Source organism: Notamacropus eugenii, chromosome 1, assembly GCF_028372415.1.
Source record: "Notamacropus eugenii isolate mMacEug1 chromosome 1, mMacEug1.pri_v2, whole genome shotgun sequence".
NCBI classification, from domain to species: domain Eukaryota; kingdom Metazoa; phylum Chordata; class Mammalia; order Diprotodontia; family Macropodidae; genus Notamacropus; species Notamacropus eugenii.
In genome coordinates, this window is record NC_092872.1 from 522,890,970 (window position 1) to 523,018,562 (window position 127,593).

General features: G+C 40.0%; 1 protein-coding gene across 9 annotated transcripts; it reads left to right on the top strand.

Moving 5' to 3' along the window:
* Positions 1-2,715: 2,715 nt before the first annotated feature.
* Positions 2,716-98,275, top strand: OGDH (oxoglutarate dehydrogenase). 9 transcript variants are annotated; one of them, XM_072633757.1, is made up of 26 exons: positions 2,818-2,873; positions 5,273-5,687; positions 18,523-18,586; positions 21,258-21,506; positions 45,471-45,659; positions 48,279-48,369; positions 56,464-56,508; positions 61,859-61,974; positions 65,396-65,550; positions 66,174-66,320; positions 67,443-67,533; positions 68,670-68,849; positions 73,324-73,452; positions 77,947-78,126; positions 79,886-80,038; positions 83,138-83,240; positions 85,175-85,303; positions 86,043-86,193; positions 86,649-86,776; positions 86,929-87,107; positions 88,053-88,124; positions 89,871-89,993; positions 91,231-91,303; positions 94,105-94,268; positions 95,947-96,101; positions 96,595-98,275. In XM_072633757.1, exons 4-26 carry the CDS (start codon positions 21,285-21,287, stop codon positions 96,713-96,715), a joined length of 3,096 nt encoding a protein of 1,031 aa, XP_072489858.1. In that variant the 5' UTR covers positions 2,818-2,873; positions 5,273-5,687; positions 18,523-18,586; positions 21,258-21,284; the 3' UTR covers positions 96,716-98,275. The 9 variants fall into 9 exon arrangements, with proteins under 9 accessions (XP_072489857.1, XP_072489866.1, XP_072489864.1 ...); XM_072633758.1 differs by lacking the exon at positions 5,273-5,687 and having other exon boundaries at positions 2,858-2,873; XM_072633756.1 differs by lacking the exons at positions 5,273-5,687; positions 18,523-18,586 and having other exon boundaries at positions 2,716-2,873.
* The last annotated feature ends 29,318 nt before the right edge of the window (positions 98,276-127,593 follow it).

The following is a 127,593-nucleotide window of genomic DNA, read 5'->3' on the forward strand; positions in this document are numbered from 1 at the left end:
TTTTGTTTTTATTTTTCTGTGTTGATGTTATTTACGCCCAGTTGAATGTAAGCTCCTAGAGAACAATCTTTCTTTCCCTTTTTTCTTTCTATCTCCCGAACCTAGCACACAGTAGCTGAGTAATATATCCTTGCTGAATGAATTAATCTAGCAATTTTTCATATGAAACTGAGGCCAAGAGAGATTAATTAGTTGTCACACAGGTGGTAAGTAAATAGTACAGGTGTAATTTGAAACCATGTCCTTTGATTTCAGATCTTAGCATGAATATAGATCTTTACACTGATTAGTATAAGGCACCATAGTTGCCAAAATATATGGAGCCAATAGAGTGCCACGGAAAGAAAGGGCTGATCTCGAAGGGATCTGAAATCAAATGCTGTCTCACTTGCTTGCGTTTATTTGCATTACAATTAAGTTTTTTAAAAGCAAACTTACTGATTTTCTGAGTCAAAAAAAAATTATTCAACTAACCTATATGCTTCTCTAGTCCCTCTTTTATGTCCCCTCCTCTTTGATTTCCTTTTACCTGCTTCCTGTCAGCTGTCTCTGCTTCTACTACTTCAAGCCTCAGAGATTCAGTTCCTCGTTTACAAAATAAGAAGGTTAAACAAAAGACCTGTAAGGTCTTTTCCACCTCTGATACTCTATGGGCCTTTTGAACTTTTTTGACTGCACTCATTTCCAGCTTCTTTGGCTTCTCCAGCTGCACTCATTTAGGACTTTGTTCGCTTTTCCCTCCCAACTTGCGTTCAGCTTTTTTGTATTGTCTTCTTCATAAGACTGTAAGCTCTTTGAGGGCAGGGACTGTCTTTTTTGGTATTTGTATCTCCAGAGCTTAGCACAGTGTCTTGCATACAGTAGGAACTTAATGAATGTTTATTGACTATAGTTTGTAATACTGACTAGAGTTACTGAGGCTTTATGTGGAGGGTGTAGATTATGATTCAAAATACTCATGCTTCCCTGTGTTGACCTGAAAACTTGGTTAAGAAAAGGCAACAGGCTAATTGCATACATTTTATGATTTAATTAATTAATTAATCAATTCCCTATTAAAGATAATGGTAACATAATGCATTATGGAGCCAGAAATGTTCTGGCTACCCAGTGCAGAAATCTTCTGGCTTATATACATTTTGCCGGGAGAAAGGAACTCTCCTAGTTGAACAAATCATAAATTTAGTAAGACAAGACAATTAACAAAGTAATGTTGGTCAGGCCTTGGGATTCCAGCTGGGTAAACATATGTCTCGGTGATAAAGAAGGAAATCCCACCACTAGTAAGTGGCAGGCTTCCTGCCCTAAACAGGTAACTGACACAGGAAAGGGTAAACAATGTTCAATAGAAACCCAGAATGCCTATTTTTTCTTTACCATTAATATCCCATAACGTAGTATGTGTCCATTATTCAAGATATGTCATAGGTTAAAGGTCTCCCAAGGAGTGCAGAGTCAGCTTTGGCTGGCTTTTGCTGACATAGGAAGAGGCATTCTCTGAGTTTGCTTTAGAGAGAACAAAGAGATTATTCCAAAATTTTATATTAAACATTATCACCTGTCAGACAATATTCTTCCTTGGCTATTTTTTCCCCCAGGGCTAAAGTGCAGGGTCCAGAGTCAGGAAGACCTGAGTTCAAATCTGGCCTCAGATACTTACTAACTTCATCAAGTCACTTAACTCTGTTTGCCTCAGTTTCCTCATCTGTAAAACGAGGTAGGGAAGGAATAGCAAACCACTTCAGTAACTTTGCCAAGAAAATTCCATTTGGGGTCAGGAAGAGTTAGATACGACTAAACAACAAAAAGTTTTTGTTGTTATTGTTTAGCCTAGCACAAACAAGTTAAATGATCTAGGTTTCACAAAACTAGTGAGTACACCAAGAATAATTTGAAGCCAGGACTTCCTGAGGTAAAGTCATACCAGAACACCTCTACAACAGCTGTTCTTAACTGTTCATCTGTCATGGATCCCTTTTTGGCATAATGGCAAAGCCTATGGACCCCTTCTCAGAATAATGTTTGTAAATGTATAAAATAAATTACAAAGAATTACAAAGGAAAAAAGTCACATTGAAACAGCATATTCCATATTAAAAAAATAAACTTCAGAATCCCCATGTGAAAGAGGCTGCTGCTCTCTAACCTACACGTACTTATTCCTATTATCTCATGAAAACATTAATATTTCACTAATCCAATCAAGCGACTGGTGGATAAATGCTTGCTGAACTGAATTTAACTAAGTAATTATTCCATCTCAGATGAGGTTCCAGCCCCAGCTGTCAACATCTAAGGAAAGGCAGGGCCCTAGAAACGATGACTAAGCGCTGTGTGACCCGTGCGGAAAGAGTCGAGAACCCACGTGCGGGCGGGGGCCCCAGGTGCCTCCCTGCTTGGCCCCATCTTTTCTACCGCCTTCTCCGCGCTGCGCTCCAGGGTCTGCGCGCGAGTCCAGCACGCGCGCCCTTCCACTGTCACAACATTCCATTGGCCCTGGACGCCGCAGAGACGCGGAACACTGTGACGTCACAACTCGGGCACAGTGGTCCCTATCTCTAGAGGGGGCGTCCCGGGTTAGGCCTCACAAGCGACAGCGGGCCCAAGGGAGGAAGGTCCTCCCGAGAGGCAGCTGTCCGGTTTCACGCGCCGGGAGTCCAGAACTCGGGGGTGGCACAAATGCATAAACTAGACGAGTTAGGAAACTGAGAGCCCAAGGGCGGTGTTTCACCTTCTCCAGGCTCAGAGGGGGCGGGACAGGCTGCGTGGTGACGTAACACGCCGGGCGGGAGGGGGCGGGGCGAAGGCACTGGTGTTGCCGAGTGTGGGGGAGTCGGTACCTCATTCCCGGGTGGAGCCGGAGTCGGAAACAGGTAACTCCTTTGCTCCTTCTGTTTGTTTGTCTGGGACCGGGGCTAGGTCCAGGACTGGGGCTTTTGCTCCGTGGGCTATAGGGGCGGGATAGCTACGAACAAGAAGCACGGACATCGTGTCCTTGCAGCCGCCGCCCGGGTGACTTGGCCGGCCCTCTGGAGGGGGAGGGGGTTTGGGACTAGGGGGTGGGGGGGAGAGAGAACGGGGTAGGGAGGAGAGTCAGAACCAGGATGAGGCTGAGGGGAGACGGGTGGGGATGAGAGAATTCTGAAAGACTTTCTCTGGAGCCAATGGGCAAGGCTGGAGCGGTTTGCGGGCGAAGATTGGCGGCTGCCGGCGCGCGCTGCGGGTGCCGCGCGGGCGCGGCGAGGATTCTTATTGGTGGCCTGGGATGAGGGGGAGGGGTTACTTCGGCGGGCGGATGTGAGGGAACCAGTTGCTGCCTCCTCTCCCGTGACCCACAAGGTCGAGGGGAGAACATCACGTGGGCATTGGAAAGGAGGTGATCTTGTCCGGACACCTCGTCCCGTTTGTCCCTTCCTATTCTAAGTCGGGTCTGAGCCACTCCCACCCCCATCCCTCCAATCCTGGGCACGCCCTACTGCTCCTTCGAGTGTGTGGCTGCCTTGGGAGTAGAACTCGCCCTCCCTTTTGCCGGGGGACCCGCCCCGCCCCGCCCCGTCCCGCCCGGGAGTCCCGCCCACCTGGCTGTCCAGCCCGGCTGGAGAGCGGCCGGCGGAGCCCTGGGTGGGACGTTGTAGCCGCCTTCTTGTCTTGTTTGTGCCTGGGTCTGGCAGAGCCGGAGTCCCCTAGTGGAACCTGCGTCTTGGATGTGCATTTCCGCTCGGACTCTCGGTTCCTTAGATTTCGGGGCTAAGGGAGGTCCTGGAGGAGACTGGAGGCGTTTTTACAACCACACAGTTACTTTTTTAAAGCCTATTAGTTTTCTCTAAAAACTAGGGAAGGAGCAGGGCCCTTGAAGGGGCAGACTCATCAAGGACTTTATTTTTTGACCTCTCATTTCCGACCTTGCTATATTCCCCCTCAGTTATCTTTCCTTAAGAGACTTACGATATTATCTGCTTCTCTTTCCAAACCTCTGGGAATGAGAAAAATAGTAGTTACAAAGTACTTTTAAACTAGTGTATGAAGTTTAACAGACCTAAGCTGAGTGGCACCTTTCCATAGAGCCTGCTTGTTCTAGCAAGAATATCTTTGTGACAAAGTAACACTTAAAATGTTAGAAGGTTGGCCAGTTGATGACCTTTCAGACAAGGCTGTGAGGCAATAGAAAGACTTAAGATTTTGAAAGAAGAGGATGTAGGTTTGAATCCAGGCTCTTCCACATGCTAACTATGTGTGACCTTGGAAAAAATAATTTCACTTTTTCTCATTTTCTTTTTTTTATGTAGAGGATAACGTGCTTTCCCCCCAATTTTTTAACATTTTTGTTTAAATTTTTGAGTTCCAAAATCTTTCCCCCTCACTTCCTCCCCTCCCCCCTTCCTGAGACAGTAAGCAGTCAAATATAGGCTATCCACGTGCAATTATGCAAAACATTTTCATATTAGTCACTTTGTACAAGAAGATTCAAATAAAAGAAAAACATGAAAGTGAAAAATAGCATGCTTCATTTAGTATGTATTCAGTCAATATCAGTTCTTTCTCTGGAGGCATATTATGTGCCATCATTAGTCCTTTGGGATTGTCTTGGATGGTTGTATTGCTGAGAATAGCTAAGTCACAGTTCTTTGTGGAAAGTGTTAGTGTGTATAATGTTCTCCTGGTTCTGTTCACTTCATTATGCATCCAGTTCACAGTTTACAGGTTTTTCTGAAATCATCCTGCTTGTCATTTCTTAAAGCACAGTAATACTCCTATAATGGAGTCATATACCACAGTTTGTTTAGCCATTCCCCAATTGATGGGCATCCCTTTGATTTCCAGTTCTTAGCCATCACCAAAAGAACTGCTATAAATAGGTCCTTTTCCTTTTTTTTGAATGTCTTTTCCCCATCCTCATTTTCTTGAAAGGTTAGGTAGCAGATGACCACCTCTAAGGTCCCTTCCAACCCTCCATCTCTGATCCTAAAGGAAGAAGGGGATTTGTAGCTTCTCTAATCCACGATCTTTGACAATTCCCTTAACTCCCTGTTCTTCACTTAGGAGTCTCATTTATTCACACTTTCCAGAAGTTCAGTAAAGTGTTTTTAAATTAGTAATAGGGAAATAAAGTGAATTATCAAAGGTCTGCAACATGACTAACCAAGCCCTCAGAATCTTATTAATGAAACTTTTTTTTTATCTTTTAAAGGAAAACAGTTTTGCCAAACTCACCTTGTCTGCTACTCCAGTCCATCTTTTCTGACCCCACTTTCTTTTCATTGCCTTTTGCCAGCTTCCTATCTAGAACTGAGAAAGGGAGAGATGGCAAACTTCATCTACTTCACTAGGCCACAAGAGGTACTATCTCAGGAAGGAACTTCCTTGGTGCTGGCCTCATCTGTACCTTCAGTAATTGTGGCCACTTTTCCAGTTCTCTGAGTAGGCTTTCTTTGACCTCAGCAGCCAGAGTAACCTTAAGTAACAGTGAGTATCTTGGTCTCAGGCCACATGCTTCTATTTAAAGTTGCTTGATCTCTGAAAATCAACTGAGAACTGCAGAGAACTGCTTTAGCTTCTCCAGGATGGAAGACTGTCTTCCCAGTGTTGGAGTTATCCTGCATACCCCAGGATGCCCTTTGCCTTTTGTCAACCCAGTTGATTGTCCAGTTGCTTGGATCCTATTTTAGGTACCTGTTTTGATTTATCAGGTAACTGTCACATTACTTATATTTGTTTTCCCAATTTTTTTTTTTATTCTGAACTTAAGAAACACCCCACAAAATGAACATTACTATATACAAAGTGGAACAGAAAAAGGGAATTATATGTGAAACCACAAATCTCTACTGCATAAATTTCAAAGTTTCTATTCAGCTCTAGTATTTTCATCAGGAATACTTGGGAGTATTCTCTTTCAAAAGTCCATCTTTTCCCCTGTAGCTTAATTTTTTATTTTTAAATTAATTTTTAAATCAGTGAAAATCCACCTCCTCTTCCTCCCATATCCCAGTCTCCATTGGGGGGGAAAAAACCCGGAAATCTCAGTTACAAATGTTATTTATTTTTGTTTACTGCTTTCCTAGCCTGAGGCAGCTGGATGGCTAAGCCTGGAGGCAAAATAAAAAAAATCAGTCAATAAGCATTTATTAAATACCTACCATGCACCAAGTTTTTTGCTAAGTCTTAGAGATACAAAGAGGCAAATGACAGACCTAATCCTTGAGGAGCTCACAATCTTATGAGGAATACATCAAACAAACACATATATACAGGATAAATAGGAAATAATTAGCAAAACGACTGCACTAGAATTAAGGAGAAGTTGGGAGAAGCTTCCTGTGGAAGGTAGGATTTTAGTTGGACCTTAAAGGAAGCCAGGGGAAGCAATAGGCTGAGAATGTTTCAAGAACTGAGTTCAAATGCAGCCTGGCACTAGCTGTGTGACTGACAAATCACTTAACCTCTCTTGCTTAGTTTCCCCAATTGTAAAAGAGGATAATAATAGGACCTACTTTCAAGGGTTGTGAGGATCACATAAAATAATATTTGTAAAGTTCCTGAAACATAGTAGCTGCTTTAAAAACATGCTCATTTCTTTTTTTCCTTCATTTTCACTTACATTCATTCTTGTGAAAGTAATTTGGTGTATTACTCTTAACTTGGTCATTACTCTTGAATGTTAATCCTTCCCATTTAAGAATTCAAATTTTATTAAAAGGCGCTATTGGTGAATCTAAATTTGGTATTTTTGTATTGGCTCAATTGCCTAGTATTTTCTTATTTTGTCTCTGATGATATAGTGTTGTCTGGATTCTATGTTCCCGTCCTCACTAATTCTCCTGGTTTTCTCTAGCTATACCCCATTCCTAGAATGTTCTTCTTCATTTCCACCTCCTAGCTTCCCTGACTTCTTTGAAGTTGCTAAAATCCCACCTTCTCTAGGAAGCCATTCCTGATCCCTCTTAATTCTAGTGCCTTTCCTTTGTTGATTATTTCATTTTTATCTTGTATATGGCTTGTTTATACATAATTATTTGGTATTTCCTCCATTAGACTGTGAGCTCCTCAAGGACATGGACTGTATTTTTCCTCTTTTTGTATCTCCAGTGCTTCACACAGTACCTGTCGTGTAGTAGACACTTACTAAATGTTTATTGACTGACTGATTGACTTTTTTGCTAATTCCTTTACCCCTTCCCCCACTCTTAAAGGTTCAGTATCTTACCTTGTATTTACTGGCTCCTTGCTAGGGATCAGTAACCTTTCAAAAAAGTATGTCCCAACATCAACCTCTTTTCTGGTGGCCTGCCCAGTGAGGGAGGGGAGGGTACAGAGGATAAGGCATATAATATGATGGTACAGGGCAGGAAGAGGTTGTTGATTATCTTTTCTTTGAATGTGGAGGAAGTAGAGGAGAAAAAAAGGCAGACATTAATGGTCAGGTTTTCATGGGGAAATGGGGGTGATATAAGAGATAGCAGTTACTGGCCTGTAGGCTGTCCTTGGCATATGTGCATAGGTTACTGACCTTCGCTCCACATACTTCCATTTTCTTCTCCTGGAGGGCCTCCCCCAGCCCCTATACTTGCCTGTTGAAATCTTAGCCATCCTTGATGGCCCATGTTGAATGTGCCCTCTTTCAAGAAGACTTTTCTGATTTTCCACCCTGATGTAGTGGAAAATAGCACTGGATTTAAACTCAAGGGATCTGGGTTCAAATCCTGGTTCTGTTACTTAGGACCTGTGTGACTTTGGGTCAGTTACTTCTGAGGGGGCTAGATTTAGATACTCCTTAATATTCTTCCAACTCTAAAAATAGAAGTTAGAACTGGAAGAGATTTTAGAGGCTATCTAGTCCAATTGCCCCTTTCTACATACAGAAAAACTTAAAGTTTCTTTTTAAGGAAGCTGATGCACAGAGGACTAGTCCAATGACATCTAGCTAGTGAGCAACAGAAGCAGAATTTAAACTTAGAATCCTTTGACTCCCAATTCTGTAATATACTGTCTCCCAGTGAACCCAGTTTGCATCTTTGCATCTTAAGACAGTTTTCACATATTGCATTGTATTGTAGGCTGTACCTATGTCTTATTTCTATTCTATTAGCCTATAAACATTTGAAGGGTAGAGAACAAGTCTAACTGTCCTGTATATCTGCCACATCTCCAGCATTTCCATACATAGCAGTTGCTCATTAAATAAACGAACAGATACAAATGACTCCTAGATTTCTATTTCTAGTCACCAATAATGTTCTTACTGAACATTTCCATGCGGATGTTCAGTCTCCACCAGTGTTCAATGTGTCTGAAATGCCATCCCCTATTTTTCTCCCAGTACTAGCTCTACTTCTTTATATTCCCATAAATGATGGTATCATTCTTAGAGTCACCCAGGAGCAAAACCTGAGTCATGTTGAGTTTTCCCTCTCAGGAAGCAGCCCTGTGGTGTTTTATATAGAGTTATGAACCTAGAGTTAGGTAGCCTTGAGTTCAAATCCAACTTTGGACATTTAGTAGGTGTATGATCCTGGGCAAGACATTTCACTTCTGCTCCTTTAGTTTTCTCATCCATATAATGGGAATAATAATAATAGCAATTATCTCCCAGAGTGGTGTATGTAAAATTAAGATAATACTTGTCAAATGCTTTGCAAACCTTTTAAGCACTATTTAAATGTGAGCTGTTTGTATTATCATTCCCTTGTCCCTGACAGCCATTAAGTTATTGAATCCTGTTGAATTTTTCCTGATTATTCTTTTTATATCTCTCCTTTATTTTTCCATTGTCACGAGTTTGGCCTTCCTTTCCTTTACATGTGGACTGTTGTCATAACTTCTTGGCTGTTCTGCCTGGATCATACATAGATCATAGGATTTGGAGCTGGAAGGAACCTTGAGAGATCATTTAATTCTACCCGTTAATTTTATAAAAAAGGAACTTGAGGCCCAGAGGTTTTAAAGCTCCTTTTTACCAAGACCACACAGATTTCTGAATCCAAATTCTAAACTCTTTGTTGTGTGTCAGTCTTGGTAGTAAGAGAGGCCTGCATGTCTGCAGTTCCAGAATATACTAAAACTTCAGATTTATCGTTTCTGCCCTCTGCTCTGGAACCTTCAACACATTCCCCTGAGACTTTATCTTAGTTTGTCATTCGAGCCCCTAAAAGGTGACTCCCACCTGGTAGATTAACTGTCTTTTGTCCCCACCCTTCTCCAGTATGAGCTTTCTGTTATAGTCAAGCTATGCTTCTCACTGGCTCCAGCACATATCTTGGCATTTCTTTATACTTTTGGTCACAGTTTTTTCTGCCATGGAATATCGTCTCACTTCCTTTTCACCCAGCCTCTTCCTACTCTTTCTTCAGGGACAGCTCAAGACCTTCATCTGCCTTGAAGCCTTCCCTGTTCCCATCAGCTTAGACCCTTTGTTATTTCCCTGCCCCACAGAAAGACAAATTCTCTTAATCTTGATTTTCATTTTGATTACAGACTGAAAATTGTCAAAGACTCAAATCGTACTAATCTTTGAGGATCTAAACAGGAGATATCCTAAAGGTGCCGAACAGAACATTTATTATATACACTCCACATTATCACATCAGTGGAGAGTCCGAACCAGGTAGCCTAGTGGATAGAGAGCTGGTTTTGAAGTCAGAAAGTTCTGGGTTCAAGTCCTGCCTCTGATACATACTGATATATAATCAGTACCATTTTGTGGCCTTGAACAAGTCTATCTGTGTCCCCCAACATAGTGTAAGACTCTAAGTTGTACATATGCATTCGAAGAAGGAGATTTGGGGGAGCTTCCTATATTAATAAAATGACTGGTTTTGTCAAAAGATTTATTTACCAGAACTGTGATTTCATTGGTATCAGCAACTCCTAGGGGAGGTAACTCCCTGCAGCAATGCAAGTCAGAACCTTCTCTATAACTTATAGTCTGATTAAGTCACTTGCCCAGCATCACAGCCAGAATGTGTTAGAGGTGACACTTAAACCCTGGGCTTCTTGTTTCTGAGGCCAACTTTCTTAGCTCACAATCCACTACATTACACTGCTAGCTAGCTATATACCAACACCCACACCACACCATACCACACACCCTCTGCCTTTTGTTCATTTTCAAATGTTAGTATGGTCTTATTTTAATTCGACAAACATTTGATTGTTGACCTCTATAAGCCAATGTGCCAGGTGCATCTAGGAAAAAGCAAGGGGGAATGCATCAATAAAATATAAAGTAGAATTTGATTTGTAAGCCCTAGTGCTTCAGGGGAGGGAGAGATTCCTTCTGCCTAGATTAGTTGGCATTTGGACTGGGCCATGAAGGGAAGAGTAAGATGGTAACAGGTGGCAGTGGAAGAGGAGGGTATAAGTAGTTAAATATAAACAAAGTTGAGGAAATAGGAAATTGAGAAGCCTGTACAGGGAAGGGCAAACTGTCTTGTTTAGCTGAGTTTGGGTGACAATGAAACTACTGTGTGGTAAGGCTGGAAAGATAGGTTACAGTTGGAGTAGACCAACTAGCTTGCCAGGTATGTCCTCTCAGGAGAGAGCAGAGACTGTGTCACACACTTCTGTGCTTCTACCACAGATATCAGCATGGACCTTTGTGTATGTTGTTGAAATCTTTCATTTATGTAGTCCTCTTAATTATGTGTTACTTGGTGTAGCTTTTATTTAAAGCTACAGTTTACAATCTTCTGTAGCATCAGTATTTTATAATGTGGCAAATGTTTGGTATTTGTTGAAGCCCCAAGCTCAGGCTTAATCAAGAAGATTTTTTGATTTTATGTCTTCTATACCATGGTAGTGTATAGAGTACTGAAGAATAAAGTGCCTTACTCAAGGTGAATTTCAGTAAGTGCTTTTTTTTTTCTTTTAATAACTCTGGATTCTGCTTTTTTGGTCTTCTCTCTATGCCTGCCTACAAAACTGCCCCAAACCAGATTAAAATATCTTTGGAAAATGTTTAATAAAATAAGTAAAAATACAGTAAGGCAGAGATAATGATAATTTGTGGTTTTCTAAGTCAATATGCAGGGATCCTTTTTTATTTGCTTTTGACACCACTACTTTAACACATTGGCTCAGTGTAATGCCAGATTCAAATTGGTACACCGGAAAAAGCATACTATTTCTTAGGATCTTATAGCCAGTGAAGTATAGGCTTTTCATCCTTATGTATCCTAAGGAGAGTTTCCTACCCCTGTCATCCCCACCCCCTTTTTCCATTTAGTGTTGGCCTCTGTCCTGTCTCTTCTCTGTTGATTTTAGATCTGAGAGGAAGTTTTGGAACTGCTTGAATGGCAGAAGATGTAGCTGGTTTGGGCTGACTCAGCCTGTGTTTTCTCTAGGGACATGAGGATTCCTACAAAAATAAGGGCAAAGTACACAACATAAACTTTTACTGCTTTTTATATTTGGCCTCAGATTCTCCTTTTCTACTTCCTCCTCTTTTATAGTCATTGTTGTTTTGTAATGTTGATCAAGTTCTGGAAGTACTAACTACTCTTGGAAATGTAGAATAGTATTTCAGGATATTCTGTAGACCTTAATTTTACCATACCACATGTTATCATTGTTGACTAATTGTTACTTGTCTTACTTGCAATAGTTAATTAAAGGAATATGGTTGATATAGTAGAGACTCCTCTAAGAAAGCAGGAAGAATATTTGTGTTTTCTCCTAATATTTTTTGCCCATGTTTTAGATGGAGTATAAATAATTACAAGTCAATTTGCCCCTTAAAATTAAAATTTTATTTGACAGTTTATCTTCCCCTTTTCCTTTCTCTGTCTTTTTGAAATATCATCTTTTATCTCATGATAAAAATCATGGTTTCTCAGCTCCCAATTAGCTTTCCCCTAAATTTTACCGTTAAACAGAACCTTCAACTCTAGAAGATGCCATGCATTTCATATATAACTGTAGTAAGAGGATGAGACATGATTTGAAAACAAATTTGGTTAATTATTATGTAAAAAGTAATTTGAGATTTGATGGGCTAAAAGTCATTTGATCCAGTCTGCTATTACAGTGCTAGGGTAAACATAGTTTCTAAAACTAATATCATGAGCCACACAGTATCCTTGTTAATTAGATACCTTAGAAAATCTTTGTATAATAACAACTTCATATTTTGATTACCATAAAAAACAGAAGTATGGTGTTTTAAGATAAGATGCAGACATCCCAAAGATGAATTGCATAAGGAGCTATCTCTTCAGGCTTAGTGGTTAGGAAGACAAATACTAATTTCTTTGAATAAATGAAATATATAGGCTCATGCTCTGAAAAATTATTTGCTGACCTTAGAATCATCTGTCAATTTAGGTTTGTAAACTGCAGAATTCCTATGAAGGAATGAACACAGAGAACTGTAATAAAATACCACTTGGCTCAGAGTCAGTTAATTGGCTCTGCCATGAATTTTGGCATTAGGAAAATCATTTCACCTTCTGGGGCCTTAGTGTTTACATCTGTAAAATGGTGGGGCAGGGGAAACAATTAGATCATCTCTGAAGTCCCGGATCTTAAAATCTTGGAATGTGGGCTTGTTGGACACAGCAATTTTTAGAGCTCTAGGTTACCTCTCATGATCATCTAGTCCAGGAAACTCAGAGAGGTTTGGGCCACATAGCAACTATTAGAGAAAGAATTTGAATCCAGATCCTCAGACTACAGTTAGGAATTGGAACTTCAATTGGGAGGATGAAACCAGGTAGTAAAAACTAGGAAAACTCTTGAGCTAGTACAGAATACCTCCAAGACTACCCAAGTAAAATCCTTACCTGTTCAAACCTAAGAAATATAACCATAGAAAAGTTAAAATTTGATAAATTAATATTAAAATCTCCCTTGGAGGGGTAATTGGCATAATTCTGGGTTCCTGTGCACCAAATTCCAGGTATTGCTTTTTTGATAATCCATAGTCTCTTCCTGCAATAGGTATTATAAATGTGTGGGTTGGGCTTCTCCTACAAAGAACTTAGCTTTTTAAGTTAAACTAGCTAGCTAGCACCTTGTGGGATGACGAGAAATTGCTTATCTGGTTTAATGAGAGGTATTTGGTTGTGACCTTTGTATATATACTTTGGAATCTATTATTGCAAAAATTCTTGTAATCTGACTTATAATTGGGGCAAAAATCCAAATGTCTTGTTCTTTTTTTCATAGTTCCACACCCGAGTGGGATTTGATAAATTATAAGAACAAATACAAAATCTACAATAGAGGCATTTCTCTCCCCATCCCCCATTTCTATTGACTTGGAGGGTCAAATCTGAATGTATATTAATCTATGTATGACCAAAGAAGGGAATAGAAATATTAAGTGCCTACTACACGATAGTCACTATGCTCAGCACTTTACAGATATTGTCTCATTTGATCCTCACAACAGCCCTATCAGGTAGGTGCTATTCCTATTATATATTTGAGGAATCTGAGGCAGACTAAAGGTTAAGTGATTTGCTCAAGGTCACACAGTAAGTTTTGGAGGCCAGATTTCCAGTGCCTCCCACAGCGTCTGGCACATAATAGGTGGCACCTAATAAACATTGACTAATTGATTTTAATTTAGGGCTTCCAGACTATAGATCCAGCCTCTCTATCCATTGCATCATAGAGTTGCAGTGAGATACAAATAATGTAATCAGTTCAACAAACATTTATTAAACATCTTTGTATAAGGATCTGGGATTACAAAGCCAACAATGAAATTGTTCCTGTTCTTTGAGTTGGGAGTAGGGATGGTGGGATTGGGGGAATATAATATTTACATAGGTAAGAAAATACAAGGTAATTTGAGGGCAGAAAATAGCACCTAGGGAGGAAAGGGGATTAGGGAAGGCTTCACAGAGTTGGTGGCACCTAAGCTGAACTTTGAAAGAATATTAGGATTTGGAAAGCAGATATTAAGGGGGAGGGAGGTGGTCCCAAGTGGTGACATTATTTGATTTTTCAACTGCATATTTCCATTGGGCTGGAGCTGATAACCCTAATTTATATAAATTATAACTTCCAATGTTACAAATTCAAATATATGCCTAGCCATACGTTGAAGGCATGGAGGTTGACCTGTGTGAAAATATAAAAGCAGGAGATATCTTTAGTCAAGAGAGACCTGAAATTAATTTAGGGAATATTTTGATCATTCCCCTGTACTCTAATAGCAGTATGTTATTGTAGAACTAGGGAGTCAGTCTTCAGAAACTCCTGTCTTGATTCTGGGTCTGCTGTATTCCTTGGTGCTTACTTGAGTTTCCCACTACCTCAGAGCCAGGTGCAGAGGGAAGGCAAGACTACTCAGCTCCTGTTTTATTTCTGTTTCTCTTCCACCAAAGAAAATACTTTGAAACTGTTACTGTAAAAATATTAGAATAATAATATCCCAGGATTCTGAAAAAAAAATGAAAATATTCCTGGAATAAAGTAGATATAAGAAAGATACAAGAATGCTGAAGGCAGATAAGAGTTATCCAGATTTTCAAATGGGGGGAAAAGGTAAATTTCACAAATTCCAGAGAGGTAAGTTAGAATAAGTGACTGGATAGTCTGTAAAATACTTATAGAAGCAATGTAGCATTACTAGTTAGTGGATAGAATATTGGGCCTGGAATCTGGAAAATAGGAGTTCAGATGCTGCTGTGAACACTTGCTACCAATGTGGCTCCTAACTTGTATGCACTTTTTAGGCAACTCCTTAAACCCTTAACTGTTAGTGGAGAAGTTTCCATAAACTGGAATGCTGGAGGGAGTTACTAGTAGGACAGTTATATCATGGGCTTATGAAATTAAAAGCAAGGCAAAATAACTTCCCTTTTTTGAGACTATCAGATAGAAGATTCCAGCAAGGCATTTGATGAAGTTTCATGATATTCTGGTGAACGAAGTAGAGCTATATCAGAACATCAGTGGTATAATTTAGATAGATTCACAGCTAGGTGCATCACTGTATCCTTAGATTGTTGATAAATGCATTACTGCCAATCTTTCCTGCCTTATTGTGACCAACATTTTTATTAAGGTATTAGTTGAAAACATTCTAGTCATTGTAGATGCCTCATAGTTAAGCATGTCTAAAATGTTGAATACCGGGGAGGAAAAAACACCCAAAGTAACCATAAAAGTTAGAATGGTGGGCCAGAGGCAACAAAATGAAATTCACCCAATATAAATGTAAATCCCACCTTAAGTTTTAATAAATTCTTTTCGAACAGGATGAAGTAAACCTTGTTCTTTTGAAAGACATTTAAGGATTTTAATTGACCATGAGTTCATTATGACCTATTAATATACTCTTAGGCTACCCCTTCCTTTTTTTTTCTTTTGGAGACCAGTAATTTAAGAGTTAGTAAAGCAACTCCTTGAATCAATTCATATTAGCAGCTCTTCTTCATTTTGTAGTCTTAGAGAGTTGCTTCTGAGTCTTGACAGATTTCAGTGACTTGCTCAGGGTCATACAGCTGGGATGCATCATATAGGTGGGACTTGAACTTCTGACTCTGAAGCCATCCCACTCTTTAGTAAGTCATATCTCTTTTCCAGGCTAAACAGACCAAGCATATAATAGCATAGACCAAGAAATGGGAGACTATTTTATATTAATTACTAAGGCACATTTACTTAACACATCAAGATTGGCCAAGCTCCTTTACAACCACCCACAGAATAGGGCAGTGCAGAGAGTTGGCTTTGGAGTTAGAGGACCTTGTGATCTAAACCCCCATTCTACCATTTGTTCCCTCCCTTTGTGATCTTAGACACATACTTAATGTACCTCAGTTCTCTTATTTGAGGGCATTGGACTTGATGGCCTCTGAGATTCCTTTTAGTTCTTAATCCATGATTTCGAAAGAGAGATGTTAAAACCTTTACCCCATTACAGATGAGGAAACCAAGGTTCTGAGCTTGTCTGTAGTCACACAATTAGTAAATAACTGAAGTAGGAGTCTATGAGATTTCCCAAAAGGTATTTTTTCCCACTCTGTCACACTCTGTCACATGGCCTCCCTAGGGAGTGTAGTATCCAAATTACTGAAATAAGACTTGACTCTAGTTCTAGAGTCTTCACTAGTCAGACTGTGGCTGGAGAATTGTCTAATTCTGGAGCTGTTTAAAGTGAGACTTTTACATACTGTGTCCAAGAAGACAACTAGGTGAGGAGAGTTCTGATAACCTTGCCATTTGAGAAATTTGGACTGTTTAATTTAGAGAAGATTTGGTGAAGGGGAGTGGATTGCTCTCTTAAAATATTTGCAAGTGGAAGTATACTTACCCCTTATATCTCCAAGGGACAGAACTGGGACCAAGAACTATAGGGAGACATCACAGCTATTTATAAGGAATGTTACAAGAAATCAAGAACTAAGGCCAATATAGGTGGAATTTGCAGGGAGACCAAAGAACAGCTCAGAATAAGAAAGAACTTTTTAGTAGCTAGAACAGGAAGAGAAAGGGTTAGGCTGCCTTTCTAAGTAGTGAGTTCCTATTGTTAGAGGTATTAATGGAGAGAACCTGGCTTATACCTGTTAAGAATATGGGATGGAGGTGCACTAGGTTTGGGGTTTCATCATAAAATCATGCATTTAGAACAGAAAAGGCTCCTTTGAAGTCTAGTCCAGTCCCTTCATTTTACATTTGGAACAGCCCAGGGCCAGTAAAGTTAAGTGACTAGCTTGCATTTATGCTTAGGTAGTAAAGCTGGACTTTAAGCCAAGGTCATGTGATTCAGGGTCCCATATGCTTCACTACATCATGCTGCATCATGCTTAATTAGATTGGACAAAGGTCTTTTCCAGCTCATAGTGGATGTGATTCTTTAATGTCTTTGTAAAACACAAAGTAACTTAGGCTAAGAAATTTCCACCAACCCCAACTTTCAGCTTTTATTTCTTGTATCCTTAAAGGTGTCAAGTGTATGTTAACTGCTTTGAAATCTTTAGGGAAGAAGTGAAGAGATATTTTCATTTTTAACATCGTAGCAAGTTCTGTGCAGTTTTGCAAGCACCATGATAACTTGTGGTTCCCAAGAATTTTCTTAATGAAAATGTTGAACCTTACAAGAAGAGCCTCATTGATGACTCCTAAATGAAAAATGGAGGTCTCCACTTTAGTAAAGTGATGTGTCAGGGGGCAATGTAGTGATATGCCCAACTGGCATTATAGAGGATGTAAACTGGATTAGTATTTTGCTCAACAGCACATCTGCTCAGAATTCATATTCTGGATAACTTTTGTGGACATTCCCTGATACATCATCTATGTGTACGTCATTACCATAATGATGTTTAGGAGGAGCCTTTACACTTTGGGCATTCCAGGCTGCAGGTAATCAGTTATGGCATTTTGTATGAAAGGAACATATTTTTAAAATTCTCTGAATCTTCTGTTAGACAAATCTATATCTAAAGACCTACAGATAGTAATACAAAATTTGTCTTTAAAGTCAACCTTTCCTTATTAGAGAGCATTTTAAGGAATCAGTTGAAAAAATATTTAAAAATACTCAGTTCTTGTTTGATCAAGTGTTTCACTCTGTAACTTTTTTAAAAATTATTTTATTGACATCTTTTGTTTTCATTTCACCTTTATTTCCTATATTCTCTCTCCCTCCTCTTGTACTCAGTGAACAGTCCTTTCTAACAAGAAATAAAAACCAAAAAAAGGCAGTTTAGTAAAACTAACTAATACTAGTCAAACCTGAGAGTATCTGATACATACCACATTCATAATCCTCCACCTTTCTTCAAAGAGGGAAGAAATTTTCTCTAGTGCCAAGCTTGGTCATTATAATTACACATTAGCTTTGTAATTTACTTCTGAAATGAAAGATTCATTAATAGTACCATTTTATAAATTAAATTGTCACCTATAAGAACTGTATCCTCCACTTTGGAATTTATCTCATGCTTGCACACTTGTAAATAAAATTATGACATTTGTGTCTTTATGAATAACTAAGTTTTCACATAGTTTCATATAGTACAAACAATTCAAAATTATTCTGTATTGTTAGCTCTCACAGATACTACCTTTCCTTCATGACTAGAATTCTTAAGCCTTCATTCCTTTTAATGTGCTATCTAGCAAATTGGAGAACATAAAGAAAGAACAGTCCTATAAATGATATAGGATTTTAAAGTAAGAGCTTTGTACTAGTGGATAGAAAACTTAGCTGTAGCCTTAATCTGCCTTGAAGAGGGGTTTTATATCTTTCGAGTGAGATGATGAAGTAGTCATGTTGCCCTTCTGCTCTGATTTGTATGTAAAATGGTGTCTGGCTTTTTATGACCCTCCTTGGGTCTCAGTTTCCTCCTTCATAGAATGAGGATAATAATGGCATCTACCTCCCAAGATTGTTGTAAGTTTAAAGTAAGATATTTGTAAAGCACTTTGCAAACCTTGAATGCTAGCTACTATTATAATTATAATAGTAATAATTATTACTACTATGTGTATTCATAAGCTTATATTTACATAGCATATTTATTAATGTTTATATTTACATAGTACAAAATCCTTTCTGTACAACAGGGTGGTGAAGTGATTATAAATACTATCCCCATTTTATAGATGAGGACACTGAGACCAGAAGACAGTAAGTACTTTATTATCATCTTACAATTAGTAAGAGTTATTCCCTGGAGTAACGCAGTTCTCTAGAATATCAGTTGCAGTGTCCTCCTTTACTGCAGTGATGATTCAAAACCTTTGCAATACTATTCTTACATGAAATGCCCTTCCCCTACAAAGCCTAGCCATTCTAGCCAGCTGAATTTCTGTCTCTTACATTAAAGGTTTTTAAGATTGTTTCCAGTCCACAATGATACATCTTCTAAAGGGTAACACTTGATGTTTGTACCTTTCATTGGCACGTAATTGTTTTCTTGTGTCTGTGTCTTGTCAGAGTATTTTCTCTGTTCTTATTTGCATCTCCTGGCTTCCTTCAAATCCCGGCTCAAACTCCCCTTCCCTAAAGAAAGCCTTTTCCAATCCTTCTTAATTCTGGTGTCTTCCCTCTGTTGATTATTTCTAATTTATCTTGTTTGTACACAATTGTTTGTCTGTTGTTTCCTCCTTTACATTATGAGTTCCTTAATGGCAGGGACTCTGACTTTCTTTGTGTCCCCAGTGCTTGGCACAGTACTTGGTATATAGTAAGTACTTAAGAAATGTTTGTTGACCAACTTACTGTCTGGGTTAACATTCTAGGATTGAGCAACCAAGTTGTTTTCCCATTTCTCCAGAATAACTCTTCTTACTCCTAGAGTCAAATGAGAGGACTTTCTCCTTTTTTTCTACTGGTACCTTAATTCCTTCCCAATGAAGAATTGCTTGCCCACCAATCACTTCTGGCGGACGTTTTAGATGGGTCAAGAACCAAATCCCCTCGTTGGGGAAGGCAATGATATAAACAAGAGTTATTCTTTATTAAAAGGCTCGGTACTATCCTAATTCCATTTTCCTGAGAAAAGCCTTCTGATCCAATGGGCTTTTCCTAGGATTTTTAAAAGGATTTTAGAGGAAAATACTCTAAAAAAATTTAAAAGGTTTTTAATATTCTCCCATACTAACCAGTCAAGTAATTCCTGCTGTAATCCCATCTACGAGGTCCTTTGTGAACTCTCTTGAAAACCATTGGTGCTACCAAAGCCCAGCGTTCCTCCTCTGGAGCTTCTCTACCTTTTAAACTCTCTTCTGTTCTATATATCTCATCCTGGGACCCCAGCCCCTAGTTTCCCCCTTTCCTTTGTAATTATATGTGAGACTGATACTTTTTGTATAAGTGAGGAGCTTGCTTCTTAAAATGCAATGGCTGTTATCCGTTTGAAATCTGCGTATACAAACAATTTTTTTTTTACTTTTACTAAAACAGATTTTAAAAATAAATTCAGTAAAGCATTGATAAAGAGCACACAGACAAATATACATTTCAACTTTTCCTTTCTATGAGTTTCAGTAGTACTTATCCTGTTTATGTTATATTCATTTATTAGTTATATACTGCCCCATGGCATCTTGAACTTTTAAATTGCTTATTGTTAATTTCCCTTAAATTGACCTCTTATTTTCCCAATCATTTTGTAAGCCTCTGAGGGTAGAGACTGTTATTTTATTATCTCCCAAAAGATTAGTATAGTACCTTGTACACAGTAGACTCTCAAAATGTGTTACTTTGATTTCGCTTAATCACGTGTTTTGCTCCTCATCTTGTCCAGTGTGCCAAATGCTGATTACACATACTACTGAAGGTAATTCTGGGTTTAATGTTTTATTTCTGTCGTTTTTAAATTTTCAACTATAGGTATCTATAAAACATTCAACAAAACAGAATTTTTAAAATGATTGTATATAAAGCATTAAATTTCAAATTATTCTCTATCTCTTGTCTAGTCTTCATATTTGTATTTTTTCATGTACAAGAGTATTCCATTATATTGATATACCACAATATGTTCAGCCATTTCCCAATATCACTATAAATTTGGATTGTTTTCCCTTTTGTTGGTACTACATCTATGCAGGCAGTTTTGGTGACCATGATTTTTCTCCTGAATAACCAAAGTAGTAATTAAAGGAACTGTAATTTCCTGATGAGACGCTCTTTCTGTGGTTTAATGGATGGTTTTTGAGATCTGGTGACGGACCCTTCTGAGCTTGGCTATGCTGGTCCTTGACTAGCAGACAAATGGTACGTGTGTCACCAGGCCCCTACATAGTAGTCATTAATCAGTAAGCATTTATTAGGCTACTGCTATGTGCCAAACCCTGGGGATACAAAGACAAAAATGAAATGGTCTCTACCCTTAAGAAATTCATTCTATGAGGGTAAATGTTATCAGTGTCTGACAGGTATTATAGTAGATAGAGCACTGGATTTGACGTCAGCAAGATCTGTGTTCAAATTTGCCTTCAGACATTTACCAGCTGTGTGACCCAGGGCAATTTATGCAATGTCTATCAGCCTCAATTTCTTCATCTGTAAAATGGGGATCCTCACAAGTTTATGAGGATCAAGTAAGAAAGTACATGTATGTGAAGCTTTTTGCAAACCATAAAGTACTGGATAAATGTTAGCAATTAATATTGTACACCTTCGGCATAGCCTTCAAGGACCCAGGCTTACATCTACAACCTAGGGGGTGGAGGTTAGAGTCGGACCTTGATGGAACCAAGTTAATAGAACTTAAAGTCTAGTAAGATGTATTTTCCCTTTATCCCAATTCTTAAATTCTTAAATATTATTTTGTTTATTCCTATTTCAACAGGAGCTCGTGTGAGGCTTCAGAACAAAAATGTTTAATTTACGGACTTGTGCTGCTAAATTGAGGCCGTTGACGGCCTCACAGACTGTTAAGACACTTTCACAGAACAGGCCAGCAGCAGCTAGGACGTTTCAACAAATTAGGTGCTATGGCGCACCTGTGGCTGCTGAGCCCTTTTTGAGTGGGACTAGTTCAAATTATGTGGAGGAAATGTACTATGCTTGGTTGGAAAACCCCAAAAGTGTACATAAGGTAAGAAAGAGCTCCCCAGCATCAACTTTTCTTCATCATATCAGGTGTATTGATTTGAGCAACTCATTGATCAGTTTCAGGTAAGTGCATTTATCTGAAGGAGTCACCAAATAGAAAGCAACATGGAAGGCTTAAGCCATTCAGTTCTTGTACATCAGACAACAAATTTGGGTCCTTCAGCATCTGAATGAACGAAAACAGCATTCTCTGGAGGCCTGGCTGAAGTCTGATGAGCTTTGGAAGCACTAAGCCTGTGGAGTAATCAACTTTCAAAATTCAGATTTGTCTACGAAGAAAACAAAAAAGTGCTTCTACCTCCACCAAGGATCTCTCACTCAGGATTTGCTGTTGGGATGAAGTGTGTCATAAAAAGAAGGCACATGGGGTGGAACATTCAGGGAGCCTTTTTTTGTTAGTGTTATGAACATGTATATTTTCATGTTTTTAAGAATGTCCTTATAATCAGTCAATAAGTATTAAGTAATTATTATGTACTAACTATTAGGTACACAAGGGCAAAAATGAATGAAACAATTCTGCCCTTAATTTACATTCTGATGGGAGACAGTATTATATATGTAACTATGTGCAGTGCAAATACAGGATAATTTCAAGAGGAAGAACTAAAAGGTGGGAGGATCTAATATTTGTATGTATTCATTCTTCTAATAGAAATCTGAAACTTGCCTTTTAAGTTCCCTTCCAGAAGGTGGGGATTTAAATTCAGATTTAGTAACCATTTCTTAGCTTTTAAGTGAATGTAAATTTGTGGAAAGGATAAAAGGGGAAAATTATGAAAGTAAACAGTACTGATTTTAGAATGGAATTATATGACTACAATTTCATATATTTATAATGTTTGTAATTTACAATATATATTTATACATGTGTTTTTTATAATGCAAATTAAAGAGGCAGCATTGTGTAGTAGAGAGCCTTCCTTGCAGTAAGAAAAACCTGGATTCAAATTCTGCCTCTGACATAACACTCTTTGTATGACCTTTGGCAAGTCACTTAATTTCTCGTAGCCTTAGGCAATTCTCTACCTAGAAGTTACAAAGATATTTTTCCTTCCTCAGTCTCACCTTCACAATGGGCCAGTAGGCATATTCTACAGATTGAAGTTTTCCTGCTCTTTAAAAATGGATCTGCCAGAATACCTAGGAAATAGTTTTAATATCTGCTATGAGATGATCTATTAGGATTTCCATTTTTTTCATGGGACAATGGTGGGATGAAAGCCTTATATAAGTTTCATGGCAACTGTCATAGAAACTTTTTTTTTTCTTTTTTTTTTTTACACCTGGAGGTTTGAGGCCAAAGTTCCAGGGTTCAGAGTGTCTTAAAATCTGTTCTACTTGGGAATATGATAAGTGTTTCAAATGACCAGAAATGACATGTCACATAAATAGCACATCTGTACTCATAATGTGCTATCTAGCAATTTGGAGAACATAAAGAACAGTCTTATAAATGATAACTTGGTTTGGATTTTAAAGTAAGAGCTTTGTACTAGTGGGTAAAAAATTTAGCTGTAGCATCAGTCTCCCTTGAAGAGGGGAGGGGGTTTTATATCATTCAGGTGAGATGAGGAAGTGGTCATATTGCCCTTGTGCTCTGATTTGTCTATAAGATGAATTAACCAGCCCAGAAACACCTTGTACAAATAGTCTTTATCTCAGGCTTCATCATCTTAGAAATTAATTGTCAAAAATATACGTAGAGATTTTTATTTTTGAAAACAGATGATTTAGAGAGTCTCTCTGTTATGAAATTTGGTATAGGTATTGTAGGTTGAAAGAATATCCATTTTAGGGTCTGCATAGGTTCCCGTGGTCTGTTCTCATAAACACTTTAATTGGAGGAGAAGGAATGAAATTAGAACACGTAAGACCTTTTAAGAGCCATGCGTTGTTTTTGGTGTAATTTTCAGCATAATAATATTCTTCAAGTAAAAAAATTTAAAACCATAACTCATATTTTTAAAAATTTAAAATTTTTTGATAGCTTTTTTCTGTATCATTTATATTTTTTAGTACTCTTTCCTCCCTCTTCTAAGAGAGTGATCCCTTATAACAGAATAAAAATAAAGGGGAAAAGAATTCAGCAAAAGTCTTACTTATGTGTATCATAGATCTTTAGTTTATGTAAATAAATGGAACAGGTGTTCTTTAAATCTATGTAAAGCAAAACTGGGCTCTGGAAGGGGATGTATCTGGATTATTAGACAAGGGAAGAGCTGCAGCACAGCATTGCTCATGGAGTCAGGTGTTCAGCAAATATTTCTTTGATATTTGGCAGCATCTAATATTGATAAAATTTCAAGATGCTTAAGGTACAATAAGTAAAGCACATCTAGAGATAAGCCATTCCTGGCCTCCCCTTTGAAAGAATCAATATTTGTGTTTAGATGAGCATATACACAGATAACCCTATGTAAAACAGATTATCTGAATTTAAAGTTAATGGGATTTTTTTTCTCCACCATGATCCACAATGAGCACTTGATTGAGAGCCAGATGACGTGAATGGTTTATTAAATGAATTTGATTTTTGTTTTTTCGAAAGAAGAAAATTACTTTATTTTGAGACTATATGACTAATGTTATGTCCCAGGTTTCAATATGTCATGTTTATTTTGAAAGCACATCTCTTTGTGAGCATTATAAGTTCAGAGTTCTGCTTGTAAGCTTGATAGACATTTAAATGTATAGATATTCTTCATGTCCATCTGCCTTTCACTAACCTGGAAATGGAAGCTGCTTAGTGAAGTTTCTTGGCTTAAAATTTAACTGCCTTGTTTGGTTTTGTTTGTCTTTTAAGAATTCTTATTTTGGGCTTGCCCTGCAGTTTTGGGAGGAATTATAAGGAAAGACAGAAGTGCTATGGGATTAAATAGCTTTCTGGTTTCTCTTCAAAGCAAAAAATATATTTTTGCTTTCCCGTGCTTCCACTCTGCAGCAAAGTTATGCTCGAATGAGACTGAAAACTGGTGAAGTAGTACCTTAAAGCCTCAGAGATCAAAGGTGTTTAAGAGTGAGGGAATGGGGGGGGATAAAATCACACCTGAATTGTTGTACTGGATGAAGTGGGGGGAAGGCAGCTCAGTACAGTGTGAATAGTCCTGGCTCTGGAACATGAAGCCCTAGTCTAGATCTCCCTAGGTGACCTGAGCAGATTACTGTACTTCCATGTTCCTCAAGAGGGGTTGATCTGGATCCTGTGTGGTCCCTTACAGTTCTAGAGGGTTGATTCCATGACTTTATATAAAAAAAAGACCACAAAACAACAGTCAATGTGATCACTGATGTTGTATTTTCAAATTGCTCTCCAGAATCGTTAATCAGTTCACAACTCCACCAACAATGCATTAATGTTCCAATTTTCCCACATCTTCTCCAACATTTATCATTTTCCTGTTTTTGCATTTTAGCCAGTCTGATAGGTGTGAGATGGTACCTCAGAGTTATTTTAATTTGCATTTCTCTAATCAATAGTGATGTAGAGCATTTTTTCATATGACTATACATAGCTTTGAGAAGTTTGTATTTAAAGGAAATAGGGTGCCATTAAACGTATTTGAGCTGGGAGTGAAGTCAGAGCCATGAGAAGGTTGTTTTGACAACTGTGTGAAAAATGAACAGAAGAAACATAAAATATGTGATGGAGATAGAATGATGGGACTGGGCAACTACTTGTCATCTCCCATAAAATAAGGGACTGTAATTTCCTTTAAGGCTCAACTCTGATGCCACCTCCTCCTATGTTAGGCCTTTCATGATTTCCGCTCCTCACAGTTAATGCTTAAAACCAAATTAGATTCCCTTGTATTCTCTTTGGATACCCTTGAGGGCAGGGGCCTCTTTTGGTTTTACTTTTGAATCCATAGCACTTAATAATGCCCTACATTTGTATATCATTGGAACTGAATTCAAGTATGAGGGAGAGGGAAAAGTCAAGGGGAGAATGGGAAGATCAGGTGCCTTAGCAGGAATGTAGAAGAGGCCAGTTTTTTTGCCAGGGAAGATGAACCAGCAGATGAGTGAAAGGATAGGTCAGCCAGTTAAGAAAGCAGTCTTATCACCAAGACTGAGGTAAAAACAAATATTGAGGAAGGTGTAGGGTGGGTGTGATGTGTTAAATGCTGCTATTAGAATGAGGAGATACCATCAATTTTACCTATGAACCAGTCATTGCTGATCTTTGAAAGAGCCATTTCTTGTGTTGGATTGGAAGCTAAATTGTATGAGCTTAAGGTCTGAGGGGGCTGATTGAGGGCTTGGGAATAAGTGCCAACACGACAAGTAGGAGAGGTATAGGACAGTAATGTGAGAGAATGACAAGATTAAAGGAAGGTTTTTAAAAATAGGGGAGAATTGGAGCACTTGTTGGCAATTGGGAAGGAGCTAGCAGATATGAAGAAAATAAAAATGATCAGGTCAGTCAATGAGGCAAGCTCCAGAGTTGGTCAGTGATGACGGTGAGATAGAATCAAGAGGAAGAAGTGGAGGAATTAGACCAAAAAAGAGGAAAAGGCCATTTGGCAGTTTTTTGTAACTTATTTACCAGGATCTGACCCTGGAGAAGTGTAGGGATTCCTCTTAAGGTCTGATGTTTGATTCTTTGTAAGTCATTAATTTGGCATATATATGTATCACATATGTATGGGATGGGGACTGTGACAGTGTTTGAAGGTTTTGACGCTGAGTAGGAGATGATTTGGGGAAAACTGCAATCTTTTTTTTGCCCGTTTCACTATTTCCAGTGTCACACCTTTTTTTTCCCTCTTGGCTTCCATCTCTTTGCTTTCCTAATTGTTTTCTTATCTTTTCCTCCTCAGTCTTGCTTTGTATTCCTAAATTCTAGCTCTTTATTTTGTGACTTTTCCCTTCAGTCTTCTTGTCCACTTTCCACCCTCTGCTTTGCTTTTTTTCCCGCTCTTATTCAGCAACTTACTGCTTTTCTTTTTCTTGCTTCTGGCTTGTAACATTTCTTGCTTATCTTCTGAAAGTGTGATGAACACTTTAATGAGCATCGTTTTACTGTACAATACGTGGATGTAGAAAAGATGCTTTAAAACCATTTTAGAAGCAGCAAGTATATAAATAGGTCTCCATGGCCAAAGAATTCATTACCTGTTGGTCAACCTGCTAATGATGAAACCTCCTGATCTTTAGCTAGACTGGTTCTTAGACAAGCAAGCATGTAATCAGGAAGCACTCTAGAAGCTTTTCTTGCTTGGTGTGGCTATTCCTGGAGCTTTTTCTCCACTGCCATACCCTTTGAGAACCCATAGTCAACTCTGCCACATGATAAGACATCTAAGTAGGTGGCATAAAAAAAATTGTCTTGAAAAACTAATGGAGTGAGTTTGGCAGAATTGAACAAGTCTAGTATAAGCTATTCGAAACCTACCTAGGCAGTTTGCCTTTCTTTTTCACAATCATAAAACAATTCTGTTAGCTTCTGCCACTCCAGGTATAAAAGTGAGGATATAGCCTAGTGAGATACCAATTAGTCAGTAAACATTTATTAAGCACCTACTATGAGCCAGGCACTGTACTTAATCACTGGGGATACCGTGGGGATAAGAGGAAGATGGTCCCTGCCCTCAAGGAGCTTACCATCAGGGTAGGAAAGATAATACTGGGAAAAGGAGCAGAAAGGGGAGGAAGGCCCCAGACTGGGAGTCAAACCAAGCAGGGCAGCTGATGGCAGGTGAACAATTGACTGGAAATTCTAAGCCCACTCTAAAGGGAGGCTTTGGGAGGAATTTTTTTGTTTGTTTGTTTGTTTTTTTGCTCTGCTTTCCAATTAGAGGGGAGAGATGCCTGAGGGTACTAAAGAAGTGTTAAGCAAATCACTTAATCCCTGTTTGCCTCAGTTTTCTTATTTGTAAAATGGGGATAATAATAGCACATACTTCTCAAGGTTACTGTGAGAATCAAATGAGGTGATATTTGTAAAAGGCTTAACACAGCTGAAAACAGTCTCCATGAAGATGAGATCTCTGGTGATGAGCTTATCCTGGGGGAAGCCTGATATTTGTGGAGTCCAAACCAAGCAAAGCAGCTGATAGGAAATTGAAGGCACCAGTTTCCCAATACAGGGAGAAGATGCTGATTTGCACTCATGTGTTTATTGAAAGGAAGGCTGACCTATCTCTAAGTATGATTTAAAAGCAGCTAGGTGGTACAGTGGGTAGAGAGTCAGGCTTGGAGTCAGGAAATTCCAATCTGGCCTCAGATAATTTACTAGCTGTGTGACCCTGGGCAAATCACTTAATCCCTGTTTGCCTCAATTTTCTTACTTGTAAAATGGGGATAATAATAGCATACACTTCTTAAGGTTACTGTGAGAATTAAATGAGGTGATATTTGTAAAAGGCTTAACACAGCACTGGCAAAATAATAAATGCTATATAAATGCTAGTTACTATTATTATTCTTGAAATATCCTCCAAGTATGCCCTGTAGGCTTGTATTATAATTCCAATCTTGTGTCAAAGTGCAGAGATTTATTCTCAGCAGGAAAAATAAATAGATATTTGCAAAGTAGCAGAGTTTTTTTAGAGGAGATGCAGTTCCTTTATGTGGGATTTCCCTTAATTACAACTCGTACTGCATTTTTTTGAAGCTATGCCTTGGCAGTCTTCATCTTTGGGAAGGGAAAAAATCTAAAGAATTTCTGTTTTTAATCAATGAAATGTATATGCGGGTACTTACCTCATCCTCAGCACTGTGGGAAGAATTCTTTGGGGGAATGAATACCTTTGAAGAGCTTACACTGTGGTTAAAAAGGTAAATCTTAACACACATGAAGAAAAGTAGCAAACTTCAGGACAACAAAAAGTTAAGTACTAGATTGTATGTTACAGTATAGCTATAAGGCAGCTTCACAGAGGAGGTGGCATTTAAGCTAGAGCAAAGATGAGCAGAATTTGAATGGGTTGAGAAGAAGGAGGAAGGAGAGCATTGAGGGCAGGGCATTGGGAATGAATGGGTCATGTTTGTGGGTCAGTTAGGAAATTTGACTAGAGAAGAATACGGATGGGGAAAATTATGGGAAATCAGTTGAAAAGATGGAACCATATTGTGGAGAGCCTTGTAAGACAAGTAGAGGCATTTAAATTTTATTTGGCAGGAAATAAGGGAACTACAGAAAGTTTCTAATGAAGGGAATTAAATGAGGGAAATGATGCTTAAAAAATGAGTCTTTAGTATGGATTGGAAGAAAAAGAGACTGGAGTCAGAGTGCAGTAATATAAGTGTAGGAAGTAAATTGGCTACATAATGACTTGAAGTTTTCCAGTCCAGGTGACTAGGGTGTCATAGGCAGAAGGAAACATGACATATATCTTACACGATACTGATTTAATACTTAAAAAAAAAAAATAGAACATTTCGATTTCCTGAAATTCTCTAAAATTTCAATCTTTGTAATTAAAACCAACTTCTGATGATCCGTGATAGGGAATAAAAGCATATTGATCTAAATGTGTAAAATATTAGTTGCATAGATGTGTGTGTGTGTGTGTGTGTGTGTGTGTGTGTGAGTGCGTGACAGAGATGAAGAGAAAGACAAATAGAGCACAGGTCAGGCTTAATGAGTAGCTTTATCTTTGAGGAAAGAGACCACAATAATGTAATTCCACGAACCTCATGTTAACCATTCATTTCAGCCTACTCACCTTGTAAGACCTGCTGACGGCTAAATTCTTTGATGATAAAGTATTTATCAGACACCAATACTGGAAAGAAAGTATGGCCTTTGTCCTTGAACTTAGAGTCTAATGGAGGAGATAAAAATGTACAGATGTGAAATAATTAGATGTGGTGTTTTTAAGCTTGTCAATGTTATAGCAGGTGGGAAATGCTAACTGAGGTACACTGTGTTCTAGGCCTTGAATGATATGTGAATTTTGGCTAGAGAGCACTGAAAAGAAAGTATTTATGGCTAATAGAATAGAATGAGCAAAAATGAAGAGGAGAAACATGATGAAATGTTTGGGGGGACAGTGAGGAGCCCTGAATGGAATGAAATGCCCTTTTTGGGAATTGCTGGGAAATAAAATTGGCTAGAGGAAGTAGGGTTGGGACTGATTATAAAGGGCTTAAAAGCCTAGTGTAAGAGATTGAGTTGGGGCTCTTGAGCAGGACAAAAATGGAGCATAGGGAGATTAGTAAGGCAAAAATATGAAGGATGAAATAAAGTTACAAAGAGTCCACTGTTAAGGAAGTCCAGGTATGGAACTGTTTGAGTTATCTAAGTGTGAGGCAACATGAAACTAGTATTGAAAGTATAGAGTCAGCAGGGAATCCCAGAGACACTTTCAAGGAAAAAAAGACTTTCTGCCCTAAGGGCTATTGGGGTTGATTATGGGGTTTCATAGTGGACGTAAGTTTGAGGTTAAAAGACATTTTAGGAGAGATGTCTTCCAAGCAGTTGGAGATAGGGGCCAGGTCACACCGGGGACAGAGAGGACATCAGAGATGACTGTTGAAGTCTTAAGAGTGGACTGGCTCAGAGAGTGAGCTCCTAAAGCGCAGAAGGCCATAAACAGAAGAGACAACTTAGTGAACACCACCAGTTTGGTAAGAGCTAGTAAAAGAAAAACAAGCAGAAGAGGGTAATTAGAGATGTTGGAGAACCACCAAGAAATTGCAGCATCAGGGGAGAAAGGAATAAGAGTTTCAAGGAATCCTCAGTGGTTTACAGAGGATGCAGAGGATGACTGAGTAAAGAGCATTATATTTGTCCTGGAAGTGATTACTGGTTACTAGTCAGAAACTTTCTGGGGAGGAGGGAAGAGGGAGACCAGATTGCAGGCTATTGAGAGGTGAATAGAGTAGAGCAGTAAATATAGAATACTTGTTCAAGGATTTTGTTGGGTAAAGGAGTAGAGAATGTAGTACAGTACAGAGAGATTGGTGGGTAGTTAAGACACCTGCATTCGAATCCCACCTCTGACGGTTACTGGTTGTGTAATCATGGACATATATCAACCTTTCTGAGCCTGTTTCCTTATCTATAGGAGATGGAATAATAATAGCATCTATTTCTCAGGTTGTTAGGAATATCAAGTGAGATATTAATAATGTAAAGCACTCTACAAATTTTAAAATACTATGTAAATGTTGCCTGTTGTTACTCTAGGGTCAAATAAAATTATCTTTTTATTTTTTTTATTTTGTTTCAAAGATAATGGGAGAATTGAGCATATTTGAAAGTAGGAGAAAGGAAGTCCATGGAGGAGAGATTAAGGATGCCCATAGAGGGGGAAGAAATAATTGTGAGAGCAAGTTTCTTCAGCAAGTGGGAAAGAATGATCCCAAGAACAGGTGGAAGGTTCACTTTAACATCCTCTTGTGAAGGGGTTCATAAACATCTAAAATGGTGAGAAACAAGACAAGTGGAAGGAAGAGAACCAGAGGGCCTGTCCCTCTTAAACTGACTCATTGGATCCTGAGTAAAGATTGCTTTTTCTCCTGGTATTGGTTTGGTTTAGGAGGCTTTGATCCGAAACTATGAATTCATCCATGTAGGGAATTCCCAGTGAGGAAACTCCCTTTACCAGTGTAGAGCTACAGCTGATTTTCACCCTAGGGAGTTGCCTGGGCACTGAAAGGTGGTGACTTGCCAAAGGTCACCCAACCAAGGGTGTGTCAAACAGCCACAGATCTTCCTGACTGAGTCCAGCTCTCTACTACCATGCAAACCCTCTGGATCTTTCTGGATAATGACAATGGTTTTTAAGTGTATTTTAGGTAGTAAAAATTTAATTGTTTTATTTAACATATGTGGGAATATGAAAATAGAATGTATAGAAAGGAATTGATATAATTCAGCGTAGGACAGGGCCTGTGGACAGGTATGGACAGGAAGGGAAGGGAACAAGCGTTTATTAAGAGCCCACTCTGTTCCCTGAACTTCATATATATTAGCTCATCTGATCCTCACAATAACCCCATTTTACAGTTGAGGAAACTAAAGCAGAGAGCCCCAAAACACTGAGCCTCATTGCTGATTTGGAGTTAAATTCTAGGTAATGAAACTGACACCTAAGAGAAGTCCTGAAAGAATAATTCTGAATTATACATATTATGTATGAATTTTTTGATGTGTTTATTTTCATCTTTCTCTTTGGAAGGTGAAGGAGATAGAAGCTATATTTTATGCTTCTCTAATCCTAGAATAGTAGCTCTTGACTTTTAACATTAAATTGGGTATCAATAATAACCATTCACATGTCTACGATTGCAGCACCTCAGGTTTACAAAGCAGTGTAACAATCTTAGAAAGCAGGTAACCTAGTTTAATTAACCTTCTCATTTTATTGTTGAGGAACTGGTTCAGAGGGGTTGACTTGTCCATAGTAACACAGCTTATAAGTCTTGTGGTTCCAAGTTCAATTTTTCAACCTTAAAATAACAATAGGCAATACCAATTTTAAAAAACAGAACAAATGAAATTAACTTATGTCAGTGATTTTCACAGTAGCTTTTTAACCTTTAGACCAAATGTTCATGTCTTTTAAAAAACAAGTTCATGGAACCCAGGTAAAGAACTTGGGCTTTAAAGCCTTAGACTTTTTACCAGATACCAACCATTTACCACAAACCTTATTCCCCAAGAAGCAAGAATAGCATTACTTACCCAGGCAAATCTAATACATCTTTAGTTCTGCTGCTGATTGGCAGCATTGCTCTTCTGTGATTGGGAGGATTTCATCTTAAAGGTGACTGACCTTCTTACCTGACCCTTCCCCACCAAAATATAGCTCACCATTAGGTCTGTGTTTGGTCAGGCAGTTGAAGCTTTTGAGCCATATTTTATAGACCCTCAGGTCCAGAGGTTAGGAATGAATTCAGTTCAACAAACATTAAGTACCTACTGTGTGCAGAGAAAGAATCAGTCTGACTGTAGCTAATAGAGGACAGGCCTTGGAGTCTGGAAGACTGTGTGTCCATGGGCAAGTTAATCAAATTCTCATTTCTCCAAGCAGCTCAAAGACTATAAATTTCAGGGAGTTGCAAAACTATGAGTTCTCCATAAATCACTCAACAGGCATTTATTAATCACCTCCTAGGTACCAGATGCTGTGCTAATGTGCTAACTAGTGAATCATAGTTCCAGATCTTTGATTAATGTTCCCCCCACTACCCCAAAAATGTGCAAGGCACACTACGAGGCATTGGAGATACAAAGAAAAAAAATAATTCTTGCCTGTGAGAAATTCAGCATTTTTTCAGTAACTAATGTTTCAGAGGGTGCTTTAAAAAAAAAAACCAGTAATTGTCATAGGATCATAGATTTAGAGCTGAAACTTAGAACTTAGAAGCCATGGAATCTACTCTTCTCATTTTATAGATGGAAAAACCAAAGCATAGAGATTGTGACTTGTCCAGGGTCACACAGCTAGTATCTAAGATCTAAGGTTAGCTTTGAACTCAAGTCTTCCTGACTCTGAGCTTATCTTCATGTCCACTGAAGTGTAGAATTTTATAATTCCCAATGAAGTGACTCAGCTGTGATGTAGAACAGATTATTTTGGTCTCAGGACTCCTTTATACTCTTAGGAATGAAGGAACTCCCCCCCCCCCCAAAAAAAAGGTCATATTTACCTTAGTAGAAATTAAAATATGTTAATTTTACTGTGAAATTATGAAAGGGGAAGCTAGGTGGTGCAGTGAATAGAGTGCAGGGCCTGAACTCAGGAAGACCTGAATTCAATTTGACCTCAGACCTTTACTAGCCTAGGGACCCTGGGCAAATCACTTAACCCTGTTTGCCTCGGTTTTATTATCAGGAAAAGGAAAGGGCAAACCACTCCAATATGTTTGCCAAGAAAACCCCAAATGGTCTCATGAAGAGTTGAACATGACTGAAACGACTGAAAAACAAAATTATGAAAATAATTTTGACTTCCTGAAAGGGTCTCAGGGATCTATCCCCAGGAGTTATTAGACCACTCTTTGAGAGTCACTAGAGTAGAACCAGAGACTACCTTACCCACCTGAAAGGGGTGGAGACATGGAGAGGAAAGCTAAATTAAATAATCTCTTGATTTCTTTTTCAACTAAATCCATAATTCCAAGATTGGGTAAAATGAATGGGGGATAGAATGGAACTTAATGGATGGAATACACAGAACTCTATACTTTTCATTGCTTGTGTTAAAAGGACAGTTTGAAGTATTTATTCTGGGTGTTGGCCACTAATTTTTATACAGTTGTAATAGTCCTAATTAAAACTGGATAGTGTATTAGAGCTACCTTTGGTCTAAAGCAAAGTCCCTGAGGTTTGCTATCTCTGTTTCTAAAGTCAGCACCTTTCAGAAGGTGGAGCTGGAGCAGCTTATTTTTATCTAGTATGTGCTGCTGTGTGCTAACTGACGTTTCACTTTTATCAGTATGAGAAGGTGAGTAATTCTTCAGTTTATTTTTCAAGTACTTTTCCTAATGGACTTTTGAAATATGGACTAGACCCTGCCATTGTAACTAAGGATGACTTGATTTTTTTCCTTCTTAAGACCATAAACTTTGTTTTACTTAAAAATGTGTTGAATTTCTTCCTAGTGACCTAAGGCAGATTTCTCATGTCATTAGTTTTTTATACCACCACAAAATTATCATTGTGACAAATATTTAGCACCAAAACACACATCCTTCCTTTAGGGACTTGAAGAAAATGTACTTTTTGCCTATTGGAATGTTGTAATGAGTCAGTAGGCATTTATTAAGGGCCTACTGCGTTCCAGGGGCTGGAAAATTTGAAGAGGATTAATGCTGTAACTTGAAAGGAGATGGCTAAATAGTATGCCCTAGGAGATCCGTCAGAAAATGAAGGGCTATCTCTTATTTTGGAATTGTGGATATGAAACCTACCTGGAGCTAGGGTATAATCTCTGTTGCTTCTTTCCAGCCCAGTGGATCTAATAAATTTTATCATCCTGGTGTTTTTCCTAGTCTTGGAGGAAAACTGGCCATAGGAAGTGGCAGAATCAGAGCTCTTTCAGAACTACATTGTCTCTCCTCTATTGGGTAGAAATAGCCTCCCTGGGGAACCAGAGATTCTCAGGGAACCATATTCTCTTAGCAACTTGAATCAATCCTGCCTTCCCCAGGCTTGAGATCACTTTCCAGCTCAGCAGAATTAACATGAATCAGCCATTCCTGTAGTTTTGAGAAACTGCTGTTCAAGTTTCTGTTACTAATTTGTTGGCCCTGGTTTCCTAAGGAATGGCTTAAAAACAATCACCATCAATATCTGAGTTTGTCAGACATACAAGAATATATCAGAATATTGTGTGTGTGTGTGTGTGTGTGTGTAATTATGTCAGAAGAATATACCTTGCACTGTTCTAGGACCTAGTTCCTAGACCTAGACCTAGTTCCTATTACCAGGAGCTTACAGTGTTAGTCAAGCACTGTGGCACATAGGGTTGATGATTACATTAAAACTTTTCTATGTAGCAGCTTAGTAAGTGACTTATATTCTTTGCTGGTCTAGGTTAAGATCTCATATCCTCCCTCCTGTTCTTTTGACTTACTGATTTGACTCTTATTTTTCTTTGTATCCCCAGCACCTAATACTTAGTTTGGTACATAATAGGTACTTGATATTTGTTGATTAATTGGACAATATAGGTGGTGTGGGGGAAAACAATCTTATTGTATAATCCAGTTGAGAAATCAGGCAAATATCTGAACTAGTCATTCTTGCTAAGGAAGAAAAGTTGACATCCTTAGCACCACTCTTGTCTCTTACCAACATCTTTAAGGGTAAGAAGAGGCATAAATACATATTTGGAGTAGAGACAGGACAGCAGTGGGAGAATTTTAATTTCTAGGCTGGATGGGGACAGAGAGAAATAGAAATTAGCATTTCTCCAAATCCTAGAGGATTTGTTGAAGGAGGTTTTTGCTCAAATTTTAAGAAGTATTTTAAGTCCTGAGAGAATTATGACTTTGTAGGCAGAGGCTAGTGTGGTAGCATTGGGGTGGAAGTTACTATCAGCCAGTGCTGCTTTGCACCAGGGAGCTTCTGTAGGGCAGGAGTGAGGTGAGTGGACTCAGCATTGAAGTTTTGAGCTAAGCAGAGGGGGACAGGCTGCAGTGAAGGTGAGGGGGATATCATCCTGTCTGCTCCACAAATGTTTTGGGCTGCTGTGGGGTTATTTTCTACTATCTTCACCAAAAGACCAATCTGTTGTTTATTGTTTGTTGTGAATTTTATGACCTGGTTATCTAGAAGGAAGATGTCATCCCCTTTGGACTCTTTTCAGTTCTGTTGATGTAAGAGGTAGGAGCAAAATATGTGAGTGTCCTTGAACGTCATGACTGATGTGATAAAACCATGCTGTGTCATCCAGTGAGTAACTGGGTAAATAAGTGAATCAGTCACTCTTCTATGGAAGAAGACTAGGACCCCTTAGCTCTATTCCCTGTTCTTGGTGATCATTGTCAGCTCTATGGGCCCCAGAGCCTGCAGTATACTCTGAGTCCCTCTTAAGTTGTACAGGGATCTAATTAATAAACTGTTATATAGTCTACTTTGTGTACTTCTTAACTGAAAGCCAGTTTGGAAAACTGAAAAAATCAAATTACATAAAGTTTTGGAAAATATCCCATGAAACTGTTTATACTTAAAACCCTCAGTTTTACTGAAGTTTTGAAGTAGCTTGTGAAAACAAGCTCTGGCCTTGGCACCACATTCATGAGACTGAAATGAGAATTCAACTAATTTGAACTGTTGAGTAACCTAACTGTTACATTTGACCATACCCAAAAGGGACATCTCCTTGTTTGTAAGTAACTGTTGACTATGGTGCCATTTCAGAAAGTGTCTGGAGCTGCAGTCACCTTGATAGAGGAATAAATGAGGAGTGATGAGCTAGATTAGCCAGATGTAAAATTTTATTAGGCAGAGCCTAAGGACTCATGGGTTTTGTAGCGTTTTATAGTTTGTATGATGCTTTTCTCATAGCAGCCTTGTTAAGTAAATAAAGGTAGGTATTACAGTTTTTGGAGATGAGAATATTGAATGTGAGAGAAAAGTTGTGCCTTACTCATGATAATACAGCTAGTAAGTACCAGAGCAGAGATGTTTACCCAAGACTTTTGACTAAAACATGTTGCTTTGGGAGTCTTGGGTTTAATCCCAACTTCTTGCTACTTACGTCACCTTGGTCAAATTTCACCTCAAGTTACCTCATTTGTAAAATGAGGTGGTTGGATTGTAGCTCTCCAAGGTTCCTTCTAGCCCCAATTCTATGATCCTTTTCTTGGCCTAGGATCATGCAGCAAGTAAATATGCTTTAGAGATAATATTGTTTGTATCTTACCTCACCCCTATGATCCTCAGTTTCCTCAAATTTAAAATAATGGGTTGAGACTAGACAATCTCTAAGGTAGGGGTTTTTAACCTGGGTTCAGGAATGGTTTTTAAGATATTTTGATAATTGCATTTCCATATAACTGATTTCCTTTCCATTTTATTTTATACATTTAAAAATTTTCTGAGAAAGGGTCCCTGGTCTTTAGTAGATTGACAAAAGAGATTAGTGACACAAAAAGAGTTAAGAAGCCTTGCCCCAGAGTCTCCAGCTCTATGATCAGTTTCTAACCTTCAGATTGTAATTTCAGGTCAGGGTGAAAATAGACCTTTCCTGTGCCATTGGTATTTACCTGCAGTGCTACAGAGATAAAGTCAAATGAGTGAGGGCCAAAGGAATCCAAAATGAAGTGAGCCAGAGTGCTCAGAGAATAAAACATGGAAGCCAGATTATTTTGATTTGTGTGTTTTTTCATTTTGATTTTATTTAGGTTCTTGTGAGCTGCATAAACTGAGTAAGGAAAAGGGAGTTGGGTTGGGGTGGGGGGAGAGCAGATTTAGAGTAAAAGGCAGCATCTGTCCTTGATGCAGCTACAGTGCACTGTGGTAAGCTGTATTTCCAGGATATGTGCCTTTCCCTTCTAGGAGGTTCCCAGCCGCCTGAAGATACTGGTATAAACCAGTTTTTTCTGACAGCCTCCTGCAGGAGCAAAACTTTCGTCATTACATTTGTGCTCAGCCAATTGAAAAGCACCTGGGGTTCCATCCAGAGTACAAAGGAAGGTCAGAGAGAAGAAGCCTGATCACAGGGATTGGGCCTGTCTCCCTTTAAGGAGGAGGTAGGACTCTTCTGCAAGAGGCTGCTTGCTCCAGCATTGGATATAAATCTGTTGTTCTCTAAACCCACAGCACCTCCTTAGGAGTTTAAAGAAATGAGGTGCTTGTCCCAGCCTCTGAGACAGAAGTTTCCTTGTCCAGCTAACTAGACAGAGGCTCAGAGAATGAGTGTCTCATGCCAACCCCTTGGAGAGAGCTTGAGTCACAGTCAGCCTTCTTTCTGGATTATAGATAAAGAGCTGGAAAGCCTTAGAGGCCATGAAATGCAAACCACCACCACCACCCCCATTTTACAGAAAAGGAAACTGAGGCCTGACAAGTTTACCTTCTGGCTTAGGGTTTACAAGCTCAAAGGCATAACCTTTAAACTTGGGAACAATATTGATGAGGAGTTCCTTTCCTTGTGTAAAGGAACGTGATAGCTATCAAAGCCTAAAATGCACATCTGGGTAGGTTCTCACCCTCTGGTAAGGGTAAGACAGGGTAAGGATAAGTGTACCAAATTTTTTGTTAATAGTTCTCTATTTGATTTACAGATACTAAGGGAGTAGCTCCTCTTTTTGATGCACTTAATCAGATATTAAGCATCTGTTATACTCAAGGTGCTGGGATATGGGAGACTGATAGTCCTTCCTTTCAAGGAAACTTACTGAGAAGGATAAAACCTAAAGTAAATTTAAGTTAGAAAGCACTAATAATTGGGTGATGAGAGTGGGGTAGAACAGGAAATCAAGGAAGGCTTCGTGGAAGAGATAGCTTCTGAAATGAGCTTTGACAGAAAATCTTCAGAACTACTTGCGACAGTTGGACTGTGTCAGCACAAGACCCTTGTGCTGGTGACTGTACTTTTTAAATTCTGGGGAAGTCCCAAAGCCAGCCCAGTAGATGTCACTTCAGACATGATAAATTCTTTCAGTGTGAGTTAAAACTTATGCTTAAAATTGGACTCTTTCCACAAATGTTTGCTTTCAAATGGCTGCCTTGGATCAAGGCAAAGCAGTTTAATTCAGTAGTGTTTGTTAAGCACCTGCTTTGTGAGTAATACTGGGAGTGCAAAAGCAGAGTAGTCTGCTTCTAGAAAGTTTTTGTTTTACTGTGGAGTAACAGCCCATATACAGAAAAGCAAATTCATAGTAATTGGGAATGGGGATGGGGTGAGGAGAACACCAAAAATTTGGTGAGGGGTAGGAAAAACCCCTAATTTGGTATGAAACAGAGGCCTTTTTCTTGACTAATGGTGATGCCAGCTAGTGGATGTGCCAACATGATTCTGGATATTTGTTCTTCAGGGACAAAGAAAAGGAAGAAAGATTATGTTATTTGGATAAAAAATTCTTGGTTAATCAGGTAGTCATATGCCAAATATTTTTTGAGAGACTGAGAAAAAATGGGAATATAGATTTATGGCTGGAAAGGGACCTTAGAAGTTAGGTAGTCTACCGGCAGTGTTTTAAACATGAAGAAATGAGGTTCCTAATAGTTTAAATGACTTTCCCAAGATCACCTAGGGGCTAACTTGCAAAGGTGACATTTTAAACCAGTCCTCTGCCTCCAGGTCATCCTTGCCACTAGAGTTGTGCTGCCTGAAGTTAGAAGAAGAGAATGTAGTGAGTTGCTTGTGGTTGTAGGAATGGTTTGCCATTTCTTCATGCAACATGGAGCATCTCTCCTCTTACCTTTATTATTCCCCTTCATTCATCTGTGGTCCAGCTAAACTGATCTTGTTTCTCCTCATACATGATGTTCTATCTGTTGCCTCTCGCTGCCCCTGGCTACCTGAAATTCACTCCATTCTCCTTACTCTTCTGCTCATCACAAGCTGCTAGGTTATGTTAGCATCCAAGTGGCCAGCACATCTAGGGCATGGGCTTTTATGTCCCCACTGGCAGACTTGACAGCAACCTGGAAATGTAGTCCTGAGATTTAAGGGGGATGGAGGGAGATACAAGTTGCATCTCAGCAGGTGAAATGGCACCTTGAAGAATACTCATTTTTTCTTCAACCTTCTCAGTACTCAGATTTGTTTAGGGGTTTTCTGCTCTCCCTGACAAGTCATCCAAGGCAGAGTCCTCAAAAGACTGAAAACATCTAAGGTGTGAGGGTAGACTTGATTAACAAATGGGACAAACCAACGTAGACACCTAGCATCTTGGGGAAGACTTAACTCCTCCATCTCTCAGATTTAGTTTGGGGCACCCTATGTTTGTCGAAATATTTCTCATAAATGTTTTTAGATATAATGCCTTTGCATACATCATCCCAATCAAACCTTTGTGCCTTAGTTAGGTACTGTGAGTATTACTGTCTATTATGTAGATGATGAAATTGAGGCTCAAAGAGGGTGACTTTCCATGATCACAAAGTCAGCAGTATCAGAGGTGAAATTTGAACCCAGTTCTTCCTGTCTCCAGATTAAGTACTCTCACTGTTGTAGAATACTGCCTTGTTTGTACATAGCTTCTTAAGTATTACTTGTGAGTCGTGGTTTTGCCATCCTGTCCTAGATACATTATACATTAACATGCATAAGCCTGACCCCATTCTGACAACCTTAATTGCATATACATTCCCTCTCTCCCTACCAAAAAAAACTTCCTCTGAAAGGGTATTCAGGCAATGAATGACATGTTTCTGTTCATGTTGAAGGTTGGATTTGGAAATTAGCAAAGATTGGGGAGCAGAAGGCTAATGGTGAGAGCTCCTGTTTCCTGTTTTTCTCACATAGCAATCATTCCTCCGCCTTGGTAAGGATTGAATGAGCAGCCAAAGTGTCATGGAGGCTTTCATCTCACTGTGTAGAGCACATTGGCTTTCTTAAAAACTCCTGATGTCTATCTGCAGAATGAAAGTGTGTTGAAGACCATTGTGATGGCATAATGTATGTAAAGCACTTTGTAGACTTTAAAGGGTTATGTAAATTTCAGCTATTGTTGTCATTACTCCACTGTTCCCATAGTAGCTAAGAATTTTGTATCTGTAGAGAATTTGGCCGTATTCTGTATGTTTTCTATCCATCCTAGAAATCGTAACTCATTTTTACCACAGAATGCTGGATAAGTGACTGACCAGTAAGGAGTGAACTTGAAGATTGCTGAGAATGCATAGAATTATAGATTTAGAGATGGATGGGTTAGAGACTATCTAATTCAGCCTCTCATTTTATAGAAGAGAAAACTAGAGGATGATAGGAAATAGGTGATTTGCTGGAGGTCACATAGAGAGTAAATGACAGAGGCAAGATTTTTAAAGCTAGACCCTCTCACTCTGATTTAGTGCTCTTTCCACTGTACCATTTTAGAATAAAAATGGACCGAGTGGAGGAGAGAATTATGCAAATAAACACAATGGTTCTGATTTTAGAATATATTTATAGTCATGTCATTAATACGTCAGAATATCTGATTTTATAATGGAGTGGCTAGAGAGAGCTGGCCTCAGAGACAGGAAGACTTGAGTCACACCTCTGACCCGCCTATTGCCTGTGTTAGGCAAGCCATTTAAATTCTCTGTGACCTGGGCAGCTCAGTCACTGAGAAGAGTCTGATCTTCATTGACAGGGGAAGTTTTGCTAGCCTTTCACTAGCACCAATGAAATCTCAGGGCCAGACAAAAATTGTAGCAGTTGTGGGAAAGTTGGTTTTGCTTCACTGACATTAACTTTATAAACTGAATTTCAGATAAAAGAAGTACGCTAAGTAAGCCCCCTTTGCTTAAAAAGTCTGTAAAGCCAAGAAAATAAAATGTTCATTCAGGTCCAACACTTTGGACTAATAGAATAAATTTAGAGTATTAATTAATACTTAAAAATCAAGATTTCTCCAGCAGTTACAGTCATAACTTTTTACAGAAAATCTGATAACTTGTTTTTGTAATGCCATAAACATGAAAGAATGCTATTGCTATTCCCCTCTAATACTGGTTTCATTCCTTCACTAAGCTAATGAATCTGATGCCTCCTGTAACTTTTAGATGTTCTGGGTTCTGAGGAGTTGTTCCAGCTGGGCAGAAGCTGAAACAGTCTACCAAGCTCCCAAAGCTTCTGGTATGACTATGGTGGTAGACACTGTCATCTGCAGAACATCTTAGCCACTTCAGGCTGAATGTAGCATTAGGAAGTTTTCAGCTCCTGTGATCATGAATATTGTTTGCAAAAACATAGAAACGTTGGGAACTTTATCAGGGGAGGGGGCTCCCTACACCAATGAGACCATAGATCCTTGAAGGGTTTAGGTCGATAGTCTCATTACACTAATAGGAGTACTTACAAGAAACCCTTGGATGAGCAGAAAGTTTGATGAAGCCTTTACCTGTTTCACAGTTTTCCTGGCAGGTGATCCGCCAACTCATCTTAACACTTTGGAAGTCTGGTTTTACTGGACTAAAGTTGGAGGTGCTGAGGTGACTTCCTTATGAAATACTGTTTTGCATGAAGAGCTAAACATCTAGACCTTTTCACTTTTTGAGTGGGGAGGCAAGGGCGGGTCGGGGTCATATCTCTTGGCAACCATATGGATAAACATTTTTATTATTGTTTGGATTTTGTGTAGTGCTTTAAGGCTTGCCAAGCACTTTATATATATGATCTCATTTTTGAACCCTTATAATAGCCTTATGAAATAGGTGCTACAGCTACTTACAGATAAGAAAACTGAGGCTTAGAGAGGTTATGACTTGCCCTGTCACATAGCTAATAAGTGTTTGATATGGTGTTTGAACTCATGTCTTCCTGACTCCCAAGTCTGGCACTCCTTCCGTTAAACTGAGTGACAGTGCTTAAATTTAATATAGCCACTGCCTCTAGAGTAAACATTAACTTTTTCAAAAGTTGTTGATTTCTAAAGCTCTGTGCGCTGCATTTTCATCATTCTCAGTTTACTTATCTGTGAAATGGCTATAATAGCACCTCCCTCTCAGAATTATTATTAGGATCCAATGAAATAGTATACATATAGGGGCTTTGTAGACTTTGAAGCACTATGTAAATGTTAGCTATTATTATCTCCCCATATAGCTCATAGTATCTGCTTCCCCCTGTGTCTTCCCTTTAGCAGCACATGCTGTTTAGCCATTTCCCATTCAAGTACAGTTTATAATAGACAAATGCATCTCACAGTTGTACACATGTGAAGAGGGGTCACAGAATGGAAAGTCTGAAAAACTTCCTAGCCTGTCCTTTGCAAGGTTTCCTCACTGCGGGGAAACACTTATAAGCCAAGAGCTCCTGTGAAGGCTAGCTGTGGGCAAATTATGTCTTCACTGGCCTGGACAGGTATGTTTCCTTATCTGTAAAATAGAGGAGGTGCAGATCCATTTATCTCTAGGCCTCCCCCCAGCTGAAAAATTCTCTGATTTTAATTCAAAGTAGAGATGGCCAGAAAACTGAATAGAGACTCAATTATTGAGCCAATGTCAAGAGATTACTGAAGTCAATATATTATGTTGGTTAGTTTCTTTGAACTTTTTTTCCCTGTTTTTATTTTCTTTACAAGGGATGGCTTCTTGGATAGGGGAAGATAGAGAGATATATCTGGAAATCAAAATGTTGAAAAAAAAAAGATTAATTTTTGTAAAGTACATTCAAAAGTTCTTTCCTTGGGGCCAGAACCACCTTTTCATTTCTTAGGTATGTCTCCTAGTTTCAGATACCAAATTCCTCCTCTGAAACTATAATTAATGTAATTAGAAATTAGCTTGAAGTCTGAGCCTACATCTGACCTCTTTGCTCTCTGTGACTCACCTTTCACATAGTTTTGAAATGTTGGTCCTCTTCTGCATATTCACATACAAACTGGACTCCTACAAGCTTCTCTTTTCTCTTTTGTCTCATTCTTGGTGATTTCCTCTCTTCCACAAGAATATCATTTTACTGATATATCAGCTGGAGCCAGAGAACCTTGAATTTAAATCCCAGCTCTGTGTAACCCTCTGTAGTCATTTAGCCACTCTGGGCTTCAGTTTCCTCATCTATTAAATGACAGAGTTGGACCGTATGACCTTCAAGTTATAACTATGATTTTACAATTGTTCAGTTATTGTAATGTACCACTCAATTGTAAAATCATGACATAATGAGGAATTGTTTATTGGTAGCCTTCTTCACCACTCTTCTAAAGACGTGGATCTGCATTTGTGAGTCATGGGTTAGCAGACCACAGAGAATATCCAGGAATTGGCCAATTACTGCTAGGCAAGAAAAACTTAGAACGCAGTAGTCTTCAAAAATTTTGAATAGACCTGCTTAAATTTGGAAATTCCTGGGAATATGATTGTAGTCCTTCTAATGATACTTGTTAAAGTAGTTCATCATAGATGGGTTTTCAGGCCTTGGATTGGAATAGATTCTAAGGCCCCTTAAACTCTAGAATTTTGTGATTAAAAAAAAAAGCACTTCACCTTTTTTTAGGTTTGGAAGTCTCTGTTGCTTTTAAAGAACATTTGTTAAGCTCTACTCTGCTCAGCATTTAGGGAAAAGAAAGGACATAAGCAGAGAGCCAAGGATTGAATCTTGGGAACAGTCACCCATGGCATCATAAATTTAGATCTGGAAGGGAAATTATAGCTCTTTGAGACCAACCCCCCTTATTTTACAGATAAGAAAACTGAGGGCTAGAAAAGTGCCCAAGGTCACACAGCTATTGAGAGGAGAGAGGGAAGGGAACAAACTTCTCAGTGTGTTCTGTGTGCCAGACTTGTTCACACATACACACACATGCACATACGTATACGTGTGTGCGTGTGTGTGTGTGTAAAATTTTATCCTCACAACAACTCTGGCACGTAGGTGGTACTATTATCTCTGTTTTACAGATGAGGAAACTGAGGCAGAGAGCAGGGAAGTGACTTGCTCAGGGTCACACAGCTAGTACGTATTAGGTCGATTTTAATTTAGGCTTCCTGATTCCAGGCCTAGTTTTCTGTCTAGGCTGCTGATTCAGTTTGAGATTAAAACACTAGATAATGAAACATAACTCCCAAAGATGTACTGAAGAGTAGTCCTGGGTCATACACACCGTATTATAATAATGAGTGATAGCTAACATTTATAACGTGCTTACCGGCTCGAGGCACTGTGCTAAACACCTTACAATTACCTAATCCTCACAACAACCTTTGAAGATAGGTGGTCTTATTATCCTCATTTTACCAATGAGGAAGCTGAGGCAGGGGCCTTTGGTCAAGATCACACCACTAGTAAGTGTTTGAGACTTTGAGGCTGGATTTGTATTCAGGTCTTCTTGACTCCAGGCCCAGCACTATCCCCACTGCACTGTTTAGGTGCCTCAACTAAGTATAATAATAATTATCATAGGAGCTATCGTTTTCATAGAGCTATTTAAGGTTTGCTACATGTATATCATCTCCTTTGAGGAAGGACTCAAACCTTCCCAAGTTTTACTAATTCCAAGTCCATTGCTCTATTAGACCACACTGCTACTTACCATAGACCAAAGGGAGAGAGGGACCAGAAGAAGAAGTGTTAATAGTAACAAAACAGTTAAGAGTACACATTATAACCATAGAAAGTGCTGAATTTGGAGTCGGGGCAGTAGCCACTTGACTTTCCAGGGTCTTGTTTTTCTCATCTGTACAATAGAGAGGTTGGGGGAGATTGAACTAGGCAGCCTTGAAGGTGTCTTCTAGCTCCAGATTTGTGACCAACTCAAACACTCCCACATCTTAGAAGAAAGGCTTCATCCATGACGACCGTCTCTTTCTAAAGAAATGTAAATGTGGACTTCTCTTAGCATGTACAGATTTTGAGCTAACCTTTTTTTGTCTTCTTATCTTTAGTCATGGGACATATTTTTTCGAAACGCCAATGCTGGAGCCCCACCTGGCACTGCCTACCAAAGCCCCCCTCCCTTGAGTGGCACCCTGTCCGCACTGACCCAAGCCCAGTCCCTGGTTCATGCCCAGCCGAATGTAGATAAGCTTGTGGAAGACCATCTTGCAGTTCAGTCTCTCATCAGGGCATATCAGGTAAGTGGCTTTGGAACTCTCCAACAAATAGTAGGCAGAAAAGGAGAGTTAAGCCAACCCTTCTCTGCTTTTGAAATAGTGCATGTGGTTATGAATATTCCTTTTTCTTTCTTTTTTTGGTGGTGGTGGTTGTGGTGGTCCTGGTGGTAGTTATGATGGTGGTTGTAGTGGGGGTGAGGGGGTGCATGGGGGTAGGGGGTGGATCCACTGGTTCGTGTATATCCTCCCCTAATATTATCTCGATAGTCTAGTTTAACATTGATTTTTAACATTGCTTGTCATAGGACCTTAGGGAATAGCTACAGGCCCAGGGAGCAGACTGTCCTTTGTTGGCTCTGACATCTGATATACAAATAGCCCCCTTTTCAGTTCTCTATCTTTCACAAGTTGGCAATGTTGAGATGGGGTGGAAGAATGAGCCCAACATTAACTTAAAACATGGTTTTACATGAAAGAGAAGAGGAGAAAGGATAGAGTGACCTGATTGTGACAGATTGGCACAAAGACTGTCGCCACCTGTCAGCCATCTTCTCTTGCCAAAGCCAAGTTGCTAAGACCCTGGGGAATGTGGACCAGTCCTTGCCCTTTTAGTTACATTTGGGTGGCTTCCATGTTAAACTAGGATGGAATAAAAGGGTTAGAGAAAGCTTAAATGGGGCACAAAGAGAATCACATAGGAAAGGCAGAGAGAGGGTGGTGGGACTAGGTTGAGTGGCAGAGGTGCAAGGGGACAACACTTGATTACATCTGTATATATGTCCAAGTTTGTGGATTTTATTTTGGGCGTGTACCTTTCTTTCCTTCAGGTTATAGCATACCTAGCAGGTTTGGCTTAGGATATCCTTTTGGCCTACTTGAAGTAAAATTCCCCAGCTAACGTCTAAAGCCATCACATTTAAATAAAAAATTGTTAAAAATGGAAAAAGCATTGAATTTGGACTCACAGAGCGTCCCAGAGCTATTACCTGTGTGATCTTGGGTGAATGACTTCACTGCTCTTGGATTCAGTGACTGCTAAGGTCCCTCCCAGCTCTAAATCTATAACACTATTGACTCTTTCTCCTCAGGGTTCTTCTAGATTAGAGCTTATTAATCTGAAGTCCATGAATTTGGTTTATAAAATATTTTGATAAATATTTCAGTGTAATTGGTTTCCTTTGTAACCTCGTCTTTTATTCCTTGAAAAATGATTCTGAGAATGGGTCTATCTATAAAGTTCACTAAACTGCCTAAGGGGTCCATGACACAGGAAAGGTTAAGGGACCCCTTCCTGATCTAACTTATTAATAGGGGAGTTTGGCTGTGCAGGTTTAGGAAACTACATCTTTAATTTGCTGCCATGTTGAAAATGACATTTTTCTGCTTGACCCCACAGGGCACAGTCAGGAGTAATGGGTAGAAGTTAAAGAGTGAGATTCAGGTTTAGTATAAAGAGAAACTTCGCATTAGTTAGATCTGTCCAAAATTGCAATTAAAGAACTGCCTCAGGACATAGTGGGTTCCACCTCACAGCAGCTCTTTAAGCAATATAGGATGACCATTCTGGTATGTTTTAGAGTGTCTTCTTGCCCCCAAGTATGGGATGAGGTCCCTTCTGATGCCAAGATTCTTTAGATGCTAGTAAAATGTAGAACACCCTAGGGATTGGGATCTCCAGTTGTCCTTCTCAGAAAAGACAAAAAATATGAACAGTCCTTTGCCACACCCTCATTGTATGTAAGTAATATGGTTCAGCCAGTGATAAAAAAAACGTTCTAAAATTCTGTTCATTGTGCAAATGTTAAAGAAGATGATGGGTATGCCTTTACATATTGCCTATTGCCCACATTATCAGGTGCCCTTGGAGATAGTTTAAATTTGATCTTTTCTGAGAAGAATCAACACTCCCCCTTTACAAATCACCAGTAAGAAATTATACATGAAATGCCCAAGGCTCAAAGGAACTTTTAAAATTTTGAAAGAGTGTTCTTTTTTTTTTTTTAGACATTCAAATTCTGCAATCTAGGTCAGAAGTTCTGTACCTGCTTTGATTTTTACTTGGTTCTGAGTGTACTTGGCTGTATTTACTGTAGGCTACTCTTTACAGCCATGGAAAAAGAACTCAGGGCACATTGTCACAGTAACCTTAGAATCAAAGGATTTCCTTGTCCCATCAAGGAGCTTGGTGTCCTCTGTGGAGACCTTCAGTCCTTTAGAAGAATCAGTGATTGACTTTTTATGAGCCTCCCTTAATTCTGCCTAGCTAGCCAAAGTAGGATGTTCCTGTTCCAAACCAAGTAAGTTACTGAACAGCTGAGTTATGTCACATGGTTGCTTTCTGGTTGATCTCGACCAACAAGATAAGAAGGCCAAGTTTGGGATAAGAATCCCAAGTTAAGGGATAGAACCTTTGGGAATGTTGATTATGAGTGTGAAGTTCATGTCCTGTATCTCCATAAATACATAAATGTGCTTGGTAGCTGGTTTTTACTGATTGACAAATTCTAGGAGCCTATTGTGTGAGATTGTTGATGCTATAGGTCCCAACTAGGGCTTTAGTCCTCTTCCAGAAAGGTTTGTCTGAAATGCATGCCTTTTTAAAAATTCGGTTTATTGACTGACTTGTGTTGTTGCTTCCAGGTCAGGGGTCACCACATTGCAAAACTTGATCCCCTCGGCATTAGTTGTGTAAATTTTGATGATGCACCAGTAACTGTTTCTTCAAACGTTGGTGAGAATTACTCTGCAAACTAATTTTAATGTAATTTTACTTTTTTTACCCCCTTCCCTCTTTTTTTTTCTCTTGTCCTTTTGTATTGTGTCCTTTCCTTTCCATTCTTGGCCCATTTCATAGATTCGAGGGCACCATGTAGCACAGCTGGATCCCCTGGGAATTTTGGATGCTGATCTGGACTCCTCCGTTCCAGCTGATATTATCTCATCCACAGACAAACTTGGTGAGGGTTCCTAGAGCAGTTAGTGCCGCACTGCTTGAGCTCCTCTCTCTCTTTCACAGCTGATGGGAGCCAGAATGCTTAACAGATAAGTAGGGAAGAGTCTTAAGTTTCCTTTGTACTGATCACTCTAAATTTATATAGGTGAGACTTCTAGAGAGCTTCCTCAGTCCAATTTTGGTGCTTTTGGCATGTGATCCTTGGTCACATTGTTTCTTCTCAATTTTAAAGAAATAACAATCAAAATCTGTGCATCAAAGGTCTTTTTATTTAGTTTAGATAAAAATATAATTGATTTTACTCTTTAACATTAAGCTCCTTATAAATTAGTGGCTTAATTTTTTATTATAGGGGAAAGGGATAAGTAATAGTCTCTAAAATTAAAATGAATTTTTTGTTCTAAAAAAAGCCTAGTTGTACTAGAGGAGGAAATTTTCAACATGTAATAGCTGATGATTTCAAAGACTAGTTCCTTTACCTTCAGTTTTCCCTTTTCTAGGCCATAAAATGCAGTTCCATATTTGGCCTGCAGCAAAAGCTTGATGAATAGCAGAAGTAGGGACTTTGGTTGAGTTTGGGCTTTGCCCAAGGACCTTCTCTTCCTATTCCTTTTGAGCCTGAAGCATGTCACAGTTGTTATTGGGCTGGAGGCCTTTCACATCCCTTACTTACGTAGATAGCGATTTCATTGCAAGTTGAATGTGCAGCTTGAGTCTTTGAATTCCTGAATGTCAGTGATCACAATGAGGAAACTTTGGAATGCATTCCCACAGAGAGGCTGGAATCAACAAGCCATTTGGGAGACATGCATGTGCACCACACAAATGGAAGGCTGCTAAGGCATCTGAGTGAACCCTCACTGCATCCCTTACCCCTTCCTCTTAATTTCAATCAAATCAGAAGGCTGGTATTTGACTAGTAGAGTGCAGGATAATAACTGCTGGGCTCTCTTAACCACAGGTGCTTTTCAAGGGTTAATCCATAAATGTCCCAAGTGGCATGCTAACCTGAGTTAGAGCAATCATAATTATCACTAACAAAAATGGCTGAGGTGCCCCACAAGAAAAGCATTGTGCATGCTAACAGTTTGACGATTCTCTAGCTACAGCTACAACAGAGGCATTAGCTTACTCACAATTCTACTGTGGAAATTGGCATTTTGGGGAGGGGAGGGAATACAGAAAACAAAATCTTCTACCTCATCTTGTTGGAATTTGTGGGCCCTTACAAACCACAAGTGTATTGTAGATGTGGAATGCCAGAAATGTCTGATGCATCTAAGCTTTCAAGGCCTTTGTTTCTAGGACTGACATTATCTATTTGTCATTATGTTCCTTTTTATTGACTCTCTCAGTGTGATATAAGTTTTCCTTTTCACTTTACCTTGGTCATAGTCATACCTTAGTCATAACAAAATAAAAGTTTAGAGGAAATCTTCTGAATGTCATTTTATCTAATGTCCTCATAGACATCCTCAGCACAAGGCAATAAGTGTGTTTATCACCTCTGTGCCAGTCGGCTTTGGAGTGGGTCATGAGCTGGTTCCTGTCATCTGTGGTAGAGCCAGGCATGTCATTGATGATAAAGGGCTTTGAGAAGTCCTATGGCTATTTCTGTAGCATGATGGTGTCCTCATGACCCAAGAAGTGATGGTTGGTTTTCTAGTAACCAGCAGTAAGCTGCTAAGCACTCCCAGGCTGCTCCCTCCAAACCTTTGGTGACTTCACAGGCCCATGAGGCCATGGTAGAGTATACTTTTTAAAATTTGGAAAGTCCTCAAGAGTCAGTAGGTCTTGGGTAGACCAGGGAGTACTCAGTCATGCAGAATCCATGGGGGTGGCCTTGATGTGACTAATATCACATTTCCCACCTCTGTTAGGTGGCATATTTGGCCACATTCAGAGCCTATTTTCTCAGTATATGGACTGAGTGACTGTTTTTCAGACTAGTGATCCAAGTTCAAATCTTTGGGTAAATCAAAGACTCTAGAGCCATTCTAGACTGTGGAATAAGAACTCTGAAGCTGGCAATAGTAGTTAGTGAGCTTCAGGGAATGCTTAAGCCATTCATTTGCCTGGAGAGTTATACACTTAGAGAATTATGTATTAGTGGGTCATTTCTTTCTTGTCGCACTGAAGACACTGCTGTCACTGAAAAGCGTCATTATACAGAGTGATTACAGTACTAAGAATCATAAAACATAGGATTTTAGAGCTAGCCCTCTCACTTTACAGATGAAGAAACATGGGCCCTGAGAGTTTAAGGTACTTGATTAAGGATACGTAGCCAGTTCGAGTCCAGACTGGAACTGAATTCTCCTTATGACACATTCAAGATAGATTTAATTTGCTTTTGCTTCTGAAATATGAGTAAATTTTACTTGGGATCCTAATTTAGAACTTACAAGGGTCACCTAGTACAGTCTTCTAGTTTTCTAGATAAGGAAACAGAAACTCCAGTTCATTCATGTGTTTATTAAGCCACCTACTATGTGGCAGACGCTGTGCTAGGTAAAAAGTTATAAAAACAAAAATGAAAATGATCCTTGCCCTCGGGAAACCTTACATTCTGTCTATTAGGGAGGAAGAATGTGTAGTTAAATAAATATGAAATATATACAAAGTAATGGAGAGGACAAGCCCTACTACTTGGGGATCAGTAAAGGTGATGCTTGACCTGAATCTTGGGAATAAACTAGGGATTTCATGAGGCTAAGGTGAGGAAGAAAAGAGTGCATTGTGGACATGTGCAAAAGCATAGAGGTGGGAAATGGAAAGAAAAGTAGGCCTTGGCTGAATGTAGGTATATGAAAGAGAACAATGTGCAATAAACCTAGAAAGACAAGGCTATATTTAGTTTGTATGTGATTTTAAATGCCTAACTATAGAGTCTGCATTTTATCGTAGAGGCAAAGGGAATATCACTGGAGCTTGTTAAGGTGAGAAGTGACATGGCCAGAGCTGGGCTTTAGCAATGTCAGTATAACAGCTGTAATTTAGAGAGGAGAAATTAAAGGTAGGGATGTAATTAGAGTGCCATAGACCAATTTGGGAGGTGGTAAGGACCGTGAACTGGGGTGGTGACCTTGTGATTGGACAGAAGGAGATGGGTGCAAGAGATGTTGAAGTGGCTTGGCAACTGATTAAAAATGAGGAATGAAGAAAGGGAAAAGCTGGAGATAACTTCTTGGTTGCTAGAAGAATGATGGTACCTTCAGTAGAAATAGGGAAGTCAGAAGAGTTCCACCTTTGAGGGAAAGACAGGTTCTGTTTTGGACATGTTGAATTTTTTCGGCTTATAGGACATGGTAGTTGGAAGTATTTGGCAAACGATTGACAATGTGAGGCTGGAGCTCAGGAGAGTTGAGGCCTAGATAGATAACCTAGAACTGCCTATCAGTTGCATAGAGATGATAGTTGAACTTGCAGGAGCTAATGAGTTCACTAAGAGAGAGGAGAGAAAGAGAAGAAGGCTTAGGACAGAACCTTGGGATCCACTCAAACAAAGAAGATGTGAAAAAGCAGCTGGATAGGTAGGCCAGAAAACCAGGAGAAAGCAGTTATACAAACCATGGCAGGGAGATGGTCAGGCGAGGGGTGATTAGCAGTGTCATATGCTGCAGAGAGGTAAACAAGAAAAAAGCCATTAGATTGAGAAGTTATAAGAGATCCTTTGGAGAGAGTAGTTTCATCTAAGAGGTAATCTCTGAAGCCAGATTGCAAGGGAATGACAAACCAGTAAGCAGAGAGGAAATGGAGGCAGAGTGTCCAGCTTTATATAGGATTTTGACAGTAAAAAGGAGGAGAGAGGTAAATGGAATGACAGTTTGTAGGGGAAGGAGATAAACATTAGCACCTACCATGTGCTAGACACTGTGCTAATAAGTGCTTTACAAAGGTATCTCATTTGATTCTCACAACAACCCTGGGAAGGAGGTGCTATTATTATCCCCATTTTGCAGCTGAACAAACCCAGGCAAAAAAGGTTAAGTAATTTGTCCAGAATCACACAGCTAGTAAGTGTCTGAGATCTAATCTGAACTCAGGTCTTCTGACTCCAGGCCCAGCACTCTATCCAGATGATTGAGAAAATTATAGGGTCAATTGATTTTTTTTTTTAAATTGTGGGGCAAATTTGGAAATGTTTGTAGGGAGTAGCAGTGAAGAAGCCTGTAGACATGGAAAGGTTGACTATCAGGAGAGGATGATTGGGGGCCAAGGAGGGCAAGCTGTCAGAGCAGGCAGGAGTGGAATTGGCATTTTGAGAACACAGCCAGTTAGTGACAGACACAAAACTAAGAATAAGTAAGAGTAGCTACAAGATTGCATTTTCTTCCACATTTGGCCTTGAAAGGGAGTAAATAGGGGTTCACAAAGGCAGAAGGTACTTGCTGCCCAAACAGCATCTTATCTCATGCCCTAATTCTTACCAATATTGGCTTAAGTATTCATTTCCACTGCTTATCAAGGCTGGAAGTGTGAGGAGAAAGATGTACGTGTTCCTGTCATTCTAAATTGAAACCAGGCTTTTTACTAAAGTAAGCCAGAAAAATGAACCACTGTGTATACCCTTGTTTCTATGGGCCTTATAAACTAGAATTTTTTTTCTGCTTAATTCCTGCTAATGACATTTTTGCACATTACATGCAGTCAACCTCTAAAAGCCAAGCAAATCTCAATCTTGATTTAGTTATGATGTGAAAAACAACCTGCTTAACAGGTCCTTGCTACAATTTCAGTGCATAAGTTCTCAAGAAAAAGAAAGTACAAACCAAAACGATCATAGATGTGTTGGGGGTTTTTCAAGTCAATAGATTCTCCCCCATTAGGATAAGTCTGACAACTGTATGTGTGAAATTAGGTACCAGGAGAGCCAAGTTTTCACCAATTTGACTAATTGCCCTTCTTTGAAGATTTATATTTTCTATAGTTCTTTTTAAAGGATAAACTTTGAAAAATCATTACCGATATTTCTTTGATTATAAACAGAAGCTATATAATAGCTCTAGCCATTTTGAAACTTCCTTCCCCTCTCTCTATTTACAATTCATAAAATCCATTTTTCAATTTTGGAAAATTGGGAGGGTCGTGGGTTATTTTTTATCAAGGAAAGACCTCTTTTGTAGAGCAGCCTTATCTCTTGACTTGTGGAAAAATTTCTGCTAAGGCACTTATAAGTTTGGGTGTCTTTTGAAACCAGTAGGGTAATATGTTTTAACAGGAACAAGATTAACCTGAGACAGACCTCATTCTTAATTAAATGAAATAGTGTTGTGGGCATGGTTGTGTAACCCTTAACCTCTTAGTGCACCAGAGAACTCTCTAAAATTTAAAGCCTATAATTTGGCTGTGGAGCATGTGCTCATCTGAAAAGTAGAAGAAAATTCTTCAAAGGGATCTCCTCATACCAGTGAAATCACAGGTCCCATCACAAAGTTTTGTTGTTTAAAGTGCCCGATATACTACTTGAACTTTTTTGTAGAAAGGTATTTGGAGTAAAGTTGTTACTTCTTGAGATACACTGATCTATGAAAACAGACAGTCTCTTAAAAAGTTGAAATTTGGAAAGAGTAAGTGTTGTAATCAACTTCTAAGTGTTGAATCTAGCTAATATCCATGTCAACTCAGGTGAGTTGGCTCCCATACCTTCTCTGGATTATAACTTCAACCCCTTTACTTCACTAAACAACATCAAAGAGCCAGAAACTCTCATCTGCCTTCACTAGAAATCCCATTACATCATAACTAGTTAACTTCTGTATGTTCCCTAGGTGATTAACAGAGTTTAGTTACCCTAATGCTGGGGTGAGAGGTTGAAGTAGAAAAAATGGGGAATATGTAGAACAATAAATCCCTGTATTAAAACTAGAGGAAATCAATCTTGACTGGTTAGTAATTAATGGTAGTACAGAAAGATACTTAAAACATAAGAACTGGGGGGAAGGCAAGCTTATTTTTCTTCAGACTGCTGTAGATTAGGTGTTTGCAAAATCTCCTGCACTCTCATCCTTTCCCTCTTGTCACTGTACAAAGACAAGGGACAGTGTTATCATTTGGCCACTGCTTAGACGTGTACAGCATTGTTTAGTCTCCCATGAATTTGCTTCTCTGGGCACAGACAAAACCAAATCATTTCTTCATCCCTTGTTGCTTTAGCACAGACTTCACTATAACAGACTGCCAACTCTGCCATCATTCTTGCATCCTTGGAAGCTTTTTTTCCACGATTTCTTGGCTTCCTGGTTTTGTCCTCCTTCCTCATGAAGCATCTGAGCAGGAACCAACTTGATCAATGGAGACTTCTGCTTTTTCTAACAAAAAAAACTTGAGTGGAATTCACCTTGAGTCATCGAGGACTGCATTGCAGTCCATAACATTACATGACTACCCTTTTAGAAAAGATGTATTCTTTTGGCATTTTTTTTAAAGGGAAGAAATGTTTCTGAATTCAGGTCCAGGAAAATATGAGTACTTTCTGTAAATGAGACTTAGAGTTGTATGTTCCAGTGTTCCCTGGGCTCATTTTCTTCATTGGCCTTTGCAGTGTTAGTTATGTAATGTAAGCTCAGGGGAATTTTGTAATGGATGTAATGGCATAGTCATGAGATCTGATACCTTGGATTGGATAGAAAGAAATCTCAAGATTATCCATCCATAGCAAAGAGAGAAGGAAAGTTAAGTAAGACACTGATACTTTAAGAAGCCTTTGAATATCAGTGGAATAGAGGCAAGATTAGACCTCCTTCCCAAATCATATTGTGCTTTTGAGTGCCCAAGCATAAGTACTGTCCCTGTAGACTACATCTAAGATGTTAGTGAAAAATCTGGCCATATTCTATTATTTGATTCTTTCCCTAAAATTGTAGGGAATTCACTTTTGACATCCAAGAGAGCATTCAACTGCCCCCTACCAGTCTATTTTAGCCAAAAATGCCCAGTTTTTAGCATTCCTTGGAGATGGAGCTTTGATGACTTCTGAAGAATGGCTCTTGGGCTGCTCGCAGCTTCTTGCACCACTGTAATTCAAAATATATACACATTCTCTCTCTCATCATCATCATCATCATCATCATCATCATCATCATCATCAACATGTCTCATCAGGCTTTCTGATATCCAGGCAGCTTGAACTGAAGTATGGAATACTTCATACAGCTAAAGATAATATTCTGATTTTCTCCCTTGATAAACTTTATTGAGGAAAATACAGGTGTTATAGAATGCTCAGCCAAAAGCCCACTGGGGAGGAAGACGTTCAGCTAGCTACCCATCTGTTGCCACAAGACTCTTTAATTTTGTTTTTGAAGAATCCTTGCCAGTAAATTTCTATCTATGCTGGTCATGGTGCCATTTTAGTAATCTTTCTTTGGAAGCCAAGGATCCTCTTCTCTTCCAGAGCCTTGGGATTTAAAGAATGATTTACATCATCGTTAAGTTGACTCTGGAGGGGGAAAGGTACACCAAAAAGCCCAAATTTTTGTATTTTAATTTTCTCTAATGTTTATTCAAATCTAGCTAGATGGATATTTTCAACTAATTAAGAAAATTGCTTTAACCTACTTGGAAGTGTAAGGAGATGAGGGTTTCTCAAACCAGGCAGCCTAATCACTTCCATGTGTCACTGAAAACTGACTCCCCCCAGCCCCTCTCGTTTTATTGATCGAATTTCCAGCTGTTCTACAACGGATTTTCCATCTCTGTTTCCCAAAGTAGTCATCTTCCATTTAATCCCTTTTCCTTTGGTGTGATTATGTTTAAAGTTATTTTAATTGTGCTTTCCCTGACTGCTTTCATGGTGTAGTGTTTTTAACTAACTCTTACTGTCTTTTTCCCTCTGCACTCACCTTCCCCCTTTCTCCCCTCACCTCCCAGATCTCGCAGTTTTCCAGGAGCGACTCCGAATGCTAACTGTAGGAGGTATGCAAAGAACAAGTCTCTCACCCTTCTGGAGCTGAGGACTTTATTCAAATTGAATGTTCAACTTTTCTGGGCATGCACAGTTTGGGGAAAGTTGGCACAGCTTCCTAGTCATTCATCAAATATTTTGTTTGCAAATTGTTTCAAAACTTGTTTTTCTCATCTCTTCATCTGTCATGTGGCCTCATTTTTATTTTCCTATCCTTTGTGTTTTTGCATAAGCATTTTCCATCTTCTTGTAAACACCCTCATTGCTTCATCTTGAGCTTCTGATGTTTGATATAATGTCTAGGCCTCTTGGTGTCGCTAGCCAAGAGCCAAGGAGTGGTCATGTTAAGTTCTGCATGTGAGTAGATTCTTTTCTCTATATTTTGTTCTGTGGCTCCTCCTCAGCCCAGGACTCTTCCAGCTTCTGTTGTTCTGGTACCTCCGTATTTGGGAAAAAGATTCTTTTCTTGATGTTGCCCTTAATTTGAGGGGCAACTAAACTAGTAATAAGACTTCATTGGAATGGATAGTATCCATCTCTTCCTGACTGAACAACTTTGGTTCCTGAGGTTCTCTTCATTTATTTACAGAGAATAAAAAGGAGCAATGGATATAGAATTTAGCTTGGCTTTTAAGATAGTCTTGGCCTGCCTTCACCTGCCATCCTGCTTAAACCTGTAGTCTCCTCCTGAACCTTGGCCTTCTCCAAATTCCTATATAGGTAATCTCTAGTGAATTTCCCATCTATTCTTTTCTCATGGTCATCACATCAGTAAGAATCTGATCTGTGTAAGTACCAGAGTTTAAAATTTGACTGAAGGACTAGAAAGCAGAGGCCAGTCCTTCTGTGATTAACCCACACAGTCCTAGGTAAAAGCAGACTTAAGTCCAAGGAAACCAAGGGAGTTACACATCTAAAAACTTTCCCAGAGATCTCTGTAAACCTTGGATCTTCAGCATCTATGTTCAGGTTGTCCTCATCTTGAAAGAGATTTTCAAGGAATATACACTTGGTTTTTTAATTCTATAACCACGTTATCCTTGTACCAGTCTACTTTGGATCATGAAGAACGCTCCTCAGGAATGAGCTTTGTCAATAACAAGTAAAAATTCTCCCAATAATACTGTTTCTTACCCCCGTTCATTAACCACAGAGCAGACAGAAAGGGCTTCAGGAAGATACAATTTACTTTAGAGTTTAAAATTTTTTCCTATAGTACAACCTGCCTTCCAACAAGGCAGAGAGAGAGAAACAGCTCTTTCTGAGTGAAAATTAAAGATAGGATACAGTTTTTTCTAATTTAAAACCTTTTATTCCCTCCAAATAGCTGCTGCAAAATTGTGACTCTTTTTGGTTAAAGTTCCATCACTTTGTTACAGTGGAAAGAGCATTTGATTTAGAGTTTGATGACCCAGGTTCAAATCCTGCCTCTGTCATTACCTGTGTGACTTCAGGGAAGTCATTTAACCTTTCTGGGCTTCAGTTTCTCCTTCTGTAAAATGTTGGACTAAGTAGTCTCTAAGGTCCCTTGCAGCCCTAAATTAGTGAACCTATAATCTTTTTTATTTCATAGTAAGAAAGAGAGGGTACTTACTTAATGGTTAGATAAGCAAGATCACATGATCATGGGGTAGTTTTCTTCATTTTCAGGTAGCTAGCACATGATAAAAAAGGGAAGGAGATGAGAGTAGCATGGGATATTGTCATGTTGTTTATTCATTTTTTCAGTTGTATTTGACACTTCATGATCCTATTGGGGATTTCTTAGCAAAGATACTGCAATGGTTTGCTATTTTCTTCTCTAACTCATTTTACAGATGAGGAAACTAAGGCAAACAGGGTTTAGTGACTTGCCCAGAGTCACATAGCTGGTAAGCATCTGAGGCTGGATTTGTACTGAGGAGGACAAGTCTCTAAGCCTAGTGAACTATCCACTGTGCCACCTAGCTGTGCCCCTGCTCCCTCCCAAAACTTTAGGTTGCCATCTGGGATTTTGGGATGTTTTTCTTTTTCTTGTTTTTGTTGAAGACCTGTGATTTCATGAGTCTAGGAAATTCCCCCTAAAAAAAAGCAGATCTGCAATGAGAGTTGCCTGGGGCCAGGGGAGTCTCAGTGACTTGCTTAGCTTCTAGTGTCAGAGGTGGAATTTGTTTGATTCAGAGAGCAGCTTTCTCTGTCCACCTGTATCACACACAGTGCTTCTCGACCTCATCCATATCATTAACACATGCAGTTGTTGTGGACATGTTTATACAGGTTCTGAGGTTAAGGATAATTAAGTTGACCCCTTGTGTTTTGCAAAACAGGAAGTTTTTGACATTGCTAGGATCCTCACAATGACTGTAGAACCAAAGCCTTCTGGTGAAATCACTTTGGATTTTAGAGTCCAGCAAGGTCAGAACAGAGAGGCTGCTTTAGGAGAAGCAGACTACCGTATTAAATACCAAGTTGACAAGAACTTCAAGTCCTTGTCCTTATCAGAGGACTCTGAATCTCCAGGTTTTAAGCTATAAGTAGTTTTAGGCTTCCTGTAGATGCGGTGCACACCAAGCTATGGAGAAAGATCTTTTCTTTCCTTGCTCCCTGGCCCGGGAAAAAGAAAGTGAGTGAGTGGGAGTGTGTGTGTGTCTGTCTACACACACACACACACACACACACACACACACACACACACTTTTTTTTTTTTGGAGAAAGGTGTCCAATTATTTCAACAAGGCCTGATAGGTATGATTCCTTTTGAGCCTGAGCAGTATTATTAAGGTCCAGAGTCAGGGCCAAAATTCTTGTATTTTAAGGCAGAATTCTTAATCAGATCATCTTTACTTGACAAGTGCAGTGAAAGTCTCAGTGTCCATAGCCATGACTCTTCATACTGATGCAGTGATGGCCGTGTATATGCGTGGAGGAATCAGTACCCCTAACATTCTCTCTTAATGTTAGCAGCCTGGTTCAGTTCATTCCAGGCACTAAGAGCAGTAAACGTAAGTTTCCTATCCAGGAAATTAGAAAAGTTACTTCCTTAGCTTTGTAGCCAGGTAGGTGGCAGTAGTGTGATGGAAAAGAACCTGCATGCCTAGAGGCCACTTGGAACTGGAACTGCTTTTGCCTCAGCTTTTTTTTTTTTTTGCTCTCCTGCAACTCCACTCGCCAATGCCCTGCCTTTTCTCTCTCTTTGCTGCTGTGGGAGAAGACAGCCTGCTATTCAAAATCCTGTCTCTTACAGATGTTCCTCTCCATCACCTTATCCCAAACCCCCTCCTTTTCACCGATAGTTCTCTAGCTTTGCAAGCCCCTCCCTTTCATTCCCTTGGGGCTTCAAGCTGAGTAGAATGAGGCCAACCACCAGGAGACTGTCATTCTGCCTCCCACATGTAATATATCCCCCCTGGCTCTAGTATTTCTCTGAAGAAGGAAGAAGAAAATTTCATGCCCAGAAACCCAGCAGCCCAGCTGCTCCAGAGTCACCAAAATGGAAGATAGGGCAGCCCCAGGGTAATATGCCTAAGAGTGGTATGAGCCCTACAGTGGTAACCCAGGATAGTTAAAGAGACCAAATGCCTCCTGCTATTCTGAAAGGCCATTGCTGAGCCTGCTCTCTTCCCTTTTGCTTTACTAGGGGAGTTTACCCACCAGGTCTTGCATCATACCTACCTACCGATCTGCAGGGTTGGACTGCCTCCATGAGGTATCCTTACTCCTCCTTTCAGTGCTCCCTCAGAAAAAAGGGGAATGAGGAGAATAGGTGACCTAGAGTATCTGGTTGCCCTCCATTGTTTCTGCCACCAGGGCCTTCCACAATCCTACTTTGTCTGCTGTTGGCAAGGTGAATTGTGAATTCTGTTTTTAGATTTGCCTTGAGATTTGGATGTCCCTGAGAAGCTGTGTCATAGGGCAGAATGCTTAATTTCTAGCTAGGCTTCTTTAGGACCCTCTGACAAGGATAGATCTAAATAAGTGGAATATCTAGTAAGTCTCTTAACAAATGGGAAAAATAAATAAGTGCAAAGGAACTGCTCTGGAAAAAGCAATTCTGGGGGGGGCAGTTTCCCAAGCTAGTAACTCAAAACTTGCCTTTGTGGACAAGCAGAGCAGAGTAGTGCCAAAATATCAGTTGTTTGAGGAACGTGGGCATAAGCTTTGTAGTAAAGATAGTCTTCTCATGTGCAGTCATTGCACAGATTTGCAAGTACCTTCCAAACCCATACCCACGCCCATCCAATAATGTTAGTCTCCTTTTCTCATCTTTATCTCATGGAGACTTGAGAACACACTAAGATGAAGAAGTAAGATATTCTGCAAACCCAAGAGCTCGCTTAGTAATGATCATGGAAGACGGGCCCATTTGATGAAAACCAGCGACCATTTTGTTTCAGGGTGATGATGTGAACTATGAATTTGCTCTCAGTTTTATTTTGTTCATTACCGAATCTTGACAGTCAATTCCTTTGGGAGTTTTCCTGGGAGGTTAGAGAGGGTAGAGAGAAAGTCATTTTAAAAACATTTGCTAATAGGCAGTACACCAAATTTTACATGAGGAAAGTGCCTAGTGTTACACTCAGTAAGTACTCAATAAATATTTGATTAATTGGAAAAGAAAAACACTCTGGCAATCAAGTCCATTTTGTATTTTCTGATTTGGATGTTTTAGGCTGAGCTGAGGAAAGTGGGAATTTGGGATTTGTTTCAGTTTTAGTTTTGTTTTAAAGTATTCCCCACTGCATTGTCCTGTTACTTATCTCCTTTCTTTAGGGCCAGTGGTTTCTATTCAGATTTTCTGATGCACAGCTTTAATGCCTGTTTCTTTCTGGTTGTTTTCCTATTTCATTCCTTATCCTTCCTATAACCTTTTTTGTTGTCTAACCAGAACTATTAATCCCTTGTTTTTTACTCTCTCACTTAATTGTTTTTGAACAATCTATGGCTCACTTGTTCAAAAGCCATTTGTGATCTTTCCCCTTCCACATGCATACCCCCAAATGATTTGGGGGGGCCTGGAAATGTTTGTAGATATGGGATTAAAATTGTTACAAATGGCTTCCCTACTAGGAGCATTTGTATCCCAGTCATGTATTTATTGTTTTACTAGATTGTCTCTCTTAACATTGCCCATTAATTTTTGTTCCTTGTTTTTGCTTCCCGCTGAATTTTACATTCCTGGCTCTGAATACTTTTATTACTTATTTTCATGCAAATTTGTTCCCTAATTATATGTTTGATCTGGTATGATTTTTTTTCTCATTTTTTCTCATGGGGGGAGTCCTTTCCTCCTTTCCATAAATAATTGGTTCCTATGTGGTTGTCCCATATTCTGCAAATACATCTCTCCTCTTCTGGCTTGTCCCACCCACAATAATCCTGCAGGGTTTTATGGACTGGATGAATCGGACCTCGACAAGGTCTTCCATTTGCCCACTACTACTTTCATTGGGGGAAAGGAGTCTGCCCTACCACTCCGAGAGATCATCCGCCGGCTAGAGGTAAGGGATGTATATATGATGTGTCAGCTGCAGAATCTCAAAGATAGAGTTATTCTTGGATCTCTTTTAAAAAAAAAAAAAAAGGCATGGCAACTCCTTTTGGCCCTTCATAAGTTGTAGGTAGAGTTCTGTTTTTCCTCTGTCAGCTAGTGGGGAGCACTTCATACAATAGTAGAGGCTTATTTTAAATCATAAGATCATAGATTTTTTTTTTGCTAAATATGTTATTGAGTTTATAAGAATTATTTTATAAAATGAAGAATTAAATATAAAACTATAAATGCTGAAGTATTTACCTATTGATTAAAATCATGTTTATATTATACATCCACATAATAATGTAGCAGCTCATATTTTATACATTGCTTCAAGATTTTCAAGAAACTTTGTAGACATCATCTCATTTGATCCTTACAACAGCCCTGTGAGGTAATTCTGTTATTATAATCCTCATTTTACAGATGAGGAAACTGAGGCTCCGCAAGACCAAGTGACTTAGACATAGAACTGCATTATGGTCTAGTAAATGAATGACCTTGGAGTCAGGAAGAACTGGTACTCACTCTGACCCATACTAGCTATGTGACCGTGGGCAACCCTGTGTCCTAGGCAAGCTCTCCCAAGGTTCCAAGTTACAGGCTGCAAAAATGCAGTGGAAGAAGTTTCTATACTGGGAATTCCTTAACACTAATGAATCACAGGTCTAGAGTAAAGAAGTTTGTGTCTCTGTGTGTGTGTGTGTGTGTGTGTGTGTCTATATGAGTATATGCATGTATGAGAGTGTTTGTTTTTTATAGTCATGGTGGTCCTCTTCTAACTGCTCTCTAAATCTCTTAGTATATGCTTTCTGTGTTTCAGATCTTTTATTGTAAGTTTTACTTGATTACAATGCCAGATTTTCTGTGTACTGTCTTGTGTATGCATAATATGTTCTACTCACAACTTTAAAAAATTAAAAGTAGTATTGCTACATGATTCTCTGGGTTTTGCTACATCAGCTTGAAAAGCTAAGAACCAACCCTGGAGAATGTTCTGTCGTTTTTAGATCAGGCATTGAAGCAAGGATCGGAAGAAACCAGGTGATTCAAGGCCTCTATCAAATTATTCCATTCTCATAACTAAGGATAAGAGTAACAGATCATTTCAGGAATATTTAACCTGTCAGTTCCCTTTGCACTTTGACTTATTCAATGATAGAATTCAGATTTTTTACCACCAAAATTCTCAGGAGGGCAAGAGAAACCTCGCTGTAAGTCTCTAACAAGGACACTCACACGTAAGAGGAGGATGTAAAGGATCTAAATCACTTACTTCTTGGCTAAATCTTTGAATCTTAGAGGGGCTCAATATCAAATGATAAATGCTAAGTCAATGAACTAAAAATACGCTATGCTGTAAATTACAGCTCATGTTGCTGAGCATGGGGAAAACATGAACTCTTAAGATAACTGAAGGGAGCTTTTGATAAGACTTGACAAAAATTTCCCTTCCCTTCAGGTCAGCAGTGATTCCAAGAAATCGTACTGAGGTGCTTAAAACTTAAATACTGAAGAAGTATCTTGAGTTTTGATAATCTTTGGTTTCAAGAGCTCATTTCCTCATTGCCTTACACGTACTAGGTGCTTAATAAATGCTTTTTGAATTGGATTCATTCAGCATAAATAGATCAAGGACTAGCAAAATGCTCATTTTGATCTTAAAAAGGCTCTAGAGCAGAAGAGAAAGGAGGAGAGATTGGCTTGTTTACCACTGCCTTCTCTTTCTTCATTGTCCAGCATGTTTCTGGGAAACTGGAATTGATAAAAGCTTTGAACTCCTAAGGATGACAGAAGGGCATTCCCCAGACCCCTCACAGACCCTGCAAAAGTGTCCTGAAGAAGGCATTGTGCCACCACCCTGCCCCACTCCTTCAACTATCCTTAGCATGTTTTCTCCCCTTTTCTAGTTGACATGCCTTCTGTCTTGTAAATGGGACTCCCCTCTCCATTTCCTTTCCTCACACCCTACCACTGTTATACCCAAAATGTCTGTGTGCATTTTCTGTCCCTATATCTAGAGCAGCATGTTTAATGTGTCCTGAACATTTTTTGTAGGGAGATATGGAGCACAGATTTTTAGGTTAAAGGGTATAAACAATGTTAGACGCATTAGTATGCTTAAGAGCTGTACGTATGCCTTTTATTCAGCCTGTCTGCTTTTTAAGAAGAAAAGAAATCCATAGTGATTCAATTCTGCAGCAAAGTTATGGGGAATGGTAAGTGATGAGAGGCAAGAGTATGAGCTATGAAACTGTGACATGGAGATTTAAAGATATTTAACCCAATTGGTAAAGTAACCTAAAATCTGGAGCTACTGGAAATTTATGGAGTTGGAAGTAGTGGAAGGAAGAAAATGGATACCTTAAGATCTACCTGAATAATTACATCATGTTTATTTATATGGGGAGGCAGCATGATACAGTGGAAAGAGCATTGCTTGGCTCTGGAGCCGGAGCATTTGGGTTCAAATCTCACTTCTGATACTGCCTGTCTTGAACAAATCTTGGATAAGACACTTCGCTTCCCCTAGGTCTCAGATTCCTCATGAATAAAATGAATGAAAGTTTTGGACTGGATGAGCTTTCTGGAACCTTCTAACCCTAGATCTGCAATCCTATGAATACTAAAGAAGAGAGACTGTTGAAGGTTCTCCTGGAGAGAGAGGTAGCCCAGGACTAGCGGAAATGGAGTCAGAGGACCTGGGTTTAAATCTTAGCCATGTCTGTTCACTAACTCTGACATTGGACAAGTCACTTCAACCCTCCAGGCATCAGTTTCTTCATCTGTAAAAATGAAAGGGTTGAATTTTACCATCTCTAAAGTCAGTTCCATCCCTAACCTATATTCTATAATGATCCTCTCACCATTTCTAACCAATACAACACTCTCAGTGGTTAAGTGGTTTTTTTGCCTCTTAACATTATGATGCCAAAGAAACCACCTTCTAGGGATGGAAATCCTCCTTGGAGAATTACCCAGTACATGAAGTTAACATAATCAGTTCTTACTACCATAAATGTAACTGATGAGGAAAATTTTTGGAAGATGCTAACTGTTGCATGCAAAGGGTGTTGGCATGAAAGTAGTAAGCCACAAGATAGAAATTAAAGATTCTGGCTTCCTCTTTTCACTGCCCATTTGAATCTCCCCACATTTATTTGAGCGCCTGCAGATAATATTTTGTTACCAAGTTTAGGGAAAGGGAGCTAGCCCTATCTTTGGCAATACCCCTTAGGTCACTCACTTTCTTTGTGCCAGTGAAAGGAGGATGCATGTTAGAGAGTTGACTACCATGCTTTTATCCATTGAACAATCACCATGCTGTGTCCTCAGCTACAACTCCTTTTTAAGTGCTTTGCTTTCCTTATATGTTTATAAAATAGATGGCTTATTGCCAGCACATTGGAGTGGAATTCATGTTTATCAATGACCTGGAGCAGTGCCAGTGGATCAGACAGAAATTTGAGACTCCAGGCGTCATGCAGTTCACAAATGAGGAGAAGCGCACTCTACTAGCAAGGCTGGTTCGGTCAACCAGGTATGCATGTCTGGTATAATGTCAAAGCTCCAGAGACCTGTTATAGCATATGTCCCCAAAATGCAGGCCTTTCAAGGAAATACATTTCCAACCAAATGCATATTTTAAAGCCTCACAAACCAGCTTGCAGTCATTGAGGACACAGAATCCATAACTTCACTTGAAATTATTTTTAAAAGAGTATTCCTTCAGACTTAGACTTGAATATGCTGCAGGGCAATTAATAGTTAAAATCCTACAAAAGTAGAGTTGTGTTCATGAGTTATAATTAATGACTAGAAATCTGGAGCAGTTAGTGGTGGCAAAAGACAAAAAGAAGGATGTAGAAGGGATAATACCACTTGCCTGGGTGTAAGATAGCCTGAGATAGACTCCCCCCACACCCCAGCTGTCTAGTTTCTGCATTCATCTACCACCTTACAAAGTAGAAATTCAGGCTGTCAGTGAACAGAAGTATGAAAATGTTAGGTGTGAAAGAAGAGTCACTCTTGTACTTAAGTCATCCAGCTCTGACATTCTCTATTGTTTGGATCTTATTTCTGGATAGTCAGACAATCCTCATGTGTTGATCCATACCATTCTTAAGAAGCTATCTGCAAGTTTACTGGATCCTTATCTCCCAGGTTTGAAGAATTCCTGCAGCGAAAGTGGTCATCTGAGAAACGTTTTGGCTTGGAAGGTTGTGAAGTGCTGATACCGGCCCTGAAGACTATAATTGACAAGTCAAGTGAAAATGGAGTGGATTATGTGATCATGGGAATGCCACACAGGTAAAAACAGAAAGAATACTGTTGGGCCAGGTGGGCTCTTCATAAGACAAGTCTGTCCTATTTAAAGATACCTGTGATGGGAGTAAAAAGGTGTGAATGGTATCTGTCATTCTACTTGTGTGGGAAAATAGCAAGTCTCTTTTTGTTAACATTAACTATTGGTAAAAGTAACAGAAACCTTAAAATCTGTTTTTTTAAAAAATCACCATTTAGTTTTCAAGTCCATTCTTTGTTCCTCATTATCATTGATTGGGTGGTGAATGACCCAGCACCTCATAAAATAAGGGTCCTTTTCTGTTTTAATTTTCATTACAGGACTACCATTTTGTGCTTACAGTAAAATGCCCAAAGTAGAAGATCCTCTTGTCTTACTTACTTGCTTACTTGGTTACTTACTTACTTACTTACTTACTTGGAACACCCAGCATCCTTGTTCAAAATGCCCCCTTCTCAGTTTGAAAGTTATTATAATAGTATACTGCTGATTTTGCATAGCATTGAGTTAGAGTAAGAGCCACTCCTATCAGGACTTGTATTAAGGATACTCCTGTGCAGAACAATTCCCAGGTTCCTGGGATTAGGACTCTGGAATTCAAAGGTCCAGAGCTTTCCCAAGGTCACTAGTGGCAGAGCCAACATTTGGCTAAGCCAGCTGACTCTCAATTCCACCGTACCATAAAGATTGAGATTAGTAGTTAATATCTCCCTGGAGTTGAGTTTGGTGTATTCATGAATTATAGGGGATGGCCAGAAACCATCAGGAACCATTTTGGGGCGGACAAAAAAAAAGAATGTAGAGAATAATACCTGGAGTGAATTGTAGAAAACCACAGCCAGAGATAGGTCTCTTGGTATTCATCCCTGAACAAAATAGAAATTTGGGCTGCCAGAAGACAGTGACTTGATGCTCTGTCAGCCCACCAATAGCCCCCCCATAATAAATGCCTGCACCATAAGAGAGGAGTGGTTATGTGCCATGAGTGGTCAGTGGGGGCAGAAAGAAGAGGACAAGAACTGCAGGTTGACAAGAGGTTGAATGTAAGAGTGGCTTTTGTCACTAGACTCAGGAACTGCTGTCAGTTTAGGTCTGCTGATCTCACCTTGTTTGTGTGTGTGACACAGAGGGCGCCTGAATGTGCTTGCAAATGTGATCAGGAAGGAACTGGAGCAGATTTTCTGTCAATTTGATTCAAAATTGGAGGCGGCTGATGAGGTGAGTCACTTGTCCTGCTTTCACTGGAGCTTGGCATCCACTAAACTTGATAGCTCTCACTTCTGAGGACCACTGCAGAGGTTTCTTGGGGCCTGGTTTGTGGAGTTAACTCCTGTCTAGTGAGGCTGAGTCACCAGTTTGTTTAGTTTGCTAAGGTTTCCCTAGAGGAAAGTGCATGAAGTATTCTGGTTTGCTGATAGTGAACATGGTTTAGTTTTGAAATACCCACCTTTGCTTGGGACTGGTTTGGCCAGTCTTGCATCATATCTGTTAACCTATCACTGATGATGAGCTCCTGCAGACCAGGATAGCTTTGGTGATGTTAGAGAATAAAAATGACAACAGCAAAGGACCTTCCCTCAGGGCAAAGTAGCAGAATGATAAACTGGGCTAGATTACCAGGTTAAGCACCTTGATATGCTGCTCTTCATGCCAAGAGCACAGATTGCTAGCCTTGGAGCCAGATCTTTAGGCTTTGGTCTGAAGCAGTGGTGTGAGACTCAAATAGAAACAGATTCCTGAGAAAACCATAAATTAACATTTGTATTGTATTATATTTTTATTATTTTTTTTTATTAAACATTTTTCACCATGTTCAGTTATGTCCCAGTTCTTCATGTTACCCCATTTTGGGGTTTTCTTGACAAAGATATTGGAGTGGTTTACCATTTCCTGCAGATCATCTTACAGGTGAGGAATAGAGGTAAACAGGGTTAACTGATTTACTCAAGGTCAGGTGTCTGAGGCTGGATTTGAACTTAGGAAGATGAGTCTTCCTGATTTCCAAGTTCAGTGCTCTGTCCACTGTGCCACCTAACTGCCCCCAGTATTTCCCAACTATGTTTTAATCTGATTCAGCTGTACTCGCCAAGACTATGAGTTTGATACCTCCGATATGAAGGACCTGTATTCTAGAGTGACAGGGGGAAGTTTTCCATTCTCAACTTGCCTAACACATGCTAGTTAAAGAGTGTTCCTTGGCAAAATATTTTGCCTCAGTTTCTCATTTTTGGAGACTGTGAGTGAAAAAAGGGTCTTAGAATAGCTACTTTCTGGACACTAAAACAATTTTACCTTTCCAGCAGCAAAAATATGACCTTGTTCTGCCAAATATGTTGACATATTGATGTATCTAGGGTTCTGGAGATGTGAAGTATCACTTGGGCATGTATCATCGGAGGATTAACCGAGTAACGGACAGAAACATCACGCTGTCACTGGTGGCAAATCCTTCTCACCTAGAGGCTGCTGACCCAGTGGTTATGGGAAAAACCAAAGCTGAGCAGTTTTATTGTGGGGATACTGAAGGAAAGAAGGTAATGTTCCGCCGAGGATGATAACTGTGAATATGATTGACAGAACCACATAGTCAGGCTCAGGGTGCTACCACCTCCATGTATCATAGAACATGAAACTCTGTAGGTGATGTTTTTTTCTCCTTAGAACTGACTTGAAGTTTGTCAAGCATATCTGAGCACTTAAAAATTTTTGAATAGCAGGTATTCCCAGACTCCAGCCAAAATTCTGTGAGAATAACCATCCCAATATTAGCTGGTTCATCTCAAAATGATAGTGCTCCAGAAATGCATTGTTTCTCTTCTCTTTCGTACCCCTGTAGGGAAAACAACATGTAGCACTTTAAAGTCTGCAGTATTCTTTACTTAATCTGAGCTTCATCACAACTCTTTAATGTAGATACTACAGGTATCACATCTATATTTTACAGGTGGGGAAGGCAAGACTCAGAGAGGAAGACTCATTCATATGTGTACACATACTCCACCTCCCCCTCTTTTCTCTCCCTTTCTCTAGTCTGTGTCTTCTTTTCTCTTTCCCTTTCTTTCTTCCTCTACTTTCCCTTCTCTCCTTACACACACATCCATGACTAATAGGCTCTTTTACTGAAAGAAGAAAACTCAAAGTTAATAGCAGCTAATGGAGCTTGACACAGAAATAAAAAGGCATTCAGGCCTATTGTGTAAGAAGAGAATATTATTTTCTCATTATGAATAAAAGAAGTATCAGTTTGTGCTAGGCCTTGAAGAAAGAACAGGATTTTTATAGTTGGAGAAGAAAGGACTTTGCAGGGGAAAGAATGGAAAGACCATGAACAGAGCTGATGTGTAGTCAGGACAGCAAGGAAGCCAGGCGACAAAAAAACAAGGCTCACTTTAGGAAGCAGGAGATAAGATGAGTCTGAGAAGGTGAACTCAGCTTATAAAGAACCTCAGATGCCACATTAAAGATCTGAGACTTTACCTGACAGTTCATAGGAAGCTATTGTAGGTTCTTAGGATTCATTTATTCAACAAATATTTGACTGTCTACCTTGTTCAATGCTCAGTGCATAGCAGTATCAACGTATAAAGCCAGTAAAACATGGACACAGAGCTAGTAAGTTCACACTATATCAAAGGTAGAATTTGAACCCAGGCCCTTGTCTCCAAAGCCACTAATGTCTACCATACAATACCACAACCTTAGTAACTGTGTCACCTTGGGCAAGTCATTTAACTTTCCTAGGTCTCAGTTTCCTTATCTCTAAAGAAGGAGTTCCAGCTTTAGGGCTATGGTCCTGCATGTGCTCTCAGCCACTGGGGAGTTTACAATCTAGTGACTGGTGAGTGAAACAATAGAAGTGGTTTTTAAAAGCTTAATTGGACAATGACATATGACTGGAGTTTTTGAGGCTGGTTAGAAGGCTATTAGAGTATTTTGTAACTAATGAGGGCCTGGAAACCGGGTGGTAACAGTAGATATAAAGAGGACAGGAGATGCTTAAGAGACTTTGCAAAAGAGGAATCACTAAGTTAAAGGCTCGAAAGAAAGGGAAGGATAAGAAGTTATAGCTCAGCCACTAACTAAGGTCATAGGATTTGGAGGTAGAAGGCTACTTTAGAGATCATCTAGTCCAACATCTGCATTTTACAGATGAAGAAATCAAGGCCCAGAAAAGTGAGCTTAGCTGAGCTACAAACTCAGGTCATCTGACACCAAATCCAGCAGTTTTTGCTCTATACCATGCTCCCTCTTCAGACTTAGAGATTAGTAATGCAGGAATCAGTAAACAACATTTATTTAGGCACCTACAATGTCCCAGGTGCTGAGAAAAATGAAATCCTCATAGTATGAATGAAAATGAAAACCTCATAGAGTGCTTTGTCTGGGGAGTTGTAAAATGTTGACAAGGAAGAACATAGGATATATACAAATCATTTCACAAGTCACAGAAGAGAAAAGCTAATGATGAGAGAACAGTAGAAGGTAATATGTAAAGGCTAGTACCATTTAAATGAATGAGAGAGGGAAATGAAGCTAGAACAGGCATGCTGGCTGTAGGACATCCAAGTGTAGTTCTCCCAAAGTAAAGAAAGGCTCTAAGCCACCACTTTAGAACACAGCTACCACAGGGGCTTTTCTTGGGGCCTGTCTAGTCCTTCTGAAAGGAGATAAGTTCTGGTCTCTCTTGTCACTTCCTCTTTGGCCAGAGAATTTCCTCTGGCCTTTTAGTTCCTTGGCATATTGACTACAAGATACTCTGCCCATCATGTTTGGAGCTGAGCAGTAGAGTGAGACAAGCTGTTATGTAAAATTTTCTTTGATAAAAGGAGAAAGTGATCAAGACCACCTTGTCTTTCTTAGAATCAGGAAATTCTCCTCAATCTGTTCCTGTATCCCTGAAAAACGATGAGATTGTGAGCAACACATAGTAGAAGATGAACAAAAATGATCACTTGAAAATCATCTATGTTTTCTAAACCAAAAATAAGCTGTCATTTGAAATTTGAACCCTAGCAAATGTTTTTATCTTTCGTTCAATCAGCAGGCACTTATTAAGCACCTGCTATGTACCAGACACTGGATAGAGAGAGACAAAAAGGAAACTATTGCCCATCCATCCATTTCCCCCCACAAGGAGCTTACATTTTCCTGATTTTAGTTAGAGATTTGGAGCCTGGTCAGATTATACTGAATTTTGCAGATGGAGACACACTGTTTTCTCTCTTAAGAAATTCTAGAGGACACAAGTGTAAAGTGATGCTCACTCAGAGAGGAGGTCACTATGTTGGTTTTATTCCTAGCTCTTTAATTTAGAACTAGAAGGAACCTCAAGGGTCATCTGTTCCAAACTCCTCATTTTCCAGAAGAGGAAACAGAGCTTTTGAAGTAAAGTGACTTACCAAAGTTCACAAAGGTGGAGTAAGAGGCAGAGCCAAGATCTGAGCCCGGCTCTGTGAATCCATGTCCAGCATCCTCTACTGTATAGAGGTGGATTAGGATGTGGGCTTGGGGGGAACACACCAGAAAATGACTGTTGTGCAAAAACAAAAGGCTTAAAACTTTAAAGGAAACCACCCTGGAAAGTTGGAATTTGAATCATTTATTTGACAGTAGTTGTTCTCTCTCCCTTCCTTCCATTCCCTTCTCTCTGCCACTGTCCTCTTTCCCAGCAACTTTATTCTTATCTTCCCCAGTCTTTTCAACCCCCCACCCTCCACAATTGAGTTACCTGCTCTTCCCCTTCAGGCACAGGTAGCTTCACACCCCTGTCTCACCTCCTATCCCTGCCTGCACCCCTTTTCTGGTAACTGCTGCTCTGTATCTACCAGGGAATTCAGTGGTTTTTACAGTTAGGAAATCTGAAACCTGGAATATGTCTATTACATAATGGCACCCCATACACATGAAAGATTACGTAACCTTGTACAGGATTTGTGAGTTCTGACCAAATTTAGCTCAGTGTTTATACAGCCTTGAGGCTTTTTATTATCTGAAGACATTTCTCAAATGCCAGAATGTAGCAAACACAGACACAGCTCATGCCCAGCAAACCACAATTTGGAGAACCAGTGCTAAATAAATCCTTAGAGAGTGGACAGTTACCATCAGATTTACATGTGTGGTATGTAATTACATCTTTTCATCCTGTTTATCATGTCCCTGAGACTGCAGTTACAGGCACTTACTATGTGGGGAGCCATGGTAATGACAAATGAGTTACTGATGTTTGAGCAGTGAAGCATGGCCAGAGAACCAAGAAAAGGTCACAAGGAGTAATGAGATCTAGCAGTAAGGTATTATCGGGCTCCGAGAATATTGGAAAGTGAGATTGGAGCTGAAAATGAAGTAGAAAACTGGCCTAGAAAAACTGAGCTGGGATTCTCTGGGGGAAAGAAATAGATATGAAAACTTAAAAGGTAAAAATTCAGACTAATGACCCTTTGGTAATGATTTTAATCATCTACAATTAAATACAGTTTGAGGCATCATGTCCCAAAGTCTGTGAAAGTCTCTGGAGTCAATGAAAAAGCATCAGTCACCTTCCCAAGTTAACCTTTTTTTGCGTGTGTTTGAGTGTGACACTTGTTTTTGGTTCAGACCTATGGGCCGAATCTGTGATTTTGTCAGTAGTAGTAATTCTCTTTGTGAAAACTCCCTTCAGCAGTGTAAATCAACAATTCTGTCTTAACTTATGATCTTGGAACCTGGAACACTTAAAGGTTTACATGATGTGATTATCCAGCTAGTATATATCAGAGGCAGGATTCAAACCCAGGTCTTCCTGACTCCAAGATCAGCCCTTTATCCTTACATTACACTATATTGCCTCTTGTCAACTTGGTTAACCTCTCTTGATCAAATTTGGTTCATTCTAAATTCACTGCCCAAAAAAATTTCACCTCATCCTCCACTATCCTTGGTAGAGTTTAAGAATCTAAAGGGAAGAATTTTCCATCTGGATTCTTAGGGTCTCTGAATTCACTGTCTACCTATTTTCCTGTGTTTTAGGTGATGTCCATCCTCATACATGGAGATGCTGCATTTGCTGGGCAGGGTATTGTGTATGAGACATTCCATTTGAGTGACCTTCCATCCTACACTACTCATGGCACTGTGCATGTGGTCGTTAACAATCAGGTAACATGAATTTTTCCTATCTAATCCTTAAAGTTCATAAATCTTACTGAAAAATCTAGCTGCATTCTTTAGCATAGGCATTTTGACTTTTCAAAGATCATCTTATAATCAGTGTCAATGAAGGAAACTTCTGCAAATGTATTTCAGTTCATAAAACATTGCCTACTACATACAGAGAGAGCTCAGTGATAGGAGCCAGCAGTGGGATAGAACTGAGAGATGAGATATGACAGGTTCCTGCCTTGATGGAGTTAGTCATCTAAGAAGGGGACATGACACAAACACTGATAACTACATCAAAATAGTCCTTGATAACTGCACAAGAAGTGTTGTGTGGTGAAATGAAAATGGCAGCAAAGAAGATGAAGACAAGAAGATCATCTGGAAAACCTTGCTGTAGGTGTCATGATGTTGGGGCACTGAGGAATTCTCAACATAGCTTGAAGAGGGGAAAATACTGAGTGGCTGGGGGAAAAAGTTATGCATAGGATCACTCCCCAGAAAAAGGCAATCAGCAGGACCTAACTCATTGTTTAGTCGCATTTGCCTACTTTCTCATTTCTCTAAAATCTTTATAAGAATAATCTACCCATCTGCCAAAGGCATCCTTGATGGAAAACATGAGAACAAGCAGACTTACAAATGATGTACTGCTCATCTCATCTCTGTAGTCATGCATTTGACTGACAGATGCAGAGAAGGCAAGATTCCACTGTTATTTCTTGTTGGTTAATTATAAAGAAGCATTGGGTTCAGTTGAGCAAAATACAGTCTCAGAGGCTCTCCACCAAGAAGGTTTGTCTCCCAGGCATATGATAATGATCGCAATAGCATTTGTATAATTTTACAAATACTATTTCATTTTATCCTCACAACAACCCTGGAAGGTAGTTGCTATTATTATTCCCAGTTTACAGAAAAGGAAATGGAGGCAGACAGGTTAAGTGACATGCACAGGATTATACAACTAGGTAGTGTCTGAGATCAGATTTGAACTCAGTTTTTCCTGATTCTTATCTCCCTTACTCTATCCATTGTGCCAACTAGCTTCCTACTTAACTCACACAGGACTCTTTGATGGATTCAATGGATATAAATTTGTTTAATACTCTTCTGATCATCAATATTAAACAAGACATAAAACAGGAACACATATTCATGATAAGTGCTTGGGCACTGTCAGAAAGTTCAACAAAAAAAATCATTGGAAGAGGGTTTTTCCTATAATACTGAAGCCTTCCCTGACAATCTTTTTTTCAGATGATATTGTGCTGATAACCTCAAGCTCAGAGTATTACAGAATCTTCTAAATGAAATCTGTAGATATTTGAGTTCGTTCTAGCTATATACACAGGAAAAAATAGGTAGTTGAATGCCTTTTGTCCAAATTTCAGTTTGCTTTTGGATGGATAAGCCATTGAACTGCTCCATCAATACATATATCTTGGTCAGAAACTGCAAATGGACTCCTGAGTAAAAGAAAAAGAGTGGGCCACAATGCATTTGGGAAATGGCAAAGCATTTTCAGTAGCCCTACGCTGCCCCCTACAACAAAAACTCATCCTTTTTATACCAGCACTGTTGATGTTACATGGCTGTAAATCATGAAATGCCACAATTTCTTAAGAATCAAAATTATAGTTGACCTGAAAGGCAATGGAGGGAAGCATGGTAAACATAAAGAGGCTGCCACATATTGCCAACCATGACTTAAACACAAAAACTGGCATAAAAGGTGTTATCAATGATTAGAAGAGGTGGTGGGGCTGGTCATTTGGCAGGATTAAAGTTAAGAGATGGCTTCATTGTTGTACTGGTATTCAGGTAATGTTAAAACCTTGAGGAAGTCATCTGGAATATAGTGTGGGTCTTCTGTAGAGAATCTGTTTGAGGATGTTAAGGAAGGCTTTATGGAAGTGGTAGGATCTGAGTTTGTCTTTAGAGCAAGAATAGGATTTCAATAGGCTAGGGATGGATGAGGAGCAGCAAGGTCACTCAGGAGATGAGGAAGCTCATGAGCCATGACAAAAGGACAGGGTAGAATATTTGTGTAAAGAATCCAAAATGGCCAGATTATTCCATTTGAACTTTTTTCCTTGTTGAATTGTGGTGCCTGCAGCCTTCACTGTTTGTTATAAGGTCTTTAGTGATCAACATGACTAATGTGGAAATATGTTTAACATGATTGTGCATCTATAAGCTGTATCAAATTGCTTGCTGTCTTGGGGAGGGAGGAAAATTTGGAGTTCAAAAGCTTACAAAGATGAAAGTTTAAACTATCTTTACATGTAATTGGAAAAAATTAAAATATTCTTAAGTTTAAAAAAAAGGCTTTGGTGATTAAATCTCCCATCCAGCAGGAATGAGAGAGCAGAAAGGTGCAGTCCTGCCTTCCCAATGGTGTTACATTCTCACCTGCTGTTGTTATAAGTGGGTGTGACAATACAAAATGATTGGACTACGCCCCTAAACTTCTCTTCTGGTTGATTTGTGGTGGCTACATTCTGATCCCAAGCTGACTTTTCCTCTCATTGAAGAGTGTCTCAACTCTGCTTCTCAGATAAAATTAATCTTTTTAAAATTGTTTTTGTCTATGGTAGCTCATCCTGGCCATTTTCAGGATGTAGCAAGAACATTGTGCTCCATGGAATGACCTGTCTCCTTGGGGAATGACAACCAGACAGGAGGTGCTTTATCCATGCTCTGCCAGCCTTGTCATTTCTTCTTCTGAAGGAGAATAAGTACAATAGCTACTTTTTTTAAATGTCAGAAATATCATTATATCAAAGACGTGATTTTGTCAGTATGGAGACTCCTACTAATACAGATTGCAGTCTTCTTTAAATTATAGTCTTCAAGGGGCAGCTAGGTGACTCAATGGATAGAGCACTAGGCCTGGAGTCAGGAAGACCCAAAGACAAATCCGTCCTCAGACATTTACTAGTTGAGTATCCATAGACAAGTCACTTACCTTCTGTTTGAGTTTCCTCAACGTACAATGGGGATGATGATAGCACTCACCTCCCCAGACTGTTATGAGGACTAAATGGGATGATAATTGTAAGGCACTTGGCACATAGTAAGCACTACATAGATGTCAGCTGCTGTCACTGTTACCATTATTGTTATTATTTAAGACTTGCCTGAAGCTTAAAGAAGGGTAAGGGACTTCCCCTTGGTCACATAACTAGTTAGTATGAGAGGCAGTATTTGAACCCAGGTCTTTCTACTATGCCATACTGCCTCTCTGATTTTTAATATTCATTCATTGGCATTAGTTCCCACAATGATGGAACCCACTGAGCCATTTGAATATTCAACTCAACAGACATTTCGCAAGATCCTAGATTTAGAGCTGCAAGAAAACTTAGAGGTCATCTAGACCAACTCCCTTATTTTAGATGAGGAAAGAGTCCCAGAGAGGTTAAATTACTTTCCCAGAGGCACCCAGAGAGTACCTGCAATTCTTCTGCTATGGGCTTATGTCGAATCAATTGCTGCCCAACTGTACTATCTCTGTAGGAGGATAATGAAAGCAAAAATTGTTTTAAAATTGTTTTTAGATATTTTGTAATTCCCAGTCTTTTGTAAAAACCTCTATGCTTGAGTTGAAGGTGTTCATCCTGATCTTTCAACAAAAACAAAATAAGCTGTTCTGTGGCCTTTGGACACCAATTGATTAAGAACTGTGGCAGGAGTGGGTGGACTGGCTTTACAGTGAATGTGTTTCTGTGCCTAAGGGAAGAACCAGAAGGTGATTTGGAATTATGGTTCTCCTTCTGGAGATAATAGTCTTTCTTTGTGATCCCGAAGACTCCTGTTCTGTCTTCTCTCCTGCTGTGTGTGTGTGCTGTTCCCAGGGGTGTCATTTTATGAAGCCCTGTACTTTTGTTTAGTCACATTGAGGCTATGGGTGAAAGTTGTCTGAGAATCTGTCTATGTAAATAAGATTGAGGATCTAATGATGAGCAGAGGACAGTGTTGAGAACACTCCTTTCTCCCTCCCCTTTTTCCCTCCCTCCTCCAGGTATCACAGGTGACAGCTGTGGCAAGCCTAGACCTTTTTCTCTCTGCTACAGAAAGTCATGCTCTACTTGATGACATTCGCTGATGTTGCAAAATGCAGCATTTGAGAAATAAAAACAATTCCATAGGAACAATGTTATAAATGATCATTTAGCCAAATAATGTTACAGATTACAGCAGGGTTTCCCGACCTTACAGTGGGGTTTGGTTACAAGAGGATCACAATGGTAGTTTGAAATCACTTGGGTTGAGGTAAACCCTTGTAGTTGCCTATGCCTATAAATAGGTTTTTGTTACCTCTTAGGTCTAATGTATATAGGCCTTCTTATCATCTGTTCACACTTTTGTAACCTCTGCATTAGATTATTGAGGTGGTGAGGATGATGAATGATAATGATGGAGTTATTTTGAGGCTACCTTAAGTGACTGCAGAAGAATCCTCTTTGACTCGGGACATTTTTCATGCAGATTGGCTTTACTACGGACCCCCGAATGGCCCGTTCTTCTCCATACCCTACTGATGTGGCCCGGGTGGTGAATGCACCAATTTTCCATGTGAATGCTGATGATCCTGAAGCAGTTATGTATGTGTGCAATGTGGCTGCTGAGTGGAGGAGCACTTTTCATAAAGATGTGGTTGTGGATTTGGTAAGTAACCAATGGGATTCAGTCACTGATGTTCTGGAGCTCTGTGTCAGCGCCATGGGTATTAATGCTTTTATCTCCTTAATTTGGCTCTCATTGCTTTTGGCTTTTTGTGGAGGTTTAAGAGGAAAGAAGGAGGGATTCTTAGCTTGTCTTGTCAACTCAGAATTTTCCACATTATTTAATCCTTGTGAGTATTCATACAGTTTAAAAGTCATTGCATTTCAGAGTTAGAAGGAACTTAAAGATCATCTGGTCCAATAGCACCTGAATAAGAATTCCCTTTACTACATATTTAACAGATGGTCATCTAGCCTTCCCTTGAAGATCTCTAATAAGGGAGAAATCTCCTAAGACATTCATTCCACTTTGATAGTCCAAATGGTACTGGAAAATTTTTCTTTACATTAAGCCCAGATCTGCCTTTATACAACCTCTGCCCACTGCCCCCACTTTTGCCTTTTGAACCCAAGCAAAACTTCCATGTCATCCCTTCAAATATACTTAAAGACTGTCAGTCTGTCTCCACTTCCCTATCACAAACACCACTTCTTCAGGTTAAATATCTTCAAGTTACCTCAACCATTCTATGATTTTGCCAGGAATCAATCAGATTCACTGGCTTCCAGTTTACGGACTGTTTTCTTTACTCTTTCCTAGCACAGATGAATGTGAAGTAATCTTATTATTTCTGACTAAACAGAAGCACTGCAGTGACAAAAAATCGCTCACTATGAGGTTGTTCTTTTCCTCTCAGTTAACTGTTATTTTTTTATTAAGCATGTTACTGTCTCTTTTTAAAATAAGTTTTTATGGATATTTTCCATTTCTTATATCGCCATGGTACCCCATCCTTTCCCCTTTCCCCTCCCTGAAAGTTATCCCACATGAGAAAGAGTATTTTAGAGAGGGAAAAAAAATTGAGTCCAAAAACATGTGCAAAAATGTGTAACACTTGTTGACCGCCCACCTCCACAAAGAGGTGGGTTGGAATTGTCTTCTCCACATGTCTTCATCAGAGACTCCCTTAATCTTTATAATTTTATTACATTTACTTTTGGTTTTTGGTATCTTTCCATTTACATTGTTACAGTTACTATATATGTTGTTTTCTTCACTGTTTACTTCAGTCTGCATCAGTTCATAGAGATCTCTCCATGCTTCTGTATATTTATCACACATCATTTCTTTCATCACCGTAATGTTCCATTACATTCATGTACCATAGTTTGTTTGACCATTCCTCAGTTGATGGCATCTCCTTTGTTTTCAGTTCATAGCTATCATAAAAAGTGCTGCAATAAATATTTTGGAATACTGTATATGAGGACTTTTGTCTTAGTGATTGTATAAACGCAATAATGGAGTTTCTGGTTCAAAGATCATGAACTTTGTAGTCACTTTATTTGCATAATTCCAAATTGCTTTCCAAAATGGTTACACCATTTCACAGCTCCACCAACAATGTATTAGCATACTTATGTTTCCACAACCCCTTCAATATTGACTTATCTTTTTTTTGTCAACTTCTCTTTAAGAAGAGCTTATGTTTTTAAAACATTTTCATTTTTTTTTAAGCTCATAAAGTATCCCTAAGAATTAAGAAGGTAATTGAGAGGAATGACCAGAAGTTTAAATGACTTGTGAAAGCTTACTGGGATCTCCGAGTTTTAGCCCAGTGTGTTTTTTGTTGAGACTTCACTATTTCCCAAACATAACTAGAGAATCTAGTTTTCTAATACTTTTTTCCTTTGCTGTATAGGTATGTTACCGACGTAATGGCCACAATGAAATGGATGAACCTATGTTCACTCAGCCCCTCATGTACAAGCAGATCAGAAAACAGAAACCTGTGTTGCAGAAATATGCCGAGACCCTGGTGTCCCAGGGAGTGGTCAATCAGCCTGAATATGAGGTGCAGTCACTTGGACTATCCTATTTACTCCATCAAACTCTGTCAAAGTTAGTCAGCCAGCTACATTTATCAAGTGCCTAAATTCTGAATAAGACCAAAAAAAGGAGGTTGTAGCCACAGTACTTGTCTTGGAGAACGAGTCAGTGGGGGAATCCTGCTCAAACACAAATGAAATAACAGTAGAGGAGGGAGAGTTAGCGAAGGCATGTATCAGTTCATTGTTCTTGTGTCTTAAGTGCTAGGATTACAAATGTGGTTTATTGGATTGCTCTGCTAGTCTGGGAAATCTCTTCATTCAGCAACACTTGTCAAGCACACCCAAGCATCATAGTAAGTATTAAAAGATTTGTTCAAAAAGACAGTCTTTGTCCTCAAGGAGTTTACACTCTAGTTGGGGAGATAGAAAGTGTACCCAAATGTCTGTAAAACAAGACAAAATGTGATTTTGAACTGTTACTCCTTTGCTTAAGAGGCTTTCAGTTATTCCCTTTTACCTGGAGTTTAAAATAAAACCCCTCTGTTTGGAATTGTATAGCTCTTTCCTACCTGACTCAGGCCTGATAACACCTTACTAGCCTCCAGCGCTCTAGGCTTTGGCCAACTTGATGCTCCACATATATGATGTTCCCATCTCTGTGCCTTTGCACCAGCTTCCCACTCTGCCAGGAACTTCCTTGGTTTGACCTCTTCCTCTAGAAACCTCTGTTCAAGGCTCAGTTTAAATACTTCTTCCTACAAGAGGCCTTTCTGGATTTCTTCCAGTTGTTAGTGGATCCTTCGCCCTACTGTACCTCACCCCTCCCAAAAAAGAAAAAAAACAGCTTTCTGTTTATTTTTATTCACATTATTTGCCCCCAGTTGAATATAAGCTCCTTGAGCATGGGGACTATTAGTTTCTTTTGTCGTTGTATTCCCACTGCCCTAGTATGATGCTTGGCACATAGTAGGCACTTATGAATGAATGTTGAGTTGAACTGAACAAATAAATAAAAGGAGACAGTGAAGCGTTCAAAGGAAAGAGATCATTTCACAAAAGAAGTGCAATTCAAATATTGTTTTGAAAGAAGGAGATGTGGTTTGGAGATAAAGGTAAAGATACAGCTGCATGTGTCACGTGGAGGGGACCAAGGAGTGAGAGAAAGGTTCTATTCAGTAGAAGGTCCATTATTTGAAGTTTTACTATCATTCCAGAAGGAAACAGGAGTTAGTACAGACTTCTGGGGGTGGGCAGGCAGTAAACAGTGCTTCAGAACAGTGGGATCTATTATAACATATAGAATGGTTGCAGATGGAGAGAGGCTGGAAATCAGGAGACCAGCTTTGTTACATTATCTGAGGTTAATTGCTGTTGGGCCTTGCATTAGGAAAAAGATTGTAGGAAGGGAAAGAAAGGGATGTTGCAGAGCAAGAAGAAACAATTCTATTGGTATTCAGTTTAATAAATGTTTTTAAAGTACCTGCTGTGTACCCAACACTAATGACAGGTGTTTGAGATATAAAAGTGAAACAAACCCTGACCCTCTTAAAACTTATATTCTGCATGGAGGAAATAACATATATACACACAAGTCAATGAAGAAAAGCAATAATGATTTCAGAGTGGGGGGAGACTAAAAACTGGGGGAATCCTAAAAGGTTTCTTCAGCATTTGAGCTAATAAACCTTGAAGGAAGCTAAGTTTTCAAGAGGTAGGGTTGAAAAGAGAAAACATTTCAAACATGGTGGTCACCCTTTTAGAGATACGGAATGTTATTTATGAAGAACTGCAAGTAAGCTGTTTTGGCTGGAATGTCAAGTGTGAGGTGAAGAATCATGTGAAATGAATGCTGTCCTCCAGAGAAAGAACTGAGAGAGCCTGAATGCAGATCAAAGATTTCTTTACTTTCTTTATTTTTCTTGGGGCTTTTTGTCTCTGTTTTCTTTCACAGAATGACTTACATGTGTTCTGCATGACCACACATCTACATCAAATTGCTTGCCTTCTCAATTTGGGTGGAGGGGGAGAGGATTTGGAACTCAAAATTTTGGGGGAAAAGAATGTTAAAGTTGTTTTTACATGTAATTGGGAAAAAATAAAATATTAAGATTTTTTTTTTAAAAAATCATGTGAAATAAATCTGAAAAGATAGATAATGATGGGCTTTACATTGCAAATAGAACAACTCAGGAGACTGAATTTTAAAAAAAGCAAAAAGAGCAATCACTCCAAGAGTGGGAAACTGAAGGATAAGGAGAGTAATGATACCATTAATAGCTTTGAAGAAGGAGGCTAGGACAGTGATTAGTTTTGGGGGGCAGGAAGACAATGAATTCAGCTTTTAAATATCAGCCGAATGTGTGAATAAATGACAAAGACATAGGGCCAGAAAGTGTCAGATCAGGACTGCAGGTAAGATTTGGGGTCCTAAATCTATGGGACATGATTTTTTTAAACTTAAGAACTTTGTAAGGAAATATATGGGCAGCTAGGTGGTGCCATAGTGCACAGAGCCCCGGGCCTGGAGTCAGGAACTTTTCCTGAGTTCAAATCCAGTCTTAGACACTTAACTAGCTGTGTGATCCTGGGCAAGTCACTCAATGCTTTTTGCTTCAGTTTCCCCATCTATGAAAGGAGTTAGACAAGAAAATTGCAAACTACTCCAGTATCTTTGCCAAGAAAACCCCAAAATGGGGTTATGGAGTGTCAGATACAACCAAAAACAACTGAATAACAAGGGGAAAAAATATACATATGTGTAAGTTGAGATTTCTGAGTGGTCAGAACTATACCTTTGAGGGATACTGAAATTTCCTATTCAGTAGACTAGTAAGAGAAGAGAAAATAAACAAGGTAGCCAGATAATAGAAAACAAATCCCAAATCCTAGTAGGCTTCTAGTGGGATTGTTTTGAGGGACAAAGAAGGCCTGTTGTTACTTTGACTCCAGGATGCCTGGAAGCTAGCACAGGTGGAATTTCTTGGCTTGATAAAACATTTTAGAACATGAGTTGAAGTTGCCTTCCCTTGAAACATGAGAGAGCAGCCTCTGGATTCAAATGCTAATTCTAATACTCACTGTATTTGGTCTTGTACCTGATGTTCTGTGTCACTACTTTGTAGGAGGAGATTTCCAAGTACGATAAGATCTGTGAGGAGGCCTTTACCAGATCTAAAGATGAGAAGATCCTACACATCAAGCACTGGCTTGACTCACCCTGGCCTGGTGAGTAGTAATAGGTCGCTTATTAAAGCTTTTTTATTCTAAGACTACAGTGGAAGGACCAAGAGAGAATGAATTAGTATTTCTTAGAAGGCAGGTGGAAGATGGAAGCCATTCAAGCAGAAAATGGTGGGATAGGGAACAGGGAGGCTCTTCTCTGGGCTGAGCAAAGGAAGTATAAAAAAAAAAGATTGTATCAATAAAAGTCATAACTAGAGATCTGGTCTGGGCTGAGAAGGGACGGGGAATGGTTATCATTCTGTGAGAGTGAAGACTAAGATTAGATTGGTTCAAACAAAACAGGCTATACAGCACCTTATATTGATTTATTTTACAACACAATAAAATAAAGAAGGGTAGACAAAGAGGGAAAACTTACTTCCAGCCTTGTCTGGATTAAAACCTAAAATATAAGAGTTGCAGAATAAATTAGAAAATAGAACCTAAAATTTGCTACATAAGTAGTAATTGCAGTCACAGTTTTTGACAATTCAGCAGTAAAAATAGATACTGTCAAGAGAGACAAACAGAAAAACTACATTATGTTTAAAGGTACCATTGATAATAAACATAAAAAGTGTATGTGTGTGTAGATACATACATACATACATACGTGTGTGTGTGTATATATATGGAACAGGGACAAATGGTAAGGAAAAGCTAACTGAAAAGCAAAAAACATGATTAAGAAGGGAGCAATTATAGAAAATGTCAACTTTTCTGAACTTGGCAACTATATAATAGATAAACAAGAAGAAAATTATAAATTCCAATTGCCTATTAGAAAAACTAGATTTGAGAGACCTCTGATAGAAATCTCAGAAAGTGCACTTTTTTTAATCAGGACAATATGGCCCTTTTCAAAGATTAATCATAACATAATGGAACGTACAATTAAAGATAGAGTAGGAATTATACTTCAAGAATATATGTGTACAACCCATATAAGGTTGCATGTGATCTCAGGTAGGGTGAGGGGAGGGAGGGGGAGAAAATCTAAGACTTAAGGAAGTGATTATTAGAAAACTGAAAGCAAGTAAATTAATTTTTAAAAAAAGAAAATTATACTTTGAGGAATCTATGACCTTATCTGTGAGTGTATACCCTCCAGCATTGCAGGCTGTAATTAACCATTTTTTTCTTCTCTTTTGTGAATTTTTTTCATGTTTTCCCACAAATATTCCATATTCTGTCTATCAAATATCTCTTGCTTTCCCTCTCTTACTGGCTTATTTTTCTGGTCCAACATTCTTTATTCTACTTCTCCTATGCTGTTCTTTCTTGGTGATATGTTGCAGCCTACTTGTGCTTACCATGCCTCTCCGTTGCCCATTTGGTGGCCCTCAACTTTCATTCTTCGGCCACTGTGGTATCATAAAACTCGTAGCCATACAGAATCACCAGTGCAGGGGAAAGAACACTTGACTCTTGATGCAGAGGAACTGAGTTCAAGCCCTGGCTCTGGAATCAGAGAACCTAGATTCAAATCCTGCCTGCAATGCTTAGCCATCTGTGTGATCCTGACCAACTCACACATATTGTCTCTGGGCCTTGCTTTCCACATCACTAAAATGAGGATTGGACTCGATAGCCTTTGAGGTCCTTTTCAGCTCTAGAGCCATAATCCTATGACAAATAGTTTCTAGTCTCTGCGTTCCAGGAGTTTATATTGTAATAGAGATAAAACATGTACATAGGTAACTGTAATACAGGGTAGAAGGTTGTAACTACAGAAGTTGCTACCCCCAAATTTGAAAGAGTTCAGATGAATATGAATTCTGAGACCTTTTACTCTGAATCTCCTTTCATGAAGTCTCACAATTTCTCATTTAGTTCAGGGTAAGACAGAATAATCTTTGTTGCTCAGTGTTCTGTCATAGGGCTTGTAAGAGTAGACATGGTGATAATCCATTTCTGGCTCATCTTTTCTCTTCCAGGTTTTTTTACTCTGGATGGACAACCCAGGAGCATGTCTTGCCCTTCAACTGGCCTAACTGAAGAGGTTCTGGCACACATAGGAAATGTAGCCAGCTCTGTTCCTGTGGAGAACTTCACCATTCATGGGGGTAACTAATAGCTTTACTGATCTGCAGAACTGTAGGGCAAGACGATGAGCTAGTTCCAAAGGAACCACGATGCTATCCACCTCCAGAGAGAGAACTAATGAATTTTGAGTGCAGAATGAAGCATATTTTCTTAACTTTTTTTATTTTTCTCAGGTTTTTTTATGGGTTTTTTTTTTTTGGCCACCTAGCTAATATGAAAATATATTTTGCATGACTTCTTATGGATAATCAGTATCACATTACTTGCTTTCTCAAGAGGTGAGAGAGAAAATGGGAGGGAGGAAGAGAATTTGAAGCCCCCAATTTTTTTAAAATGGATATTAAAAATGTTTTGACATTTAGAAAAAAACAATGATTTGTAGGATACCTGAATTCTGTAACAGCTTCTGCTTGTGGCCTGTGGTCCTTGGCTTAACCAGTAGGAGGCTCATTCCTCACTGGGTAAAATGCAGAGAAAGTTTCTGATCTGAGATTTATAGTTCTGAATAATGAATGAGTTTAAAAAAACAAACCTGGGTGAGGTCCTAGCAGACGTATGTAAGTATTGAGAAAAAGTCAAATCACTACAATTTTAAGATTAAGCCCCATTCTGTAATGAGACAGTCTCATTGTTTTCTAAGCTAAGAGGAGAGAGAGGCATCAGTTCCGTACTCATTAATATGGTGCTATTGAGAACCTGCCTGTACAGAAACTATTGGTCAAGCCTGGAATGGGATTTTAAGCTTGAGTGTCTCCATAGGCCTGAGTCGAATTCTAAAAACCCGTGGAGAACTGGTAAAGAATCGAACAGTGGACTGGGCCCTTGCTGAGTACATGGCCTTTGGCTCACTCCTGAAAGATGGGATCCACATTCGACTCAGCGGCCAGGATGTTGAACGGGGAACCTTCAGGTAAAGCCTAGTGCTTACCACCTCATTGAGGATAGGAATTGGAATTGGAGATAGCCTGAGCTCTTTCTCAGAGTCGTATCATTACTGTTCACTCAGTCATGGGGGCCTTGGTTTAAATAGAGTAGTCTCATGGGCAGCCAGATCGCACAGTGGATAGAACACCAGCCCTGGTGTTAGAAGGACTTCAGTTCAAATCTAGTCTTACATACTTACTTACTTAGCCTGGCAAGTCACTTAACCCCAACTGCCTCCAAAATAAAAAGTATGATTGGTTGCTCTGATTTCTTTGGACAGCTTTTATTAAGAATAGCACTCTGTTGTGTTTGTATAGGTAGATGCTTGGGAGATATCTTCCTATCATGGCTTCTCACTTAGTAGCTTGTTTAGCCACAGTGCAGGGTCATTTGAGGGGGAAGGGAGTGAAGTTGATATTAATAACCATTCTTCTGTTCCAGCCATCGTCATCATGTGCTACATGACCAGAATGTAGACAAGAGAATCTGCATTCCCATGAACCACCTCTGGCCCAACCAGGCTCCATATACAGTCTGTAACAGCTCTCTCTCTGAATATGGAGTCCTAGGTGAGTGCCTTGAGCCCTTGCCTCTGGAGAGTCATAACCCCCTGTATATATATTTAGTGAGCATGTCCTTAAGCACATGTCTTTGTCCTTCCGCTCTTCTTGGGTAAAGATCTGTCCTCCCTCTCACCATCCCTCCTTTGTGTACCATACAGGCTTTGAGCTGGGCTTTGCTATGGCAAGTCCTAATGCCCTCGTCCTTTGGGAGGCTCAGTTTGGTGATTTCCACAACACTGCTCAGTGTATCATTGACCAATTCATCTGCCCAGGACAGGCCAAGTGGGTTCGACAGAATGGCATTGTCTTGCTCCTACCGCATGGTATGGAAGGAATGGTGAGCATTTCTTTCTCTACTGACCCAACCTGGTATCTACTCCTGCCTAAGCTCATTGCATAGGAAAAAGAGTTTACTCTCTGGACCTCAGCTCTTACACGTGACCCTCAGGTTGGCTCCTGATCCCTCTACCTACCCCCAAAGATTCCTAGAGACACCAGCCAGTTCTTGTCTCCTATAGTGGTTACAACAAAAAAGATTTGCCTGTTACTTTCCATTCTCTTATCCCCAGTTCTCTCTGCAGAGGTATAAACAGGGAATGGAAGAGGAAGCTGCTCTAGGTATAACCCCCAGGACCCCATTTCTCTGCCTTACCCTAAACCTGATCTCCCCTCTTCCTCTCCACACTCCCCCTTCCTGAACCAAAACAGGAAACTTTGGCTTTGTCATGTGTTCATGTCATGACATGTATCCACACTTATATCATCACTTTCTGGTTTTGAGTCATTGTGGAAAGTAAATCTCCCTTGACAGCACCTAATCTGACACTCAGACCTCTCAGCACTCTCATTCCTACTCCCAACTTTCCAAGCCCCAGTCTGCCACAGGTGCTAAGAGCGCCTAGTACTGTCTCAGCCTGTATTACTACTGCTCATTATCTTTAATCTCTGATTTTGGAAAAGATGAAAGCCCGGTTGAGTGACCCTGAGGCTCTAGAGATAGGCCTTCATTAAATGGAAGAGTCAAAGAGCCCCAGGTTTAGCAGTCTCAGATAAGAATGCTGTTATAATGCTGTGTGCCCTGTTTGTGAAGATGAGAGGGGATGAAGGTGTCGAGAGGTCAGAGAAGGGAGAATTAAATTCAGCAGTACTCAAAACACAGAATTTGGTCTTTGTCAGACCCAAGAGAAGTAAGTTGATAGTACTGGTATAAACAAAGCATCTGTTAACAGAGTGGGATCTTCAGCAGAGGGTGGCCTCAGACTGATTTCTTGTTTGGTTCCAGGGTCCAGAGCATTCATCGGCTAGACCAGAGAGATTTCTGCAGATGTGTAATGATGACCCAGATGTCTTCCCTGTAAGTTAAGTTGCCTCTGACCTGGTTGGGACTCTCGAGTGGGTAACTCAATCTGTTGCAGGCAGCCCATACCATCCAAGGGAGAGTAGCTGAGGGAAGAAAATTCCTCCCCAAACGTCTGACCTTTCTTAAATTCCCACTTGGACTCCTGTGGTTATCTGTGTGTTTTTGGCAGCTTTCTCCTTGGTAATCATTTGTGTGGTCCTTGATACTGGCAGCAGGAGACATTGTTTTTTGTGCCCTCTTTTCATTCAGAAATGAGACTGGCTGACATGACTGCCTCATTATCCTAATTAGTATGAGTGGGTAGATAGGTGTGGCCACTTTGCCTGCTGGTTTTCCCCTAAATGAGAGACCTCAACAGAGTACAAAGGAAATAGAAGTGCTAGGGCTACTTCCTGTAGCTTCCTACCCTTGCCAAAGACAGAGGGACTTGAATTTGAAAGCTGTTGATTATATTTACCACTCCATGGCAATTCCCTCCAATTATCCTTTTAAAAAACTTGTTTTAGGATGATACTAAAGAAACTGAGGACCAGAGATATTTTAACCAGAAGAGACCTTAGAAGTCATCTAACCCAACCCTCTCATTTTACAGAGGAGGACACTGTAACCTGGAGAGGTTCCATGACTTGTCCAGGGTCATATGAATAAGAGGTGGCAGAGTTGGGTTTTTAACCCAGTTACTATGCCTAAATCCAGTGCTCTTTTCACTCAACCCTGTGGGAGGAAAAGTTTAGGGACTATTCTGGAATGAATAGCCTGAGTATGCTAAGACTGTACCTGAGATCTTTGATACACTTTATTCTGAAAGGGAAGCAAATCAAGAGTTATTTACTAAGTACTAACTCTGTTAATAGGCAGAGCTAGGTGGTGTAATGGATAGAGTGCCAAGCCTAGAGACAGGAAGACCTGAGTTCAGATCCAGCCTCAGACATTTACTACCTGTGTGACTCTGTGCAAGTCACTTAACCCCATTTGCCTCAGTTTCTCCTCTGTAAAAGGAGCTGGACAAGGAAACGGCAGACCACTCTAGTGTGTTTGCCAAGAAAACCCCAAATAGAGTCACAAAGAGTTGGATGTGACTGAACAAACTGAACAGTAATAAACTATATTAATAAGTAGTTACTATCCTAAGTCCATACTGTATACCCTGTTTTATCTCAGAAAGAAGAATGCTCTTGACCTCAGAGAGTTTATCATCTATTTTGAGACAAGTTGTATAGATGTAAAACAAACAAGACAGTATGTAACCAAGAGTAAAATTGCACAGTGTTAAGTACTAAAGAAATAAAAAGACATAAAGGGCCCAGGATCAGGGCATAGTGTGACTTTTCTTAGTCTGAACAGGGCAGTGAAGTGCATTTGGGCTCAAAGCAGAATTCCAGAATGGGACTTAAAAATTAGTGGCCCAATGTAATCTAATGACTGGACCTAGAACTTGAGTCTTGAGAAGCATCTGAACTGGCTAACTCAAGACCTTATCCATAATGGTGTTTCTGACTGTAAGATGACAGAATTGTTTAGCATCATCTCTGAAGGCTCTTGAACATCCCATGATTCTGTTTTCATCTGTGTTTAAATGCCTTCCATCTTGGGTAGACTTCAGCTCAATAGTGAGAACACTATTGCTATCCTCTTTTGTAATCTTCCCACCCCAAGGACCCAAACCACTGCTTGAATACAAAAGGGGTGGTTTAATGACTCATCGGACCCTGACAATTCACTTTGCTCTCTTTACTACAGAAACTTGATGACTTTGATGTGCGTCAACTCTATGACTGCAACTGGATTGTTGTTAATTGTTCCACTCCTGCTAACTTCTTCCATGTCCTACGACGACAGATCCTGCTACCCTTCCGGAAGCCGGTCAGTTACAGAGCCTACAATGCCCAGAAGAAGGCTCTGATCCAAGGGACAGACCCAAATTCATTACCCTTTGATGTCCCAGTAGAAAGAGTTCTGGGTGGGTGGTGCTGACCTCATGGAATTTCTAAAAGTGAAAGCATCCCTTATAGGAAATTGAGCCCCTAGTTTTCTTTCCACTTATTCTACAAATATTTGGGTTCCAAGACAGTCTACCCCAGGATAGGTATTGCTTCAGTCTTTTGTGATTTCATCACTGTGACTGTTCCTTCCACTGATACATTTTGAAACCTGTCCATGCCTTAGTAAATGGTTTCATTCATAGTCCAAAAAATCCCTATCATCTGCTGAGCAGTGTTGGGGTGATGAGCATCTCTGAATTTGGCTAGGATGGTCCTCCAATGACACACATACATACCATTTGTCTCCAAGGCCATACTCGAAGCCTTCCAGTTTGGTAGGGCCTGTCAGAGCTTTGCTCTTTAATGGTATAGCCTTGGAGAATTCAAGACTGCCTCAGCTCTCACCACAGTTCAGAGCATCAGCATCCCACCTACAGTGGGTGCTACAGGGTCTTCGTTTGAATTGTTTGGGTAGAGACAAGATACAGAAATGAGGAATGAGCCTCTACTTGTGTGTGCCATGCTCTTTTTTCCTTCAGTCAGATTTCCCACCAATAAAATAGAAGAAGCATCCAAAGGGATTCTATTTTCCCAACCTTGATAAATAGGGTTGCTGTTGAGTGGTCTACTTTCTCATAGGGCATTTTGTCTTTAGTTATATCTGGGTGCCAACAATCAAGTCCCTGCTAACTTGATTTGGGAAGCAGAATGGTGCCATTGGTAAACTGACATTTGGAAGGAGGGTGAGGCAGAAGCGGCTGCTTATAACTGTGATGTGGGAGAAACAGACGGTTCCTTTTCTCCAGTCAGAAGGACTTATTAAGCCAGATGAGGGGAAACAAAGGTGTGCTCTGCCTAGGTTGGGATTTACCTCTCCCTCAGTCTATGCCTAGTAGCCCAATGTAGTGTGGGAGACAGAAAGAGGAGCTAGAATTGCATTTTTTTCTTCCTTTTTCTGCCTCCTCTTTTTCCATGGACAACCTGTTGTAAAGAGTTGGGGTGATTTGCAATGTACAGGATCTTGTTAATGAAAACAGCAGCCTAGGTACTTTACCCAGCTCCCTCCTGGAGTGCTCTGAATCCAGCCTGTCGTGAGTTTTCTCCCCACTGTATTTCAGTTGATCGTCTTCACTCCCAAGTCACTGCTGCGTCACCCTGAAGCCAGGTCCAGCTTTGATGACATGCTGCCAGGTAAGAGAGTTAGGAAAAGTGGTTCCCTGGCACTCTCTTAGAGGAGTTTATTCCTCTTTCTTTCTCCTGACTCCAGGGAGGGTAAGCTTCCAGTTGTGCTGCAGGGTTCTTGGCATGAGGCAGGCTCCCTGACACTGGGGCCCAGGTACTTCCTTGGTGACTAAGCCTGGAAAGAACACCTGCCCTTGCTTCCTGTTTTTTAACTGGTCATTTGTTTGGTTACTAGGGCCAGGGTGTGGTGGCTTGTCACTTCTCTGTGGGCTAGAGGGTTATTTCCAAAGATAAGTAAGGCAATATTGAGAAAGAAACGAGTTACCTTTGCTGAATTCAAGGTGCCAGACCCAGGTGAAATATGTACCAGAGTACTTAAAGAATGAGACAATATGGTTGCTAAGCCACTATTCTTAATCTCTGAAAGATCATAGGAAGAATGAAAAACAGGCCACAGGTCTGAAGAAGAGTGGATGTTCATTTTCAAAAAGGGAAGAGAGTAGAGTCTGCAAACTCTAAGATAGTGAGTTTAACTCATGGAATTCTGGAGTGATTAGAGGAACAGGAAGTTTTGAGCTTCAAGAAGACCTGCGAGGTGGGGGGGTGGGGGGGGTGGAGATATGATAGTTGCCAGGTAGTGTTTGAAGGACCACCAGTCTCAGAGAACTGTTGGTCCCATTATTTTGTCCCTGAGGACAGAACTAGGAGCACCAAGTGAAGGCTTCAGAAAGGCAGGCTTAGGCTTGATGTAAAAAAAGCTTCCTAGAACTGTCCAGAAGTGAAATTGGAATGGACTGCTTTGAGAGGTAGTGGGTTCTTTCTCACTAGAGGTCTTCACCCCTCACTAGGGGTCTTCAGGGGAAAGCTGGATGAGCACATAACAGGTATGTTGCAAAGGGGATTTTTGTTCACTTGTTGGTTGGATTAGGTAATGTCTGAGCTTCCTTACAATTCAGAGATTCTGTGATTCCCTCAGAGGTATTTATGGGCTCCATATTAAAGCAGCTATAAGAAACCTACCCGGGAGTTTGGAAAGTCTGTAGTCCAGGCTTTGAAAATTGAACAGTAGCAAATATGATCTGATGTAGTAAAAAGGACAGTGGACTGTTGGCCAACTAGTTGTGTGACCTTAGACACACTCTCTGGACTTGAGTTTCCTTATCTATAAAGTGAAGAGATAAGAATACATGATCTCCAAGGTCGTTTGAGACATGGAGGAACTGTGTTTCTGCCTACAGGGAAGATGGCTATTTGATTTCAGAAGAAAAAACTATAAACAGTTAACCTCAGCAGATAGATAGAGTACTATTAATGGTGAGGTAGACTTAATTAGTCCAAGTGTCTTAAATTCATCTGAGTAATAGCCCTGTTTGTTCCTCAGTTTCTGAAGTCTTTGAAGGGTTTTAGAAACCGTGGCATTTTGTAAGCATCTATAATTCCTTGTGGACCCTGAATCCTGATGTCCTGGTCTCAGTTTTTGTCATGGGCTTTACCATTTTCACTGTGTTTTGACAGCAGTTTGTGAATGCCAGTGGCATCTTTCCCCCTTGTTCATGAATGGAGAATGTGGAATACAGTTGTCAGAACAGGAGACAACAAAGACAGGTCCCATGTCTGAGGGGCGGTGTCTTGGCGTTGTGAGTCTTTTTTGAGCAGGGCAGCTCACCCATAGGCAATTGCCCCTTTTGAGATACAGGGAGAATTCCAATTGTGGAAATATGAACAGTGTCTCCCTCCCCCCACCGCCCCCAGGCATCTCTCCAGTGTAGAGATTCCCAATCCTGAGAATCAACATGAGGATCCATTGAACCTTGCAGAACCTGCACTGTAAGATATCTTAGCTGTACTTGCAAGTGGGTGGGAATCCTCATTCTTCTACTCTCCACCCACTTCTCCCTCCTAACGGGTATGTAGCCACCTAGCCACCTTTGAGTGCCTGCCTCACTACCAAGGGATTTCCCTCAAGCTTTTCTGTGCCAAGAAGAATTCTTTGCCCTATCATCAAGTCTTCTTTATATCATACAAACTTTATGCAAATTGCATCTGTTACTGATTGATTTCTTAGATCAGAGGGGTCAAATACAGCCCTGGCCCAGTGTGGCCTAAACCAGATTAAAATGTCATTGAGAAATGTTTAACAAAATAAACAAAAATACATTAAAACATAAATATTAAGTCAGTATGCAGCCTTCAAAGATCCTTATATATAGATTAGTAGGTCTCATTTCTGTTTGAGTTTGACACCACTGTCTTAAGTGATTTGACCCTTATACAAAGGCTATATTTGGATAACGGACACAAGTTGGACTGAAGAGCTTGATGTTTTGTTGTGGATATACTAAAAGTTATACATATAAAATCACAGTGGATGTAGACAAGCTCAATATGGATGTATTCATCCAAGCCCAGGATATTAAAACTAGGTAGGACCTCTTAAAATTTGAAAAGGGTAGTTTTTTAGGAAAAATGAACATTACTTGTCTTAAGATGTATTAGAACTTAGATAATCCATTACTCTGAAAGGTTGAAAGTAAGCTTCCAAGGAAGGTATTTAGTTAACTCTTGGGTGATAGAGTCATCATTGTGTATCACATATACAAACTATCCTCCCTTAGGGTTTCCATTGCTGCCCCTCAGAGACAGAATAATAAGTCAGATAGGCTATGGGTCTGACCTCATTCATGTGTGGCATTCGGGGGAATTTTCTGATTGGTATTTAAGAGGATGGCAGTGCTTCTCGGGTGATGATTGGGACCTCTTGCTGACTGAATTTTCAGAGATAACACTATCCCATGTGGGCTCTGTTCTAGGAAGCAACTTCTTGCGGGTTATCCCAGACAGTGGCCCTGCATCCCAGAACCCAGAAAAAACCAAGAGACTTCTCTTCTGTACTGGCAAGGTGTACTATGACCTTATCCGAGAGCGAAAAACCAGAAACATGGAGGCAGATGTGGCTATCACCAGGATTGAGCAGGTGGGAGGAAAAGATCAGCTACTGCTTGTATATGTTGGCCTATTTTGTAGTGACAAGAACATGACCCGCTTGTCTGTTTGCTCTTGTGAAGAAGTGGACCTTCCTATACATCCACCTTTCTCTCCAGCACAGTATAAGCCCCCTGAAGGCAGGGGCTTTTTTTCTGATATCTTTAGCAACTAACCCAGTGCCCTACACATAGCATGCACATAAAAAGTTATTGTTAAATTGAAATATACCTGATTTCCACTCTCTTCCTTTAATCTTTGTATCATCATCCTCTAGGACAATGCCTTGCACACACATAGCAACTGCCTAATAAATGTTTGAATCAAATTACAACCTAGAAAGGCTCCCTAACTGGTTCTCTCTCCACCCTCCATCCCCAGCACATACGCATAATTATATTGACTCTGTGTACATTTCATATTTCTCTGTAGACGTGGCATTTTTTCCCTAATAGAATCAAAGCTTTTTTTTTAAATAATTTGTTTTCAGTTTTCTACAATCATTTCCATAAGTCTTAGATTTTCTCCCCATCTATCTCCCTCCCTCCCCAAGACAGTGTGCAATCTTACATGGGTTCTACACATACATTCATATTTAATACATTTTCACCCTAGTCATTTTGCATAGAAGAATTAAAATGAATGGGAGAAACCATGAGAAAAATCAAAACAAAACATAGTACAAGAGAAAATATTCTGCTTCATTCTTCATTCCCATTCCATAGTTCTTTCTCTGGATGTGGAAGGCTTCCAGAAAAATTTCTCAAACACTGTGGTTGTTGCTGTGTACAAAGTTCTCCTGGTTCTGCTCCTTTCACTCAACATTAGATCATATAAGTCTTTCCAGGCCTCTCTGAAGTCTTTCTGTTCATCATTTCTTATAGCACAATAGCGTTCCACTACATACTATACCACAATTTATTCAGCCATTCCCCAATTGATGAGTATCCGCTTGATTTCCGGTTTTTGACCACCACAAAGAGAGCTGTTATAAATATTTTTGTAAATGTAGGATGCCTTCGCATTTTTATGAGCTCTTGGAGATACAGTCCTAGAAGCGATATTGCTGGGTCAAAGGGTATGCACATTTTTGTAGCCCTTTGGGCATTATTCCAAATTGCTCTCCAGAATGGTTGGATCAGCTCACAGCTCCACCAATAATGAGTTAGTGTTACAACTTTCTCACATCTTCTCCATCATTTATTATCTTCCTGTTTTGTCATGTTAGCCAATCCTATAGGTATGGTGTGGCACCTCAGAGTTGTTTTGTTTTGCATCTCTCTAATCAATAATGATTTAGAGCATTTTTTCATATGATTATAGATAGCTTTAAGAATCAAAGCCTCTTAATGGCAGGCTTTCACTTTTTTTTTTTTTTTGTCTTCATATTCCTAGTGGTTCAAAGAATACCTTGTACATAGTGGCCACTTAATAGATATACAATACACACTAGATGGAGTCATGGCCACCAAAACCAGGTAGCATGAGATTAGAAGTTTCATCTTAGCCTAGGGATACCTTGTCATGAGAGTAGACACCCTGTAGGGACTAACCTCCACCCTTTACCATTAGAGCTTCATCTTCAGAGTGTTTGGAAGCAGTAAGGGGACTCATTGAGTTATCCCTGTCTTCTCCCTCAGTTTGAAGTTGTGGTGTTGTTTCCTTCCCAGCTCTCCCCATTCCCCTTCGACCTCCTGCAGAAAGAAGTGCTGAAGTACCCTAATGCAGAGCTGGCCTGGTGTCAGGAAGAACATAAAAATCAAGGTTACTATGACTACGTGAAGCCAAGACTTCGTACAACCATAGACCGAGCCAAGCCTGTTTGGTAATTATCCCTACCCCCACACCTCTCCCAAGCTCCGTATGGCCAATGTCCAGAAGGCACTCCAACCCAAAGTGTTCTTTGGTATCCTAAAGGGGACTCACCAACCTCCTACCCCTTTTTAGGGTGAATATCAGAGAAAATCCTAGGTAGGAAGCAGATAGGTGCCATTGTGGAAAGTGCCAGACTTAGGGTCAGGAAGATATGAATTTGAATCCTACCTCAGACTCTCATTAGTTGTGTGATTCTAGGCAAGTCACTTACCCTTTCTCATCCTCAATTTTTACATCTGTAAAATGGGGAAATAATAATAGCACCTACCTCATAAAGTGTTGAAGATCAAATGAAATAATAGATATAAAGAATTTTACAAACTTTACAAGAGTTATACCAACATCAGCTGCTGTTCTTGTTATCTTTGATGGAAATGAACCTGATGCTTCTGTTGAAGGAGCTAGATGAGATTCCCTGCCACTGACTGTTGTTTCCATCTCAGGTATGCTGGGCGTGACCCGGCTGCTGCACCAGCCACTGGCAATAAGAAGACACACCTGACAGAGCTGAAGCGTCTCCTGGATACTGCTTTCAATCTGGACTCTTTCAAGGGCTTATTCTAGACCTTGGCCACAGCTACTCAGATCCTACCTTCTGGCTGTCTTTATATCCATGTCTGCCACTCACCACCTCTTAACTCCAGACTTGATCAACTAAATTGTGGCACCCAGCTTTTACCCCAAATCTCTGCTCGTTCCTTACTATCCTCAGCATTCCTTCCTTCCTGTGCTTCTCCTCTCCTCCCTTACTCCCCTCCCCCCCCCAAAAAAGCTGGTCTCTTAGAAATTTTTGAAGTTATTGTTTCTTTATCAAGTAGTCTGCCTTACCTCCACCAGATGTTCAACAATCACCAATTTTATGACTGTCTTGGCTTTCTGTGAAGGTGAATAGTTTAGTGGAATAGCACCTTCTGCAGAAGCAGTAGAGGGAGAAGGTAACAGAAAGGGAAAGGGGGTACTGCTGTCATCACAGTTCTAAGGACCCATAACCTTACCAGGCAAAAAACCCTTGTGTGGTGATGTCAGATTTTTCCACTCCCTGACCTGATAAAATTCCACCCCCACAATGCAAAGGAGGAACTTTGAGTTCCCTGTATGCTGAAAACACTACCCAGCAAAAGAAGAGGTGTCTTTACTTCAGGACTAGGGTTAGGAATACTAAGTTTTTTCTGGGACTAAACCCAGAATGACCATCCAAAAGGAAAGAAGCAATCTGTTCCCAAGAGCTGGATTTTGCCATGTTCTTCTCTAAGTGGGACCTGGATGGTACCCCACCATAGCAGAGAGATGGACTCCTTTAGCTGCTAAGCTCAAGAGGAGAGAGGATAAGTCCATGTTGAGGCACTCCCAGAATCCAAAGCAGGTGGCCCAATCAGTTTCTTTCCTCTGGTATAGTTGTCCCTCATTTATTTTCCTGTGTGAGATCCCTCCTGGGCTTATTGCATGTGGTCTGCATGCCCCAATCCCTAATGCTTTAATGACCAGAGACAGCTTCAGCCTCCACTGCTTCTGTTCTTTCTTCTGCACTGACTATTTTCCATGTCACAGAATTGGCAAAACAGTGCCCATTTCTGGCACCCAAGCCCTCCATACTGCTGCCCTTTGTCCCGTATATGTACAGCTTTGCTTTAGGGGTGGAGTCTGGAGCACAAAGCTACAGGTTACGTACATCATGTGAATAATGACTTTTCTATTGGAAATGGCCTTGGTCTCCAGGCCAGAAAATTTTCCCTTCTGTTCTCAACACCCCATAAGGTATGTGCTTCTCTGACCCCTAATGTGGTAGATAAGCCTAAGTATGGCCTTTTTGCTTGTTTTCTCACCACTTCTTCCCAATGCCTCTTTTTTCCTTCCTTCCTTCTTTCTCCTTTAGCTTTTTTTTTTTTTTAAGGAAAAAAAACACCAGATTGAGACTTTCTGATATATCCTTTCCTGTGCCAAAGCAAAAGGTGGCAGGAGGTGGGAGCTGAGGGGTGGGAGCCAGGGGCAGAGATTGGTGACTGCCCCTCATCATCACTTTGATTCTTCACAGTGACAGATCTGATTTATTTATTTTGGTTAAAAAACAAACAACAGCTTTTCATCGTATTTGGCTTCATCAATAAAATAAGAAATTATCCTTGGGCCTGTCTAGCTTTCCCTTCAGTGTGGCATACTCCAGTCCTAATGCTAAGAAAAAAAAACAAAACCTTGCACTGAATTTTAGTAACTTAACCTAAGTCTGTGTGCTCCCTTTTATCATGGGAAAATGGAAGAGCAAGGCTTGGGAAAGTTTTACTCTCAGCTGATCTAAGAAATCGAGGATTTAAAATAGGAAATATGGTATTCTTGCACATCTTTATTTCCAGACCCATCATTCCTAAGTGCACACATCCATGTCACACACCATGAAGATAGCTTGCCAGTGAGATAAATATGGTTCTCATTTCCTTCTCCTTTTTGGAATTGAGAGATGGTATAGTGCTCATTCGGATGATGATTTATGCAGTCATACACTAAGCAACAATGTGTTGTCTCTGAAGACCCCTTTTATCTTGCTCTTCCCTAATTTCCCCCATACTTCCCATACCAGGATTCACTTGTAATCACTTTTATTCTGTGTAACCCCAACACACTGAGGAATCCATATTGTTGCTCTAGAATAGTTCTTAACCTTGTTTGGTATCATGGACCCCTTTGGCAATCTTTTGAAGTCTATAGACCCCTTCTCAGAATAATGTTTTTCTTTTTAAATCATAAAGGAAATACTAAATTTTAGTTCCAGCTTAGTGCAAATAAAGATGTGTTTTTTTAAATCCAGGTTTACAAGTTTAAAAACTTCCCAATGGCCTCAAGGTTAAGAATCCCATGTCTAGAAGACAGGCAATAGACAGTACCTAGGCATTAAAGGGCTTCTAGCTGGACAGGATATTTTACCTGTGTTGTACTATGGGACAGGTACCTCTCCCTCCCCTTCCTCTTTCATAGAATCATAGATTTAGGTCTGGCAGAAACCTCGGAATAGATAGCCAAAGGTAAGAGTCCAACTCCTTCATTTCATTTTACAAAGAAGGAAACTAAGAGATAAAGTAGATAGTAAATAATAGAGTCAGTGACATGATCTGAGGCCCTCTGACTCCCTGTCCAGAGAGGCTATGTGTATATCATGTATATATTTGTGTCTCTCATATATCTTAGTGCACTCAGCCACCATCTTACTGCTTTTCATTATGATTATAGGTTTGGACCTCTACCTGGTAGAGGTAAGATAATTTGCCTTGCTTAGACTATTATTGCACCCCAAAGTCCAAAAAGCTATCAAGATTACATTAATGGAACAAGTCCTAAATGCCTAAAAAGTAGTATCGGAAGCTCTACCAGAAGTATGCATGGAAAAAGGAAAGTGAGTGGATGGGATGGACAAACAGGGATGAGATCTGCCATTATTTCTGATGTGAGAATGTCCCCTCACCCATATTGTCACCCTTTTCCCATTAGCCAACATTCTTCATCCCTTTTTCCTATCACCTCCCCTTAAAGTCTTCTGTTTCCTTTTGGTAGGAACCCTGTTTCTCAGAATTTAATTAAATTCGACAAACTTTTATAACATCAGTCATTTATGATGTACCTACTATTTGCCAGGCACTATCCAGTCACTGGGGATAAAAAAAAAAATTATCTCTGCCTTCAAAAAGCTTACATCCTTTAGGGGAATCAAGCATGTAAGTAAAACAATACTGTACCTGCAAAGTACATTGTAAGTAATTATCGACAACTACTCCTCTTGTAATGACTAAGGCAGCTGCTCTTCTAATTGGAACCCTGAGACAAGATATATGGCATTTCTGTTATTAAATGCAATAAAAACATTTAGGCTTAGAGCATGAAGGCATACAGAAGAGCATGCTGGAACATGGGGACAGCTGAAGCTGACCCCCTACTGCCTCCTTGCTGTGGAGTGCTCAGGGTTCTTTCCTGAGTATTACCCTACCTATGGAGTGCTCCCCCACTCCCAGTCTATTTTTGTGTGGTGGTTTAGTGAATTTATAGTGATTTTTTTCAAGAAATGGAAGATATTTACAGAAGAAAAAAATCAAATTGATACCCATTGAATTTTGGAGGAAAAAAAGGTTGGCTCTCCCTACACAAACTGGCCACCACCACTTGTTGGCAGGCCTTAATTCAGCAAATATCTTTCCAGCACCTACTGTGCATAAGGCACTGTGCTAGACAGTTGTTCACTCAAAGAACTAAAAGGATAATATATGTGTACATACAAAAGTAATTTCATGAGAAAGACCTAGTGGAGAAGTAGCACCAAGAGTGTCTGCCTAATACTTGTTGATTGGATTTCAGTGGATGGTGGAGCTGGGCTTGAATTAGGAATGCAACAACTTTTCTCTTCCACATCCTCCTTGTTTCAATGCTGGCTGCTATTTCAGTATTCCTTTTCTTACCCTCCATTTTCAGATTGAGTTTGTGGATCTAGGTAAAAACCTAAGTTTTTTTTCTAGAACCAGAATCCAGTTTGCTATAGAAAGTCTCTCACCCATCATCATTCCCAAACCATAGAGATCTGGCTAGTAATTTAGTTGCCTTAAGAGTAGTCCACAAAGGATGTCAAACACTTCAATTCTCAGAAAATGATACTGGCATGCTTGCATTCTACAGGACACCCATGACCTCCGCTCTAGGACTTTAAAGTTTTCAATTGATGTGATACTGCATTGTGCAAAGATCATAACATTTTTAATTTTAGAGTTTGAGTTGTGCTTTAAGTTTTGAATTCCTCCCTTTCCAGTTAACAAAGAGAAGGCCAACTATTGGAAGCAGGTAGTTTCATTTTTTTTCCTGGGGGGTGGATGTCCTGGTTTTCCTACATAGACTGTTCTTCAGTGTACCTCACTGAGATGTTAATTGGCTTGCCCAGGATCCCTTTTCCAGTTGTCATTGATGGGATTTGAACTCCAGTTTTCCTATCTAAAACTGCTCCTTTTCTAATCTATTCTACCTGATCCCAAACATCCTAAATGGAAACAAAGGTGAAACTGGCCAAGAGCTGGACAGAAGTTATAGTAGAACTCCAACATTTAATCTAGAACAGAAGGAAACCAAGCCTTGAGAAACAAATGCTGGTGAAGGGGGAAAAGAAAGACTTGTACAAGGAAGAGGTGGCACATTAGGAGAGATTTGGAGTTAAAATTAAAACCCTATGATGCTTTAAAATTAAAAATAGCCATTTGTTTTTTTTATCTTACCAAGTATCTGAAATCAGTAAACTGTATCCATGTATCATTTACTTCTAGTGTTCTCTAAGACTTCTGGTTGCCTCTAACAGTTGCAGCTCTTAGTGTGGTTGAGGACAGTAGCAAACATTTTTGTCATTTTAGGAAAGGCGGGGAGGGCCTCTAGGGGAACAAAGGGACTTGCCAAAGGTCACAAGATGAGTCACAGATACAGCCAAGACCTACTGTGGCAGAGGCCCAGTCTTTTAGGAGTTTCAGTACTCTCACATTTATGTTAGAAGAGTTTGGATTTGGGGTTTAGTTTTTGGTTTAGTTTTTTGGTTTGGTTTTTTTTTTTGAGAATTCTACAACACTCTTTGGAGAAAAAAAGTCAACCTCCAGATTTTCTGTCCAGTGAAAGGGTGGTTGAATATTGACTTCACTAGTTGGAGCCAGGCTGAGAGGGACTACAAAAAAGAATTACCCAAGCTCACTCACCAGTTTACTGCTAGGAGTGGGGACCAGAACCTCTGTTTCTTGAATTGTAGACAGGAAAAAAAGTTACTGAAATGAACTGTGTGCTTCACTACTGGGTGGACCCCAGATCCAAATCAAAGGAGAGCATTAAGATGAATTCCTGTAATAGGGTAGTCTTGTGGATTAGGGGGAAGACTCTGGCTAGATGAAAATACAGTTAAGGGGATTTAAAGCTGGCTGAACCACCATAACCAAACAGTGTTAATTAATTTCTGTGTCAACTTGGAAGGTCTCTAGTGGCCAGAACTCTGTCCTTGGGCCCGATTTGGGTGAAGACATAAGCATACTTATTGAAACTGCAGATGTCACAAAGGCAGGAGGGGTCAAAAATAAGAGATGATGAATCAAGATTCAAAATGATCTCAACAGTCAGAAATGCTTAGCTGAAACTGCTGAGGTAAAATTAGGCAGAGATAAAGGAAGTTAGGAATAGAGAAGCCCTGATTTTTGTTGGAGTTCACAAAATGTTTTGGGGTTTCAGTTGACAAATTCAGTGAGAAGACCACGAAGATAGGAATCCTATAACTTGCCATTTGACCTTGGGCTAGCTACCACTCTTTAATATTTGCAAATTACTTTGCATACATCCAGTTTTGATCCTGATAAGCCTATAAGACAGATACTGTGGTGCCATTTTACAGTTAAAACAGGCTAAGCAAAGTGAAGTAATTTATCCAAGTCCAGATTTCAACCAATTTCTTTCTAACTCCAAGTGCCTCAGACATGGAGACTAATCATTAAGATGTGAGTTTGTCCAAGTCTGATTCAAACATGTATCTTAATATGGCAGTTTAAAATAATTCAGTCCTAGGTGATATGCATAGACCTGCTTCTCCACATTATATGATGTAATAATAATCTGTTTTGATCAAATCAGGGATGGATTGTTGACTGAGTTAGGGAATAGGGTGTCCTGTGATTTCATTGGTATAGGAAATTCCCTGATAAGAAAACTCCCACCATTGTAGCTCTCATTTACTTAGAGCTTCAGTTCTCCAAGTCTGATCTAGGTACAAGTTCCTTTCAGAGTTCACAAAGCTAGAAATATTTTTATAATACTAAGATATTTTAGTTTCTAATGTGGTAACCATCCATAGATATAACCTATATAAACAAAAGCTCTTTGGATTTAAGAGCATAAAAGGGTCCTAAGACTTAAAGTTTGCTTTTAGGGCAGAGATAGGACTTGAATTCGGGTCTTCTAGGTCTTGAGGCTAGCTCTATCCACTTTTCTATGCTGTCTCTCCTAGGTATTATATTTTAAAAGGAACATAAGTTGTAATGTGGCCAGAGAAGGAGCAACCAAGATGGAATGAGGTCTGGGAATCATCATATGAAGAACTTAGAGGCTTGGGGAAGCCAAATACTTTAAAAGGATTTTAGGGCTGAAAGAGACTGATATCAGAGATCTTTTCATCTAATTCCTTGCCTTTAAAGAATAGGTGAATCCACTTGTCCAAAGGTAGTAAACTAGGGAGTGGAAGAGCCAGTATTCTAAGGTAGAGAAAGGAGTAGACTTGGTCTCTGTTGGCTGTACCAAGATCAGAACCACAAGCAGTCGACCTAGCAGAGAGCAGATTTGGGGGTCCTATGAGAAAGAACCTAACCAGAGCTGTCCAACCTCTTAGGCTGCCTTGTTGGAAGCAGTTAACCATTCAGTGGAATTGTTCAAGCAGTGCCTATTTAGCGCTCTGAAGTCTGCAAAGCCCTTTCCTCACAAGCCTGTGGTGCATGAGTAATGCATGTATGATTCCAATTTCACAGATGAAGAAAATGCACTTCAGAGTATAAGTCACTCGTCCAGCAAGCCTGGAAGCAAGGCCTTGACTTAAAAGAGAAGAAATCTTTCCGTGCTACGTGGAAATACCACTTGTCAGGGAGGCTGCAGAGAGGACTTCTGCATTGGATGGGAAGCTGGACTAGATGACCTCTAAGCCCTCTTCTGGTCGTGTGATTGTACCAAAGGAGAAACGGGGATAATTGGCGGGGGGCGGGGAAGTTCCAAAAGGTTCTCTTGACAAAAGAGCGGTGTATGCATCGTGCCAGATGTACCCTCTGGCTCCCTCCACCTTTTCCTTGGCTCGAGGATCCTAGCGCGCGCACACACACACACACACACACACACACCCCATCCAGATGGGCAGATCCCTAAGGCCCCAGCACGCTCAGGAGCGCACACACACACACACACACACACACACACACACACGTACGTCCAGCTAGATGGGCAGATCCCTAAGGCCCCAGCACGCTCAGGAGGCTGCGCAGAGCAAGATGCTTAGCAGGCGTTCAGAGGACGAGGGCACGGGGCTGTCTCCCGCAGCACCATCCTCCCCCCTTCCCTGGAGAGCTCCTGAGTCTGAACTGTGCTTTCCTCTGTGTCCACCAGGCGTTCCCCTTTTCCCTCAGCCCTGCCCCAGATGAGGGGCCCGGCCTGGACTTGTGCCCAAGGTCAATGAGAGCTGGTGAAGAGTGGCCCGACCCCCTTAGCTAGAACGGCGCCTTCCAGCCCAGGCTACTCCGTGTGGCGAGCGAAGAGTTAAGAGTGGAGCTCCCCAGAGAGGGTGGGGGAGGCGGGCTGGACTGCGGCTGCGCACAGCATGCGTCCGCCCGGAGGAGGCGGGGTGAGCAGGCCGGGGGGGCAGTTGCCATGGAAACACGATCCCAAGTCCCGGGAGGGGGGAAGGGCAGGCGGGAGCCCTGCTTGAGGTTAACCCCTTCCTTCCTGTCGTCGTCCTCCTCCTCCCCCGGACTCTCTGACTAGGGGAGGGTCATGGGAGTCAGTGCGGGGGCACTCCGAAGACCTCGGGCTGAGCGTTCCTTCCCCCTTCCCTCGAGCTGCTCCCGCGCGGTCCTCAGGCCGACGCCCCTCCCCCAGCATCCACGCGCCAGCTCGGGCCCGCCAGCCCGCCGATCCGGGTCAGGCCCCTCCGGACGGGACCGGGGACGGCGGATACTAGCGGGGGACGCCCCTGGCCGGGCCGCGCCCATCCCATCGGCCCGCACCCCTCCCTGAGGCCGTTTCCCGTCGTCGCGGCTGCTTCCTGCGGGCGTGGGCCCGCTCCCTCGCGCGGCCCGAGGCCTGCCCGGCTCGGCCCGGTTCGATCTGGCCACGGGGAAAGGGAAGGGGAAGGGCCGGGGCCCAGCCCTACCTGCTTCCTGCCCAGCCACACATCCGGCAGCCTCCCCTACTCCCAAACCCCACTGACCACCGGAGCTGGAAGGCCCGGGGCCGCCTCAACCATTCCCCTTTGGGGGGCCCTGGAGTTGGAGAGAGGAGAGCTGCTGGGACCCTGCCCAAGGCCAAGGCCTGCCCCCCAGCCCCCAACCCCGCATTATTGCCACTCTATGGGCCGTGATTTGCCCCCTGGTGCAAGCTCGCAGCCCCTGGACTATAGGCGGAGCCTGTAGAATGGTCTGCTGCCATAAGTCTCTCCCCCAGTGAAATCCATCCTCCGCGAGCCTATCAAAGTGGTCTTTCCAGGATCAAATATATGAATCCTCTGTTTGGCCGTCAAAACCCTTCCCAACCTGGCTCCCTCCTACCTTCTAGTCTTAAACCTTAATCCTTCCCTCGGCCCTGCTCTCCCCCCATCAAGTGACACTAGCGTCTGTGCTCTTCCTCTTGAGCAAGACCCTTGATTCTGATTCTACATTTTCTGTCTCTATGCACAGATTTCCCTTCCTCATCTCTATCTCTTTCAAGTGCCAGGTAAAATCCAATCTTCCACAAGAAATCTTTCCAGTCCATTTTAATACTAGTGCCTTCCTTCTGTAGGTTGTCTCCAGGTTTTCCTGTATATATCTTGTTTGTAAAAAGTTATTCGGAAGTTGTCTCTTCCATTAGAGTGTGAGACACTTGAAGGCAGAGACTATTTTTTTTTTGCCCTTTTTTTTCTCCCCAACCTTTACCACAGGTCTTAGGACATAGTAAGCACTTAAGTGGTGTTGAGTGACTGACAGATCCTTCATTTTCCAGACTTTTTTAACTAGCCTTGGAATAACTTCTCTGAAACTCCCTCCGTCTTGAGTTGGAAAAGTCAAGCTGGGCTTCAAAATCCTAATTTCTCTCCCTCTCACCTAACTGCCCCCTTCTCTCTACTCATAGCCGTCACCCTAGGTTCTGGTCTTTATCTCCTCCTCCTTAGACTTGATTTATCCTCTACAAAGTTACCCAAGGATTTTCCTAAAGCACAGATCTGACAATGTCACTTCCCTTCTCAATATATTCCAGTATTCCCTATTACTTATAGGATTCAGTATTAATTCGTTAGAGGTTTAAAGCCCTTTATGGCCGGGCCCCAACCTATCTTTTACAGACTTTTTATACATTACTGCCTTTTACCCACTTCCAGTCCAGTCAGTCTGACCTTTTGATTCAAGTAACAAGGGTTGTGTCCCACATGTATATGGGGAAGGGGGGGTCACTGTGGCTCAAAGGAAGGCATAATAGACATCTCTAGACTCTTTTCCCTCCACCCTTCTCCAAGGGAGCCTTTATTTCTTGTCACAAGGGAAGTAGGAGGTTGGGGTTAGAAGTTTGGACATTCTGCTCTCCTCAGAGGGAGGGGGTACTGGTCTAGAATTACATCTGTCTGCTCCCTTAAATATTATTAGTCTAGGGATGTGATTTTCAGGTTCAAGTTAACTTCTAATTGCTGTTTCATTGATGGGAGAAGCAGGACCCCAGGCTTCATATGCAAAGCTTGACCCCTTCCCCACCTGTTTCACAATGAATTAATATAGGAAGTAAAAAGGAAACCCATTCATCCAACCCTATAATAAAACTATACATAGGAGATTATATCAGATTATACAGAATGAAGGCACTCTCCCACCAAGAACAAAATAACTCAACCAAGAGAGAATCCTAGATCTCACCCAAGGGGAAGTTCTCAGAAGTCTCTAGTGTAGCAACCTGGGGATAGGGACAACATGGAGATACCCAGTTTCTCTCATGTTGGCTTCTTCCCAGAGTTTTTTCCTTCAGCCACTATGGGGTTGGCATCTTCTGTCTTCTCTCGAAACTGAAAGCCAGATTCACCCAAAATGGCTGAAAGCCTGAAGAGACTCAACTTCAAAGAAAATTGAACCTCTCCTTTCTCACAGGTCCAGGGAAGAGGCTCATACCATACTATAACTGGGACTCCAGTGACAGTAGCAATGTTCATACATGAACATACCTATACTTTTCATTGGCCATTTCTCATTCCCTTACCTCTTCTTAATAGCTAACATTTATATAGCATTTATTATGTGCCAATCACTGTGCTAAGCACTTTACAATTATTATCTCATTTTATCTTCACAATATCCCTGAAGATAGGTGCTATTATTATCCCCATTTTACAGATGAAGAAATTGAGGCAGAAGTTAAGTGATTTGGCCACATAGTCAATAAGTATCTTAGAATCATCTCTCATAAATCAGGTAAGAAAAAGCTTTTCCAATGGAGGGGAAAAGGGAAAAGGTGAAAGGGAAAAAGTGAAGCTTACTATCATCACATTTGGCTTAAGGAAGGAATAACATGTACACTCAATTTGGTATGAAAATCTATCTTATACTACAGGAAAGTAGGGGAGAAGGGGATAAGTGGAGTGTGTGGAAGGAAGATAGAAGGGAGGGCAAATGGGAGGAGGGGTAATTAGAAGTAAACACTTTTGGGGGAGGGATAAGGTCAAAAGAGAATAAATGGGGGGGGCAGGATAGGATAGAGGGAAATATAGTCTTTCACAACATGACTTTTATGGAAGTGTTTTGCATAACTGCACATGTATAACCTATATTGAATTGCTTGCCTTCTCAGTGGGGATGGATGGAGAGGGAGGAACAGAAAGAAATTGGAACTCAAAGTTTTAAAACTGAATGTTAAAAATTGTTTTTACATGCAACTGGGAAATAAGAAATACAGGTAATGGGGGTATAGAAATCTATCTTGCCCTACAAGAAAATAGAGGAGAAGGGGATAAGGGAAGGGAAGGGTATTGATAGAAGGGAGGGCAGATTGGGGGAAGGGATAATCAGAATGCATGATGTCTTGGGGTGAGGAGAGAGGAAAGATGGGGAGAAAATTTGGAACTCAAAATCTTGTGGAAATGAATGTTGAAAACTAAAAATAAATAAATTTTTTAAAGTATCTTAGATTCTGATTTCTTTCAAGACTGAGTGGTACCACCCACATGAAGCCTTTCGTGGTCCCCCAGGCTGCCAGTACCTACTGTCCCTACTAAAATTACGATGCATCTATTTTATCTGTTTTTGTCTGTATATATGTGTACACACATACATATGTATGTGTGAATAAATAAATAAATAAATGTCTATATATTGTTTTTTCTGGTACAGTAGAAAGAACACTGACTTTAGAATCAGAGATCCTGACTTCCAATCCTGCCTCAGATGCTTGCTGATATAACCTTGAACAAGTCACTAAATCTCCTTGGGCTTCAGTTTTATCACATATAAAATGAGGGGATTGGACTAAATGACCTCCATGGTTCTTCACAGCAATAATGCTGTAATCCTAACAAAATAGGTGCCTTGAGGGCAGGAAGTCCTTTTGTTTATATCACTAGTGTGTATAGAAGTGCCTGACATATAACAGCTATTGAATAAATGCTTGTTGATGGATTGACACCATTCTCTAGTAAGGTACTTCCCAGAGAACTTCGCAATGGAAATGTTATCTATATTCTTAATGCTGTAATTTGCTTTTCTCCAAAGTAGCTCCCTTTAACTATTGGGTTGGAATCCTTGAATGGCATACTATTTTCTAGTAAAGCTCAAAATCCTAACAAATGCCCAATGAAGTTATCTCTAACCTCAACTCTATATAATGTTTCTGTCTCCTGGTATCCAGACTTAAGAGCTGTGTGAAGTTGGGCAAACCATTTCACTTCTCTTTGCCTCAGTTCATCAGTAAAAGGAGAAGGTTGAGTTAGGTGACCTCTAGATCCCTTCCAGCTCTGAATTTTTGATCCTGTGATCTCAGAACCATGTGCTTTTAACTATAAAGCACAATATAGCAGGTCAAGTGAGTTTATAATAAATATACAACCCTTCTACAACTCAGTAGATGGTCTTAGTTTCTGTGATTGAAAAATTCCTTACCTTTCAGCTAACTTGATGATAAACCTCTTTGAATGTGACTATTCCATAGAAAATAGACATATAATCTTGGTTATTCCAAGGTAAATCCATTTCTACCCAGGTGAAGGGTCAGAATGGTCTCTAATAGTCAGTGGCTCCTATGGACCTTCTGACTAGAGAATTCTTTGATTCTTATAATACTATAACAGTCCCTTATTATCTTTTCTTTAGTAACTATAAGCCATCCAAAATAATTTTCTTCCACACCTCAGAAGAGGATATAAAAGCTAAGGGGTCACTGTGACTTGAATGCCCCTGTCACTACTAAAGTACAGGCTACAGCTATGAGCGAGAACAATTTGCTTTTCCTTCTCAAAAGTACCATCTTGCGCTTGGCTCTATTGTACTCCATTCATTTTTAATTCTGATTCTCTCTTCCAAGGTGTGTCTTATTCCTCTATACCCAAACCTTAAATCAGTATCAGATGTACTGAATAGTTTTCCTCCATTGAGTTAAATTTCATAAGATTATTATTTGGGGAAAATGGACTAGCATAAATCATGGCTAGGGTTGGCAAAAAGTCTCAATTATTATACAACCAGCTTCCTATCATATCAGGCAACAAAGGTACCATGGGTAACTGAAGTACATAAATTCAACCAAATATAAGTTTAGCCAATAGATTCTATCTCTTTTCCCACCAAAATCTGTATTACAGTTGCTAACAAAAAGCAGAAGTAACTGGTTTGTTTTTAACTCCCTTAATTTGCTTCCCTTTTGGTAGAGTTGCTAATGATTAATGAAAAATGACCAAAAGACAACAGAAGGGAGGGAAAAAAAAGATCTTAATAATCAGCTAGAGGAATTTGCAACAGTCCATTGCTATTTAATTCTTCCTTTCCAGGTCAAATATCAAGACTCCCCTGAGATTGGCAAAGGCAAGGCTTTGCATAGGTATTTCTGGAATATCCATCCCAGTAGTTAGCTTCATATCCTTGGTACTTAACCTGTGGACCTGGAAATTATTGTAAATAGTTACAAAAAAGAAAGTAAAGGCTCAACAGATTCTTGTACATATCTTGGAAGTATCCTACTATTTCTCTTCTCTTTACCCCCTGCTTTTCCTAACCCTGAAAGCTATTATATGTGACCTTAGTTCAGGGGTTACCTGAATTCCCTGTCTCCAAGTATTATTTCTTAAAAGTTATCACTTCTCAGAGTATGTGGCCTAAAATAATCAATACTTAGAAGCTGAAATTTTGGCTCATTAGACTTTCAGCCTAAGTACTGATTTTGTACTGACTTAACCTGATTAAATTCAGTGGCTTCTCTAGCTATAACTGCACTTACTACTGTTTCTGTTAATTATTTATAAATAATTTTCTCCTTAATTACTTATTTCCCTGTATATATGTATAACTCCCATATATACGTATGTGTGTGTGTATGTAATAATCAGGACTTTTGATTTAAATGTATAATGTTAGTAAATAAGTATCCATTGAAAAATAACTACCAACTAAAATTAACTAAAAGTGAATTATTCTGTTAATAATTTTGAGTGCCTACCACAATGATGACAAATAAAATGGAGACAACATAGTCTTTGCCTTTAAGGAATATAGACAAACATATATTAGGTGCATAACGTAAGCAAAAAATCCAGATGAACATTAAACACAAATATGAATCCTAAGACATTATGGGAAAGATCAGAGTTACTAAAATGCAGTGTTAGTCAGAGAAGACTTTATGGAAAAGGCAAATGTTTAATATAGTTTTAAATAAGGCAAAGGACATGGTTTGAGTAAAGCATTCTAAGCAGGAGGAATAACATTAATGATGGTTCAGAGGCAGAGTTGTGTGCAATGAACAATAAGCAGATTGTTTGGCTGGCTCAGAGCACAGACTGGCATGTAACAGAAGATGAAGGCAATTAGATAAGGGAGAAGGTTCAGATGATGAGAAAGGTCTTAAAGTACATGGTTAGAAGTTTTAATTTAGTACAGGTAGTATGGAAATGCAGCAAGGACAAAGATGGCAAATAGTATTAAAGATAAATGAACAGACCTAGTAATACATTAAATCTTCACCAAAGGACCTTGGAGTAGGGAGTAAAAGGATCATGGATTTAGAGCTAGAAGGAAACTTAGGGGTCATGAAGTAGAGGTGAATTGAAAAGAAATAAAAGGTAACCCCAAGGTCAGAAGCCTGGAGAGCCTGGGAGGATAGAAATACTATCAACAGATAGTGATGGGAAATCTCAAAAGGAACAAAGGCCTGGAAGTATCTTTTGATGCCAAAGGGAGATTTGGGTAATGGTGTCTTAGAAATTTTTTTTTTAATGAATTAGAAAAAAAATGCAAGATCAGAGCTAGATGGAGCTGTATGGCACATTGCACAGGTAGATAGATAAGTATATGTAAGTGATTACATTAGCTTTTCTCAATCCTCATTCTCTTTGACCCCACAGAATTACAGAATGTTCGAGTTGGAAAGGACCTTAGAAATTTATCTAATCCACCCACCCACCCTATTTACAGATAAGAGGACTGTGTTCTAAAGAGTTTAACTCACATAACTATTAAGTAATAGAACCAGCGTTGTGATCCAGGTCTTCTGACTCTCAGACTTGATATTTGTTCCATTATACCACACTGCTTCTATGCAGTATTAGAAAAAATCTGGTCCTACAATCAGGGTACCCAAGTTCTTGTCCTGGCTCTGGAATTAATTTCACACTTATGTGTGGTGTTTTGACTACTATCTATTTCTTAGGACCCCAGATTCTTCATCTATAAACTGACAGGGTTTGGCTACATTATCTTTTAATGTTCCTTTTTGATCTGTAGTTCTGTGACCACACTACACCTTATTATCTTCAGTGACATTATATTGTCTTTGCTCTAACTTTGAGTGTGGGCCATTCCTTTATCTCTTTTACTGGGTCTTCTTCCTCATCCCACCTAAATGTGAGTGTATCCCCAAGGCTCAGTCCTTGATCCTCTATCTTTTCTATCCTGTCTCCCTTAGAGATCTCATTGACTTTTATGCCTACATTCATCATCTCTAGCAGATGACTCCCCAAGTTACATCTCCAACCGTGACCTCTCTCTTGAGCATTGGTTACATATTATCGCCAGTTGCCTATTAGGCATTCCCATGTAGATATACTACTGTACCTTCAAGCTCCACAGATTCAAAACTGAACTCATCATAGGATTATAGACTTAGAGTTAAAAGGGATCTTAGAGGTCATCTCGTTCAACCTCCTCAGTTTACAAATAAAGTCTAGAGAGGTAGTAAGTCCAAGATCAAAACAGATCATTAGAATGAAAGACTCAAGAGAGATGGCATTGAAACCTAAATCTTCTGAGCTGAAATCTAGAGATCTCTCTATTTTTTCATACCGCCCACTACATATAGTCACAGGTTGTCCAGAAATGTAGGTGGCATGATATTTAACCTACTGAAAAATAATCCCCAGTGGATCTAGCCTTGCTTGAGTTTACAATCTGAGATGTTGTAGTTTTATGGCAGCTAGTATAATGTATTATAATTTGCAATCTAATTCCTCCATCCTCTTCACCTGTTGACTTCTTACCAAGTCTAAGGCCCTTCATCTATGAAGCCCTTCCAGATTTCCCTAGTCAGTGATTACTTTCCTCCTCAGACTCTCCAAAGCACTTTGTTTTATAACTCTCTAATACACCAAGTAACATTGTATATTCTAGCTATCTGAGTTGTTTCTATTCTCTGTACTAGACTGTTGCTTCTTGTGAGTAGAAATTGTTACACTTTCTGTATTTGTATCCCCAGAGCCTAGCGCAGTGTTTGGCACATTGTAGGTGCTTAATTAGTGTTTGTTGATTTATTTACTGATTTGTAAATTCAATGAGAACAGGGATTGTGTCCTAAGCATTTATTAAGCTTCAATATGTCTCACTATATGCTAGCTTTGGGGAGTATTATTATCATTCTCCAATACCCAGCACAGTGTTCTGCACATAATAAATGTATGATAAGTGTTTGTTGAATGAATGAATTTCTCTGTTTGTATATATTAGGAAAAACAGAGTATAGTAGGCAAAGTGTTGTAGTTGGAATCAAGAGAAACCTGGGTTCCAGTACTAGCCTGAGCAATATTCATATAGTTTTGAACAAGTCTTTTAACCAATCTGAGCTTCAATTTCCTTGGGGATAAAATGGTAGGAAAATTTATCATACCTACCACACAGGTATTATTATTTATCTGGAACAGTTAGTCAATAAAATACTCTGCAGGTTCTCACACTTGGATAGTAATTGGTTATATGATCTTGAAGAAACTGATGGGTTTAGAAGCCAGATTGATTGCAGAGAGTAGAAGAAAGTGAGTGGAGGCACCAAGTTTAAAGGGCTTTCTCACTCATGGAAAGAAATATGGGAGGAGCGGTGCAGTAGCAGGGCAGATGGCAAGAAGAAGACCAAGGTGGATGGGCATGCATGTCCCTGAGATAGCTAGATACTTAAAATTAAGTCCCCCCAGGGCATAGTAATAATGGAAGAATGTTGACTCTGGAATCAGGAGAGATCTCAGCTCACATCTCAAATATACTCAAAATATGACCAGGGACAAATAACTTAAACTCTACGAGCCTCAGTTTCTTTACCTATAAAATAGGGATAATAATGTCTACCTCCTAGAGTTATTGTGAGAATCAAGTAAGATAATGTTACGTGTGTATGTATGTATGCAACCTTTAAAGTACTGACATTAATGTTTGCTATTATTATATTATGTCCTGTCTCCTCAACTGGACTCTAAACTCCTCATGGGTAAGAACCATATTTGGAAATTCATTGCACTCAATGTACTTGTTGCTCAGAAAGTATTTTATGAAGATCATAAGAAAATATAAGCCACATGAGCGGATGAACTTATCATTAGAACTAGAGCAAAAGACCTAGGATTCAGGGAAGGAAAAAAGCAAGGGAGAGAGGAAGAAGACTGGAAAGGACAGTGGAGAGGCAACTAGATAACATAGTGGATAGATAGTACACTGGGCTTGGGGTCAGGAAGATCTGAGTTCAGATCCTGCCTTTGACACTTATTAACTGTGTGATCCTGGACAATTCATTTATCTTCTCTCAGCCTTAACATCTTCATCTGTAAAATGAGGATGATAATAGCACCTATCTCACAGGCTTGTAAGAATCAAAGGAGATAATATGCATAGTGCTAAATAAATGCTAGTTATTATTATGGACACGTTGTGGGAATGTATAGAGAAGGCTAGATTTGGTAACAGAAGGCACAGTAATAACAGCAATAGCTAATAACATATAGTTCTTAAGGTTTACAAAGTGCTCATTTGATCCTCAAAGTAACCCTGGGAAGTAGGTGCTGTCATCTATTAAAATCCCTATTACAAAATGAGGAAACCGAAGCCGGCGAAAGCAAAGTGACTTTCCCAGGGTCACACAGCTAGTATGTGCCTAGGACAGGATTTTAATTCAGGTCTTCCTGACTCTAAGTCTAGCATAATCCACTGCTACATCTTTCAACCTAACATGGATGCATGTCCTGCCTCTGCCCCTCCCTGTCAGAGCTCATACAAAGCACTTCATGTCTGGACCTCAGTTTCTTCATTCAAAAAAATGAAGGAATTGGGCTTGGTGACCTCTAGGATCCCTTTGAGTCTAAGCCTATGAACCTATGGGGAGAAGATAAGGAGTCAGCAGCAATCAGAAACTATGAGATGAATCCAAGTGATATGGTTTCTATGAAATTGAAGCTAAGGGGAAAAGTCAATGTAAAGATGGTAGACTTTGGCAAAGGCAGTGAAAAAGGCTAAAACTATGACAGAAAAGAGATCATGAACTTTAACCATAAGTAAGTCACTAGTGATCTTAGTTAAACAGTAGTAAGTATAGCAACCAGAATATAATGACTTTATTTAAAGCAAACTTGAAAGGAAGTAAAAGTAATATGAAGAGTCAGCTGGATAAAACTATAGGATAGACATTTGTTTCAAGAGACATAGACAAGCATCTTTACATGCTGCTAAAAGCACACAAGGATATTCTCTGATTGATTTCTGATGCCTAGGGCTTGCTCCCAGAGGTTTGGTGAGTCAGCCAGTGGGGACAGACTTCTGTCAGAAGACCAGCCCTTCACCCATGATAAAATAGCAAATCAAGAAATCAACATGGCAAAATAGATAGAGAGTCAGCCTTTAAGCCAGAAAGACCTGTGGTCAAGTTCTATCTCTAATAAATGCTGGCTATGTGACCATAGGCAGGTCACTTAACCCCTCAATACTTGAAGACTGAATTGTAGAGAAGGGACCAATCTGCTTCAGTAGAGGGAGTTTCCACTCTAGTTAGTTCCCTATTCCGTTGAAATTGTATAACTAGTCTCTATCCAATCCCTACCTCATATAAAATAAAGCTGAGGATTGGGTTCTTTTACCTTGTTTTTTACTCCCTTGAACTTTCAAAGTGGTGTACAGCAAGATGGAGGAGATTTCTCCTTTTTCTCCTTCCTCAGGATTGGAAAATTGTAATACAAAAGTGAAACACATGCCTAAGAGGCAAGATTCCTGGACCTCCAATTCCTGGCCTCCTGCTGCCTTTCAACATGTTTCCTTTTCTGAGCACAAATCACAGACCAGAGTTCCTGAGAATGGACTTTACTAGTCCTGGCCAATGGGGGAATTCCACCCAGACATTTCATTCCATCACCACTACCACAACCAAGCACTATACCATCCACCAATTGCTCCACGCTTAATAGGTCAAGATTTCACTCAGCTGACTAGTATTAATAATGGTATCTTATAAGCACAGTATCAACTATATCAACCAATAAATAAACCTTAATATTTAAAAGGACCAGTTGAGAGTTGCCCAGTCTTCTAGGAACGTCCCACCTTCCTCCAATTAGAATGTCAGCTTCTTGAGAACAGACACTGTTTTTTTCCTTTCTTTGTATCCCAGCACTATGTGCCTGGCATATAGTAGGCACTTAATAAAAGCTTATTGACTCATTGACTAGGAGAACTATTCAAATACAGTTCCACAACAGTCCAAGGAAGCCATTTGATCACTGACTGTGTATGATGCCTGGCTTCCCTTGAACCACAACTAATCTGAGATTTGACTGGATCTCTAGAAACAGGCAAACTGGAGCCTGGGACTATCAAGGACTTTCTAAAAGAAAAAGGCATGAGTAGTATCTTTTCAACATTGCATGGGCTGTATGTTTTGTTATCCTACTATAACTGGTCTTTGAAATATTAATAGTTTCTCAAAATCACATGAAATGTTGATATACATACAGTTTTACTATAAGCTTCTCTTCCTCCCTTTTCCTTTCCTCTCCCTTTCTCCTTCCTTCTTTCCTTTTCTTCTATCCTTCCTTCTCTCCCCCCCATATACACCATCCATGATTACCCATCCTGTGCAACTCTTATTCATATCACAGGGGGATCTTCCCAATATATCTATCTATGTATGTATATATGTTTGGAGATCCCTAATAAATGCTTTTAGAATTCAAAAGTAATTCACTCAGTACTTTTGATATCAAAAATCTAAATAAGAGTTAATGAATTGAGATACTTCCTGAAGCCAAAAATAGGGAAAATGGATTGTATGATAATCTCTAAGTTCTCTTCCAGTTTAAAAAAAAACTTTGATTCTGCAATAACTGGAATGAGTACTTTAGTCAAATTACAGTTTTATTCAACCGTTTATTTCACGATTGATCATTTTATTTTCATTACCATTTGGGAGGTGATTATGTGGGTGGGTAATTTGGGGTATTAATTTACAAGTCTGAGTGGTGTTAGGATTAGGTTTGAGAACTTCAAATTCAATATGGCCAAAATTGAGCTCATAATCTTTCCTTCCAAATCTGTTCCTCCTCCTGACTTCCTTATTTCTCTTAATGGCACTACTATTTCCAGTCACCCGGGCTGGAAACCTTTCTGTCATCTTTGACTCCTCCCTTTCCCCTATCCCCCACATCCAATCAGTTGCCAAGTCTTGTTGATTCTGCCTCTACAGTATTTCCTGCATCCATCCTGTCCCCTCCCCTCTATTTCCACTATCACCACCCTAATCCAGTTGTTATCTATAGTCTGAATTATTCCAGTACTCTATAATAAAATCTCCTGGCCTCCAGCCTTCTCCAATATAACCTTCATGCTAAAACCAATTAGCCTTCCTATTGATCACATCAAACTCAAAAACCTTCAATGGCTCCCTGTCCCTGACATAACAAAGACAATTAAGTCCTTCCAAAATCTAGCTTCAACGTATGTTTGCAACATTTTCTTACACATAATGAGACATTGCCAGACTTGGAGTCAGTAATTCCAGATTCCAAATTCCATCTCAGATACTATGTGACCTCTAACCCTCTTTTAGCCTTTGTTTCCATATCTCTACAGTAAGCACCTACTTTACAAGACTGTGATAAGGCTCAAATGAGTTATTGTATATAAAATGCTTTGAAAACATTGAAAAATTATACAAATGTTAGCACAACTACTGCTGCTGCTACTACTATCATCTTTATCCTCCATCCAAATGATATTACTTGCTATCCTGTGAACACATCCCAACCCTTTCCGCCCATATACTTTTTGTGCCCGTACCTAGAATTCTCTGCACCATTTCATCCTGCCAAAATCCTACTCATTCTCAATGATCCGGCTAAACTATTCCTCTTCCACAAAGCCTTACACACACACAAACACACACACACACACACACACACACAAGTGCATGCATGCACATACAAATTGGAAATGTTCTTTCCCTCTTTGGAACTCTAAAATAACAATAACAACAAATGTTTTATGCTGTAATGGGGAACTGGACAGTAGGGACCTAGTCCTTCAAGCATGTACCATCTGCTCTGCCTGTACGCAGTCCACATGGATGCTCAGTGAGCTTATTCCTGGAAGTGCCTAGTTATGTCCCTTGGAAGGATCCTGCTCTCCACTTCAGAGCATGTCTAAGTATTCCTTAGCTAGCTGCTGCATTCTACTTACTACGTCATGTAGAGTCAAACTCAAAGTGAGTACAAAAGACTTCAATGGAGAAACTCAGTCTCTTTCCTGTTGGTCATGAGGTGTAAGGTTGACTCCTTGAGCTGTGGACAGGTAGCACAGAGGATTCCTTTCCCCCTCCTAAGCTGGCCCATGGACTCTTAGGCAAACCTGGATCCACAACAGGGCTATCTCCTATTTGAGTCTCCTTTCCTTTGGTACAGGGCCTTGTAAGATTTAAAAAGGTCAGAGGAGCCACCAGGGGTCCAGTGATAGGAGTCCATGGTTGAGACTATTATAGATGCCTCTGCACAGCCAGGTACAGTGCCAGTGTAGTCCTGTATAACCCAGCTCAGGGGTGGATCAACATGACAGTCTGGCTGTTATGTCCTACAGGCAAGAGAGAAATTCCTTGAGGGTAGGGACTGTCTTCTGCCTCTTGTGTGATCCCCAGCACAATACCTGGTACATAGTAGGCACTTACTAAATATTTATTGATTAGTGATTGAATGAACTCTATCTATTGGCTATTCAACATTCAGAAATGAACTTAGCAAACTTAACAAAGCAAAGGCCTTTAAGTAACCACTTCAAGTTGCAATTTACTTTCTCCAGGGACTCTCCAGAGAGAGAGGTGAAAGTGTGTTCCTTCTCAGGGAAATGTTTTGTAGTTCTGTTTTTGCAACATCTTTTCAGCAAATTCTATTTCTGAAAGCTAATTGATATTAGTTAGATTTGAGCGTCAATCACTGGACATTGACATTAGGAGGGACACATGGGAAAAGGAACTTGATCTTATAGAATTAGAAAGACTCTCCAAACCCTTAGTGTTACCCATAGAGTCCTAAGGGGGAGATAGCTGAGTTCTGAAGAATAACTGCCCCTGCTGATGCTCAAGTGGCAATTGAGATAAGAACCATAGAGTTTTTATGAGCTACATTGTTTTTTTCTTTTCTTAGATCATGATCACTTTCTAATGACAACCTCTCTCTCCAATCAACCCCTCCCTTGTAATAAAGAAGTATAACTAAGTAAAACAAACCAATGTGTTTGTCATGTCTGGCATAGGCCTCATTCTTCAGCTTTGTTTCTCTCCCCTCTTCCATTGCCCCTCCTCCAATTAATTTTTCCTCAGGAAACACCTTCTCAGGTCCCCTTGCTCTAATCTCTTCAATTCAAAGCTTCCTCCTTTTATACCAACTCTACAAGACATTAAACCCAAATCCCTCTGGCCCTCACTGATTGGCCAACAGTGGTGCCAATGGAATCCTCACTTGGTCATTGTTTGAGTTTTGTAGGCTCAGAGTGAATGAATAGCAATCATTTCTGTTCTGGCCCAAAAACCTTGAGGGTCTTCCCCTCTTAGACTGATTTTTTTTTTTTTTGAGTAGGTAAAGGAGGCCATCCTTTGCCTCATCTCTTACCTAGCCTTAATCACTGAATGGGTTTTGCCTCAGACAAACTGAGGCCTGGGAAAGACCTTAGCTTAAAAAGGCCAAGGTCTCCCACTGTATCCTGGGCCATCTCCAGTCATACTGATCTATGCCTTGCCACTGGGCCCAGATGGCTTCTGTCCCTCTCTCTCTCTGTCTCTGTCTCTGTCTCTCAGTCTCTCTGTCTCTGTCTCTCTGTCTGTCTCTCTCTTTCTCTTTCCCAGTGTATTTGTGTCTTTTCCAAAACTCAGCAACCAAATCTGCACATTAAGCTCACTTTTGCTTTATTGGCAGTCCCATTGTGTTGTTCACTTTTATTAAGCATGCAGTCTATTAAAACACCCAAACTTTTTTTTCGAATATACTGGTATCAAGCTACATCTTCCCCCATCCTGTATCTTGTACGTGTGCCATTGATTCCATTTATTCACTATTTCAATTCAGTATTTTTTAGCTTTGATTAATTCAAAGCTATTTAATTTTTTTTGTTCCTGGCTTTGTCATACAATGTGTTACCTATTTCCCCTACGCTTGTGTTATCTATAAGTTTGATAAGCATGTCATCTATTGCCTTCATCCATGTCTTTAATAAAAATGTTGAAAAGTAGGGGCCAAGAACAAGTCCTGGGGCATTTCACTAGCGATTTACCTCCAAACTGACACTGACCCATTAATGACTGTGTCCAGTCATTGAACCAGTTCTAAATTTAAGATCTCAGATTTTACTTTGAAGAGTATAGGAGATAATCTCACTTCAGTGAAGGTAGAAGGCAGGAATTATGTGATAATAGTAATCATCAATTAAGAAATATTCAGTCAAAACTAGGATAAAGCACTGAAATAGAAGACATATAAACTAGATGTCTAGACTTTTCTTTGGGGTTTAAAAAACTTCATATCCCCATAATTTGAGCCCAGTCTACCTAATCTTATTTGATACTGTTATATATCATACACCTCCCACACTAAAATCAATTTACTCACTGTCCAACTCTTCTCCATACACATATTATCCTCATTCCTACCTCTCTGTTTGTACTTCCTATTCACACTCCCTAAACTACCTTTTCCCTCCTTTTTGTCTTCAAGTCCTACTCACATGTAAGTTTTTTGTGAGCTTTGGAGGTAATCTGTGTGACATGTTGATTTTTTTTTTTCTTGGAGATAGTGGAAACACTGTCATATTTGTATTTCAGTAAGAGGGGAAAGGTAGGAAGTAATAGAAATAAAAATTGACTAAGCTAAGCGATTATCAAATAATATTACCTAGAATAACCCAAAACCCACCAAGACAGCAGAAGGTTGAGCCTGAGTCCAGAACTGGAGAATGGAAGATAGGTTTGCTTTAGTGCAAAGAATACCCCATTTGACTTAAGGTTATTTTGGAAGGGGAAGATGACATATTATTCTAAAAGCCAAAAGGCAACTAGTTACTAGTTACCTAAGGAAAATCAAATCATTTATATTTGGTCTGAACAAATTTAATTAAGCTAATGTGGTCATAGGAAGTATTAAGGACATAGTGTCCAGAGTAAAGGAAGTAATGATTCTATTACCCTTTGATCTGGTCAGAGTATATCTGAAATGTTGTGTTCAGTTATGTGTGCCAAATTTTTTGGAGAAAATTAACCATCTGATGGTGAAGAAACTGGAGACCATGCCATACAAAGACTGGTTGGAGGAACTAGGGGTGTTCTAGCCCGGAGAAAAGATGTAGGAGGAGGGAAGGTAGGAAGAAAGATAGGAAGGCAGAGATAGAGATAACTGTCTTTAAATATTTGAAAAACTGTCATGTAGAAGGATTAAATTTGTTTTGCTGGCATCTGGAGAAGAGAACTAGGAGCAATGGGTAGAAATTGCAGACAAGCAGATTTTAGCTTCACATAAGGAAAAATCCTAACAATTGGAATGGGCTGCTTTAGGATACAGTGAACTCTCCATCACTAGATGTTCAAGCAGAAGATGGATGACAAAGAGACAGGGCTAGGAGGGTAAATGAAGAGGGCCAGCTGGGCCACAAAGATACCCCATTTTCCATCAAGCTTGGGCCCTGTGCTGTCAATTCACTCTCCTCCTGACTACTGGAACCTTGACCTGCTCAACAGTCAAATGTCTAAAAGGGCTGAGTTGAGCCTCTCAATACAACTCCAATCCATTTAACAACTTGCCAGCTGTATTAATTGCTTATTAACACAGTATATTCAAGGCATTATGTATACAATGATAAAAATGAACAGTTTTTGACTTTAAGAAGTTTCCATTCTACTAGATGGCTGTGGAGAGAGGGAGATGACAGCCAACTTTCTCCTCCTTGATAGAGATCAGTGCTCGTTACACAAAAACAAATAAGGACAACTGTGTCCCAGGGTCTAAGAATCTAAACTTGCATAAATTGGCTGTAAAGGCATGGGAGAGGAGGGACTGGAGAAAGCCCAGCGGAATGATATCTCTTGGGTTCATTTTGCTCCACTTAGTTTCTTCTGGAAACCTCAACTGTGGCTTGCATGTAGAGCTCCACAGATGTGAATAAAAGAGTCCTGAGATCCTATGCAAACAAATACTTCAAGTAGCAATGCATAGCTGGTACAAGATTGACTTTATTTCAACCCACAGAAAATTCAAAAAATACAAAGCCAAAAAACCCCCAGCAACATATGAAGGTTACTCACAATAGCCCATAAACATTTGATAGAGTTCTCTAATATTTCAGTCCCCATTTGGGACCTTCCTGAGTCCACCAAACTCACAGTACTACCCTCAGAAAAGAAATGAACTTGGGGCCCCTTCAGATCTGTGATTATCCAAATGATTCATGGCAATGGTAAAGGAAAAAGTCTTAGTCTTCTGCTCATTCATCTTGTGGCTCAGTCTCTTAGAGCTCCTCTAGTTTCCAGGGCTACATGTTAACTTTCTTCCTCCAGAGAGGCTGGTTTAATCCAGGCAATCCCCTTTCTCTTTCTAGAAGACAATGTCTGAGAACTGTTTAATTTGAGGTTTCTTGGGGGGCAACAGAGACTAGTGCTGCTCAGGATTCATTCTATTTCTAGAAGGCTAGGGCTCAGGAGTTCATTATGCTCCTCTCCTAGGACTTGAAAAAATATGCAACTGCAATTTGTCTCTAACATGGATCCAAGAACTCTGGGTGCAACGACACCAGCTAATTCACCATTCCCCAGGCTCCTGTCATCTCTTGGGTTGAGAAGTTCTGCTTGGTTTACTTAAGACAGGGGCTCTTAACCTTTGTAATAGGAGCTCTGAGGAAATAAAGATACAAAAGAAGGAATGATGTAGGGAGTGACACAGGACAATCCTTCCTTCAAGAGTTTTTCTGCAAACTGTTCTTTCAGTTTTTCTGATTACATCAAAAGGTTTCTGATTGTCTCAGAAAGAGAGACTCAAATACAGTTGTTCTTAACCTTTATTGTATTCATGGGCCCCTTTTATAATTTGGTGAAGCCTACAGGCCTTTTTTCAAAATGTTTATAAATGTCTAAAATACATAAGATTACAAAGGAAGCCAATTATATTATGAAATAAAGATGTATTTTTTTAAACCATGTGAGTTCATGGACTCCCTGAAATTCATCCATGGACCAATCTATGTATCCCAGATTAAGATCCTTAACATGAGGCCCAGGACTAGACCTTTCACACAACTTTTCAAGGCATTGCTCAAGTATCATCCCTTCCACAAAGCCTTCTTTCCCAGCAGACAAGTCATCGGTCCCTTCCCTAAGCTCCTAATTCTTTGCAACTCCTGTTGCACTATGAGCTCTTCTGAAAGGACTTGGCAATAACCTTAACTTTCCTCAGCTTTTGATAACCTTTACACCCTCTGAACTCACATAGCTATTTATTTGTACCTTTCTGAAAGCAGTGTGGGATACAGGGAAAATCACTGGATTTGTAGTCAGAGGACCTGCTTTCAGATCTCCACAGGTCACCTGTATAACCTTGACAGCGGGTAAATTAGTTTCTTTCTTTCTGACTCAACTTCATCTGCCAAGTGAGAGAGTTGTACTGCATGATCTCTAAGTTTAGAAGGGAAAGGGAAAAAAGATATGGGAGGATAGCTAGCAGGGATGGATGGATCAAGTGAAGGGTTTTTTGAGGCTAGGAGAAACACGGGCATGTTTATAGTCAGTAGAGAAGCAACCAGTAGATAAGAAAAGATTGAAGATAAGTGAGAGACTAAAGATGATACAAGGGGCAATCCACTGGAGATGGGATGGAATGGGATCACTTGGGCATACAGAGGCATTTGCCTTGGCAAGGAGAAGAATCACCTCTCCAAGTGAGACAAGGGTAAAAGAGATAGTGAAGAAAGGCTCCCCCATAGTGTGGGTTGAAGAGGAGGGGGACAAGAAGGAACTCTCAGAGAATGGCCTCAATTTTTTTTTTTTTAGTGAAATATGATGAGACAAGGTTCTCAGATAAGAGGTTAGGGGGAGGGACAGCCATGGAAGATCTGACAAATGATTTAAAAAAAGGTTTAGAAAAGGCACTATGGTAAATGGGGTAGGGAATCCATTATGGAGGAAAAAATGATTGCTTTGCCAAAGTAGGGGCCAGTTGATATTATAGAACAATAATTTGTAGTGGACCTAAGTCAGCACGTTTCTGTGATTTTTGCCAACTTCATTCAGCAGCTCATGAGTAGGAATAAAGGGAGTGTGTATGATGGAAGAAATCCAAGGTTAAGGTTTAGTATGGCAAGATTTTTGATAGGATAAAGGGACAAAGGACTCAGGAGAACAATGTGGAGTTAAATTCATCAACCAAGGTGTCAAAATGGGGAAGAGAGGTACTGAAGGCTGCAGTGAGAGTGAAGAACAGGGTCTGAAGTTGCAGCGCAGAGGGAGAGGTGGAATAAGATGTTAGGATCAGATAAAGGAATTTCAGAGTTCATGAACATGAAAGGGGGTCACATGTGAGTGACTGTGTGTAGCTGAGCAGAGATAGAGTGGGAAATGAGTAAGTGAGAAATTGAGAGGTTATGTTGTTTCAGGAAATATCAATTTGTATATTGAAGTTTTCTAATATGAGGGCAGGAGTTGGGTAGAAAAGAAAGACTGTGAGCCAGGAAATGAATTCATTAAGGAAGAAGAATGTTCTGTTCTAGAGGTCTACAGACAATGGGCACCAGAATCCTGGTTGGCTAATAAATATGTACTAAATGAACCTCAAAGGAAGAGAGCTTATTGAATGATGGTAGTCCAAAGAAAGTGTGGAAGTGGCAATGGAGAGCCACTTCCAATTCCAGTTCCCCCACAACACTCAGCAAGTTGGGGGTACACACGAACATGCAACCAATACTACAATTCATAGCCCCAGAAGCCATCTTACTCATCAAAATGGAGCCAAGTCTCAGTGAGTGCAAGGTAGAGTGAGCAAGAAAGAAAAAGATTTAAGATGCGAGCTAGTTTGTTACCCATGGAGCAGGCATTCCAGAGAGTACAGTGGAAGGAGCCGGTAGCTTTAGAGTGGAATATGGTGGGGGTGGGGATGGGATAAAAGGGGATGGGAGGATACAAGAGCAGTCAGGGGTTCAGAATCTCTGGGAGGGGCAGGGTAGGATGTGCTAGGATTACATTAATCTTTGAGAAAGAGTTTAGATAGGTTGTTGTAGTTCTTAGGAATTTGGCTGCAGGGGTGGAGTTGTCCCAGACTATATCTAGTAGCTATGTATAGCTGGAAGGGGATGGGGGAGGGGAGGCAACTGTTTTGGAATTGTAGGAAGTCAGAAAAGGTGCCTAGAGCTCTATGGAATGACTGCTTTAGGAGTCTAGGAAGCTCCCTTTCTAGGCTGGCAGGCCTAGGAGAAGCAAGAAATTCCTTAAAGCCTCAAACCCTGTAACTCAACACATTTATATACTTACAGAGGCAGTTAAGTACAATAGATACCAGTATAGTGCTACTCCAGAAGTCTGGGAAACTTGAGTGAGTTGCTAGTAGTGTGACTAAGGGTAGGCAACCACCTCTCTAAGCCTCACGAAACTCTCTAAGACCTACTAAGCTTTAGACTGCTTGGGGATCTACTTTCAAGGCTGCTCTGGCTCTTCTTACATGAAGCAAATTGTTTTGCAAATCAGCTATTGCTTTGCTTTTTTAAAAAAAAAATTAATTTATTTTTAGTTTTCAACATTCACTTCCATAAGGTTTTGAGTTCTAAATTTTCTCCAGCTTCCTCCCCCTTGCCCAAGACTGCACAGTCTGATATAGGCTCTACTTATACATTAGTATTAAACATATTTTCACATTAGTTATGTTGTAAAGAAGGATTAGAACCAATGAGAGAAACCACAAGAATGAAGAAACAAACAAAAGAGAGCAAATAGTGTGCTTTGATCTGTATTCAGACTAAATAGTTCTTTTTCTGGATGTGGATTATTGCTTTGCTTTTCATGGCAGATGTTCTATTCCCTCAAGGAGGGGTTCTTAAACTGGTATCCATGTCCATGAACTCTGTGTGTGTGTGTGTGTGTATGCGCATGCCTATAAAATGTTATATATATATAATACGCTTTTTTTTGGTCATTTTGCCATTTCTGTCACCAGCTCATTTTACAGATGAGGAAGTAAGGCAAACAGGATTAATTGACTTGCCCAGAGTCAGGCCACTAGCAAGTATCTGAGGCTGGATTTGAATTCAGGTGTTCCCGACTCCAGGTTTGGCATTCTGCACATTGTGCCACCTAACTGCCCTGGCTGATAAATATATTTCAGTATCATGAGTTTTCTTTCAAATGCTATGTATTTTATGAAGATAGTGCAGTACTCCACAAAGCTTTTTGGAACACCCTATATAAACATTATTCTGAGAAGGGTTAGTTTTGCTAGACTGCCAAAGAGTCCTACAACAGAAAAAGATTAAGAACCACTGCTTTATGTTGTTTAGTTGTTTTCATCCTGTCTGACTATCCATAACCCTTTTGGGGGTTTTCTTGGCAAAGATACTGGAGTGGTTTGCCATTTTCTTCTACAGCTCATTTTATAGATGTGGAAACTGAGGCAAGCAGGGTTAAGTGACTTGCCCAGCAAGTGTCTAAGGGCAGATGTGAACTCAGGTCTTCCTGACTCCAGGCCTGGCACTGTGCCACCTGGCTGCCCATGTCTTATGCTTTACATTTATCCAACAAACATTAATAAGGTTCACTACGTGTAATCAATCAACTAACATTTATTAAGCACCTTCTATTTGTAGGGTCAGGGGCAGCATGACAGAGTAAAGAATAGGCCTGGAAACCAAGTAGACTTTGGTACAAGTCTAGCCTCTAATTCACTGGCCATGGTCATTATGAGCCTAGAAAAGTCACTTGTCTTCCCAGGTTTCTATATAACTCTCCACTATGTTTCTGTGCCATTGCATTGGCAGAGGGAGTTTCTTCACTCAGGAGTTTCCTCTACAAAAGAAATCACAGGACCAGTCTCTAGCTTTTGTTTTATATGACAGGCACTAAGCAAGTCTCCGGAAATACAAAGATGAAAAGGTAACAAACAGTCCTTGCCCCTTAGTTTAAGATCTGGCCTGGGGATACAGTGTCTATATGCATAAAAAGTCTTTACAAAATCTAGACAGCCACTGGAAGAGATACAAAGTTCAGATAAGCTACTGTCTATCTTCATGGAGTTTATAATCTACTAGGACATAGGCAGATCATTGCAATACAAAGTAATATATTAGAGTTTAGGAGATAAAAAAATCAGGTACTATGGGGAGAGGGGGAGAGAAGAAGGTGCTTTCTGCCCTGGGGGAGTCAGAGAAATTGGTGGAGATAGCTTTTGGAGCTGGACTTTAAAGTCTGGAGAGGAATCCAACCAGCCAAGTGGGGGAGAACATTCCAGGCATGGGGAATATCTGGAGAAAAGAAGTTTACTAGACAGCAAGACCCAAGAGGCCATGAACCTCCGCCCCCACCCTACCCCCACCTCTCTGGACCAGACTTTGGCTTTGCATACAGTAGGCTGCTATAAGAGCTGAGATGAATGGTCACTGGCCACAAGTCTAGCACCGGACTGTTGTTTTCCGTGTTTGTTCTCCTCAATAATTGTGGTCAGACATATTTGTTTTCTGTCATCCACAGCACCTAATCTGCCCAGGAAATACTTGTTGGCTGACTGGTGGTTGTCCATCATC

Coding starts and splice junctions, on each gene's coding strand:
- OGDH (XM_072633756.1), top strand. CDS start 21,285: ATGTTTAATTTACGGACTTGTGCTGCTAAATTGAGGCCGTTGACGGCC. Junction 21,507..45,470: donor ACCCCAAAAGTGTACATAAG/GTAAGAAAGAGC, acceptor TCTTATCTTTAG/TCATGGGACATATTTTTTCG. Junction 94,269..95,946: donor CTATCACCAGGATTGAGCAG/GTGGGAGGAAAA, acceptor TTTCCTTCCCAG/CTCTCCCCATTCCCCTTCGA.